Source organism: Prionailurus bengalensis, chromosome B1, assembly GCF_016509475.1.
Source record: "Prionailurus bengalensis isolate Pbe53 chromosome B1, Fcat_Pben_1.1_paternal_pri, whole genome shotgun sequence".
NCBI lineage: Eukaryota > Metazoa > Chordata > Mammalia > Carnivora > Felidae > Prionailurus > Prionailurus bengalensis.
In genome coordinates this window covers 87,136,195-87,257,767 of record NC_057344.1, presented here as the reverse complement: position 1 = coordinate 87,257,767, position 121,573 = coordinate 87,136,195, and the positions used below count along the sequence as shown (strand labels likewise).

The following is a 121,573-nucleotide window of genomic DNA, read 5'->3' as shown; positions in this document are numbered from 1 at the left end:
CTTTTAAGTCTTTATAGACACCTTTGCCTTACGGACTATCAGAGTAACCGGAAGGCAGAATGGTAAGTAACAAATCTGTATTCTAAATTTTTAAGCATGTTCCATTTAACGAATTTCTCTTATTCCATCCCTCTATACCTTTTGGTTTGGCTTTTCTTTTTATATCACATAATACTTTAGTCGTGGTCATAGTAAAAGTCTTCGGAGAGAAGGTAAAATTGTGCCGATTTGAAGAGAGAATGAGGGGCGATGGATTTTTTTTCCTCCTCCGTGCCCTATTTCAGTAGATTCCCCTCTACAAGGTGGTAGGAATAGGAATGACCACCTCATTTACTCAAGCAAAGCATGGTGGTGTATACTTACAAAGAAACTAACATTTGAACTCCTTACACCTTTGCCTCTAAGCTTTACATATATGATCTTACAGCTGTTCTTTATTATTAATGTTTCTACAACTACTCAATTTAAAATGGATGTAAAACATCAAATACGTGGACCAAAGTGACGTGACAGCTAATAGTTCTTGGCTCCAGAGTACGTGCTTCTTTCCCCTGCCAACATGCTCCTTTGGCCCCAAGTGAGTACAATTGGAGAGAAAAGTGATATGTGGAGGAGGAAGAGATCGGTTCAATGAAAAATGGTCAAACACCTGAGTCAAATACTTTGTAGTACATACGCAGTATAGAACAGAAGCGAGATACAGAGGCCAAATAGTGGCCGAAAGAGTAGATTTCAGTTATTCTGATGGCAGCGAAGTAGTTCAAAAGTAGAATATGTAATACTATTTGCATACTTTGATGGTAGCTTTTTTTTTTTTAAGCAGTGAGAACAGCTACTCGGAGTGTTTCAAACTAGAGGAAATTGATGCAAATATTCTCTATTTGAGCGAATTTTTAAACCATCCAAGGTTTTATAATAGTGAAGGGAATATAATTAGATGATGTGTTTTAGGCTTGAGGAAGCTTATATCCAAGATATAAATTCTAAAAAGAGATAAAAACACATGTTCATAATCATAATTGATTTCAATTTTAGACAAGGATAGTCATCCAAAAAACGAATGTACTTGCAGAAAGAGCTTTTTTAAATGACATGTATAAAAATATGGCACAGTCCAGCTTTTATCTAGAGTGGATGGATCCCAGAATGGTAGAGGACTGGAGTTGGGCTCACGAAACAAGGGGAGGAGAAAACAAACATCAAGTAGAAGGGGCCAGGCTCCAAGCGAAGACACATGACCGGCGTGGCCCTGGACGAGCTGCTCCATCTCCAGGGCCTCCGTTTTCTCATCTACAGAGTATTGCATTGTACCTGCCCTGTCACCCCACAGATATCGGAGGTGTTTGTAAAACAATACTGTAAATTGTTATACACGTAAGTCACTGAACCTTCCTTCAAAGGTTTAGAGCAAGAAAGGGAAGGGCATTGTACTTGATGTCTTAAAATATTCATGGATGTTGTAACAACCCACTCTTACTATTCCAAGAAGAGTAATCTTTCAGTTTGAAAATGCAGAACTAATAGCAGTAATAGAAAATAAAGCCCCAAATAGGTGAGAGGTTGATAGAATGAATGGCAAGGGTTTTTTTTCCTAATTGTTCTTCCAGGCATATGTGAGGTTGTGGGTGATCTGGTTTTTAAATTTCATGAGAGAATGTCAACCCTACTTTGACTTGTAAAGTAAAAAAATATCTGCCTTTGAGTGATGAACGGAATACTCACAATTCCAGGCCTTTGTTCCCCAGATTTCTGTGTAAAGCCCACATCTAAGAACACTCATGCAAGATTAGACATGCAGACACGGCCATTCCTTTTTGTTTGTTGTTTATTTCTTAGAATGAAAGAGAGAGAGACAGGTGCAAGCGGGGAAGGGGCAGAGAGACAGGGAGACACAGGATTGGAAGCAGGCTCCAGGCTCTGAGCTGTCAGCACAGAGCCCCATGTGGGGCTCAAACTCATGACCGTGAGCTCCTGACCTGAGCCGAAGTCGGACGCTTAACTGATTTAGCCACCCAGGCGCCCCGATTCCTCTTGACAAAATGCTAGGAAAAGCTTAGTTGCTTCTAAGCAGCTGGTAAACTGGATTCTTTGAATCTCATTACTGATCATCTTTTTTGCCTTGGCTTCCAAGACATTCAAAACCAAACCTTATAGCTGAATTTTAATTACTGTGTAACATTTTACAACATGTATTCTGTATGCTTTCATCTTTTGCCATCCTTTTTTCTTTTACCTATTTTTTGACTTTCACTTGTTCTTAGAATATGTAAACTATCTGAAATCCTTTTGGTAATAAAGCAGAGTATAAATTACCTTGCTACATTAAACAGATTCAGGTTTCTAGATGTGGACAATTTGTGTACAAGAATGTTGAAATAGGATTACAGAATCCTTATCTATAATGTAAAAACATCAAGAAATATGATGGAATGGGGCACCTGGGTGGCTCAGTGGGCTGAGTGTCCGACTCTTGATTTTAGCTCAGGTCATGATCCCAAGAATCACGGGATCGAGCCCCTGCGTGGGGCTACGTGCTGAGCATAGAGCCTACTGGGGATTCTCCCTTTCTGCCCCTCCATCTCTAAGATTAAAAAAAAAAAAAACTAAGAAAAGAAAGATAATGGGAGACTGGGCACCAAGAATATGTCCAACACCTCATTTTGGTTTCCACAGATTGGTAAATCTGAAGAGAACAGCATCACAGCAAAATTCTGCAACGTTCTAAGATTTAGTTTGTGAGAAAGTAAGGATCATTAGATGATAGTACAGACTTATTCCTAAACTGACCTACCCGCCCCCCCCCCTTTTTTTTTGGAAGGGAGGGAATGGAGATTGAGGCTAAAACTGAATTGAGAGGCAGAGAAGTTGTTTTTAGGTCTGCCACTGACTAACCTAACTACAACTGAGGAGTCAATTGTTTTCAAACCTTTGTCTTTATTTGTAACACAGGCAATAGATCAGAAAATCTCTAAGATTTCTCAAAACATTGAACTCTGGTACCTCCACAAAATTTGAGTTTCTATTCACACTGCTCAAAACTGTTTTTGCAGGGGGCCTCTGACTCTTGGTTTTGGCTTAGGTCATGATCTCACAGTTCGCGAGTCTGAGCCCCACATCTGGCTCTGCACTGACAGCACAGAGCCCGCTTGGGATTCTCTCCCTCTCGCTAAATAAACTTTTAAAAAGTCCCTTTAAAAAAAAATATTTTTGCAACTTTTTGGAACTGCTTCCATATCCAGTTTTAGGGTGCTCTCCAGAAAAGTACTGTGAATTTTATAGCCACATCTCGTTTTAAACCAAATAATGGCATTACCTAGCTTGACTCACATCAATTTATTTACCTCAAGTGACTTGGCAGTTTCTAAAACTAAAATCTTCCTCAGAAAACTTGCCTCTATTAATTATGTTTTAAATTTTAGGCCCTGCTCCAGGAAGCAATTAGGAAAAAAAACAAAACAAAACAAAACCATTTCGAACAATGGTAGCATTGTTGGCATTAGTATATAGCTTTCCAAAACAATTTCTTTGAAGGGACAAGGCACATTAACATAATATACTGTTTTGTAGGACTTTCTCACCTTAATTAAAGAGCTGTTAAATATGAGAAAGGCTTTGGAATTGATGAAATATATAGTATGTAGGCTTTTCAAAAGCCTGTTCTAATACTTTAAAAAAAAAGTTTTATTTATTTTTGAGAGAACGCAAATGGTGGAGGGATAGACAGAGGGGGGACAGAGGATTTGAAGCAGGCTTTGTGCTGACAACAGTGAACCTGATGTGGGGCTTGAACTCATGAACCGGAAGATCATAACCTGAGCTGAAACTGGACGCTCAACCGACCAAGCCACCCAGGTGCCTCAAAAGCCCGTTGTAATACTTAATATACCTATGTCAAACTACCTTTTTCTACTGAACATTTAGAAAAGCTTGGGATAGATAGAGCAGATCCCCGAATATAAAGCTTTCTTTGATTGTATCCATACAACTTGCCAGCAGCAACAATGAAGTCTTCTAGACATAGTTAATACTGATGCCTGGCTCCCACTGCCATACGTTGTAATGGAATTGGTATGGAGTGTGACCTGGGCAACAGGATTGTTCAGTCTTCCCAAGTGATTCTAATGGGCAGCAAAGGTACATGTTACAGTGAATTAATATCCTGTAACTCAGAAATAATTTGCAAATTATGTAAATAGTACTTCATCTGTTATGGCAGCAATGGTGTCACTTAAGACTTCTGAAATAGACAACACTTTCTCAAAGTTAAACATATTACTATAAGGGGATGGGAAGAAATATCTTGGGAGAAGACGACAACTGTTATTTTACAGCCTATTTTATAGTTCAGTTTTATTTTGTTTTTGATACGCAAGTATTAAACAGTCTTGTTGTTTGGAAGTTCTCACTGTGGAAGTTGCGATATATTGTGTTTAAGTCCTGAACTCCCAACGTTACTGCTGAGTTGCAGTGTTCAAAAAGATAGTTACGGTTGCTTAAAACAAGAAGTAGATAAAAATCAAATCAGATCAGTCTCCCTTGCAGCACTTGAGTTTTCAAGGCTTTGGAGGCGTGATGCGCAAAGGAAGCAAACCAGTACACTTGCAAAGGGTTGCATAGTATCTTCTCATTCTCTTTAGGAATGTATCACTGTGTACGACTTCCTACAGAATATTGTAAGTTTTAATTACGGAGATTGTATGGTGATTGTAACATAGGGGCTGAAGTACAAATACAACCACAGAGGGCTTGGGTTGTGAATGGTTAAAAGCAGTAATACAGGGAAAAGTTACAGTGACAGCTATGGAACTAAAATAAAGTAGGGTTATTCTTGCCTCCCCAAAACAATGTGCTGTGTCCATGCCCTCGGAGTAGGCCAGGTGACTTCAAGTAAAAGTAGCATAGGATACTCTGTAAATAACCCCAAAGACAATAAAATTGTCTTCCTGTGTAAGTCTAATTATTACACACGACTGATTTATATACAGTGATCAGAGATGCCTTCTCTGTAGTGAAGTAATTGCCAGTTTGTCAGAGGGAGGCCACTGGTAACGTCTCAGGTGCCCCATCCCTTATTTTCTGCCTTCAAGGCCACCGCCTACTAGAACTGCCCTTTTATTTTTACTGTATCAACAATCTCTGGCTTTTTCTTTGGCCACCTATGCTTAGCCCTTTCTGCTACACTTGATAGTGTTGCCCACCATATCTGGAAATGTTCCCTCATCCGTCCTTTTAATTCTCTGTGAACTATCTTTCATTCCCACTGCTTATTCTTTTTCCTCTCCCCTAACCCTGGTCTTTATATACATTACACATTTCCGTCTTTATCCTCAGAATTCACTCAGAGTAGACCACTTCCCAACCTGGGTGGTTTCCCAGCCTATTTCAGAGATTTTTATTTTGGTATCTGTCACTTCTAACTCCATAAATAAAGTGAACTCCTATGTGGGTGAATGCAGAGGGAGGTCTAGAGAGCAGCCATCTGTGGAAGGGCCTAGTGAGGTACGGGTGCCTGGAAAGTTTGTAGTCCAGAGATGACCAAAAGAGAAGCAAGAGAATAAGGCTTGGGAAGGTAGGCAGAGGCCAGATCAAAGGACTTAAATGTTCTGCTTTGAACTTTTATGTTTTCAGGAAGAGATGCCATTGAAGAATTTAAAGCAGTAGCAAGAGAAATGGACTACAGAGAGGCTTGGCAAGATGAGCAGTAAAGGTAGGGAGGATGGGAAAGGAAGCTACTTACGAGGTACTGTCAAGAGGATTTGGTGAACGGCTGGAGGTAGGAAGTAAGGTGTCTAGAATGGTTACTTCTGGCCTGAGTAATGGGCTGCTGGTTATGTCATTTACTGAGCTGAGAACAGATTTCAGAACAGAGCTCAGCTGGACATTCAAGGAGTAAATCGTAGGCATTTAGATAAACCCAACTGAGCCTGAAAACTCTAGGCCAGAACACATTTGGCAGTAAAAACAACAGGCATGGATGAAATTATCTTACAATTCAGTTGAAGTAAAATCATAATAGTAAGCACTGCTAGATGCCAGGCACTGACTCTAACAAATTAATTCATTTAATTCTTACAACTACTCTGAAGAAAAGAGCCCCATTGACAGAACCTTAGTGTTAACATTAAATGGGAAAACTGAAGGACAGCAAAGCAGACTAAGAAGACTGACTGGTCAGGTAGAAGGTTGTCATGGAAAACCAAAAGAGAATTTTTAAGAAGCAGGCTAAGGCACAAGGTCACATGAAAAAAATGAAGTGTCTGTTTGATTTTACTACTGTATTATTGGACCTCAGTGAGAACTGTTTCTAAGCCAGAATTCAGCCACTGAAGAAAAAGAGACAGAATGATAGGCTATTAAACTGCTGGAACAAGGAGACCAAGGAGGTATGAAAGGAGAGGAGAGGCAGAGTCCAGGAGGAGGGCACACCTGCCGCCTCCTTGAAACAGGTGGGTGAGGAAGGATGCCCGTATAAGTAGATACTCTTAAAGCAAAGGATCCAGATATGGAGGGAGTTCACAGCTCACGACAGACTGATTATTGTTCAAAAGCCCTAGTGAGGCTGGAAAACATAGTGGCATCAAGCTATTGTTATGTGGTTCCTCAATATACCAGACACAAAAAACAAATGTAAGTTACAGTGGTTTACAGTTTGGAAGGGTTGAGATTAAAAGCCATACCACTGGGGATTTTAATCAGCAGAAACACTCTGGTCAGTAATACTGTCTACATACAGGTTTTCAGATCTAGACCTTAGGTGTACTTGTTCTGAGAGCTAGAAAAATGTCTAGGCAGAATGGTAGAGATAAGCTAGGTAGTTCTGGTTTGACCCAGTTAGAACCAATTAATAATATAGCGGGGAGGGGGGTATATTATTCATTGAAAATTTAAGTCTTATCTGTCATTCACAGTACGTGACTTAGATTCTTAGCAAATGTGTTACCAAAACCAATACATGTCTGAGTGTCCAATATGCTTAGCACTTTGGGAGTGGTGAACGTATGGTATAAGCTATATATGTACTCTTTGCCCTCAAAAAATATAGAAGATAGGACTCAACAAATGAAACTATAGTGCAAAAAACAAAGTGCCAAAGAAAACTGAAATACTTAGGAAATGTTTTAAAAGTAGGCAGAATTTGAGCTTAACTCCCAAATGGGATAAGAAGCGAGTTTTTCTTTCAGCTTTTATTAAAAAGTACCATCAGGTAGGGGCGCCTGGGTGGCTCAGTCAGGTAAGCGTCCGACTTCAGCTCAGGTCACGATCTTGCAGTCCGTGAGTTCGAGCCCCACATCGGTCTGTGCTGACAGCTCAGAGCCTGGAGCCTGTTTCCGATTCTGTGTCTCCCTCTCTCTCTCTGACCCTCCCCCGTTCATGCTCTCTCTCTGTCTCAAAAATAAATAAACGTTAAAAAAAAAAAAAAAAAGTACCATCAGGTATATTTATGGAAAAGATCAATGCTTACAAAGGGTTCGGTTATAAAAAATCTTTGTTGACCTAAGTAGTATCTGATCAAAAGCACAATTAAAGGCCACAAAATATTAAGTATCAGTTTATTTAAATTTCTAAAAGATGTAAAAATAGACAACTTTTCTTTGTAGTAGAAAGAACATGAAGATGTGGAGTCCTAGGACCTAGTTTGGTGTGAAATTAGGAAACTCCTGTAATCCCTCTGGTACCTACCTCCATTTCCTAATTTGCAAAAGGGCAGGAGTATTACTTGTTCATCCTAACCCTCAAAAGGTCTGTTTGAGAAATAACTGGTCTGATTTGAAATAGAAATTCTTTACGTGTGGCCAACATTAAAATAATAAACTCATCACGGTAAGTGGAACATTATAGTTCATGACAGTAATTAGAAATTAAGTGGCAACATGCAGATACTTGCAAATATTAATGTAATGAAACAAAACAGAAGGAATATTTCTTCACACGGTAGTTGGGAAGGAGAAATAAGACTTCTACTACTTAACTAAAACAGTGTCTCTATACTAGCTTTTGAATATTATAAATATCACCAGACACCAAACCACAACATAAATTTCATTTCTATATTTCAGAAAACCTACTTGAATACACTTTGAAACAAGAGTACAACAAAATAGAATATACTTCAAATGTTGAATATACAAACTATTATAGTTCAAATCTGAACACTGGTACTTTCCCTCTTAAACTTCAACTAAAAAAAAAGAAAAGAAAGAAAGAAAAGAAAGGAAGGAAAAAAACAAAAACACCAGGTATTAGAGCTACCTGACAAAAATTCATGCTGAGCCTGAACTTCCAAGTGACAGTAGAACTGGAACTGATATGTCTGCACAGATGCCAGGGCTAAGTGAGTGACACAGGCAGGTTACAGCAAAAGGCCAGAGCAACTGTTAATTTGTCCACAATTAGGAAACTGACAGACTTAAACTACCATATAAAATGTTACATGTAAATTCTATAACAATACTGTGCTAGGTACAAGATTTTTAAAATTTTTCTTTTAATAAAAAAGCTTTACACAAACAAGCCATTAGCTTATTTCGATAAAGAAAACTGAAAATTAGTCTAAGGCCTTTGTTTTAAATCAGCTTAAGCTATATGATATAAAAAAAAAATCGCACTAGATCTTTTTTGCTATCTTTCTGAAAAGCTTTTGGATCCATTTTCAATTCACATTCTAAAATACCTATATTAGCAGTCTTCACGTAGCACCAGTTAAGTGAGTTCTGTGTGAACACAGTAATAATTGCTGGTATGCATATAAAATGCATCAAAAATTGCTGTATGTAACAATGAGATCACCCATCCCAACCCCTCCCCACTGAAAACTATATAACCTCTTACAGAATGTTAGTGTTCCAAGTCTTAGTGTAACTTGATATTGTAGTGAGTTGCTTGGTCCCTTTTCAATCCTTTTCCTTATTGATGGGTTCAGTTGTTTCCTACTGTAAGAGGCAGTTTTCTGTCAGCATCTCCGTATGTAGTTCATTTCCCACTGAAACATGGGATAGGTAATTTACTTCCAGTAAGTTTGATTGTTTTCTTATATGCATTAAAAATGTTTTAAAGTCTTCTTTTGACTCTTCTTGATGACCTCCCTTGCAAGTATTTATGTTAGTACTATCACTAACAGTCTTAAGTCCGTGGTAGGGCTGCTATTTTATTTCTCACACGTCACTAGTCCTTCCGTTTTCATAGTTACAGGAAGGGCAATAGCTGAAGGTGCACTGACAACCACTACGTGGGTCACTGTCTTATTTCCATCTGCTGGTTTTTCTTCTTGTACCAGCTGCAAAGTTTTCACGTCATGTTCCTGCTTTTTTGCCACTGCTTCTGATTTTACCTCTGGCCCTTTTATGACCGCACTGATAACTCGGGGAGGAGTCTGGCCAGATGCCTGCTGAGTAGGCACCGATAGTCTCATTACAGGTGTACCATGGGCTATGGAAACAGGAGTAAGTGCTCTCACAGCCAGCGGGGTTCCAACAATGTTAATGCTTCCCGATCCAGTCAGATTTGACTTTGTCTGAAGTTGACACTGTGCAAGTTGTGTAGCTGGGATGGTAATAATTTTGGCAGGCTGCATGGTGATTTTGTCTCCATTTTCAGAAGAGGCTGGCATCACAGTAGGGATTGTCTGAATAACTACCTTTGGAGAGGTTGCTGTTGTTGGACTAGTGCTGGTTATTAACGGTGCACCTGCATTAACTGACTGAACTGCCACAGTTGAAATTTTCTGACCCAACGATGTCATTACAACAGGTACTTGCATTGCGACACGAACTGTCCTAGTAGATTAAAAAAATTGATTTAATGTTAGACAATAGGTTTCTTGAGCAAAAAGATGAATGCACATCTAAAATGTACAAAACTATTGCTCTCAAACTCTACAGGTGTACTGACAATTTACAGTATGAAATAGCATGAAATAAATACATTTTAAAAACAAAAGCCCACACTAAGTTCCATCTACAAAACCATAAAAACCAAGTCAGGTTAGCTGAGACATCTACTTTAACAGCAACAAAATACATTTAAAAAAGATCAGGCAATTTTCCAAGTCTTGATGACAGTGGGTTCTTAGGCTGCTAACATTAAAAAGGGGACATATTTTTGCTAAGGCACTTTCTAAAATAAATACGAGTAATGGTTTCTTTCACTGACCTTGGAGCTGCCGTTGCTGACACAGATGTGGTAGTAGTAGGGGACCTGGATGGAGCATCGTGACCAGGGGAAGTGATATTCACAACTCTAGCTACACCCTTCTCTGCTCTGGAGCAGTTTAGAGAGGAGTTTTTTCCACCACGAACAGAGGTTGCTGCTTTTAGGAGACTTTCTGCAGACAGTGACACTCGTTCTAATGATTTTTCATCAGTAGCTGCTGCTAAGTCTTCATTACAAGTTTCACTTTTGTCGTCGTCTATGACCACTATGTTTTTGGGCATATCCTTGAACTGATATACAAGCCTCTGTCCTTCAACCTTTGCAAGAATACCCCTTTGGTAATAATATCTGTAAGGGAAACAGTACTACATGAATCAAGTGCATTACATTTTTTTACCCCCCAAGAAACACCATGTAGAATGAATAGTAACAGAAACATTCACTTGTTCCTGTTAGAGACCAGAAGGAGCTCCTTTAAAAGGCTGAATCTGTGGAGTATGTGAATACTGTCACGTAAACTATATGTCCATTTACAAACACCCCTAATTACAAGAAGGCATGTATACTGAAAAGTTTTATGGGTTTCCCAAATTGACAAAACTTAGGGAAATTTTCATATTAAGATAAATCCATTGTAACAAATTCACAGGAACTAAAAAGTAAATTAACGATTTGGAAATCGTTTTGTTTGCGTTTAATTTTCTTAAAGGTGTTCAACTTTTCTATTAAAGAATGGTCCTAAAATTAAGCACATTTTTCTGCAAAGATGGGTTTCCAGTGATGCTGAAATTTTAGACATCTAGACCAAAATCTTTCTCCCTATCTACCTCCAAATCCAAGAAACTGCTCTAGAATATCCCCCAAATTGTTATAATAAGGGGCTTTTAGAGCTCTTTTTAAACCACTAAGACAATGTTCAGAGGTATTACGTTTTGTTTAAAAATTCACTCTTGTGTTCTTACCTCAGAGCTCGTCCCATAGTTTCATAGTTCATATCTGGCTTATTCTTATGCTTCCCCCAAAGCTTAGAGACAGCCTTGGAATCCACAAGCTTGAATATGCCTTTTTCTCTCTGAGTCCACTTAATATACCGAGGACAAGTATTTTTATCTTGAAGTAGATCTAAGAGAAACTCCCACAAATAGGTTGTGTTTCCTTTGAAAAAGTGATAAGACATTGGTGAAAAATTCTTTAATATAATTAAAAGCAATATTTAATTATGCTGAATAAAAATTCATTTACTACTGGTAAAACAAATGTACTAAGAGTCTCTCAATAAGTACTTGACTATATGAGCAATCACTTATACAGTGTCAAATTGTATCACCCAATTACATATAAACTATCTTTCATTATAAAAGTTCTACATATACTTGTTTGCCGGTTTTCAAAAATAATATCCTATTTATAGTTATGATACTCCTATAATAGAGGTCCTGGGTTTTGTACTATTATACATCACCCTATCCTAAATTTTGAGTTCAGTAAAGGCAAATGCATAATGCATAGCACAAAGTGAACCTGAATTAAACATAATCTAATTTAATCTAATTTATTAATTTACAGATTTAAACCACGAATAAATATGCACCAGTATGTTTATCATATAAGCCCAAATTCCATGATCAAAATTCATCAAAAGGCACTTATTTACTGAAAAGGCAAGTAGTACACAATGAAATATGCAAAACTTTTAGACATTAGTCCAAGGATCTTTTTATAAGATCTATATATATACTTTTATAAGATCTATACTATATACTATATAATGGCACACCCAACATGAGGCTCAAACCCACAACCCCGAGATCAGGAGTCGCACGCTCCACTGCCTAAGCCAGCCAAGCTCCCCGAAACGTATTTTTCTTTGGTTCACCTTTATGCATGAACTCTGAAGTACATGTCTTATAAAGTATAAATTACCCATGACCCTTTAAACATTCTTTTATCACTATCCTCTGGACTACCAGTCAATGTGGATTTGATTATCAATGAATGAGAGCTACTGCCCTAAAAATAGGGTTGTTGTTTTTTTTTTCCTTAACTGCTAATCTCTTTCTACTGATGATACCCGATTCAGTGAAGATAAGCAGTATATTAGGATTTCATTATACACGAACAATTCAGTTAGTAAATACATTTGTGCTTCAGTCTTAAGAACTCCTTAAATAGAAATATTAAGTAGTATTTCTAGCATTTCCTTTACCTGTCAAGTATTCATCAAATGTTAACTATATACAACATTTGATCACATACTAACAAAATTTGAAAATGGGATATTTCTGCAGAGTAAAATACTTATTCATCACACACTACGTAGTAGGACACAAAAGAGCATTTAAAACGTGGTCCTTCAAGGAATTTACAATCTAGTCGGGAAGGGGGAAAAAGTAAATGACAAGTTAAGAACAATACAAAAAAGAAGTAATGGTTTGAAATGACCTAAGATCTATCACAAGGCAATACATAATTATATTCCAAATGATTGACAAAGTTTCTGGGGTTTCAGGAATGAAAATAAAGTGGATCAGTAAAGCATGAAGACTTGGAAAATGACTAAGATGTGCAGAGAGGAAAAGGAGAGAAACTGGGTAGGTAGGGTAAAGAACTTAATCCCCCAAAGAAGGGTCAATTTTTTTTTCCCCTTTGGAGAACTCTTGAGGGCGGACAAGTAGTGGATGGACAGTGTTTATAAGAAGATCAGGCTTTTCAGGCTGCTGACTTTCTTTTATTCCCCTCATAAGCCTCTAGGGCCAGAGGTTCTTAAGTTGATCAAAGAACAGAAAAGAACACTGAGAAGAAGAAAATTACACACACCACCACTGAGTCACTGGGTCATCTCTAGGCTCCTACTCACTATCCCCTTACTCTCATCAAATCTAGATCCAAATTACAGCCTTCATGAGAAGAACCTTTAAGGGTGGGAGGCTTCCAAATTAAGCCACTGCTACTCAATCTAAATGCTGATGCTCTTCCTCAGGCATTTCATTTTCATTCTGGAATTCTCTGAAAATTCAATAAATTTATTAAGCCATAGTTGAGACCAGTGTGCATCTCTTGACTTGAAAAGATTAACCTTCAACTTTACAAGGTTATATTTATGGCTCTGAAACCCCACTGCACCAGCATCAACATGTATAAACTATAGGTAACCTTCAACCACATCAAGATGAGTACTTGGGACATTTTTATTTTCTTTGTGAAAAGCCCCAGAAGTGGATATAGTAAAAGTGCAGAGAACTTACTCTGTAAAAAAATGTTTGAATAACAGACAATGCCTTTTATATGGTAGGGATTTGAGTGCATCCATGTTTGTTGAACTAGACTCTTAACGTTCCTCAGGTTACCTTTAGGTACCACTCCACCCCAGTTCCCAACCACAAGTTAAAACTTAAAAGTCTTCATCTCATTTTAAGGAAAACAATTTGGAAAGGGAAGCCTTTATCAGACAAGGTAGTTCATTAAGCCTCTGACATACTGTCAGCATTTACAACGACATTTTACAGAGGAAACACTGAACTTCTTAAAATGTTTATTTTTATCTTTTTTTAATGTTTATTTTTGAGAGACAGGAACAGAATCTGAAGCAGGCTCCAGACTCTGAGCTGTCAGTGCAGAACCTGATGCAGGGCTCAAACCCACAAACCGTGAGATCAAGACCTGAGCTGAAGTTGGACATTTAACCAACAAAGTCACCCAGGCACCCCTTAAAATTTTATTTTTATTTTTAAAATTTTTTTTAATGTTTATTCATTTTTGGAAGATGGAGAGAGACAGAGCACAAGCAGGGGTGGGCGGAGAGAGAGGGAGACACAGAATCCGAAGCAGGCTCCAGGCTCTGAGTGGTTAGCACAGAGCCTGACGCGGGGCTCGAACTCACAAACCGCGAGATCATGACCTGAGCTGAAGTCAGACGCTTAACCGACTGAGCCACCCAGGCGCCCCTCAAGATTTTATTTTTAAGTAATCTCTACACCCAGTGTGGGACTCAAACTTACAATCCCATGATCAAGAGTCACATGCTCTACCGACTGAGCCAGCCAGGTGCTCCCGACTGATTTTTAATCTTTTATCTTCACATTTACCATGCTGCCTCAAGTTTAATAATATGGGAATTTTAACAAAAAGTGATTCTGACCGGCAAAAACAGGTCATCACAAAGGTTTTCTCCAGTGTTAAGCATAAGGTCTTTGAGTACAGGAGACCCGCTGATGATGGGAATTATTTTAAAAACAGTAATAATTGTATACAACATAAATTAAAAGATAAAACCTAAGATGTTAGAAATGTAAAATGACCAAAGACAGACAAGGAAATAAGTATCCTAAATCCATCCTAAATTGAATTATTATTGGTTCCTGAATAAATAACATTTCAATGTAACTTGATTTGTAACGGATTTTTTTTTTGCCTTTATTTCCTGGCAAACTTATTAGAGAACTTTTTTTTTTACTAGAGACTTAAGTTTTGCTTTAATTATTTAAAATTAGATGTAAAACCACCTGTTGAAGATGGAATAAACTTGAATGTATTAAACCAAAATATATCCAGCTATTAAATATAAATCTGAAAACATTCGTGAAAGTGAGAAATTTTGGTTATCAGATAATCAGAACACACCTAAATAAAACCATGATTAAAATGACCTGAAATCAACTTACTTAACATATTAAGACAACGGAATGTAGAAGTCTTGTTAAAGTTGTTTTTAACGAAAATATGCCAACTCTAAAGCAAAAATATGGTAAGTTTTTGTTCTGACTCCTGACAGGACTGACATTGGTTGAGTAGGAAATTAAATCCAGTTTGCCTTGGGAATTCTTGCATTACCTCTATCAGTTAAAAATGATGTATCCGAAATAAGTCTTCATTATAAACTCTTTCAATTCTGAGTGGCTCTGTGTGAGGATAAGTGCTGTTACACATACCTCCCCATCAAGAACAATGGCCCTTAAGAAGGGTGTGCACAAGACTGCACTTAAGGGGCACCTGAGTGGCTCAGTCAGTTAAGCTCCGACTCTTGATTTCGGCTCAGGTCGTGAGCTCACGGTTCGCGAGTTTGAGCCCTGCACTGGGCTCTGTGCTGAGGATGCAGAGTCTGTTTGGGATTCTCTCTCCCTCAAAGACTGCACTTAAGACAACCTTTCCCAAACATAAATGCCTACCTACTGCCTTTTACTCCCCCACAGCCTATCTATGGCTACAGAATTTCAGTGGGGTAGGGACTGGGTACAAATTAAAAAAGCTCCCCAGGCGATGCTCATACATCCCTGATTAAGAACTACTACCAAAGACTGTACTTCCGCTTGTACTAGAAATAATTTTCTTACAAATGCAGAAATGTCGACTGAAAAAAAAAAAATCATCTCACCTCCAAAACAGCCCTCCCCAAATTACCTTTGCCTTCTCTGGGTTTCTTCTTTATACCTAACTCAGGAGACCCATTGGAAATTGGTGATTGCTGGGTCTTTGGTTTACGGCCAACTGAAAAAATAAGATTGAAACCATACAGTGAAAACAAGAAAAACAGAAGCATGATCAGCAGACTCTGTGAGAACACATTATTCATGAAATTGACACTAATTTGTGTATTAATATACTGCAGTGTATATAAAAACTGCATTTAAAATGAGCATTAAAAGCACTTCTGCAATTTCAGATTACAGCAGTTAGTTGGCAGTAATTTCAGTGTATATGGCAAATCAGGTACTACCAACCTATTATTTATATGGTCAGAGCCTCAATTTGCTAACCTCTTCCAATAATGTAGCAATGGAAATGAATTCTAGTATTAACTTTTTTCTGTTCTACAGGATTGTTAGAAAAAGCTTTACCTACCTATTGCAGAGGATGTGGTAATCTGCGAAGCCCTTTCAGCTCAAATGAGGAAAAGTAAAAAGTGTTATTTTAAACACTCTATTGCTCTGAGCCAATCAATTCACCAGAATTTAAGCATATGTGTCCAGATTTCCCCACCTCAACGTGTAGGTACATTATAAGGATAAAAAAAACCTTCCAAATAATTATTTAGTGTGTCTAATAAGGGTGCCCTTCCTTTTGCTTCTCGCTTCTGCCATAAGGCTCTCTCAGACAGACTAGCATCCACCGTGAACAGAAAGAAAAGCAAGAGCTGCACTTTATACTAAAACGTGTAAGGCTGAAATGCATTGTTTCCAATCCTTAGCACTGACAGAAGAATTCTGGCAAATGAGGGGGAAGCCTCCACAAAGGCTGGGAGTAGCCAAGCATACTATATTTACAGATTATATTACTAATTTGGTGACTGTCATACATCTGGGATTTCTGATGTCACTCTGTTCTTCATTAGCAAGGATTATTTACAGCTAAATAGAGACCTAAATTAAAGTGTTTTATTTCAAACTACATAGCTTTTATATTCTAGAATTCATCATGGTAAAACTAATAAATAAGAAGTATGCTCTGACAAAAATTAAAATGGAAAGTTCACTGGTCTCCTTATTAGAACAGAGATTAATTTTTCAATTTAAATAATGTTTAGATGTATAAATCAATCAGTAATAAGTCTCAAGCAAAAACAAACGAAACAAAAAAAACAAAACCAACTTCCTTAATCAAAACGTTAGCCCAGGGATGCGGCCTGGGTGCCTTAGTCGGTTAAGCATCCGACTCTTGATCTCAGCCCAGGTCTCAATCTCAGGGTCATGAGTCAAACTCCATGTTGGGCTCCATGCTGGGTGTGGAGTTTACTTAAAAATAAATAATTTAAAAAGCCCAAAAAGGCTTAATTTGTTTTCATATAAAGTAGTATTTGTGAAATCATACTCCTTAAGAAATAGTTTATTCATCAGTAGAAAACAAGGTTCTCCAAATTAATTTTTAGAATTGCATGTAGTCGTCTCTTGGAGATTCATAACACACATTAGTATATCAGAAGGATCTGTTATTAAAAAACAACCTACTTGGGGCATCTGGCTGGCTCACTTGGTTAGGCATCCGACTTGATTTCGGCACAGGTCATGATCTCATGGGTTTGTGAGACTGATCCCCGTGTGTCCAGCTCTGCGCTGACAGAGCACCGCATGCTTGGGATTCTCTCTCTCCCCCTCTCTCTGCCCCTCCCCCCCACTCATGTGCGTGCACGTGCTCTCTCTCTCAAAACAAATAAACTTAAAAAAAAAAAAAAAAAAACCCTAACTCTGTATGTCCCAAATGAACTTAAGCACAAAATACAAGGTATACATATTTACAAATACATTATTTATCTTTTAAATGGCCATTAAGACCATCTATTTTCAAATATGTAAAATTAGTGTTAAATTGGCAAATTATTTCCTGGTTTATATCATACCACATTTTGGTTCCCTAAATGATCCCATTTTTCATGGTCTTTTCCATCTTCTTTTAAATCCAAAAATTCCTTAAGTATTTTGTAATAATAGCTCCCATGTGAATACAGCCAGCCAAGGTACAATGGGAAGGTAGGTAAACAGGGCTATTTATATGTATGTCTTTTGTTTTTAAACATTTACAGCAGGAAATAATTCTTTCTAAATCCTCTCTCATTCATAGCTCTCGCAAGATACATGTAATCTACATGTAACACAGAACTGAAGGTACTCAATCTTATTCTTCACTGTGTCCCTCACAGTAATGAGCACAGACCTATAAATATCACAGCAATTTGAAATACCTCTAATAGATGAAAAAGCTACCATTATTTCTAACACAAGTTTTTCGTACTTTTGCCTTCGTTTTTTTCTACTCTAAAATGTGAAGAGATGCAGAAGAAAATGGAATTAGATGAGTACCCATTTATACAGATTTTTCATTTTTTTCAAGTTTTACCTTTGGACCGAAGAGGAAAGAAAAGGACCCAGTTGCTGCACATCCCTTAGGGATGCTGGAGGTGTGCTGGGGCTTTGTGCCTCACCCACTGAGGTCAGGTCAACAGAAGTTTCAGCAGGAGTCAAATAGTAAGTAGAAAGGCTCTTTATCCATTGGTGAGTTTATTCCACTTAAAAGTCCTTACTGGCAATCTTGGTGTTTTAAGACAGAAGGTAAATAGCATTGGGCTTTCTATTTTAATTCCCACAAAAGAGGGGAACATAAGATTATTAACAATAGAGAAAATAAAAAATGTTTTTTTAAAAACAGAAAGCAAATAGGCAGTGAATCTCTGATCTTCCATTTTCCAACACTTGTTATTTGCAGGCAACTTACTTTACAGCTCAAATACACACTCCTTTTAAACAGTATGAATATGTTAAAACACTACTTTAATCTCAATTTGTTGATTCTTTGAGAATATCTAGTTAAAGATAACTTCAATCTTAAATCTATAGCATATATTTCCTATGTCCCTTGATGTGGGAAAAAAAATACCAGAAAAAATTTCACCCACTTTTCCAGAAATTTATAAATATACTCTACCTTTTTTCTTTTTCATTGGTTCATGGCTGTCTGGTGATGTGGGAATAGGAGAGGTATCCATTGGTTCGGATTCTTCAGTTGACACCTCCACTACAGTTTCTGTAATGACATCTGGCCTCATAGCAGCATGGATAAATTCTGGAGTTGATACACAAGGAGGGACAAACACTTCCACTATAAAGAAAAGTTGAAAAATTAAAATTTCCCACCCCCATTAACACTTTTTAATGCGGACAATTCAATATTTGATACAGGTGAGACTTATTAACAATTCATCAAAACAGGATAAATGCCTGAAGTTAATTTGCTGAATATGCAATATGATCTCAAGTACGTAAGGAAATAAATGCAAAGAAAATCAGGCTGAAGGTAAGGTAGTAAAAAGGTGGGGATCATACGAGGTCACCCCCCTTCTTCACATTTTTACATGCTTTCGAGCTTACTCTAGAAGACTGAATTATTTTGACAATTGGGAAAACATCTGAAAATAAAATAATAGTATAATATAATAGTGAGTTCTTTAATAATTACTTTCCTTCCTGGTACCCATCATTATGCTCTAACTAGGTAATACATGCACATGGTATAAAATTAAAAACATTTAATAAAGGGACGCCTGGGTGGCTCAGTCAGTTAAGCGGTCAACTCTTGATTTCGACGCTGGTCATGATCTCACGGGTCTTGAGATCAAGCCCCACATCGTGCTCTGTGCTTACAGTGCAGAGCCTGCTTCAGGTTGTCTGTCTCCCTCTCTCTGCCCCTCCCCCACTTGTGCTCTCTTCGTTCTCAAAAATAAAATGTTACAAAAATATTTTAAAAACCATTTAATAAATGTGTCTGCAGTGAAAAGAAAGCACTTACAGATCATTTCAAAATATGAAGAAAAGGAAAACCTCATTACAGCCCAATTAATATCATCTTTCAGTATTTAAAATTTTATTTAATGTAACAGTCCTGATGTTTTGAGTCACTAAACCAATACATACAGACTGCCATTCGGTGTTCTATTACAGTAATGTTGCTCTGGTTTCCTTTCCATGTGCATGAATAATCAGAATAGGACATTTCTATTTCAATTAGGAGACAGTTAATACATACTATTGTGGATCAATACATTGACCAGCATGCCCTAACTTTTTTCTCACATCTCTAAATAATACATGGGATTCCAATTATGAAAAAGGACATTTGCTCTTAGGATTTATTATAAATCCCTATAATAAGAAAGGCCAATATCATTGTATAAGTCAGATTAACACTTGGACATTAAAACTGGAAGACAAAACGACTCTCAAAGGCAGTCTTAAAGAAAAAACGGGACCAAAAGAAAAAGAAACTTGTAGCCTGAGGGAGTATACGGAAATGGTGGAAGCTCTATCTCCTCTTTCCACCTCGGATGGTTCCCTGGAGCTACTGCCTATTTATCACTGAAGAAAGGATAGAAAGCAGTCTTGGGAGGCAACTCCACCACCCCATGTGCCATTCCCTTAAGGACTACAAAGGTTTCTAATTTACCCAGAACTAGGAAAATGAGACATGACAGGAGAGGTAAAAACTTAACGAACATTTATCTGTCTATAGTGGGCATTTTCTGTATCATTTATTATAAAAATCAAGTATTTCAAGTATTTAAATCTTGGGAACTTTGACAAAGATCAATTATTGCTGTCACAGGTATTCGTGCATAATAAACCTTGAGAACAACAACAACCCCCATGTATTTAAGAAGAAACTTTCAGGGCACCTGGGTGTCCTAGTCAGTTAAGCCACCGACTCTTGGTTTTGGCTCAGATCACGATCTCGCAGTTCGTCGGTTCAAGCCCTGCGTCAGGCTCCACACTGACAGCATGGAGCACTCTTGGGATTCTCTCCCTCCCTCTCTGCCCCTCTCCAGCTCCCTGCTTGCTCACTCACTCTCTCAAAATAAAAACACATTTTTTTTAATTAAAGACAAAAACAGAAGAAACTTTTATTTTAGATACGTGGAGTGATGTGACATGTTTAATATAAAACAGAACAATTCACATACCAGGACTTCTTGAATCCCTTAAGCAGGTAGGAGATTCCATATGAAGCAGGGCTTCAGCAGCTTCAATGGTCTTATCTGTACAGTGTGCATTACTGCTATGAACTGATGCTTCCACTGGGGGGAAAATAAGTTCTACTCAATTAAAAATATACTGAATACATTACTAAATTAAAACATATTAGTCTATGAGAAACAAATTCACTCTGATATGAATAAATAAGTCATTGATACATATTAGTCCATATAAATTATTTACACAAATAATTAAAAAAAACAATCCAGTATCTATACTTTACAAAATAAGTGTTGAATTATAAAGCAACTATTGAGAATGATTAGAAATTACCAAGAAATTTCTGAATCTTACCGAAAGGAAAACAAGGACAGACCCTTGAAATCTGAATCTTATATCAACTTTAGAACAAAACTAACTTGGGGGTAGGGGGATGGACAGTTGTAGTTTAACAATTGGGGAAGTCAATTCTGTATCTTGACATACTGCTACTGAAATCAGGGGACATACCTTGCAGAATCAGTGGGAAACACATTTCTACATTAGTTTAATGAATTGGTTTCTTACAGACCCTCCTAGGTGAGTACTCTAACATAGCACCAGAACACTAGGAACTTTCTTCCCAATAACCTTGTCTCTTCTTCAGGACTTCACTGAGCTTTTCTGGGTTTTACCCAATAAATTTGTCTTTAACGTTTCTGTGTTTGTGGGGCGCCTGGGTGGCTCAGTTGGCTGAGCGTCTGACTTCGGCTCAGGTCACGATCTCACAGCTTGTGAGTTCGAGCCCCATGTTGGGCTCTGTGCTGACGGCTCAGAGACAGGAGCCTGCTTCAGATTCTGTGTCTCCCTCACTCTCTCACCCTAACCCACTCACATTCTGTCTCTGTCTCTCTCAAAAATAAACAAACATTAAAAATAATAAATAAAGTTTCTGTGTTTGTTTTCCCATGAAGCCTTTTCTAATTCTGCCACCTTCTGTAACTCTTTTTTAGCACTGTCTGCTTTGCTGACTGAAATACCTGTGAAACAGTAAAACATAATACAGCAGCCATTTGGGCTTTCAAGTCCAACAGCTTGGGTTCTGCCACTTATATGTTACCCTAGACTAGCTCAGTTTCCTCTTTCACAAAACAGGTGTATTACTTACCTCATATAGGTGTGAGAATTAAGTGACGTGCAATACCCATAAAAAACATGTACAGTGCCTGGCATATAGATAAGTATTTAATAAATGATAATTTCTTACCACTCCTATAAGATTATATGTTCCCTGAGGTCAGGAGGGCTATCTTAACTCATCTTTATATCTGCTATAATTTCCAATATAGACTTTAAATACAACAGACATGCAGTATTTCTTTTATATATTAAAGTTAAAAACAACCCACAGACCTCACAGGGAAATTGGCCATTCAAAGCACAAACTTCCATTAATGACATATTAATTTAACACCCTGACTTAAAATGTTGAATATTCTACTTGGTAAGAGCTTCTGAAACATGAATATGCAACAGTTTCTAATTTGATAGATTTTTCTCAGTATGTCCTATAGAAAAACTAAAACGAAATATTTGTATAAACTGCACAAACCATATGACAGATCCATACATTCTACACAGTAAAGATATGAATCTTTTAAAACTGTTTTCAGGAAACTCTGAATTGAAAAAAAAAAAAATTCACTTAATCTCAAAATTCACCAAATGCTAAAGCTTTTAGCCTTAAACAGTAGTCATTTGGAGAGCATTTATTTAAAGGAAAAAAAAAAAATCCAGCGACTGTTTTACCACCTGTTGCACATCATCCACACTCTCAAGCAAGGTACTGAGTCTCTCCAGTTGCTCTTTCCATTTATGGAAATCTGCTCAAAGCTAAACAGTTCCAGAGAGGCAGCCAAACCTCTAAGTAAATCTATCTTTAGGTGACCCTGCTTACTCTTTATCTGCAGCTTCACTGAAGCAAAGGATTCAATCAGTCCCAGCTCAACTTTAAGAAACTTAGTAAGTATAAAATATATTACCATTCTCAAGTAGTTTTTTCAAAGTGCCTCCCCCAACACTCACATGTATTAAAGAACCTTGGAAAGCAATTTCTCAGGCTTTTAAAATTTATTCTAGGAACTTCATTCTCTTTAGAGTCTGCTTGTGTTGCAATTTAGGTGTTGTCTTATGTGCTATTAATAAACTATCCTGGGTAAACTAATTCCTTATGTAATTGTATTAAGACACACCCTAAAAACCTTACCATACTAAAATGACAGCTTCAAAGCACTTGACAATACAGAAACAGAATTTTACCCAATGTTTAATGTTTTCAGTTATAAACAATGAAATGTGCCTAATGGTTACATATAGTGCTGCTCTGAGTTTTAATGCAGTTTGAGGCACATTTCATGTTAGTCATGTTGCTATTTCTGACCTCAAACTCCCGTCTCCCCCAAATTCAACATATTATTTCCCAGAAATATTTTACATTTACAGAGTAAAACATTACATAACAAACTTTAAGAATTAAATTTACCAATTCATATTTTAAATTTAGGATAAGAATATAAAAAATGCAGATGTTCTTTATGAATTATCAAAGAGAAGACCTAATACTCTGTGTTCTGTCAACAAATGGTTCTTGAGCACTTATCATAGCCAGATCCTGTGCCACAAATCTGAAATACAAGTGTGAATAGATCTCTGGCCTCATGAAGCTTATACTAAGAGTTTAGAAACATAAATGGTAGTATCAAAAACATAAATGAAAATATTTCAAAACTAAAGAAAAGTACAAAATAAAGTTACTCTCTAAACAGCTTATTAAGTAGAACACTGATTTCTCTTTTTTTGATGCTTATTAATTTTACCTTTTGTCATTTTTATTAACTGAAATAACCCTAAGCACTAGGAGCTCATACTTAGATCAATTTGCAATATTGTACCCATCAGTATCCAAGAATACTTAACCATTTTGTAAAAGAAAGCACTATCTCCTTTTAATTTTCTTTTGTTGATACAAGTCTGTAAGTAGTTTCTGATAAAAGAAATTTAAGAAATATTTCTCAGGGTGCCTGGGTGGCTCAGTCGGTTAAGCTCAGGTCATGAGCTCCCAGTTCATGGGCTTGAGCCCTGTGTAGGGCTCTGTACTGATTGATAGCAGCCTGTTGGGATTCTTTCTTTCTCTCTCTGTCTTTCTCTCTCTGTCTTTCTCTCTCTCTCTCTCTCTCTCTCTCTCTCTCTCTCTCTCTCTTTCTCTCTCTCTCCCTCCCTCCCTCCCTTCCCTGTTTTCTCTCTCAAAATAAATAAAATAAACTTAAAAAAATAAATATTTCTCTTATTCAAGTTTCTGTAATTTTTAAAACCTTTCAATTCCTTTGGTTCAGCTCAGTAATTCAAATACAATTTAAACTAGAATTATGCACAATTCTTAAGGATAAACATGAATTTAACAGTGTTGTACAATCAAAGTAAGCAAATAACCAAACTACATGCAAGGGCTGAAAACTCCTTATCTCTTACTTAAAACTTGATTTACTGGCATCTTTCTAGACCTGTGTATGAAATTAATGGGAGGAAAAAATAAGCTGTTGCTTATTTTAAAATAAGCTGTTGCTTCATTTTAAAAATTGAAACAATGAAGACAAAAGTAATCTGAAAGGTATCATTTTCTACTTAAGACTAGTAGGTGGTGTTGCTGGTTAATCCCTCTTGAAGAAATAAATGTATCAAATAAACTTCAAAACAATTTCAACTTTAATCATTGTGCCAAAATCAAATTTGCTTTTTTATGCCCTCCTTTAGTATTGGTAAGAGTCTTGTTGTTTCATTTCCAGCTTTCTAATCAACTGGTGTTTGTATGGCAGAGTACTCCAGACTCACTCAACAGCTGTTACAAAATACCAAACTTGGTAATTAAGTCTGACAAGAGACATACCTCTCAGCTTTGCAGAAGAGAATGCTGGCAATGGATCTAGTTCATAAGAAAGTTCTTAAGGTCAAAAATAAAAATTAACAGCAACTTAATTTGAAAGCAATGGGAAAAAACAACAACACTTCCTTAAATGATAGTAGTATGCCCCTACAAGCAAGACCATAAACTAGTATTACAAGGTCATCACTCAAGTGTGCACCTGACTTACTACAGCTTATCTCCTAATGCCCCAAGGTGTCAACAGGTGAGTGAAGAATAAAAAGGAATGCAATAAAAAGGGGGGAAAAGGTAAAAATTTTGGGACACTCCATCTTTTCTTGTTCCTCTTTGACTTTCTAATTACTATAGTTACAATTTAAAAGTTTAAAAGGGAAAAAGAACTAAAATTATTTTTGTAAAATAGAGCTACTTGATGAAAACTTAACATGAGGCACGTTTAGTTTTTAAATTCCTGCAGCCAGCTTTTAAAAAGTAAAACTGAAATTAATGCCTTTCATTTAACCCAGTATATTCAATATATTGTCATTTCAACACGAAATCAATATAAAAGTTTTCCACAGTTTGTTTAAATTAGTTAAAATTAAAAAAAAATAAAAATTCAGTTTCTCAGTCACATTTCAAGTACTCAATAGCCGTATATGGCTAGTGGCTATGGTACTGAAAAGTGCGGACTAAATAAAACTGTAACACAGCTATTCTCAAACTTTTTGGTCAGGGAAACTTTTATACTCAAACTACTGAAGACCACAAAGAGATTTTGTTTATATAAGTCCTATTTTTATGAATTTTTTTATTTTATAAATTTTTTTTTTTTTTTTTTACTATTTATGGGGGAGGGGGGCAGAGAGATAGGAATACACAGACTCCAAAGCAGGCTCTAGGCTCTAAGCTGTCAGCACAGAGCCGGATGCGGGGCTCGAACTCAGACCATCAGATCGTGACCTGAACCCAAGTCAATTGCTTAATTCACTGAGCCACCCAGGTGCCCCTATACAAGTCCTATTTTTAGATATTATTCTATTTGAAATTGAAATTAAGAAGACATTACAATATTTATAAGTTCATTGAAAATAATAAACCCAATACTTACAATATTTTTATGAAAACATTTTCTATCACAAACAAAAATCAGTAAGTAGCTTTGTTTTACATTGTAGCAACTTTTTGTTAATACATGATAGAAACACAGTTGAATTCATATTTGCTTCTTCATTCAATTTGTTGTGATATCAAGTCACATAGCCTCTAGAAAACTCTGAACACTTGTGAAAGTGAAAAAAGGCAAATGTCTTAGCATTATTATGAAAACAATTTTGACCTCACAGACTCCCTGAGCCTAGTTACTCCCCAGATCCTCAGATAAGAGATTTCGGTTTTTAAGAACTGCAACTGTAATTTGTTGCCAAACATAATATCCAAATTCTATCTTAGTGTTTCTGTAACTTTTAGCTTCTAGTGTGTATAGATGAAAAATTATATTCTATTTTCCGTAAGTACAACAGCATTTTGTCCACTTACACATAAAGGACTTAGCAAGTTTTTCACAAATACTTCTTTGCATCCCTATGAACATTTAAGCTATAGATTAACACAGGGAGTTTAAATAATTATCAAGAACATTCTCCTGCCTGCCCTTTTCAACCAACCACATGTTTCTAAAGATTTTATGTTAAGCTATCCTGGTTGAGTACTTAAACATTGATGTTACTCTTCAACTCAGTTTTTATATGAATTTTAGTACTTATGCTGCAATGAATTCTGAAGAGTAATTTCTTAAACACATTTCCAAATAAAAATTTTTTAATGAATGCCATTTTTCCAGGTTTATTTTAACACATGCTTCAGTTTTTCACATCCTAAATTGTTTCCAAATTGATCTTTTCAAGATTGATCCCAGATATTTCAATTTACAGTACACTGGAAATGATTTTCAAGTTCAAATTTCACAATGACCTTTGACAAACTCGACAGATTTGTTTTGTCAGTGAAAATACTTAAGCTAAATTTCAAGAAACCTCCCCCCTTCCTGCCCCCCCCCCATTTATTAACAGCATTAAAGTAGAGCAAAAGTTCTGGTGACCTTATCTCTCAATTCCAATTTCTTAATTCTCAATTTCTTAAAACAAGTAGAAACAAGTCAAGGGAAGTATAATTGAGAACAAGAAGGTAGAATTTTTTAAATTGAAAATCTTCCAGAAAGTCTTTAGACCATACACACCCAGTGCTTTCACATAAATGTTAAGAAAGTAACATTCATTTTTCCTATAGACATTTATTTTTCCTATAATTAGCTATATACGTTTATGTGTATGTATATATACATACTATGTATGTATATACGTATACATAAAAATAAGCCTAAACTATATTATAGTCTCATTCAACATAAAGACCTGGCCTCAAGTTCCAATGTGGCACAAAGACTGGCTAGCAGAAATTAACCCAATTATGTAATGACCTTACAGACATATTCATTCACATGGTGTAATGTAAAAAAAATCCCAAAAAAATCCTTCACTGTCCATTAAATATTTGAACCACTTATAATTTTAGAGCTTTAAAAATTATTAAAGATCCCCTAGTCAGTCTTGTTCTCTTACAGAAAGTGAAGCCTTAGAGAAGTCAAGTCACTAGCACACAATTAGGTTAGTGACAGTGAGATGCAGATCTTCATCTCCTGACTTCAGGGTCAAGGCTCTTTCTCATACATCACACTGTAAATGAAAGTTTTATAAAGTGTGTCAAGTCTTTACCACAAAAATATTTTGTATGTTAAAATAAAAGTGATTTTTAATAAGTAAGCTTATTTATTTCATTCTTAACTCAAACTCCTCTGACAGCATGAATGGTAATAACTAAAGCTGAAGTTGATAGCTAAAGTTGATAACTTCAAAAGGAGGAAAAGCAAAAGTGTATCCTCAGTACCTTAACATATAACAATATAGTAGTGGTAATATTAAGTGCTTTATAAACTTAGAAACAACAGTTTTGCTAACAATATTCAACTTAAAGCTTACCTCCTTCTACAAGTTTTCATTAGTATCAGTTATTATACACTGATCATCAACCTATTATAGCATTAACATTTATGTATTGCATAGATTTACATGTGTCTCCCCAATTAGACTGTAATATCTTTATGAGGAAGAATTATGTCTAACACTCGATGACTTCCCTCAAGGGAATAAAAAAGTATCATTCTGTTTTACAAATACAAACTTCACAAACATTACTCCGCCAACATCACTGGAAATTGGCAGCAATCTAAATTTTTATTAATTTAGATCCATGATTCTTCATTTTATGGGTCACATTTCCTCCCCAACTTTTAACTCACTGAATAATCCTTGGGTAAATCAGCAAACCTATCTCAAGTTTCCTTCTAAAACAGAGCTTGTAAAAGAGCTTCAGATTACGTGAAAATTATTGAGGAAATAATCTGAAAACAATTATATGTAAAACATATTCTTTACAGAATATTATACTCACAAGGAAACTTCAATTGTAAGATTCATAAATACTAAAGAAATGCAGTAAGACTAGAAAACAACACATAACTTAAAAACCTCTTATCAAAGGAGATAAAACTTGTGTTTTCAAATTGCAGACTGCCTATATGTTTCCACTCCACACAAAATATCTACAGGTCTCGTTCAGCTTCGCCAATTCCAAAAGCTTATGAAAGAAATACCTTCCACTGGGAAAATTAAGCCCTCTAACATTAACAATGTTTTTCCAAATTCTGTGGGGGGCTATGCTACGGTTCTCCTGGTATGTTCACAATCACTGAAAACATTTCTCGAAATGTTTAACACTCACAGAAATATCACTGACCCCCACAATTACAGGTATTGTTAGTACCAGTAACATGAGGCCTAAAATTCCATTCCTTCATATTATTAATGGACTGAACATACAGAAAAGGAACCAAGTTCTCGCTGTACTCTGCCTCTTATTTACTGATACTTAGGTTCTTGCTCTTACAAAAAAATAACTGTCAAATATGTTTTAATCGTCACGCAGTAAACTGTGACTTTTCTTTGGGACTTTTGATATGTGTATGACATCTTACAGGATAAAAGGCTAGTCACTTATGTGTTATACAATACAGTTATATTATTCAAGACTTTATTTCAACTTAAAGCCCTTCCGTTAAATTTAGAGATACGCATTTATGTTCATGATTCTCCCCAACCGAACTACTAATTTCACACTCTCAAAGGGTAACATCTTTTTGCAACATTAGTCTTTGGTATTTCCCATCTTCCAACTCCCATAGCTGGCGATATGAAACAGAACCCGGGGAAAAGAAACATGTATGCTTTGTTGTTAGCATAAGTAAATAATATTCAAGCACTGCTACATCGGTTCAGGGCCCTCACTGCGCTGTCTGCTATTAAGTAAAGCTGCTTTTTCTATGTAACTTAAGTCCGTGCCCTTCCGCTGCAGCAGTGGCGCTGCACATCCCCCACCCCCGCGGCCACTTCCGTGTTTACACTCCTCTTCCCTCCAATTCCATGCGTACATTGTCAGCTTCACTCCCGCCCAATCTTCATTGGCCCAGCGCGGGCCCAGAGTCCCGCCCCCAGAAATCAACGTTCTTATTTGGAACATCTTAGAGAGCAGATTGGAACCAAAGGCCTGTCAATCCCGCCCGTTCTGTCCTCTCCGAGGCGCTTCCGCTATGGTGGGAGGTTTGGGGGGGAGGGGAAAAGGGGGCAATGCCGTGCTGAGACTTCCCTAGGGCCAAGACTCCCTCTCGCCCGCCCCACTCCTTCACATTCACCCACTGTTTACAAAAATAACCGTTCTTCTCTGATGCCTCAACCGTCCAGGTCAGGGGTACAAAATATATTCCGTGTCCTTCCCATTCTTACCCCTAAAAAAACAACCCACGAGGGAAGGGGCATAAGCCTACTTCTTCACAGCCACCCATTAAATGAGGAAAGGGAGGCGGGCCCCTGAGAGCAACATCAACCCGGGCTATTCCACATTATTCAGTGACCCTTTCCAGAACCGTTACTCCTGAGACTGCACAAGGTGGGGACGTGAAGAGGAGGGGCAGAGCATTTTTTTGGCGGGTATCGGTCTACCGGACGTGGCCCGGGGCTGCATCGTCCACGCGGAAGTCACGGATTTGTGGACCAAGTCTCAAAGGAGAACGGAGCGGGGGTGGCGAGCGTTCACCGGAGAAGCCCGCCGCCCCCGACCGCGGGCAGTAGCGGCCTCTCCGGCCAGACAGCGTGGCAGGCGCAGCCGAGAGACAACAGCCTCACTCACTTCCTGGTTCCTCAGCAACTGGGGTGAAGCGCACAACTCGTCCGCCCCCGAGTCCCCAACTTAACTGCGGCTCGGTTCTCCGGCACCCGCTGCCAGCGCTCCGCCCGGCAGCTGCCGCCGCTGCTCGCCGAACACACCCTGAAGCGACAGCGCCAGATTCGAGGCAGGTTACTCTCCAAGGTGATCACTTCCTGATTCGTCGCCTCCATTACTTCATTCACTACCCCCCTTTCCCCCGGCCGCCCCGGTGACTGAGGTGGACACTGAACCCCCTGCACTGACCGCCACAGGGGAGTCACCCCGCCTTCTGTGCACCCCCTCTCCTGCTGCACCGATGCACAGGAGAAAAGTTCCCTGTCCTTACCAGCCCGGATGAGCAGATCCAGCTGGTTCGTGGGTCCCTCATGCAGAGACGTCGCCATGTTTATCCCGGGGCTGGAGCTGCTGCTTCACATTGACTTACACCGTGAGCAGCGGCAGCAGGGGAGGAGGCGGAACCCACGGCCGGAGATACACGCCGTGCGACCGACACACACTCACGCACTCGCACACACTCAGACGCCCGGATCCTTGCGCGTCCTCCGACAGGAAGCCGAGGCCGGCCCGCCTCCCGCCGCGGGGCTGAGAAACCCCACCACCTAACGGCAGGGGCGGCGGCGGCGGCGGCGGCCGCCTCGGCTGGCAACGCGATCCTTCCGCCCCGCGTTCAGACAGGAAGTCCCGGACGCCCGCCCCGGAGAGCGGCCGCGGCCCACGGCGAGAGACACCTGAGGCTGGAAACCGCCCCGGTAGCCGCGGCTAGGACAAGGCCCCTCGGCAGGAAGAGGCACATTTCACGCTCTGCGGAAGAAAAGTCTGCAATTGTCCCCACTTTGGAAAAAAGCCATTAATCAAATTTTCTTCCTGGAAGAGATCTAATACCTAGTCCAACAGCTGTAAATAAAGGTGGCTATTTAACTTGTTTTGGCCGTTTCAAAGCTTATGCAACATGTAACCCGTCCACTTCAAAAAGCTGCACTTTAAAACAGGAATACCAACAACAAAAAAGGCATACCTACAAAATATTCTAAAAGCTTTACTTGGAAAGTTAAGTAGTTTACAACTACTTTAAGAGGCTGGCTTCGTCTTTTTTCCTCTATAGCAGTGTTAAAGAGCACACTAAACAGGTATTTATTAGTAAACAACAGAATTTGCCAACCTCTGGGAGATTAGATTATCCTTCCCCAATTTGCTAGTCATGAAATTCTCTTCTTACCCTTTCATTTCTGTTTGGTTCATTTGGAAACAAACGTATTCATTTGTATCATCTACTTTTAAAAATCTTTTTCATAGAAACAAATAAGTACATGCTAAAATACAATAGAAGAGCGAGATAAATTGCCATTTAGTGATTTTAAATTTATTGACAACACAAAATCAAACCAATAAAATGACTCAGATGAATCTTCATTAAAACAACAACAAAAAATGCTTCCCTGGTTTCAAAATGTCAGAACCTAAGTTTGAAACAAAATGTTGCCCTGAAGTTGTTTCTACATAAAATTTACATAAAACAGTGCCTCCTACAGAGTAAGTGCTCAATAAGTATTGGCTAAATACACACCAAAAAAAAAATTTGGCAGTTACAAATTTAAGGTACAATTTTTATGATCTGAATTGAATGAACTGTGCTGATAATCCGAGGGGAAAAAAAGTTTTCCAGTGGTAATATTAATGCAATATTTGGCAAAAGTTTGCCCAACATGTCAGTGCAATTTTAGAATAGACTTGCATAGCCCATGACTTTTTTTTTTTTTTTTTCATTTATATACTCATTTATTCTCTTGGAGCTTTGTCCTAGCCCTTCCACCATGATACCCACCCTCCCATAAAAGAACTTATATGCCATTTCCAGAGTACAACTCCCCTTAAACTCAATAAGGATCTTTCTTGCATTAGGTAAACTTTCACCTGTTGGACAAAAGGGACTATATGAGTGGTAGCTTTTTAAATCTCTAGTCAATTTAAAACAAGGATCATCTACTGATAAGCAGCATCTTAAACTGAGACAGTTTCCAGGTGGGGGATGATAAGGAAAACCAAGAAGCAATTCCTGGCTTTAGGCAAATCACTGCAATTGATAATAAATTTGAATGTCTACTCCTATCAATCAGTAGTTTTTCATGTATTTAAAAAGAAAGAGAAGCTTATTTTTTCTGGAGGCAACAGGTTAACTTGGGCTCAAGGAGGAATACACAACAGAAGAGTCAGTTTGAAGTATGATATATAACTTTTACCTCACGATTTGCATCCTGAGATATATCTTAAGAAGTCAATAGCGTGTATTTTACTCTTTGTACATCTTAATTATATGTATTTACCTCGCCTTATATTTTAAGTTCCAAGAGAAGAGAAGCTGTATCTATTCCTACCTAATACTTCACAGTATTCCTGTGTGTGTGTGTGTGTGTGTGTGTGTGTGTGTGTGTGTGTGTGTGTAATAACAGAAATCAATTCAGAAAGACTGGAAAGTATTCCTACATATTTAAAGTTCTTGTAAAAACACAATTCCTTGGGCTTTAATGCAATTCTGCCTTGCTACTGAAACCATACTTTCAAGAGCCACCAATATTTTTTGCAAACTAAAAATACTATATTGGAAATAGCAAGTAAGGAAAAGCTGCTGCTGGAAATATAAATTGGTACAAACTTTCAGGAAAGCAGTGTGGCATTATATATCAAGAATCTAAAAGAGGTTCATGTATTCTGACCCAGGAGTTTCATTTCCAGGGCCTAGCCTGAAGAAATGGAAGACACTCAATGGATTGATTGCTCCATTAAAAATGATTTGAAGAATTTTTTTTTTTTTTAAGGAATTGTCAAGCTGTTTTTCCTGGTGACTGTACCATTTTACATTCCCAAACCAGCACTGTATGAAGGTTCTAGTTTCTCCACATCTTTGCCAACACTTAACTATTTTTGGTCCATTTGTTTTTTATTTTTTATTTTTTTATTATTTTCTTTTTTAAATTTAGTACTTTTTTTTTTAAGTTTACTTATTTTGAGAGAGAGAGAGAGAGAGAGAGAGAGAGAGAGAGAGAGACAGAGAGCGTGCACAGGAGGGGCAGAGAGAGGGAAAGAGACAGAATCCCAAGCAGGCTCTCCACACTGTCAGCTCGGAGCCTGTTGCAGGGCTTGGACTCATAAACCATGAGATCATAACCTGAGCCAAAATCAAGAGCCAGATACCTAACCAACTGAGCCACGTTTGAAGAATTTTTAACAACACAGTAAAATAGTAAAAATATAAATGTGCCAAGATTTAATTACATAGGTATTTGTTCCACACAATATGACCCAAACCATGTAGTACATGTGAATGTATGTATATATAATATGTATACGTATATAGTATACACACACATTCACACACATTCATCTGCATTTCTCAAGTCTTCAAGATTAAGCAGGTATTAATAAGCAGAATAAAAAACTGAGTAAGAATAGATAGGTTAGCATGGTAGACACTTTAGAGCAAATTCACATTCTGCTAATAACATTACAGAAAGGTATCTCCTACACTAAAGTTACTGCTCTATATTAGCAAGGGAAAAAAGATAAATAGCTAACTTTTTGGAAAAAAATTTTAATGTTTATTTTTTATATTAGAGAGGTGGGGGGGACAGAATCTAAAGCAGGCTCCAGGCTCCGAGCTGTAAGTTGTCAGCACAGAGCCTGACAGCCTGCTGCAGGGCTTGAACTCACAACCAGGGACATCATGACCTGAGCTGAAGTTGGATGCTTAACCAACTGAGCCACCCAGGCCCCTGATAAATAGCTAACTCTTATTGAAATAAAAGCTAGTGGTTCCATGGTGTAATGGTTAGCACTCCAGACTCTGAAATAAAAGCTACTATGCTAAATGCTTTACCTTTGCTTTTTTCACATATTCCTCTCTACATTTCTGTGAAATGTGTATCACCATTGTGCTCATTTTATAGATGTGGAATCTAAGGTTCCGTGAGCAAGGTCATCGAGTTAATGGGAGGCAGGGCCAGGATTTGAACCCAAACACTGACTCTAAGAGCCCTTACTCTCAAACGCTACCCAAGCACCAAAGTAACAAGGCCTTCTTATCTGTTACAATGCATTTAGTACCTGTCCATTTTCTTTCTTGTCTGAAAATTAGTTTATATTCCTCCCTTCAAAAGGTGGAACCTAATTCCCCTCTCCCTTTGTGTGTGGGCTGGACTTAATGACTCACTTATAACAAATAGCATAAAACTCAAGTGATGATGTAGAACTTCAGAAACTGTCTGATTGATCTCTTCCTCTTGGGTCACTCTCTCCAAGGAAGCCAACCACCATGTCATAAGTACACTCAAGTAACTATGCAGAGAGAGGACTTTCAGGCAAGAAAACAGGGCATCTTGCCAACAGTCTTGTGTCTGAGCTATCTAGAAGACAGACCCCTCCCCCCTACCCCCCAGCCCTAATCAAGCCTTCAGGGGACTGCAGCCTCACGAAAATCCCTGAGCTAGAACCATGCAAATAAGCCACTCCCCAATCCTTAACCTTAAAAACTACCCAGGCCCTTGGGCACCTCAGTCGGTTAAACATCTGACTTCAGCTAAGGTCGTGATCTCACAGTTTGGCTGGAGAATTTGAGTCCCGCATCAGGCTCTATGCTGTCAGCACAGAGTCCACTTCAGATCCTCTGTCTCCCTCTCTCTCTGCCCCTCCCCTGCTCACGCTCTGTCTCTCTCTCAAAATAAATAAATTAACATCCATAAAGTATTATTAAAATGAAGGCGTTTGAACTCAAAGTCACATATTCATTTATTCAACAAAGAATTATCTAGCACTTACTTTGAGCAAGTTTCTATCATAGGTACCTATTATCACACCTGGTAACACTACATTATATTAACAAAAGAAAAGAATTAAGCCTTCCTAATTCACATAGAACTCCCACTAATGGTGAAGTCCTTAGAGACAGCATGATGTACAAAATTGCTTATACATGAAATTAGGGAAGAGTGAGTATATACTACATTTTTAACTACCACTACCACCCAGGAAAGTTAAATTATTTATATGTATAAAAGCCTTCATAAACCATACATTTTTAATGAGGGGTTCACAAAGGCAAAATTTTGTTAGTACAATGTGCATTTTTCTAAGGAGAAGAGTCATGGCTATTTTTAGACTCTCAAAGAAATCTATGACTCCTAACAGTTATTTCATCATAAATTATCTTGCCGTATGCATTTAAGGACCACGAAAACCCTACAGTGAGTAAGGACTCAGTATGTACCGTTTTGAAGGCAGATGGTTTGGTTTAGGTTTTCTGCATTTTACTTAAGTTATTCCCGGGCCCGACTCTTCCTTGAGCTTACTGTCTCTACACTCTATTGTTTACACTGGGTGACACACAGCTTCGGATTCTTAGAAGCCACTCCTAAAAGACCGTCAATTGATTATTGTAGCTGGTTTTTTCTAATGGATATTAGAGAAACAACTCTTTCCAAATAGCATTTATTAAGTGCCCATATGTACATGACACCCTGCAAAATGAGTTTAAATAGTTAACGATCTCTGTATTTCAGATAACATTTATGACAGCTGATTTCAAGGGTTTGGGTTCTTTATTATCATTAAAGAATTTGTAGAATCTTGAATACTCTGTAAAAATCTTCTTCAATTCTTATGAAACTTTCTAAGAGCTAATACATAATTCCCATTTAGCATGTTTATGCAAAAATTAACAACGGAGTTCTTAACTAAGATCTATTGCAACTCTAGGTTAAATTCTATCTTGAGTGATTTCAAAAGGAATATTCGGATTAACTAATTTCTTCCCCTCTCACAATACAGCTTCTGCGTGCTACCTACCAAAAAATTCCTCAGAGGTCAACACTGAGCTTTTAATTGCCAAACCCAGCCAACTCCTCTTAGTCCTCCAAACGAATGACATTATTGGCCACCCCTTAAAGAAATCCTTCCCTTCGTTTGATTTTCATGAGAATTAACTGCCTGGCTTTGTTTTTTTTCCTATTTGTTTCTTTTCAGTTGATTTCACCCATTTCTCCACAACCCTTAAAGGTGGCTGTCCTCCCAAAGTGTAATCCTTAACCATCTTCTCTCTTCATTCTTCACTCTCTCAAGAATGTTATTACCCATCCAACACTAGTGTTTTCAATATTATTTCTCTACTGATCAAAAATCAGTATCTCAAGGCCTGACTTATTATTTTTTTTAGCTCTAGGCTCTAATTTCCAATGTTATGGTAAACATCTTTATTGGGCTAACCCACTGGTACCTAAAGGTCTTTTTTTTTTTTAATATTTATTTATTTTGAGAGAGGTGGGGCAGGGAGGCAGAGAGAGAGAGAAGGAGAGACAGAATCCCAAACAGGCTCCTCCACACTATCAGAACAGAGCTGGACGCAGGGCTCGAACTCACAAACTGTGAGATCATGACCTGAGCTGAAATCAAGAGTCAGATGGACGCTTAACCAACTGAGCCGCCCAAGCGCCCCTAAAGATCTTTTATCTACAAATCTCCTATCAACAACATTACCATCTTCCCAGGCTAGAAATCTGCATCATCTATGATCCTAGTTTAGGTATTCATGTATTATACAATTTTTGAGAAGAATTCAAAACCTACGTGAAATTATAAAACATAATGTAACAAACATTTATCTTTCCAACATCCAGAACAACAACTGTTATCATTTTGTTATTTATGCCTGAAGATGCTTTTTCCCCCTAAGAAATAACACATTACAGGGTAAGATAACATCTTTCAGGACTACTCTCAGTTCTCATTCACCATTTCATTTCCAAAGAAACCACTATCATTAAGTTTTATGTATATTCTTCTAGTCTATTTTTTACATTTGTGTGTGTGTGTGTGTGTGTGTGTCCCAGAAAAATTTATACTATTATTTTGCATGCTTTGGGTACATAAATGACATTATTCTATATACACCATTCTAAAATTTACTTTTTTTCATTCAAGATTTACATTCTATCCATGCCGGCATAAATAAATATTGCTATGCTTTTTAGATGCTGCAAAATATTCCAATGCATGAATTTACCCCATTTTATTCATCAAATTATCTACTGGTAGGCAAATAAATTTATTTCCATTTTCACTTTAATGAACAATGCTGCAAAAAATTCTTATCTAAACACATATGCTAGGGGTGTCTGGGTGGCTCAGTCTGTTGGACATCTGACTTCGGCTCAGGTTATGATCTCATGGTTTGTGGGTTCAAGCCCCACATCGGGCTCTGTGCTGACAGCTCAGAGCCTGGAGCCTGCTTCTGATTCTGTCTCCCTCTCTCTGCCCCTCCCCGGCTTGCACTCTCTGTCTCTCTCCCTCTCTCTCAAAACTAAACATTAAAAAAAAACATGTACGCTAGAGTTAGTTCACTGTATATACCTACAAATAGAATTTTTATAGAATAGAATAAGTACATTTTTAATCTTATATGTTACTCTATCCAAAGTATCTATGCAAGTCTAAAATCCCATCAGTGATGTGGTCAAAGTTTCCATTTTTCTCAAATTCTTGTCAATACAAGATATAATCAGACTTTAAAAAGTCTATTGGGTGACAAGAAAATTTTCATTGTTGTATTAATTTGCATATACTTAATAAGTACTGGGGATACTTTTTCATATACTTACTGGCCCCCTATAAATTGCCTAGTCATATCCATTGTCATTTTTCTAGGATACTTTTTGTCTTAATGAGGTATAGAATGTCAACATATCATAGATAATAATTCAGATATGTGTTGCAAATATCTTCTGCCAACCTGATGTTTGACTTTTAATTTGGTTGGTCTATAGTATCCTTTGTCCTATAAAAACTTTACATTTTGATGTAGTAAAATTAATATGTGTTTTAATGTATGTTTAAATAGTCCCTGGAATAAAAAGGAAATCATAAAGAACTTAAGAAATATTTAGAAATGAATTACAATTAAAATATAACATGTCAAACTAGGTGTGGCATAACTAAAACAGTACTTCAGAGGTCAGGAGATGAAAAGGTTTAAAAATAAGCTAAGCATTCAACTCATAAAGATGGAAAAGTCAACAGAACAAAACCAAAGAAACAGAAGGAAAGACATAAAAAAAAGTAGGAAAAATGAAATAGAGAACAATAATTTTAAAAAACAGAAAAGATTCACAAAACCAAAAGATGGTTTTGAAAAGATTAATAAAATAGACCTCAGCAAGAGTCATCAAGAAAAGAAGGTGCAAATATAAAACAAAACGGGAGAAATAACCATAAGTACAATAGATATAGAAAATAAGAAATCAGTATTCTAAACAATTGTATGTTAGGCTTAAATGTGGATGAATTATATAAAGAAACTGTATACATTATATAAAGAAAAAATGAATAGTAAGTAGTAGAGAAATTAAAATGTAGTCCACAACCTCCTCTCCATATTATTTGTGAAAAGTCCTAAACTTAAAACAGAGCATGGAGAATCCATCAATTAACTGACCACATCGAAAGATTAAAGGAGAAAAATTGTAACTTACCAAAAAATGCAGAAAAAGCATTGGATAAGACTCCATATTTATGTATAACTAATACAAAAATAAAACCAAAAGCACAGATGGGAATTCTTTATACACTAAAACCTACAACAAACATTATACTTTAGATTGCAACTTTAGCTACACTCCCTTCAAGATTAGGAACAAAACAGGGATGCCAATTAGTATCACTACTCTTCAACATATTAGAGTTCTTTACCGACATTATAAGAAAAGAAAAAGATGTGAGATAAGCAGAAAAAATAGAAGAGGGCTGAGTTGTAACAGCTGAGACCCTCTTAGACCAGTAAGCTCCCGAATGATCCACAGATGACCACAAATAGGTAAGTAAGTCCAGCCATCTCAGCAGAACCACATAGCTAACCCACAGTCTCAGGAAAATCCATAACTAGTTCTTGTTTCAGGCCAATAAATTTGGGGTTGGTTTGCTATGCAACAATAGCTGGTACAAGTAAGGAGTGATGGGTATCCGTTACTGGTTAACTTATAAAGGTAAAATGTAATGGGTATCTATCCTGGAGTATTGTGTGGCAACATATTACATATACACAAAGCAACATGCATGGATATTAAGAACAGTACTTACTAAAAAATGTAGCAAACAGATACATAATACCATTTATATAAATGTTAAATATGTACAATAGGATATACACAATGTTACAAAATATGGCTTGATCAAATTAAAGTCGATGCTTATGAGGAAGGGAGATGTGATTGTCGTATACATAAAAAGGATAGAAAGGAATAGATCAATTGAAACAATAAAACGAGGGTGTGAAGTACCCTCTTACTTTTTTTTTTCCTATGTAAAAAGCCAACTATCTTAATATAATTGATTGATAGCCCATCCTTTCCCACCGATTTATAAATCTATGTCTATTATATACCAGGTTTATAAATACATGCTTACTTGGTTTCTGGGGTTTCTATTCTATTCTATCCTAATGAACTATTTGTCTGTGGGCCAATAACACATTTAAAATTTTTCTAGGGCTATATAATCATTCCTTAAAGATAGGAGCACAAGTACTCTACACTTTGCTCTTCTGCAGAATTGTCTAGATTATTTTTGATCTTTATCTAAGAGTTTATCAACTCCACCAAAAACAATACCTGTTAAGATTTTGACTGGAATTGTGCTAAATTTATAGATTGGGGAAGAATTAACAGTTTTACCTTGTCCATATACCTAAGGTTTTTTTACTATTATGAATGGGATCTTTTTGTTTCACTTTGATTTTTTTATTTTTAAATTTTTATTATTGAAGTATAGCTGACATACAAGGTTAGATCAGTTTCAGGTGTATAACACAGTGATTCAACAATTCTATATATTACTAAGTGCTTACTAGAATAAGTGTGGTCATCATTTATCACCAGATAATGTTTTTACAATATTATTCACTATATTCTATGTGCATGTATAGCCTCATGACTTGTTTATATTTTATAATTGGAGGTCTCTACTTCTTGATCCCCTTCACCTATTTTGCCCATCCCCCCACCTTCCCTCCCCTCTATCAACCAACACTTTGTTCTCCGTATCTATGGATCTGTTTCTGGTTTTTATTTGTTTTTTTGTTTGTTTTTTTTTTTTTTAATTTTTTCAACGTTTTATTTATTTTTGGGACAGAGAGAGACAGAGCATGAACGGGGGAGGGGCAGAGAGAGAGGGAGACACAGAATCGGAAACAGGCTCCAGGCTCTGAGCCATCAGCCCAGAGCCTGACGCGGGGCTCGAACTCACGGACCACGAGATCGTGACCTGGCTGAAGTCGGACGCTTAACCGACTGCGCCACCCAGGCGCCCCTTTATTTGTTTTCTTAAGTTACACACATTTATAAATGGAACCAGATGATATTTGTCTTCCTCTGTCTGACTTATTTCATTTAGCATGTTATACCCTCTAGGTCCATCCTAGAGCCATATTATACCCTCTAAGTTCATCCTAGAGCCATGTTGTTACAAATGGCAAGATCTCATTCTGTTTTTTTGGCTGAGTATTATTCGTGTGTGTGTGTGTGTGTGCGTGTGTGTGTGTGTGTGTGTGTGTGTGTGTGTGTGTGAGCACTCACGCATGCACACATGCATACCACATCTTTATTATTTTCTGATTATTGTTCTTGTATACAGCAACCCTGATGAACTCTCTAAAGCAGATTTAAAATCTATGCATTTTCTTAAATTTTATGTGTTAATTAAACCATTTGTGAATACCAGATTTGTTTCTTCCCTTCTGATCTTCATACTTTTTATTTCTTTTTCTTATTTACATTTGCTAGGACCCCCATAAAAAATATTAGTTAGTAGAGATGATAGCTGGCATCCTGTTCCCCTACTAATTTGCCATAATTTTTAATATAGATACCTCATTAAGCCCCAATCCAGATTAAAAGTCTCAGAAGATGGTGAATTTTAACAAATGCTTTTACACCTACTGAAATGATTGTACGGGTTTTCTCTTTTAGTCTATTCATATGGCAGATTAACAGATTTTCCTTTTTCTTAATTTTTTTTAAGTTTATTTACTTATTTTGAGAGAAAGAGAGAGAGAGGATGAGTGAGGCAGGGGCAGACAGCAAGGGAGAGAGAGAACCCCAAGCAGGCTCCACACTCAGCACGGAGCCCCAAGTGGGGTTTGATCTCAGGACCATGAGATCATGACCTGAGCTGAAATCAAGAGTTGGACGCTTAACTGACAGAGCCACAAAGTGCTTCAACAGATTTTCTAATAGCCTTCTTTGCCTCCTAGAATGCAGTTAGTCACTATGTGTTTTTAATTAGCACTAGATTTACTATTATTTATTTAGAATATTTGTAGCTATGATCATACATAAATTCAGCAAGAAATTTTCTTCTTTTTATATTGGGTCAATTTTAAAGTAAAGTTATACTACCTCCATAAATGAGTTGGAAAGCTTTCCCTCTTTACTGTTTCCATAATAGTTTGTATATAATAGGGAGTATGTATCCCTTGACATTTTAGTAATAGACCTCGGTCTGGTGGATTTTATTTGAATGAGGGAATACATGTGTAAAATTAAAGAACTTAAAAAGTTGATTTGAATGTTTTCTATTTCTTCTTGAATCAGTTGTAATTTATATATATATATTTTTTTCATTGTCCACAGGTTTTCAAAATCCTTGGCAATAGGTCATTCATAGTACTTTCTTATGATTTCCAAACTCTATTCTACTGGTCATTTTTTTTTCTTCATAGTGCTCATTTTTCTTTGGTCTGTCTTTACAGAGGTTCATCCATTTTTTAAAACTTATGGTTTCATCAATAATCTATTTTATTTTCTATTTCATTAATATTGACTTTTATCTTTATCATTTCCTTTCATTTACTTAATTTGATTTATTCTGTTGGTCTTTTATTAACATCTAAATGCTCACTATATCAATCTTTCATATTCTCCAATAAATGCATTTAGAGCTACTAAATTTTCCAGTGAGTTCTATTTCAATTACATCTCAAATTTCTACATGCAACGCTTTCATTGTTATTTCATTGCAAATGTTTTATAATTTTCATTTTCTCTTTCATCAGTTAATGAGTTTTTAGTTGCCAGTGTATTTTGATTTTCACTTCAATGTTGGTTTCTAATATATCTTGTATTAGGATGACATGATAAAATTTTGAATGATACGGATTTTCTGGACATCGTTGAGATTCCTCTATGGCCTAGTACACAGTTAAAAACCGACCTAAATATATCTGGAAAAAAGCATATGGGGTTGTATTTTATTAGGTTAGCTACAATGTTCTATACGCCTGGGTGGCTCAGTTGGTTGAGCGTCCAAGTCCTGATTTCAACTCAGGTCATGATCTCACGGTTTGTGACACTGAGCCCCATGTCGGTTTCTGAGTAAATAAACTTTTTTAAAAATGTTCTATAAATCTCTACTTTATGAAGTCTGTAAGTCCTATGGTTCAAATCTTTGATCCCATTTTTAATTTTGTATCTGCTTGATTTTGCAATTTTGGCTGAGGTGTACTGAAGTCCCATCGTTTTGTAGGAATGTCTACGTCTCCTTTCAATTCTGAAAGGTTTTGCTTTAAATGATATTTCAAAGCTATGTTGTTAGATGCACATAGGTTTATGATGATTATATTTTCTGGATTGTTCCTTTTAGCAGTCTGAAGAGTCTCCATAGCAATTAAAAATTTTCACCCTAAATTCTATTTTATTATACCAGCTTCCTTTGGTTAGCATTTTTCAGGTGAATATTTTTTTTCTATCCTTTTTATATTATTTACATCATTTTGTTTTGTGTTATCTGTTAAAAATAACACAGGCTCATGTTAAGATCACAACAGGTTATTTTAATATGATTTCTGATGTTTTGGACTTACTTCTACTATCTTGATTTATTGTTTGTATTTCCATTTTTTCTCCTTTGTTGCCTTTTGTTAGATTTCATCACGTTTAGTTTATTTCCTACCCCCAACTTAGTATTCTGGAAGCTATACCTTCGATTTCTATTATTTCAGTATGTTCTAGTTGCTTAAAATAAATGTCCTTCTTTTCACTTCTCAATTTCTCCACCTCACGTTTCACCCAGTTCCTAACTATTTTATTCAAGGGCTACCATAATCTGGTTCCACTCTATCTTTCTAGCCTTATCTCTCTCTACCATATGCCAGTACAAAGCCTAATCTAAATAAAATCCAAAATTCCTGGCATTGTTCTGGTTCATGATGTCTTCTCATTCACTCACCCATCAATAAATAATTTATTGAAAACCTATTTGGTGCCTAGCTCTGAGCAATACCAGTAAACACAAAAGATAAACCCTCTGGTTTTATGAAGCATCATGTGGAAACATTAAACAAGTAAATATAAATAGAACAGAACTTAATGAATACATGAATACATGGTAATGTACTGAATAATGAATACATGGTAATTGGCTCCCATCTTCCACTCTACCCTCAAACCGGCACTGGAGTACATAACTACCCACCAGGTGGCACCAAACCACAGCCGGACCTTAGACTGATCTGGATGCCATAGTCTGAGTCCTGGAACCCCTTTCACACACGTCTTTCTCCACACAGCTTGTCTCGGGCCATTTTATTAAACTCACAATAATGCCATGTTCCATGCAATTTGAGGTTTTGGGAATTATTTACCCTCACATTGTGGGAGTTTATTGTATCAAAGTTGTAGGTGCTAACCAAAAAAGAAAAACGGGGGGCTATGACAAAAATAATAGAACAGTCCTAATGGAGATTGACTTTTTATCAGCTAAACGCAATATTTCTCTTAGAAAGTGACATTTAAACTGAGATCTAAAGGATGACCAGGAGTAAGAAACTGAAAAATGGAAAGCACTCTGTCCCAGAAAGCAAATGGTGTATGTGAGTACCATGTGAAGGTAAATTTTAGATTAATGGAAATGCAAAAAGACAACAGTGTGTATATGTGTGTATATATATAAAAGACAACAGTGTGCGAATGGGGGGAGGGGGATGTATATAATTCATCAGAGTATAAATGCTTCAAAGCTTGGGCTTACAACCTGAATTTAAATCCTTGCTCCACCACTTAAATAGCTGTCCAACCTTGGAAAAGTTATTCAGCCTAGGGTTGTTGAAAGTATTAAATATATTAATATGTAAAGACCTAAGAACTATTCCTGGCAATATGGTAAATACATTTTAAATGTTACGGTTTTGTTTTTGTTGCTATTATTGTTGTTATTGTTTCTAGATGGATGAGAGGAGACAAAATATTCAGTGTCTTGAAGGCCATGTTAAAAATTATGAATATTATCCTAAGTGCAATTAGAACCCACTGCAAGGTTTTAGGGAAGAGAATGTAATGATTAAATTTATAAATATATATTTTAAATCATTTTGGTTACTATATAAAGAATGGATTGTTTGGAGTGAAAGGCAGAAGGGCCAAGAGTGAAAATAAGAACACCAGTTAGAAGGCCAATGGCCATGGTCATAACTCACATAAAATAACTACAGATTAGTCTAGGCTAGGAGCAATGACGATGGAAAGAAACTGGTAGATTCAAGGTATATTTTGGAGGCAAAATTGAAAACTGACATGATCTGGTTTTGGGCTAGGAGGTAAGGTAGAAGAAAGTATAAATGATGACTTCTCAACCAGAAAATCTTTTGCTGCTGAACAAAGATTCTTTGTCTACCAAACTTTCTTTAGTCAGGCTCCTGAACCTTCTCCTAGGCCCATCTGTGTACTTCCTTGTAAAACCCCATTCTAACAAGAACTCTAAGTCAGTTTAGCTAGTCTGTTTAGAATCCCCCATCCTCCATATCTGATTACTCTCCATATCTAATCGGGTTCCTCATCCTTCCCAAATCCCCAGCTAATGTGTGATCATCCTGGCCTGTCTTTAGCAAGAATCTGTTTAACCAGAACCCCCACCCCTCCATTCCTGATGTTTTCTCTTAGAAATTTTCCATCCAATGACTCTGCTCCTTGGCCATAAATTACCACTTGCTTATGCTGTACTCAGAGTTGAGCCCACTCTCTCTCTCCCTCACTGCAAAATCATGTAACAGTGGTCTCTATCCTTACCATAATAGTACCCCCCTCTTGAATAAAGTCTTCCTTATGGTGCTTTAACAAGGATCATTGCTTTTTTTTCTTTAACATTTCTCAAATGAAATTTTATTCTCCCAGGCTCAGCTAAAATATGAACTTTCCATCAAAATAAATAATAGCTCTCTCTCTCATTCTTACAACACAGATTTTCTTTGAACCTTCGGTTATAAAGAGTTTTCTTTTCTTTTTTTTTTTTTAATGTTTATTTTTGAAAGAAAGACAGAGACAGAAACAGAGACAGAATGCGAGTGGAGGAGGGGCAGAGAGAGAGGGAGACACAGAAACAGAAGCAGGCTCCAGGCTCTGAGCTGTCAGCACAGAGCCTAACACAAGGCTCAAACTCATAGACCATGAGATCATGACCTGAGCCACAGGCGGCCGTTTAGCTGACTAAGCCACCCAGGCACTCCTAAAGAGTTGTTTTCTTATATATTTTCCCCAATAAAAAGCAACATCCTTTACAGTTAGGGCCATATCTAATTTCTTATTCTAGCCACACACACACACACACACACACACACACACACAAATATGCTCTGTGTACAACAGGCCATCTCAGATAACTCCACAAATGGTCTCAGGTCCTCATGCTCTTTTACTTCCTTTAGGAAGTATAAGAATTCAGCCTGGGGGCGCCTGGGTGGCTCAGTCGGTTAAGCGTCCGACTTCGGCTCAGGTCATGATTTCACGGTTTGTGGGTTTGATCCCCGTATCAGGCTCTGGGCTGACAGCTCAGAGCCTGGAGCCTGCTTCAGATTCTGTGTCTTCCTCTCTCTCTCTCTCTCTCTGCCCCTACCCCACTCACGCTCTCTCTCTGTCTCAAAAATAAATAAACATTAAAATTTTTAAAAAAAAGAAAGCAAGCAAATGTCTCAGGAAGAAATCAGCACCTTTCCATTTCTTTTTCCTCTTAGACCAATTCTTGGTTTCCTTTGAAAAGAATTTTTTCATTCTAACTTATTATTCTGACTATCTATTTTCTGAGAATTAAGTTGTAAAAAAAAGGTAATATAGAAGAAGCAAAAGAATTCTGGTTTTCCTAAAAGTCTTGTCAAACATCATGTATAATAAGAAGTACCTTTTCACTAACTAAATTAGAGCTATAACTCTTTCCTTTTTGATGTAAAACTTCCTAGAGTGATCTTTTGCAAGGTCGTCTAGTTTTAAGAAAATCTCTCCCAAGTTCTAACAAGTAATTTGTTTTGTTTGAATATATTCTTAAATAAATAATAAGAAGAAAATAATAAATAAGTTATCCTGGAGAATAACTACCTATGATCACCACCCACCTAATATAAAACATATGAAAAATATTTTCAGTTAAATTTTAAAATTTAACTGTTCATTCAAGTCGGATATGTATTTTGACTGACTTACAAAGTGAAAAGAAATCAAACATCCAGTTATGATCAAACACCAACCTTAAATTAGGAGAATATGGGTTATCTCTTATAAAAACTGGCATTATATCTTAACAATGCCTAAGCAAAAGAGAGGAGATGGGCTACATTCTTTCTTCCCTGGTATACTAATGAAAAAAATTATAGAAACATAAAAAATTTTTTTAAATAACAATTAGTACCATCCCATTTCCTAATGCCATTCCTAAATTGTAGCTAACCACTGCAAACAGGCTGGGTTCTTTCAATGTCCCCTGATTTATGAATGGGAAAAAGAAAAATGGGAAAAAAGTCACTCGTGTTTTGTGGTACTATTTCCACACATAAAAAAATTAAATGGTGAGATTTAGGAATGCTTAATTCCATTTGACCTGCTCCTCTGCCCCTAAAGCCAGAGGCCTTAACTGTCAGCTATGCCTTTCTGATGAAATTTAAAATGAACCACCATATAGCTATAATGCAATCTGGAACTTTTAGATAGCTACCATACTTGGCAATTCTTTGTGCTTCCTCACCTTTCCACAACTGTACCTACACCACGGTATTATTTCCTTGAATGCTAGTTTTCCTCGATTTAGGTGGTAAGCTTCCTTAAGGCCAGGCACCATGTCTTATTCGACTTTGAATCACTTACTCCCTAGGAGCCATGATGTTGTTTGTATATAATAGGTACTTTGTGCATGATAAATGTTAAGTTTACCAGTATCTCATCTGTATTTAATAACTGTCACATGAAGGTGGAAGAGGGAGAATTTATCTGTTGCTTCAAATGCTTGAAAAGAAATGATCTTAGCTTAAGTGCAAATATTAAATCTATAAAAAACCAGTTTGGGAGATGTTAATTTATATAATCTGATTTGTGACAAAACAATTTTACAGTATGGCAAACTTACATGCTTTCTTCACTAAATTCTAAGCACTAGGAATGTAGATACATTGCCTGTCTTGTCTACCCAGCTAGCCTATGCCTAAAATAGTGCCTGGCATATGGTAGATGCTCCATGAATATTTATTGATGAATTAATTAATAGTAATTCATTACATCATCTCATATAGACCTGAAAGAATTTTGGTATCTTTTCACCCCCAATATCAATCTTCTGTGATGGAAATAACACAACATGGTAAGAAGCTACTGTATTAACTGGGTTTTCACAATGGCAGAAGCTCTGTTTCAGTGCTGTCATTCCCAATAGTTTAGATAATGGTTCTCTAAGTATGATCCCTGGGCCAACAGCATCAGCATCAGCATCACCTGCGAACTTGTGAAACATGCAAATTCTTACGTCCCATCCCTGATCCACTGAATCAGAAATTCTGGAGGTGGGCCTAGCAATCTGTATTTTAACAAGTGCTTCAGATGATTCTGATGTATGGTCAAGTTTGAGAACCACTGGCCACAGAAATTTTTGTCACAGAAATAGATGGAGCTCAAACTGACAAATAGGTCATAAAATATTAAATGAGCCTTTAAAGAAATATACTAAATGCTCAAATATTAGAATGTTTTAGAATAAGTTAAATTAGGTCAATCAATCAACCACTACATAGTTGAGAGGCTTTTTTTTTTTTTTCTTAGCAGGGATCATAAAAGTGTATTCAATGGCTTTCAGGGGTGCCTGGGTAGCCCAGTCGGTTAAGTGTCCGACTTCAACTCAGCTCATGATCTCATGGTTCGTGAGTTTGACCCCTGCGTTGGGCTCTGTGCTGACGTCTCAGAGCCTGGAGCCTGATCTTAATTCTGTGTCTCCCTCTTTCTCTGTCCCTCCCCCGTTCTCCTTCTCTCTCTCTCTCTCAAAAATAAATAAACATTAAAAAAATTTACAAAAAATATTTAAAAAAAAAATAAAATGGCTTCCAGATCCCCACTATGACTTGTTAGGAAAAAAAGAATAGCAGTAGGGCAGAATATAGGCAAGAAAGGATGAGAAAAAGGTAGATGACAGCTAAAATAATAATATATGGATGAAACCTAGAAAAACTGTTTTTTAGATTTTAACTGAAATTAAGCATTTTAATTTTAAATAATGGCACAAATCACAATAGTTTGGGCAGTTTTGTGACTTCATGACCAATAGATATCATAAATGTTTTCATATTATAGTTGTTACAGATATCTCAAAATGTAATTTATGGCCATAGCTATCTATCGACATAAATTAGATCTGCCACTAGATCTCATTTTATGATTCATTATTAAAGAAGCATATGCATTAATATATCACAATTAAAAATAGTTCAAAAGCTATATTTCAATATATTTGTTTCCTTTGTAATCCTAGTTATTGTATTTTATATATTTTAAAAAGTTGTTCCGTGAGAAGGTCCACAGGCTGAATTTACCATGTGATCAAAGAGGTACATGACACAACAAGATGAAACAACTCTACAAAAGTTAATAGTTGCGTTGAAAATGTTCTTGACCTCCTTTAAATGATGGGCGCCTTCATGAACCTGAGATAACTCATGGGTCTCTTTCCCAGTTTACAAATGGTCATGGAGGATGCACAAGGGACAATGATTCCTCCTCCTGAAACAGCATTGTACCAAAGCACCCAGCTTTGAATTCCAAAAAGAAAGGCTAGATGTGCAACTACTTTAATCTCTGTAATTTTTAGCTTAGTATAGGCGATGAGCACACCTAAAGCTCAAATCTACAGAGGCAGACAATTTAGTGGCAGGTGAATAAAAATAGCTAACTATTAGGGAGCTCTGAACGAGAAGCTACGGAGTTCAGACGTCATTTTCGGCATTTTCGGTAATGCTTTGATTGTCTTGTTTTACTTCTTATTTACAGTACTGTTTGGGAAACAACTAAATTTGTATAAAAAAACATACTTTTTAAAAAACTCTTAAAAGGCTTCCTATTGGGCTTTAGGTAAGGCCCAACAAACAGATACAAATCTTACAAAGTCCTCAGCCTTACAATTACAAGATACAGTCTTTACAAAGTCCTCAGCAATAAGATTTTTTTACCTCATTAGCTTCATTTTAATTCCCTTTCCCTTTCATAATCCATATTCTAGCCATACTGAATTCCCTTCTGCAACTCAAATAGGCCATGTTCTCCTTCCTCCCAGACTTTCAACCACGCTATTCCCTGCCTGGCTAATTACTTCAAACCCTTCAAATCTGTTCAGATGTCACTTCTCAGGGAGGCATTCTCTGTCCTCCTAGGCATTCCCTAGCTGTATACTCCCTAAACTTTTCATTAATCCTATCATAACAGCCATCACAGTTAGTTATAATAATATGTTTAACTGTTCATTGCCCACAAAGCTGAAGGCATGGTGAGAGCAAAGACAAGGTCTTGTTTACCACAAGATACTCGGCTCTGAGCCCAACATGCATCAGCCCTTAGGAAGAGCTGGTAGAGGATGAATTTACCCAGACATGTTTTAAAGCATTCCTACAGTTAAGAACCTTCAGCTATCCCTACTTGGCAACATTTATAACCTTGTGTGCTACTCATTTAAAATTCTTTTTTTTTAATGTTTTTTTTATTTTTGAGAAGAGAGAGACAGAACATGAGTGGGGGAGGGGAGAAAGACAGAATCCTAAGCAGGCTCCAGGCTCTGAGCTGTCAGCACAGTGCCCGACACAGGGCTCAAACTCACAAGCTGTGAGATCATGACCTGAGCTGAAGTTGGACACTTAACCAACTGAGCCACCCAGGTGCCGCACTCATTTAAAATTCTATACAATCCAAATTTAGCCCTCTCCTCAGTCTAAAATTTATTACTGGGGTGCCTGAGTGGCTCAGTTCTTTTGAGCATCTGACTCTTGATTTTGGCTCAGGTCATGATCCCATGATGGTGAGATTGAGTCCCACATCAGGCTCTGCACTGAGTATGCAGCTTGCTTAAGATTCTCTCTCTCTCTGCCCCTCTCCCCTGCTCATGTTCTCCTTCTCTCTTGCTAACATAAAAAAATAAAAAACTATTACAAAATAAAAATTAAAAAATTTATTACTCAGACACATTGTTATATAGCAAAATTGAAAGTTAACTAGTGCTTTAAAAAATTAAAAATTTAGGGGCGCCTGGGTGGGGCAGTCGGTTGAGCGTCCGACTTCAGCCAGGTCACGATCTCGCGGTCCGTGGGTTCGAGCCCCGCGTCGGGCTCTGGGCTGATGGCTCAGAGCCTGGAGCCTGTTTCCGATTCTGTGTCTCCCTCTCTCTCTCTCTGCCCCTCCCCTGTTCATGCTCTGTCTCTCTCTGTCCCAAAAATAAATAAACGTTGAAAAAAAAATTTTTTTTTTTTTTAAATTAAAAATTTGGAGGCACCTGGACGGTTCAGTCGGTTAATTGCATCCAACTCTGGATTTCAGCTCAGGTCATGACCTCGTGGTCATGTCCATGCTGATAGTGCAGAGCCTGCTTAAGATTTTCTCTCTCACTGTCTGCCCCTCCTCTGCTCTTTCTCAAAATAAATAAACGTTTAAAAACTTACAAAAAAATAATAAAAGTTTGAAAATTAAAAATTAAAACGTAAAAAGTTTGAGTGCAAAGGAATGAATGCTACTAGTTTCCAAAAGTAAACATCCTTTAATGATCTACTTTCTAGATATACTTCTCTTTCCATTTATATAAAATACATGTTTCTTACAGCATACAAATACCATTTAAAATCATTCCTTTTCATTTCTCCTTTATTAACTGACAGGGTAGTTCTTTACTTTTGGCCACTATTTTTTCCTTCACGTAATAATCTGTAAAACATACATTCAAGTGAACTAAAAATTGGCAGATATTTTAAAGAGCCCTTAAAGGGACACCTGGGTGGCTCAGTCGTTAAGCAACCAACTTTGGCTCCGGTCATGATCTCATGGTACGTGGGTTCGAGCCCCACATTGGGCTCTGTGCTGACAGCTCAGAGCCTGGAGCCTGCTTCGGATTCTGTGTTTCCCTCTCTCACTCTGCCCCTCCCCCATGTGGACTCTCTCTCTCGCACGCGCAAAAATAAAATAAAATAACAGTTTAGAAAGCAGAAGCTTCACTTCATTTTCCTTTTGGATCATAAAGTCCAATTATAAAGTAACAATTATGATAAAACTCTATTTATTGATGTAAGTAAATGTGTCATATTAAAACTTTTCATCTTCTATACTCTTCATAATTTAATACCTTCTAGCTACTTTGTATACTTTTAAATAATACAGTTAAATGATTTTCCACTTAAACACCCTCGACTTAGAGACCTTACTCAACACATTTAGGGACTTCCACAACCACAACTCACCTCCAGTTTTTAAAAACCTGATATTTTAATGTCCAATGCCCAGTAAATGGGAATTTCAGGAAGATTAATAATTGCATGATACCATATTTCATTAATTCTAAGATGTACGCTTTTTCACATTTTAACATCTCTGAAACTAGGATGTATCTTACAATTGATGGTATCCTAAAATTTATAATTGGCAGCGTTTTTTTCTTTTAGTGATCTGAAAATGTTTCTTACAATAGATGGCATCTTAGGCTAAATGAAATATACTTACTAAAATATTAAAAACTTTTCTCTAATAATGCTTTCTAACTGATCCAAATCACAGTACAATTATAATTCAAACAGTTCTAGAATAAAAACGAAAGGAACTTCAGATTCACATTTTACCTTTTTCGAAAACTAGTGACTAGGCTAAACTCAACAAAATGGATAACTGGAAGAAAACACTTCTTTAAAAAAATATAGAAAAAGTCTAGATTAGAAGCAACAGAAATAATAGAAATGCAGAAAAAAGGACTGGAAGATGTTGGTCAGTAGTAGCATCTAAGTAAGTGGAGGCATGAAACAGCCCTAGAGCTTAATCTATAAAAAGAAACAAATATTAGGAACATGGCAGGGGTTAGCACAGGTAACAAATTGTTTAGGAGGAAAGATACTGTTGCATTATTTCTCCCTCCTTAAGGAGAAATCATTGTCACTCTTGAAACAAAAATATGGTATAGGTATGTTGAAATAATTGTAATTAAATGGAAAATTGTAAACATTCTTAGTAAATGAAAAACCAACCTACCAGCATTGTCTTCCTTCTGGCTCAATCTGTTTCACCTTCAGGTAATCCTAGGATAGGGGCTCCTTTTCAGATCCCCAGTTTTTCATGTCGATCTTCTACCTCCCTGTGGCAACAATATTTTCTAATTAAAAGAGTCCTTTTGTGCCACAGGGAGGATTTCTGATGGTATAACAAATACAAAAGTTATCACAGCTCATCATGAAGTCAACCTAGTCTTGAGACTTTTCAAGAAAAGAAATTTGGCTCCTGAACTTATTTTTCAAGACAGAAATCTCATTTCTTTTTTTAAACTGCATTTCAAAAAGCTAAACTTCCATGTATTTTTTTAAAAGCAGTGCTTTCTTATTGAGTTATGTAAAAATTCTGATCATTCGTCTATCTTTTCAAACTAACCCCTAAACACAATTTTGTTCATAAATGTAGATGCCTAAGTTTTCTAATTTTTCCTGATCATTTCTTTAACTATAAACACAAAAGTTTTATGTTTTGATACCTAGTTAAAAACCAAAGTCCTGCTCCCAATGATCAGAAGAGAAGTAAGAAGCTACCAGACTGCCTTCAGCCAGTTTGTTAGTAAAGATTAATAAATCCACTTGTATTACATAACATTTAAACAAGGCCAGCAGGACATATAAAAAGCAATAGTTACTGTTCCCTTGCTGGTAAGATTATGAGTGATTTTCACTGTTTCTCTTTGCAATACTTCCCAATTTCTCCAATGGGAATGTATTGATTTTATTGTAAAAAAAAATCAAATTTAGGTATAATCACAAATGATTAAAGCCTACTGTGATTTTAAGATGAAGTTAATCTAGTATGACAACATTATGGGCTTTGATATATTTTGGATAGCCATATTTATGTTTTTGGATGACTACCTTTTTATATTTTAAATAACCCTAAGGTATTCAACATTTAATTTGGTACCAAAAAATATATATATATTTAAGATTTTACATAGATGGTTCTTGATTATACTGCAATACTAAGTCAAAACTCAATTTGTTTCAGTCTGTATTTCCTAACAGTTATGTGTTAAATACTATATTGTACACTGTATTCAACAAAATAAAAAAGTATGTCTTCAAGGGACTTCTACGTTTACTTTGAAAACAAAAGGAATATGTATACACACAAGAACAGTATAAGACAGCAATGATCAAGTGCCTAAGCCCAGATGGTCTAACAGAAGATCAGGAAAGGGAGCATTTAATGCAGGCCAGAATCACTGAGAAAAGTTTCATGTAGCTGGGCCTTAAAAAAATGGATAATACCTGAACACAGGTTGATAGAAAAATGTATTCGAGCAAAAGTTCAGAAGCATAAACAGTCCATGCAAGGGGCAATAAGGAAAACAGCTAGAGTATAATGTTTCAGTAGATAAGAAGGCCAGAACAGGAAGGACCTACTTCTGGATGATTCTGTGGGTCACTGAATTTCGCAGAGGAGTGTCTTTTGAAATCTGATAAACAAAGAGCTTCTGGAGAATGATAAAGGTAGGTGCCAAAGCACAGTAAGCTAAGGAAGGAATGACAAGGAAAAAGTACACACTGAAGGTATAGAGCACTTGTTTTTTTACAAAAAGTGAAGTGAAAGGAAAGAGAAAAACACAATGGAAAAGTAAACAAATGTTGTTTTAATGTATAAAACACCTTCTATATATTTGAAGGCACGGGAAAGGACCTAATGAAGTTAAAGGGATACTTACGGAGCACTTACTACATCACAAGCACTGTGTTTTATATATTTATTTTATGTAGTCCTCACAACCTTGCATTACTATTTCATGACAGTGAAACAGACCCCCAAAAAGTTAAATACTGATAAGTAAGTGATAAATTAGAAGTCTGAAACCAAGACTAACTAACACAATCAATATTCTTCCTTTTTCTACTAAAGAGAACTACTTAAAAGGCTACAAGAAAAAAATATTAATCTCAGGAATAGGATTTTCTATCATTAATTGATTACTCTTGGCTCTTCTTCAGGTTTCTCAAAATGTAAACATTCCCCGGGGGCACCTGAGTTGCTCAGTCAGTTGAGCATCCGACTTCAACTCAGGTCATGATCTCACGGTCCATGGTTTCGAGCCCCGAAGGCTCTGTGCTGACAGCTCCCAGCCTAGAGCCTGCTTCTGATTCTGTGTCTCCCTCTCTCTCCGTCCCTCCCCCACTCATGCTCTGTCTCTCTCCATCTCTCAAAAATGAATAAACATTAGAAAAAAAATTTTTTTAATGTAAACATTCCCTAAGGTCAATTCCTTAATTTTGTGTCCTTTGTTCTTGATCACAGGAAGACAAACACGGAATATAAATACCTTCTCCCTTAGAGAAATCTCTCAAACACCTTTCCTTCTGGAGATTCCATATGTTTCCATGGCATCAATGATGATGATTCCCAAATCAGTCTCTCCTTGATCTTTCTTTTATAAGCTTCAACTGTACTAGATATGTTCCCTTTGCCCCTCCAGGTCTATTCTCCACCCTTCTTAATGCTGCTCTCTGTCCCAGAAGGCTGACTTCAACAGGACTCCCATAGCTTTAGACTGCATTTGATCAGTGGAGAGCCTTGGCAGGGAATTAGAGGGAAGAAGGAGAACAAAATCAGGGTCCTTATTCCCTGGCTCTTTCCCTGTAGCATCACCCTCAAGCCAGCTGCATCCTTTGACCAAAGGTCCCAGATTCTCCCAAGGTGACCCTCTTTCCAGGTCTCTCTTCTTCTGGGTTCCAGTAACCATGCCCTCCCTTTGGGCCTCAGGCCAAAGGACAGAAGGAGCTCTGCTGCTGCCACCTCTGGACTACTGCCCTATTTCTTATGGGCACCCTATGCTTGCCCACACATTTGTAACTAGCCATTTATTAAAACATTCTAAAAATTATCCTAATGTGAATATGCCATCACTTTTGCAGTGGGACCCTGACTACACATTTGTACATCTTTAAATACCCAAATATTTCTCCTCAGATCTGCTCTGCTTCAACTCAAAATCAACACACCTACTAGCAAACTTACCTGTTTCCCAAAACAGTCTTGCCTTCTTCGAATTCTTGTATGATATTACGGCCGTCAAGTTAGGGTCCAAAAAACCGAGTAATATCTTCCCTAACTATGCCTCTCCCCCTAATTTGCCATGTCAAGTATTGTTAGATCTTGCATAGTAGTATTGCTTACATAAGCCCCTTCTGTTCCTGTTGCTTCTACCTTGTTTTAATAGTTCTCAAGTCAACCCTTAACTCATAACCACAAAAACGAGTCTGCCTGCCTCATCCCTTCCTCTACAATCATCAGATCCTGAGATACTAATTACATAGTACTTTCTACTCAAAACCTTCCAAATGTTTCTGCTTCTTACAAGCCTTATCACTCACTCTCGGGTTCAAATCATAATATAGTCACAACTCTTAATGGGACCTCCTGTCAAGGTCTCGTTTACTCACAATATCTTCTAAACATGCCTTGAACTTCAATATTCTACCCATTATTAATTAGATTGTCCTCAGTCTACAGTGTCTTTCACTTACCTCCTATCTGCCGATCCAAATCCTACCATCTGTCCTCCTTCTTTACTTTCTCTAAACATTCCCTAATCCTGTAAATTGAACTTTCTTCTGAAAATCTCTTTGAACTTGTAAGCAGAACCCAATTGATTCTATACTGCTTTACATTTCCAACACAGTATATATTATATATGTTAAAACTAAATGATTAACCCCTTGAGGGAAAGAAACATGTTGAAGGCAGTACCTTTGCACGTAAGAAATGCAAAGTATCTGTGATATATTCTCATAAATTAAAGTGGAAGGTTAAGAGGATAAATAGAGTTAAGTTAAGGTGCAAGATGAAGAAGCAGATCCTAAACAGTTCAATCTTCTCAGCCGAGCCTTAAAAGATTTCTATCAAAACGTATCTGCTATTGATTGTATTGGTATAAACTTGTTACTTTTTAAATGGTAATCTGTAATAACCTTTTAAAATTCATGTGTTCTCTATCTACCTATCTATCTATCTACCTCAAATCTCAGTGGGGAATCCCAGAGACCCCTCTCCATCCCCAATGTGCCACATCAGTCTACCTAGCAGGCCCCCAGAACTGGAGTGGAGTGGAGTCTGCAGCCATTGGCAAGGGTATTTCCAGCCTGCCAGACTCAAGACGGCACTCACACTTCATTACTATTCCCCAAAGACTCCTTATGATTACTGATCTCCAGTTATCATCAAAAGGCAATTTATAGGTTTAGATGAATATGCCTATTTTTAAAGTCTCAAAACATACATTTGGCTTTTCCTATAAAATTTAAGAGAGGATCACTATTGCACATAAGCTCTGTGAGAGAAATGTAGAATTTTTTTGTCTATAAAAAGGTGAAACAAAATAGCCTATGGTTACTACTAACAAAATGAGAAATCATTTTATACACAAAATAATTAAGATGGCTAACTGTACTTCACTATATAATTTTAGTACTCCTGCCTAGATTTCATCATGAACATGGTTTCTGGTATAAACATATACATATGGTTATATAGCAATAAAAGAAAAACTTTAATGTACACATGCAGAGAATTGCTATATCAGGTCAATAAATATAATTATGAATATTTAATTATGAATATATGAATATTGAATTATGAATTATGAATATAACCTAAGTTATAACATAGGAGCATTCCAGAAAGTATTTCCTAGATGTACAAAAGGAAATCTTACTCTATACAGATCTCATTTCCACCAATTCACCAAATGAAAACCTCTGTAGACATAAATATTCCTTTCCCTTTTTTCCCAACTTCTTCTCCAAAACCTACACGTTTCTGGAATTTAAGTTAAAAATTTATAGCACTACAAAATGAACCTGATCTTAATCCACTACCTAAAAGGAAACATACATTAGGATAAGTCATAACAACTTTATTTATCTGTATATGTTCTAGGTATCAGAAGAATGAAAATTTATTCAGATTTTTACTTGTTTAAAAATGCATTTTATTCTTGGGGCACCTGAGTGGCTCAGTCGATTAAGCGTCCGACTCTTGATTTTGGCTCAGGTCACACATGATCTCTTGGTTAATGTCAGGCTCTGTGCTCACAGTGAGGAGCCTGCTTGGGACCCTGTCTCTTTCTTTCTCTTTCTCTCTTTTGCTCTCTCTCGGCCCCTCCCCTGCTCTCTTTCTCTCTCTCTCTCAAAATAAATAAATAAACTTAAAAAATGCATTTTATTCTTTATTGGGGCACCTGGCTGGCTCAGTAGGTAAAGCATGGGACTCTTGATCTCAGGGTTTTAAGTTTGAGCCCCATGTTGGGTGTAGGGATTACTTAAAAATAAAATCTTTTTAACAATGCATTTTATTCCTTAAATAAAAACAAAATTAGGTTTGGATTAGCTGATTCTAAACTAATGTATATATATTAACAATTCTTATAAAGTTACATTAAAAACCCATGAGCCATAGTATTTTCAAATAACTTAGTATGTTGTAGTTTCAAGTTCTGCATGCCTTATGATGAATAAATTGGAGTGTTTTAAATTGTTCTAATTATAGATGTATGAGATGTATGAGCCAGCAGTTTTCAGTCTCAATTTGGCATTGCCTTTAAAAGAGTTATAAATGAATTCTAAGTTTTACTGTGTTATTCTGTGAGAGACAAAAATAGCTATATGATACTATTCTTTATTTTTTGAAGTAATAGGGCAAGCATAGATTTAAAAAAAAAAACAGAAACATGAACCAGAATAGAATTAAAAATGTTTAAGATGAACTTCTCTGGTACTTTTAGACTATTTTAGGATAATACAAGTTATTTACTAATACTTCCTTTTCATGATGAAGAAAAAAAAATCTAAAAAATATTATCAGCTAGTCAAAACTGCTTTCAAAATATCACACAAATAAATGTTCTTTTACCCAGACTATGTATATTCCCTTTTCCAATATCACGATCGTTCATATCTCTGCCCTATAAATGATTATCATCACCCTCAGAGTTTAAGATGACTAAGAAAATAAAATCCCTTGAACAGATTATATCCACTTCCTATTTGGAATTGTTTTTACCTGAGTAATTGAAATTAATGAAGCAGCAATCATCAATTATACAACCAATAAGATCTGGCTGACCTGCTGTGGTATTTTAATGTGATAAATATCCATAATTTTCTACTTATGCAAATTTGGCACTGTAGTTTTCATATTTTACAAAGTTTCCGATTTGCTACCAAAATCATAGTCTTCCTTATTTTTTTAATTTTATTTTTTATTTTTTAAATTTACATCCAAATTAGTTAGCAGACAGTGTGTCTTCCTTATTTTTTTGATCAAAACAATTTCCAGGAATTTCAAACACGTTCTTTTTTTTTGTTTTTTTCCATTCAACTTAAGCTTTCATACTTTTTTTCTTGTGCCATTAGTTTTCTGCTTAGTTATGCTCCTGTAATAAAATCAGTTACTTCAATATCTACTTCAAACTATCACCCTGCTGTTCTTCCTATTCTTTTTCTCAAGAAGAAAATTCATCTCTGCCCCCATGCGTCTCGCTTCAGACTGGAAAACTCTCCAAAACCCTCAAAAAACCACACATGTATCTTCCTGCCACTTGCATTATCTACTGTGTAAATCAAGTACCACTTCAGTCCAAGGTCACGAAGCCTGTATGAAGTGCTTAACTACCTATTTTGAGAGAAGGAATTATCACTTCAAGCGGAGTTTGCTGGCCTTGTTGCCATCACTGCTCTGAAGAGCAAGGTAACTTTTAATCCTTCGGCTCAGTAAGAAATAAAACTGGAGGAAGAACAGCCTTAAGCTAGAAGGAGCTAGTAGTCTGAGGGGTGCTAGTGGGCCTCAACAGCAGAATATTCAAAAATGTTAATCATGAGACGTAACTACATTTGTAGAAATTTATCTAAATATTTAAGAAAGTTAATGAGAATTGCAAGCCAAGTATAAGGACTTTTTTCTCCATTAAGAGCTAAAGATAAATTTTAACGTTTATTATTACACAACAGTCATACCATCTTTCTGGTGAAATACTCTATTCTCTTTATGGTCAATGGCAAAAATGAAAAGGTTTCCAACAATTGGTCAATAAATTTCATATATATAAAAAAATAAAAATAAATTTAAAAAAAAAAAGGTTTCCAAGGATTGCATATTATTAATCTCCAATTAAATGCAGACAGACTGAAACACCAAAATTTCTCAGACGACAAAAAGGGAAGAAGATGCTGACCGACTGCTACAAAGACGCGTCTGACCTAAGAAAAAAGGAATCATACTGCTCCACCAATATTGATTCAAAGAAACTCTGAATCTGTTATAAAATGAGAGTACTCTACAGATTTTTGAATTAAAAAGTTACCCTCATATACTAGCCTATGGACTTCTTTATCTAAATAACTAGTCACACTCTCAAAAAAAAAAAATGCTAAAGATAATTCTATTATTGCAGGCCTGTAATTTTGTCCTTAGGGTCCATTGTATGAGACCTGTTATACTTCAAAGAATTGTGATGTAGGATTTTGTGTATATATATATACTATACATATATATATATATATATATACTAAAGTCCCTTAAATAAGAGATGTTTCACTGGTTTTTAAGCAAAAAGAGGTTCTTTTGTATGTATCATTCGGTTGGCAATAGTAACATTGACACTTATAAAATGAGAAAGTCACAAATAATGAACATTTTGTGAGATGTCTACCTGTTTCCACATTCTCGGTCTCAACTTCTTGTTCCTCTGCCACATCGTGCATCATGTAAGTCTCATCATCATACACCAGAACCTGGGCTGCATAGCCCTGCTCTAATCTGGCACTTGGGACCGGCTCCACAATCACTGCTGGATACTCAGAAACCTTTTCACTTTCCTGCAAGAGCAAATTTAGAAAACAATCAACTTTTTTATTCACAAATTCTGGATTTACTCCTAAATACTTGAGTTCACGTAGTCTCAAGGGGTTTCATGTATTACACAATGAGTTTCACATATTACACAACGAGTTTTATGTATATTACATAATGAGTTTCATGGATTACATATAAATATGAACGTAAAAACTAAAACAAGAGATGAAAAGGGAACTTTAATAATCTTTTCAAGTCTCAGGAAGTGAGTCTTAGATTAAACTTTTTAAATAATCGGCTTCAGGACTAAAATGACAAATTAAAACCATGCATATAATTGCACTATCTCATGAAACCCACTAAAACGAAGTAAAAGACTTTTCAACACAAACCCATAAGGAGAAGAGATAAGTGCACCAAAGGAGAAGAGATAAGAGCAACAAAATCTTAGAAGATTAAAAGTGGATGGGTAAGTGTTATGAAGTAGTTAAGGAGATCCAGGAAAGCCAAATCAACCTGGCAGCAAAAAGAAGCTGAGAAACAACACACCTTACACTGGAAAACCCACAGAAGGCAGTACCCATTACCCCTGAAAATGGAGTAGCAGGTGGTAGAGAAAGAGGAGGGGTTCAAACAGGAAAATCCCATCAAAGCTGTTTGAAAAGCACTCTGATTCCTAGACCTGTTCCTCCTCCATGATGTTAAGCAACTGGCCCTCATTTCAGCAGAAGACTGGAGAATTAACTTTCTGGTGAAGGAATAACAGGAGCATTTTCAAGGTATATTAGGCATATTTGTTAGTATTGATAATGTACCAAAAATAGAGGGGTTTTTTTAACATTTATTTATTTTGAGAGAGAGCATGCACAAGCAAGGGAGGGGGAGAAATAGAAAGAGAGAGAGAGAGAGAGAGAGAGAGAGAGAGAGAGAGAGAGAATTCCAAGCAGGTTCCACACTCAGTGCAGAGCCCGACATGGAGCCTGATCCCACAACTATGAGATCATAACCTGAACCAAAATCAAGAGCAGTGGCTTAACCAACTGAGCCACCGAGGCACCCCCCCAAAATAGATTTTTCAATCAGCTTTTTAGTCCTCCACTTTTAATCATAAGCAAACAGTCAAGTATTACTAGTAATTTACAGAAAAGCCTTTAACACAGAATACATACATATACACACATATATACATACATCTATAGTCCTATTCCTCAGGGATATTATATCCATAACAAGAACAGAATACAATTTAATAAAGACATTTAAAAATAAAGAGTTTTTAGAAGTTAAAAACATGTGGGGCGCCTGGGTGGCTCGGTTGGTTAAGCGTCCGACTTCGGCTCAGGTCATGATCTCACGGTCCGTGAGTTTGAGCCCCGCGTCGGGCTCTGTGCTGACAGCTCAGAGCCTGGAGCCTGTTTCAGATTCTGTGTCTCCCTCTCTCTCTGCCCCTCCCCTGTTCATGCTCTGTCTCTCTCTGTCTCAAAAATAAATAAACGTTAAAAAAAAATTAAAAAAAAAAACATGATAGCTGAAATTAAAAAAAAAAAAGAAAGAAGAGGCTTGGAAGATAAAATTGAGGCAGTCTTCCAGAAACCAGAGAAAAAAAGATGAGGTTATAAAAAATAGGAGAGGAAATAGAATGATACTAGAGAACCAGTCCAGGAGGTCCAATATCTGAATAATAAAGTTCCAGAAGAACAAAATAGGGGAGGGGGGAAAAAAACAGATTGGAAAGAAATGAAAGAATTCCAGAAAATTTTCTAGAGTTGAAGGATATGAGCTGCCCATTTGAAAGGACCTACCAGATATTTAATATAAAAAATTAAGGGAGACCTAAGCTGAGGCACACCACTGTGAAATATCATAATACTGGAGATAAAACGGAAGATTCTGCAAGTTTCTAGAGAGAAAATACAGGTCACATACAAAGAAATGGATTCAGACTTCAGTCTTCTCAACAGTCACATTAGAAGGAAAATGACAAGGGAGCCATTTCTTCAAATTATAAAGGAACATCATTCCTAACCTAGAATCCTTTAGCTAGTCAAATCAACTTAAGAAAATAAGGAGTTTTCTCAGATATGAAAGCTCTCAAAACATTTACTTTGCATACATCCTTTCTCAAGAAGCAAATTTTGATTTCATCAAAAGTAAAATTTTAATAAAGACCACAACTTAGGATACAGAATATAGGAGACCCAACATGGAAAGAGACAATAGTAATCTTTGGGAGGATTGGCAAGAGAGATTCCAGGATGCCAGCTATACACTGGATTTAAAGGGCAACCAGTCTGGATTATACGACCGGGACTCCTGAGACAGCACGATAAACTGTCACCAAGACAACCCCTGGCATGGTTCCTAAGGACAGAGTGTCCAGATAAGCCTACTCCAGGTTTTTATTCATATCTGATATCTGGCTTGCTTTGATGTACCTATTCACTCCACTTTGCCTTGCTACCTGGATTAGCTAAGAACACTCCTTTCACCTCCCAGATGTGTTCTGCTTTGATCTACTCTCAAGTGTTGAAAGAAAACCACAAAAAGTTAAGAAACAAAAACAAGAAGAACAGCATTCTTTCCATGGGACTGTATGTATGTGTATATATATATATATATATGTATATATATATATATATATATATATATATATATATATATCTATTGAACAAACCTGCATCACCAGGTCATACCACTGCCTGAAACCCTATGGCCCTATGTTTCCAAGAACCAACTCATGACATTGCTTATTGATTGCCTGAGTAGAACTTCTTGAAATGCAGTGAACTTGATGCCAAACTAGTCCTCCTTTTCCTGGAAGCTTTAATCTAACTATGGTAATGCTATCCTTCCCTAACTCAGTTAGCTTGGGACATTATTCATATTTTCAAAGTAAACACCGTGTTGTTTACGAATATATCCACAAACAATAAAACTATAAAGAAAAGTAAAGAAATATTACCCCATAAGTCAGGATAATGGCACCTCTGGGGTAGTAAGAGAGGGGCACAGTTAATATTGTAAAATACTAGTAATTTCTATTTTTTAACCTGGTTCATAGGTAATATTTATTCTTTTTGTTGTTCTTAAACTAATATATATGTATATATATATATATATATGTACACATATATATATAAAGCGCAGTCTTCATATTGTATCAAATACTGCACAAAAAAAACCTTTAAATAAATTACAAAACAAAGGTATGATAAATTAAAAATAAGAAAGCATAAGGGTGTCTGGCTGGCTCAGTCAGTTGAGCCTCCAATTCTTGATTTCAGCTCAGGTCGTGATCCCAGGGTCATGGGATGGATCCCTTCGTCGGGCTGAGAGTGGAGACTACTTAACATTCTCTCTCCCTCTGCCCCTTTCCCCTGCTCACACACACACACTCTCTCTAAATTAAAAAAAAAAAAAAATTAAATTAAATTTAAAAAAATAAAAAGAAAAAGAAAAGGAAAACAAGCAAGCACATGCTGAACAGTAACACTGAATTTCCTACTCTGTATAAGGCAAAACATTTTTAACATTAAAAAAAAATATCCTTGGGCCACGTGGGTGGCTGTCAGTTGGATGGCTGACTTTTGATTTCGGGTGGGGTCATGATCTCACAGTTATGGGATTGAGCCCCCTGGCCGGCTCCAACTGCACATGGAGCCTGCTTGGGATCCTCTCTTCCTCCCTCTCTGCATGCGTGAAGAAAAAAAAAATCCTTCCCCACAAATTAGATATACTAACAGTTGAATCTCCATTCTTCTTGCTCAGCTTTATAACCACAACCTACAGGCAACATCACCTAGCTATAAAATAGATGTTAATGAGGAGCATGCGATAGGTAAAGACTGATGAGGTCCCCACTCATAAATTAAGAAAGCAACATCATAAGTGGCATTTGAGCTGGTACTGACCCAAGCAGTAAATACCTTATTTATACAGAACCCAAAGGACTGATAACTTCTTTCATTCCTCTGAGATCTAATAGTATCTTTAACAGTAACATTAACCTGAAATTATTTTATACTGTGAACTCTCCACCTCCATCTTACCAGTAGGAAATAATTCAAATTTTCTAAACTATGAAATACTTGAGATGTAGAATTCTGGACAAGGCCAATTTCCCCATCTATAGTCTCTTCCCCCCACCAATTAGGATTCTCGACCCACTGTTCTCTCTTGTATACCTTAGCTGGGTTTTAATATTTCAACGGCTCCTTCTTATTAACTATAAAAAAGGCAAAATCTTTATTAAAAAATTTCAACTCTTCTTTCAAGTGAACTCCAGATCTTTGCATCTTATACCTGTATACATTCTCAAAAGATAGTCTAACTCTTTGACTCATTATCTACATATACCTTGTAATCTGGATTCTACCACTCCGATGAAACTATTCTCTTAAATGTCAGTAAGGATTAAACTCTATTTCAGTTTTCATCCTCCTTTATCCTTCTGCAGACTCAGACACTTACACACTGTTACCTCATTTAAAAAATTGCTTCTTCAATCTTTTTTTTCTCTTTCTACCAATCTACTTTTAAGCATACCCTTTGACTCTTCTTCCATCTCCAGTGTCAGAAATATAGCCAACCTACTAAGGTTCTGTTCTCAGCATTTCCTTTTTACTCTATATTACCTTCCCTGGCAATGCCCCCCCATTGTTATGGTTAAAAACAGCACCTCTATGCTGATGATTACTAAATGTTTGGTTCTTCTCCAAGCACCTTCTGAACTCCAGAACCAACTTTTAAACTACCAATTAACATCACTACAGGAATAATCAGCTAATACTCTGAGCTTAACATGTTTAAATGGAACAAATTATTAACATCTTTCCCTGTGCCCTCACCCTGTGTTCTTCTCTACATGTGTGTCTTCATATTTAACAAAAAAAGAGAGATTATAAATGTTTATATCTCTCAAATTCCCTTGAAAATTAAATATCCACAAAGTACTTAGTACAGTGTTTAGAATGGAGTAAATACTCAGTGAGTAATGGAGTTACTTAGTACAGTGTTTAGAATGGAGTAAATACTCAGTGAGTGAGGAGGGCATGTCTTCACACTACAATCAAAATTATCTGTATTACTTCTTTGTACAAAAAGCTTTCATGACTCCCCATTTGTCTAAAAGGAAAACTGAACATACTAAACAATGATTTTTAAGACTCTTTGAAATATAACCCTCAACCCTGTTAGGTATTGAATTGATTCAGACTGAGGAACTACAGAAGACTTCCTAGAACTGGGCCCTGAATGGATGAAAAGGATTTGGACAGATGTAGAAGGCAATTTCAGGTACAAAATGAACATGAACAAAACTCATGGAAACTCTCACATTTGGGAATTAGGGGCAAAGCAATTAGGAGCTATGTGAGGTAATGTAGGAAATAAGGCTGCAAAGGTGGTATATTAATTTCTTGGAGCTGCTGTAACAAATTATCATAAACTCATAAACAAGGCTATAATATTCCTGTTACTGTCCCTGGTCTTCCTCCCCCTTCTGTTGTATTCTATTCCATGTTTGCCTAGGAGTCAATTTACCAGATCACCCAGTAACTGCACTTCATCTTAAAAGGACTATCAAATTATATTATTTTACATTCCCACTATAAATGTATGAGAATTCCACTGCTCTGCATCCTTTCCAACACATGGTATCCCTCGAATTTTTGCCATTCTGTGTAAGTATGTAGTAGTATCTCTCTGTGGTTTTGTGTTTCCCTGATGGTGAGTAATAGTGGGCATTTTTTAAAGTTCACTGACTTATTTGGTGGGCAGAGAGAAAGAGAGAGAGAAAATCCCAAGCAGGCTTCACATCATCAGCACAGAACCCCATGCAGGGCTCAAACTCACAAACCAGGAGATCGTGACCTGAGCCAAAACCAAGAGTCAGATGCTAACCGACTGAGCCACCCAGGTGCCCCGTTGGGCATTTTTATATGCACTTATTGGCCATTCATTTTATTATCTGTTCAAATCTTTTTCCTGTTTTAATGGATTATCTCCAATTTATTATTTTATATATTCTGAATATAAATTCTTTGTCAGTATATGTATTGTAAAGGTTTTTTTCCAATCTTTGCTTCATCTTTTCATTTTCTTAATGGAATTTTTTTTCAAGAACAGAAGTTTTTAATTTAAATGAACTTCAATTCATCATTTTTTTTCTTCTAAAGTGTTGTCATGCTTTTGTGTTCAATCTAAGAAACCATGGCCTATTTTAAGATTGAAAAATTTTCTATGCTCAATTTTGAGTTATTCATTGTGTATGATGTGAGAAAGGATTGAGTTCATTTGCATATGGTATCCAGTTATTCCACCATTATTTGTTTAAAAGACTATCCTTTCTCCACCGAATTACATTACCACCATTACTGAAAATTAATCAGCCTTGGGGTGCCTGGGTGGCTCAATTGGTTAAGTGTCCAACTCTTGATTTCGGCTCAGGTCATGATCTCACAGTCGTGAGATTGAGCTCTGCGTCGGGCTCTGTGCTGACAGCATGGAGCCTGCTTGGGATTCTCTCTTCTCCCCCCTGCCCCCCACTTGTGTGCATGCACGAGTGCTTTCTCTCTCAAAATAAACTTTAAAAAAGAAAATTAGCCTCAGATGGATCTATATTATGTTCCACTGATGTACATGTCTGTTGGCATATCAATTCCACACTGTCTTAATTACTGGAACTTAATTACTGGAACTTCATGGTAAGGTGCATAGACCCTCCAACTCTGTTTTAACATAAATTCTCTAATCCATAAACATGGTATAACTCTTCATTTATTCAGGTCTTTAATTTCTCTCATAAGATGCTGTGTTTGCATATACATCTTTTATTTACTTCATTAAACATACCCCTGTGTCATTTTGATGCTGCTCAACAGTACTGCTTTTTAAATTTCCTATTTTGCTAAATTTCCTATTTTGCTAAGATATATAAATACAATTAATTTTTACATAGTCACTTGTTCTAAATTTTTTAGTTCTAACAGTTGTGTAGATTTCTTGGGAATTTCTATAAACATGATTGTATCATTTAGAAATAGTTTTACGACCTCTTTTCCAATCCACACGTCTTTTTATTTTTCTTACCCTGTAGCAATGTTTCCAGTGCAATGTTGAACAGAAGTGGTTAGAGCAGACATCTTTGCTTTACTACCAACTTTAAAAGGAAAACATTCCCTTTGTCACCTTTAAACATGATGTTGTCTGTGAGTTTTTCACAGATGTACTTATTAGGTTGAAGAAGATGCCCTTATTCCTAATTTAGGGAACTTGTATAATAAATAGGTGTTGAATTTTGGCAAATGGGTTTTCTGTGGTCACTGATAGGATCAAATGATTTTTTTCTTTTTATTTTGTTACTGTGATGAATTACATTGATTGATTAAACCTACCTTCCTGGGATAAACCTTATTTGGGTCATATGATCCCTTTTATACATTACTGGATTTAATCGCTAGGATTTAATCGCTAGTATTTAATCAAGAATGTTTTTATCTATGCCCGTGAAGGATATTGTTTGAGGATTTCTTTTCCTACATATCTCTGTCTGGTCTTGGTATCAAGATAATGCTGGCCTCAAAATGAGTTAGGACATGCTACCTTGTCTATTTTCTGAAAGAGTTATGTAAAATTAGTAGTATTTCTTTCCTCAATGTTTGTTAGATCATCAATAATGCCACTTACCCCTGGAGGTTTCTTTGTGGAAAAGATTTTGATTAGGAATTCAATTTATTTTAAGATACAGTGCTACTCAGATTTTCTATTCCTCTTAGAATGACTTTCAAGGATTTTGTCCACTTCATCTGAGTTGCCAACTTTTTGGCATAAAGTTGTTCAACCCTTTCATTCCTTATATTAGTAATTTTTGCCTTCTGAGTTTTTTTTGTGTGTGTGTGCAGTCTACTGAGAGATTTATCAATTTTCTTAATCTTTTCAAAGGACCAGCTAGCAGATAATTTCTATTTGTCTACTTTTTACTTCACTGACTTATTTTTTTTACTTCCTTCCTTCTACTTTGGATTTAATTTGATCTTCATATTCTAGTTTATTGAAAGCTCAAATGATTTTAGACTTTTCTAACATAAGTATTTGAAACTATAAATTTACCTTTAAGCACTGTTTTAGCTGCATCCTTCAAATTTTGATATATTGTATTTTCATTTTCATTCAGTTAGGATATTCTCTAATTTCTCTTGTGATTTCTTTTTAATCCATGAGTTATATAAAAGTGAGCTGTTTAATATCCAAATGTTTGAGGATTCTGAAAGTGTTTTTGTTGTTAATTTCTAACAGTTCTGCTTTTGTCACACAGCTTTCTCTGTATGATTTCAATCCTTTAAAAAGTATTGAGATGTATAGGCACACCTGGCTAGCTCAGACTATTGAGCGTCCGACTTCAGCTCAGGTCATGATCTTATGCTTCATGGGTGCAAGCCCCATGTCGGGGTCTGTGATGACAGCTCAGCCTGGAACCTGCTTCAGATTCTGTGTCTCCCTCTCTCTCTCTCTCTCTCTCTCTCTCTCTCTCTCTCTCTGTGTCTCTCCCCTTCTCATGCTCTGTCTCTCTCTCTCTCTCTCTCAAAAATAAATAAGCTTAAAAAAATTTTTTTTTAAATCTGGTCTCAGTTATCCCATCACAATCTGAAGTAGAAGAACTCCTAACTTTGTTTGTCTGAAAGAAGATGCTCTCTAAAACTGTATTTGCTGTGTTTTAAAAACTCTATTTAGGGGCTCCTGGGTGGCTCAGTCGGTTAAGCCTCCAACTTAGGCTCAGGTCATGATCCCGTGGTTTACGGGCTTGAGCCCCGCGTCGGGCTCTGTGCTGACAGCTCAGAGCCTGGAGCCTGCTTCGGATTCTGTGTCTCCCTCTCTGCTCCCCTCCCATGCTCACGCTCTCTCTCTTCTTCAAAAATAAATAAACATCAAAAAACAATTTTTTTAAACTCTATTTAAATCCTCTTTTAATTTTTTCCTGCATTAATTCTCATTTCTATGAGACTTACCTGTTCTACATTTCTGTTTCAGAAAACTGCTCTGGCTATTCCTCAATGTATACTCTTCCATACAATCTTTAGGTCATATAACCAATTTCCCCCCAAACTTGCCCTAACATTTTATAGAGGTGGAATATATAGATTAACTGGAAGAAACTGACATCCTCCATAATATTGACTCTCCATTCTCCTATCCAAGTACAAAGCACATCTCTTTGTTTACTAAAATCTAGCCCTGACTTATTCTTTATAGCCATTCTGACATATTTTATTTCCAGTGCCTAGAAACGTACTTGACAATTGGCAGTAAGTGGTCAATTAATATTTGCTGAAGGAACAAATGAATGAAAATAAGTGGGTTTCTACATAGCATAATTTGAAGAAAAAGTTCCCCAAGAATCATTTCCCCCTTTCTGGTGCCGTATTACCTAAAATGCCTGTGACTACCCATAACGCTACCACATAAATCATTAGTAATCCCTTGGCAAAATGATTTCACTTATCAGATTCTTTCTTCCATAATAATCAGTTCTCCAGGCCATGAACGCCTGGGTTCCATGTAAAAGAAGAAAAATAAAAAGAGTCTTCCAGAAACAAACTGTTGTACTCTTTTTCCCAAATAATAATGATACCAAACCAGCACAAGGTAAATATATTTTGCCTATTGTTCTTGGTGGCTCCCTTCTTAGGGTTAAATACAACAAAGGAAGACTATGCAATAAAGGGAAAGCATTGCAAAAAGAAGCAATAGTTGGCCTGGGTGATGTGAAGGGGATGGAAGTCCCCCGAGTCCCTGAACTCTTTGGTGAATCACACCTAGAAGTGATCATACAGAAAGTGAATCTTCAAGGAAGAAGTAGACATTGATTGTTCTGTAGCTGGGGCTTCTCTTAATGGGCTTTGAACCCGTTTTAGATTCAAATATAACAGGAACATTCTGGTTACCAAGTCCACTGAGAACAAAGGAAAAGCAGTACCTTCATTTTATCCCCTTCCCACTGAATTTAACCATATAGCTACCTTGGAAGACTAAACAGACACAAACAAGCAAGAAAAAGAAGCAGAACACAGCCTGAAATCCTAACTTGTTTCTTGGTCCCATCACTACACCACTATGCTGCTACTAAGGACCAGTAACAGCAATATCTTTCATAGAATACAGAGAAAACAGATTTTTTAAAGACAGTCAACTCTCCATTTGTCCGTCTCATCTCTGACCAAATATTGTGACAAATTATAATTTAGATCCTTTTCAGTATTCAGTCTTTACTGAATGGTGGGACCAGAAGCCAGGCCATGGAAGTCCATATGTTTCTGGTACTGTTATTTTTCTACTCCTATCTCCTATTCTTTAATGTTATCACAACAAGAAAATGACCAAATATGCTAATGATACAGAGTTCTATATGTATAAAATTTCAAAACCTTTCTTTTCTGATTTACAAATCATCCAAATTCTTAAGTATACATATAGGATTAAAATATAATAGATCCCCCTGCTGAATTAGAAATGATAGAATAACAAAGGAAGCAAAGATGACAACTAAAGGAAATACAAAATTCTAATTTAAGATGAATTTAATGTATGTATTTAGGTACATTATATATCTATAAATTCTGTAATCCGAAACAATGGATTTTATCAGAAATTAAAAGATATCTCTAATACTTTGTGTTCTTTCTTTCAATTTCTTCCTCACAGTTCATTCCAATATATGCATGTTCCAACAATTCAGGTGAGCCTGGCAGTAGTTATCTTAACCTTCTATTACCTAAATTATATAAGGGCACATGACACATACATGTACAGTTTCATGCACTGTACATTTCTACCCTCAAATACCTGTTTCCCATTAATTTCAAAATTATTTCACATATTGATTTCTATGAACAAAACAGAAATGTAATATACATTGGATGCCTAACCTCTTGATTTTCTACTCCATTGCTGGAAAGCTCCAAAACAGAACCTCCACTGTCAACCACTGCTGATGTCATTGTTTACTCCCTGAGGAAGCTTCAAACGCTATTAACCAATATAATGTAAAGGTTCATGGATGATTGCCAATGTTATAGATTTGCATTATCATGTTTTAAAAGTCAATAAACATGGAGTGAAGTAGATATCCAGAAATCCAGTCTTCTAAAGATGATTAACCAGAGAGCCTAAAAAGAGGAAGAATTTGAAAAATTATTAAAAATATACAGGAAGTATATAAAGCACAACCTATTTTACAATCTAATCTTTGACATTTTTGTAAACTAAGAAAAGGGAACTTGGCTTATACAGCCCTGTGTCGAAAGAGGGCAGTAATGAGCATTCTACTTCTCAGAAATGTCAAGCTCATAAGCAATCTATTACAACGAAGCTATTGCACATAGATGACCTTATGATATTTGTTTCTTATTTTAAGAGAGAAAATGTTATAACTTTCTCCTTTTATGAAGATGTACTTTTATTCCTGAAATATTTTAGTAGACATTTTTAAAACCTTTTATGCGTTGGTAACAAAATATACAAAATAAAGTAAAATTATTTTCCTGTTTAACAAATTAAAAGATTTACTGGTTTGCAAATATTTCATTCTTCTTCTTTGGCTCATTTGGTTTATTTACCTAAATAATATAATTAGACTTGTCTTTTGCTTATGGTAGCAATCTTATTCTGTGTTCACATTTTGAATATTCTACTAGGACTAAAAACAGATTAATGTGAGTTCTTTATACTTTCAAATAGTTTAAAAATAAAGTAGTAAATCACTTATAATGCCTTTAGTATTACTTTATCATTCTATCATTCTTTCACCAATATTTTTTTTGCTACTGGTTAAATATTCAATATAGCAAATGGTTTCAAGGAAACATAATCCAAGCTTTTTTTCCCCTAGTAAAGATGACTGTCAATATATACATCATCCAGATTTATGCTTTAGACTATTTCTAAAAGCTTATATTTTACTTGATTTTATGTATGTTAAATTAAAGCTTTTTTTTTTTTTTTTTTTTTTTTAAGTAGACTCCATGCCCAGGTGAAGCCCAACGCAGGGCTCAAACTCAAGACCCTAAAATCAAGAAAGACCTGAGCTGAGATCAAGAGTCTGACGCTTAACCAACTGAACCACCCAGGCACCTTGTAAGATTTACTTCTTAAAGAATTTTTTCACATAACAATTAAATAATTCAGAGAAATTAAGCATATTTAAAGAGAAATGAACATATATTTCTAATAAATCATTCCATTAATATTATGTCCTACATTAATTTTGACTACTGCTACCATACAGATATGGAAATAAAATAATACAGAATTTCTATAAATTTATACAATAAAAGAAATACCTGGAAAAAAATTTCACCCTACCTCCTAAGATTCATTCAGGACTATGAGTATTCTTTTTGATCTTATCAACAGAAAATGGGATAGGACATATATGTATCCTAACAAAAATTAGTAAAAATCTACAGTATACATCATACTAAAGCTCATTATTATCATATAAGGTAACAACTATTTTCAATTTCTTTTTTCTTAACATATAGGTAATATTGGCAGAAATAAAGTTTACTTACAATTTGAATGTTAAGTAGTCTAAGCATCCTTCACTATTTTCACAACTTGGCAAGAGCTAAAATACAAACCAGCAGTTCTTTGGAACTACTATTTGGGGGAAAAAAGACAGTATTAATACAATTCTATTTAAAAATATTTTGCTCAAAACAGGTATGATTCAGACAATATGTACTTATTACAACAAACCATCTGCAAATCCTGATAACACACATTATATAATGGACATAAAAAAGAAGTTATTTCTAGGCTATTGAGAATCAAAAGTGCTTATCAAACTTAAAATTTTAAGTCACCACTAAAGTGTCAAATTACTGAATAATGACAGATCCAACATGCATGGCCTATGCCTCATATTATGGGCTATATTTCAGTAAACCAATAGGATTTTAACACATGGCTGCAGGTATAACCCTTGATGCCCAGGAGTTTAAAATCAAGTTTAAAAAGACTAACCCAGAAAACTACTATAAAACAACACTAATGATATATCATATTGCCTAATAAGTCACTTTCCTGTTCTCTCACCCTCCATATTTAGCTTGCATACACTTCCAAACATCCCAAGCCTTCTCAAATAGCCCTCTTCCCTTCAAAGGCTAATCTCCGGACCTATGCACTAGATGTTAGGCCTTGCTCCATCGATTATTCCCTCCTTTTCCTTAACCTTCTCTTACTTAACTTTGGGTCCTTTCCCTCAATATCTAAACATCTGTAAGACTCTTTCATCTTAAACATAGAAAAGTCCTCCTCCATGACTCTGCATACCCCTCCACCTACTATTCTAGTTCCTTCTTTTCTCAGAGACGGTTCTAGAAAAAAACATCTATCTTCTGTCTCTACTTCCTAATTCCTCAGGTATTCCTCCTTTTATGGAGGTTTGGCATCCATCACCACCAACTGAAAGTTTTACTCTAAATTCTAATTGTCATTCAAATCCAATGGATACATTTCTGTTTTCATAGGACTTAATGTCTCTGAAGTATTTGATACTATTGATCATTCCATCCTTGAAACTCCATCTGGAATTTATCTTCTCCCTCTCTAGATACTCTTTTTCAATTTCCTTCTGCAGGCCCACCCCTAATTTTCAAGGGGCTCAGAGCAAGAGTACAAATGGAAGCCTACAGTCCACATGCTCAGAGCAAGAGTACAAATGGAAGCCTACAGTCCACATGCCTAAATATTTTAAAGTTATAAATCAAGCTAACAAGCTGGTAAATTATTATTCTATCCTCCTATATTCACATAAATACTTCTATAACAACCTAAAAGGTTGATTTGGAATTCTGATTTGGAATTCTCCCTGAAGTTCTACAGGAGCATGGGAATCACTCATTCATATATATATATACACACACACACACACACACACACACACACACACACACACACATATATACATACACACACATGTAGACATCCCATCCCACACGTCCAAATTCTGGCCACATGCCTGCAAACAGCTGCAGCTTGGTCATCCCTTGGGCCTAAAGAAGCCCATACATGTGTTCAGTCAAGAGAGGAGAGAATCAGGAAAGAAGCTTTTGAAGGGCCACATGGGCAGGGAATTCTGGGGTTCAAATACTCAGAGCTTAATCTAGAAATGGGTACCAGATGGACTAGTTCCCTTGCGCATTCCCCCTCCCCCACCCTTGCCCACCAAATCCTCATTCTACCAGAAGGGTTATAGCTGGACAAAGGCTAGATTTGGATCTCTAAAGCACAGGGCCTGGAGCAGGGTTCCTGCTTAGTGAAGTCAAACAACAGTGTTACTCTCTGGTCAGCCCTTACGTGGAGGTGTTTTCAGGATCTCATCCCTAATTTTCTTCTGATTCTTTATACTCTTTCTTACTACCTCATATACTGCTATGGCTTCACGAAAATCTCTCTTCCAATCTAAACTATTTTATGGGCTCCAGTTTGTCTACTAGACACTTCCTTGCCTCTACTTCTTTGTGAAATTAAGTAGCGTATAAATAAACAGTAAGCATCTGTTCCAGGATATCCCAGGCACTCCATTAATTGATTCAGTCATTCAGTAAATACTGAGCACCTGTTATATTATCAGTTTTCAGGGCTAGAGGTGTAGCGGTGAATAAAGGCAAAGTCCTCATTCTTATGGGTCTTAAATTCCAGCATGAAGAGATGAAAATAAACAAAATATGTTTAGCATACACATAGATAGTGATAAAGGCTAAGGAGACAAATGAACCAAAGAGAAAGAATATTCAGCAGGGAAGAGAACTATAATTCCAAGTTAGGTGGTCAAAAAAGAATTCACTAGAAAACTGACATGAATAAAGACCTGAAAGTAGGGAGTAAGCTGTGACAATGACTGGGGGAAGAGTCCTGTAGTTGAAGGAAAGGGAAATGCAGTATCTTCAGGGGGGAGTATGCCTCACTAGTTCAAGGAGGCCAATATGGCTGGAGTGAAATGAGCAAGAGGAAGAAAGAACAGAAGATAATAGAGAGTTAAGGGGAGGGGGCCATGTAGGCCCTCTTTGAGGACTGTGACTTTTACTCCAGGGAGAAGGAGAGTTTTATACAGAGAGATGACTTATTACAAGAATCATTAAGAAGCTGGGTTGACTGCCATTTGCAACTACATGGATGGAACTGGAGGGTATTATGCTAAGTGAAATTAGAGAAAGACAAAAATCATATGACTTCGCTCATATTAGGACTTTAAGAGGCAAAACAGATGAACATAAGGGAAGGGAAACAAAAATAATATAAAAACAGGGAGAGGGACAAAACAGAAGAGACTTATAAATATGGAGAACAAACTGAGGGTTACGGGAGGGGTTGTGGGAGGAGGGATGGGATAAATGGGTAAGGGGCACTAAGGAATCTACTCCTGAAGATATGCTAACTAATTTGGATGTAAATTTAAAAAAAGAAAAAAGAAAATTTAAAAAAAAAAAAAAAAGAAGCTGGGTTGAGAACAGACAAGGGGACAAGGGCAGAAACAGGGAGATCAGTTAGGAAGCTACTATAATACTTAGGTGAGAAATGATAGTGGTTAGGACCAAAGTGGTAGGTTCTGGAGAGAGTGAAAAGTGGCCAACTGTTGGATATATTCTGAAGGTAAATGGACAAGATTTAATAGCAATTTGGATGTGGATGTGAGATAAAGAATCAAGAATGAATCCAAAGATAGCAGTCAGAGTACACAGGAATAGCCATTAAATGGGATAGGGAAAAGTGCAGCAGGAGAAGTATATGTCCCAAACTAAACACGTTTTCCTGACAGAGGAAACTGTGCTTAGCTAAGTAAGCTACCCTAATGCCCACACAAACAATCTAACATGAAGAGTGCCTGAAGTTCAGAGTTCCTGAAAAACAGAGTTCCATCAACACTATCATAGTTTCTAACTCTTCACCCCATTTCTATAATCTCATATCCTCTGCCATAGCTGAGGTCTTATTATCATTTCTCTGTATTGTTTTAATGGCCTCAGAATTTGCCTCCTCATCTCTAATTTTCCCACCCTTCAACTCCATCTACTGCAATATCAGGATGATCCAAGATGGAATAATGTTAAGCCCCTCTCAAAATTCTTCAATAGTTTCTCATCACGGGAGAAACTCTCAGCCTCTTTGTAAACATCCTAATTTAATAGGAACAAGCAAGGGGTATAGGTCTATTTCTCGGAAGTTATGAAATGTTCATTCTGATATGCTCAGGTATGAAAATCACAAATCTAATCCACACTCACTTGTCCAGTCTCATCTTCCATTTCTCCCTTTATCTAACCTTAAACCACAATTGTTTATAGTTCTCTATATTCTTCTCTCTCTTTCTGTGAACATCCTTCCTTTTGCTTGCCCATCTGGCCAATTCCTAGTTGTCTTACAGGTCTCAAGTTGTAAGTACCCTCATCCCCTCAGGCTCAATATCATTTTTTTTTAATTTTTAAATATTATTTAAATCCAAGTTAGTTAACATATAATGTAATAATGGTTCCAGGAGTAAATTTAGTGATTCATCACTTACATATAACACCCAGTGCTCATCCCAACAAGTGCCCACCTTAATGCCCATCACCCATTTAGCCCATCCCCCCACCCAACACCCCTCCAGCAACCCCCAGTTTGTTCTCTGTATTTAAGACTCTCTTACGGTCTACCTCCCTCTCTCTTTTTACCTTATGTTTCCTTCTCTTCCCCTATGTTTATCTGTTTTGTTTCTTAAATTCCACATACACATGAAATCATGATAGGCTCAATATCATTTTCTAGGACTCTCCTTCCCCATCCACACCATGCGCCTCCTTCACAAAAACATCAGGGAAATAACAGCTTCCAGTAGATCCTTCACTTGCCACCTCCTATCAACTGTATCAAGCCCAACACCTATGCCTTTGTCTCAGTGCCCTCTAAAACCCTGCTCCTCTTTACCTTCCTAGTCTTACTTCGAACTACTTTCCCCCAAAGTAACAAGTTTTAAAAATCTGTGGTTTATATCACCTAACCAGGGCCTTTCATACAGCAGATACACAGTAAAGATGTGATGAGTACAAGAATAAACAAACACGTTCCAATGAAACAAGTATCTTCACTGTTCACATACCATGCTCATCCCCATCCCTATCCCTCTGCTAGTGCTCTTCTCTTACCAAGAAGGTCCTCTTCTTTGGTTATTCAAATTCCACCTATTCCTCAAGGACAACTTTTTCCCTACAACTGAGTAACCTCTTTCTTATCTCTTACTACACCAGTTCTTTCAATAATACAGAAACAATTACAATCACGTAAATGCCATTAAAGAAACTACAAAGTATAGTGGAAACATAAAAAAAAAAAAAAAAATCCAAGTCGACCTTGGAGAGTTCTGGAGAGACTTCAGAAAGGAACCACCATTTGCTCTGATACTTTAAGCCAGATAGATATTGGCACAGCAATAAGAAGAGAAAGAACTTTGAATAATAAATGCTAGTCTCAGGATTGAAAAGAAACTGTGAAAAATGATAAAAACTTAAGTATCACTCAGGAAAACTCTGCTCAGACTATAATTTAGTTCCTTAGAGTACAAATCACACTCTCATCAAAAAATTGTTTAAGTGTATGACTTCATATAAAGTACAAAAATAAGGAACACTCCAACTATAATATTAGAAATAGGATATTATATTACAACAGGCTAGTATAACTAATATACAAAGAATGCTTAAAATAGAGGAATAAAGGACCAAAAAAACAAACAAAAAATAAAGAAAACACATAAATATACAATTTACAAAAACAGATATAAAGATGGCCTTTAGGGGCGCCTGGGTGGCTCAGTTGGTTGAGCGTCCCACTCGATTTTGGCTCAGGTCATGATCTCATGGTTCAGGAGATCAAGCCCCTGTCAAGCTCTGGGCTGACAGCATGGATCCTGGTTGGGATTCTCTCTTTCCCTCTCTCTCTACTCCTCCCCCACTCACACTCTCACTCTCATTGTCTCTCAAAATAAATAAACTTTAAAAATTCTATTAAAGATTTTTATACAATCTACATTAATATACACATGAGTAAATGTGATGTGAATTCTTGTTAAGGTTCCAGTTTTCATGTTGAATTATGGATTCTTGTGTGTTTCATAAACAAAAAGTCATGCTTGGGCTAATTATTTAAGTATGTCGTGGATCAAGGACTATGATTCATATGATTTTATATAACTGGGGTCCAAGGAAGGGGGTTTAAAACCATATTAATTTTATTAGTTTCCCATCCAAAGTGTGAAAAACTCAACTGGTTCCCTTTAAATATGTCATGCAATTTGAAAAAATATTTACTAATCCTCTGGCAAATTCTCTTTTTTTCATTTTAACAGGCTATGTTAATTGCTTCTGATCTAATTGCTTCTTTTTTTAATGTTTATTTATTTACTTTGAGAGAGAAGGAGAGAGAGTGTGCATGCGCATACATGTGAGCAGGAAGAGGGGCAGAGAGAGAGAAGAGAGAGAATCCCAAGCACAGTGCAGGGCTCAAACTCACAAACCCTGAGATCATGACCTGAGCTGAAATCAAGAGTCAGAGGCTTAACCCACTGAGCAACCCAGGTGCCCATATTTTCATTCTTTACATGTAGTGTCTGGCACACTATGAACATTGAATGTCAATTTATTATTATGTCTTTGCAGAATCTGTCAGAACTGAATCACATTGCTAAAGCTTCACGTAAGAATAAAGCAGTAGCAGAATAGATGATAATTCCTAAAACCTAATTGTTCCTCATGCAAAACGGGGATGTTCATTTTTATAATTTGTTAAAACAAAAATTAGGGGGCGCCTGGGTGGCTCAGTCAGTTGAGTATCCAACTCTTGGTTTTGGCTCAGGTTATAATCTCACAGTTCCTGAGTCTGAACCCCGTGTCAGGCTCTGCTCTGAAAGTGGGGAACCTGCTTGCAATTCTCTCTTACCCTCTCTCTCTGCCCCTCCTTGGCTTGCTCTCTCTCTTAAAATTAAGAAATTAACTTTAAAAAGCAAAACAAACAAACAAAAAAATAGTACAGCATTTTTTTTTTTTTAGTACAACATTTTAAAGGGATAAAAAGTAGGGGCACCTGCGTGGCTCAGTTGGAAGAGCATGCAACTCTTGGCCTTGGGGTTGTGAGTTTGAGCACCATGTTGTGTATAGAGATTACTTAAAAACAAACAAACTCTTAAAAATAAAGGGATAAAAAATAAACTAATGAATCTTTTAAAAATATTCCCTTGTGAAAATGGGAATGCGATCATTTTGAGGGAACTAAGTCTAAGGAGTATACAGTTTAGAAATATTCGGGCCCATAAGTCAGAACCAGAAATAATTTTGGCAGCAACAGTTCATGTCATGGGACCTACTTTAGGGCAAGGTGATTGATCCAGATATTTAAAATTGGATGTTAGAAATTTATAGGATAAAAGATTGCAGAAAAGCCCTTTTAATCTGGAAGAGATCTTAGCGCTCATTTTACAGAAGAAAAAACACACGGAAGACGCTAATTGAAAAATCCAGTGAAATAACTTGCCAACCATAAAAGCAGTTTTGCATTTCAAGAGTCCCACACCATGGATAACAGTATCTTAACATCCTCATTTACTCATGGCCCTGACGTTGTTATCCAATTAAGATATATGTTCTTAATCTTATAGATTCTCATGTGAAATATATATGAATGATATATAGATAAGGAGTGAATTTAGATAATCTGTGACTTCATCTAAATTCCATATAAGATATTTTGATGTTTTTCTTACAAGCATGTTTTGTTGGTTTCTTCAACAAAATAATTACAATGGCCAGATTCCTGGATATAACCTAATTAATGTTAACTTGTTCAACCTATTTTATGATGATTAAAATCTAACAGAGAAGTATCATCTAAAAACACTCTGAATACAGATATCTTAATTAAAAAAATAAACATACTCTGAATAATCAAACTTCACAGTTATTTAAAGAATTGATGAGTAAAGAGACAAGACAAAATCAACCTGACTTAGCTGCCTACAGTCACCACTGGAGATAAAAAAAAATGATATTGCTGCCTAGCTACACCCCTTTAATATTATTATCCTCCTAATCTCTGTTACCATTTTGCATAATGCTCAAATTCTAGGGCAGCAATAATAAGGGTCAGAATAAGTATACGAAGGAAGCACATTTTACAATCCAACCTATCTTGAGGCTGAAGATAAGCAACAAAGATCTGATTATTTATCAATAACCTTAAATTTATATGACTATTCATTCCCAGATTTACTTCATGAACTATTTGTAAGAAATAGTAAGTTGTGGGAATAAATGTGTTTAGCCAATTTCCAAATCAAGTAAGAACCAGAAAAAAGGACAGGTACTAGGAGGTTTAGTTAGGGAAAAAGTAACAATCAAAGTCATGGCTTATGTCCTGACTTTGCTCAGATGTTTGAAAAGTCTCAAGTCTGGTCACAATAGCCCCTTGTATATCAAACAGAGATACATAAAAGTCTTAAAAGACTTGTTTCAGGGGCACCTGGGTGGCTCAGTCAGTTAAGCCTCCGACTTCGGCTAAGGTCATGATCTCACGGTTCGTGAGTTCGAGCCCCGCGCCGGGCTTTGTGCAAAGAAAGCCTAAAATCTAGTTAGGTTCTATTCCACAAAGTAAAAAAGGAATTTTCCTTTTTTAAGGAGGGACAAATTGCCAGCCTAGCAACTGCGATCCTAACTTAGTGCAAATAATTCTAAAACCTTAGCCAACTTCTGCACTTTCATGATTTAAAAAGGAAATAAAACTGCCTTATACAAGAATCTTTTTAATATTCTGATTTGATAGGATATGAATCCATTAAAGTGAATTTATCCTGGACGAAAGTCAACAACTAGCTTAGTTTAGGGTACTTTTTCCTTCATTTTCCAAACAATAATGGGATAATTACAGGTAACATTCATACAGCACTTACGTCATGCCAGGCATTATTTTAAATTCATTATATTATTAATTGATTTAATTGATACAATCCTACAAAACAGGTATTATCAGTCCCATTTTATATTGGGGAAGACTTGAGACATGAGGAAATTCAAATAACTTATCCAAGGTCAAGCAACAGGTAAGTGAGTCACAATATCAACCTAAGTAGTAGGGCTCCAGAATCTTAAGTTTTTCTGCCTTATGATTATACAAGTATTTTTGGTTTTGTTTTACTAAAAACTATGAAAGAATCACAGAGCATCTTTCCCACCCCTCCCTGGGAGATTTTTCTATCTACTTTCTTAATTGGCTTATAACATGGGCTAATTAAAAGGCTTAAAACACGTTAAGTGGATGTTACACATATCTTGTCTACATAAGTATATTTTTTTTCTCTTTTCCAAAAAAGCGGGGGCGGGGGGGGCAGGAAGATGAATTCTTTAACTCATAAATCCTCTCATATAAATTCTATAGGCCTTAGGGAGAAAGTGACAGCATTAGAAATTTTTCTACTTTGTTCTCTTCAGGGTTGAGTTTGTTTTTAGAAAGAAATGTTGGCCTGGAATTCTGAATCATCAGCAAACAAAGATTCTCAGATATAAGCCTTATATGCTGATTCAAGTTTACCCATATTTCAAGTAAAAGAACCTGGAACCAAAGTATAAACATTTTCGTAATGCTAAATAAAAAGGCCCCTGCAAGGGCACCTGGCTGGCTCAGCAGGTGGAGCATGTGACTCTTGATCTCAGGGTTATAAATTTGAGCCCCATGCTGGGTGTAGAGATTATTTAAAAATAAAAATTTATAAATCAATCAATAAGCTCCCTGCAGAAGCAACTAGGGGAAAAGTACACCTACTCTCACTTTGAGGCCTAAACTATTTACAAGGTTACCTAATTATGCTAAGGTTTACAGCTCCCTCCTCAGGGCCTGGAACATGGGTACATATGGGCCTATAGGATGCATAATGAATGGATGTATGAACAAATGCATGCTTATTTTTATTTGAAGAACTAAATATCATCTCTTCCATTGTACCTAGGACTCTAATCACCAAGCAAAGGTAAATACACTTCGTCCCCAGAGGTTAAAACACAAATCTTTAGATTCTGCAGAGCAGAATTTCTTTTAGTCTTGCAGAGGTATATCAGGAGTCTCACAGATCTCAGCATATAGTTGTATTCATGGATATACTAAATACACCAACATACATATGCAATGTTTCTGTCCAGAGAAGCCCATCAGAGACTCAGCACCCAAAGTTTTATTGAGGGTTGCTCACATGGGCACCCTCTACCTCAGGTATACTCAAATTCTAGACCCCTAGGAGGAAAGCAGATGTTCAACATAAACCATATTGTTTGCACAAACAGTCTAGGCACAGTGAATCATCCTTATCAGTTACTGGAAACACTCTGAGAGTCAAGTTCCCAGATGTCAGCTATGAGCCAACCTTGCAAACAGACCTTTCTAAGGAGAGTAGTCTCAGACCTACTATGTTAAAGTTATTTAACTCCTTAAAGTCTCAGACTCATCTGTAAAAAAGGAAAAAAAATAACAGAAACTACTTCAGGGCTAACATGATTATTACAGTGGTATTAGTCTCCAGTATGATGGCAAGACTTCATAAAGATCACTTGATAATGATGAGGAGGACTACAGAAAGTTATAGTAATGTAAAACTTCAACTTAAATATTCTATTTAAATGCTTGGATTTAAATAGAATAGCATCTCCACTTCCAAAAATTAAGTAAAAATTCATGAAGGCGGAGTTCCTGGAACATTCTCAACTCATCCAGATTATGAAATAAAACATGAGCTTGCCCTGGAAGTTTATTTAAGCACACTATTAGAGAACGAAAAAGAAAGAGGAAACAATTCACTAATCCTTTTAAAATGAATATACTTTCTATTTCGTACTAATTATCACCTAAAATTAAGATAATCATTAAATTTAGATTTAGAATGGTATATGTTAACAGAGAATTGAGATTTATAAGGAAAACCTATTTTTTAATTCATGTATCTAAATGGTATCCACTGCAAGATTATATATAACATTACTCAAATCGGGCAGTTTGTTCATGAAAACATTGAAACTTTGGCCTTCAAGTATAGATAAGAATCCAAAAGATTCTGAGGTTTAATATTTATTCTGAAATCACTATATTATTTGCTTGTTTTATCCCCAATTCATGAATTTAACTTTTTTCTTACATTTTTAATTATTTTTTAATGTTCAGTTTTCAGACAGAAAGAGAGAGACAGAGCATGAGCAGGAGAGGGGCAGAGAGAGAGAGAGACACAGAATCTGAAGCAGACTTCAGGCTCTGAGCTGTCAGCACAGAGCCTGAAGCAGGGACTCAAACCCACGAACCGCAAGATCATGACCTGAGCCAGCGTCCAACACTCAACTGGCTGAGACGCCCAGGCATCCCTTGTCTTACATTATTTACAAAGTTTAACCCTATGTTAAACTTTCCACAATGTTCCTCTACCACAATGTTCCTCTACGTTTTCTTATTATCGCTAATTATGGCTAAGTAGAAAACTATAGACCATTATAAATTACTGGATTAGAGAAATTTTTTGGTTCTGTTCTTTGGCCAAATTTATAATCCCCAAAATAATGCAAATTAACATATGCTAACTTGGGAACCAAAACAAATTAGCTTTATTCTATTTTATTTTTTAATTTTTTAGTGCTTACTTATTTTTGAGAGAGAGAGAGACAGCGTGAGTGGAGGAGCACAGAGAGAAGGAGACAAAGAGTCCAAAGCAGGCTCCAGGCTCTGAGCTGTCAGCACAGAGCCCACGTGGGGCTTGAACCCACAAACTGCGAGATCATGACCTGAGCCGAAGTGGGACGCTCAACCGACTGAGCCACCCAGGCACCCCCACTTTATTCTATTTTAAATGAATCATATCAAGGATACTAAAGAATGTCTTTTAATTGTCCGGATTTTATCCTGTCCCAAGTCATCTTTTTGTCACCTCCCTATAATGAAGTAAAAGGTGAAGGTATTTTCTTACATGCTTGTTGCAAATCTTTCTATCCACCTTACCAACACAAACTAGAATAAAAGCTCCATTAGAGCTGAGCCATAGCTATTTTAATCAGCATCGCATATATATCTCTCAGAAATAGTGCGTAGCACATAATAGACAACAATTTTAACTCCCAACTCAACTTTTCTTGTTCTTGGCTTCCTTTTTCTATTTTACTATCTCTAATACATACACATATGTGCCCTTTGTTAAGCCACTTTAAATCATTTTGGGAAAAAAGTGAGCACCTTTTAACAACTATATATACAATACTGAATATAGTCAGAGTAAGTGGATAGTGATTAAAGGGGCAAAGAAATAAACATTCAGATACACACTATAAGTCAATATTAACACAAAATTAGAGTAATTTAAAAATACCTTCCAAATTATGGCATATCTGAGTTTTTTTTAATATAGTTATCTTATTTGAAATATATTTTCAATACATTTTCAATACAGTAAAACCTTGTTTTGGAGCATAATTCATTCCGGAAACATGCTTGTAATCCAAAGCACTTGTATACCAAAGCAAATTTCCCATAAGAAATAATGGAAATTCAGATGATTCGTTCCATAACCCAGAACTATTCATATAAAAATGATGATACTGTAATATAAAACAATAAAGAAAACACAAAACATAAAAAAAAATAATAAACAGATTAACCTGCACTTACCCTTGAAAATCTTTGTGGCTGGTGCAAGGGAGACAAGAGAGGAGGGCTACTGTGTAGGACAACTTTCACTGCTATCACTAATGGAATCACTGCTATCTATTGGCTCAGTGGAATCTTTTTCTGCATGGGGGCCATTGTATACACTCACATGGATGTTGACTACGGTGCAGTATTAATAAACCCTGGTCATACACTGTATTTAATGTAACTGGCAATAAGGCAGCAGAGGACAGGTTCTATATCTGCAGGCAGCCTGACCTAGAATGAAGCAAAGTATTCCCAAGCTTACTCTTGTATGGGAAAGCAAAGGACTGTCCATAGGTGCTTTGAAATGACAAAAAAATACACGAGTGCCAATTGTGGGCACCTTCCAACATTCTGAAAAATCACTGATTTCTACCAAACACCATGGCCTGAGACTGAAGCATCTGAACACGGCAGACAATCACCCACAATTCTGCAGTGAGAGAGAGAGAGAGAGAGAGAGAGAGAGAGAGAGAGAGAGAGCAAGCAAGGGAGGGACACAGAGAGAGAGAGGGAGAGAAAGAGAGAGAGAAGAAACATTGGCTCAGTTGTGATCACGTGATGTTCGGCGTCCCGTACTACTCCTATTGCAAGACATCGCTTGTTTATCAAGTTAAAATTTATCAGAAACATTTGTTCATCTTGCAGAACACTCGTAGAACAAGTTACTCACAATCCAAAGTTTTACTGTACTAAAAATGTGTATCTTAAATATTACAGAAAAGTGCATTTTAAATATCAAAAAATACATGACAATTATAAAGGGAAATATTAGAGATATTGAAAGTTACTATTCACTTTATAAAAACTATAGCTCACTTTTTTTTTAATAACCAATAGTGGTACTTTGAAGAGGTAGTTTATCTTCAAAAATGTCATTCACATAAAACTTTGGAGGACTATACTCCACACTGTTTAATCTGAAGTAATTTGAGGTCATAATTATTTTGTGTTAATATTAGTTAGCCAAACAAAAATAATTGACTGTTTTTGCTAGTGAAGTAGGGGGGGAAAGTTATATACCGAATTATTTAGAAAGTCAGTCATCAAACAACTAACTACATCATGTTATCTGTATATTTTTTGCCTATAATTATGAATAGTTGAAAGTCTAATTTTATAATACTAACAAGAATTAATTAAAATTGTTATCATAAGAATGCCTGCCATTGCTATAACTGTATTACAAATTTAAAGTTTCATAGATATGGTATTTTATTTTAGTTTTAGGTAGCTAAATTTCAACTAAGAAACATCTGGAAAGTTATTTTCCCTGCTGTTCTTTATGAAGCTAAAATCATTTAGAGAAAATTCTACATATGTTTACTCACACTCAAAAACTGTTAAAGAATAAAGTTACAACCAGGCTGTCAATTAACTCCTTGGTCCAGAATGAAGGTCACTGAAGTATTTCTCCAGTGGGTTCCCACCACATGTAGAAAAAAAAACCTAGGGGCACCTGTGTGGCTCAGTTAGTTAAACGTCTGACTTTGGGTTTTGGCTCAGGTCATGATTTCACTGTTTATGAGTTCGAGCCCTGGGTCAGACTCTGCACTGCCAGTGCTTGGGATTCTCTCTCTTTCTCTCTCTCTCTGACCCTTCCCCGATAACCAGCTTGCTCTCTCTCTCTCAAAATAAATAAATAAACTTAAAAAAAAAAAAAAAAGGAAAAAATCTAAACTCAACATGGTCTATGTAAAGATCAACCCAGGGCTAGCCCACCCCAATTCTCTGACCTCATTCATCTCTCATCTCTTCTTCACTGGCTTGCTGAGCTCCAACTACAGTGGCCCTGTTCCTGTAACACACCAAGCTTAAGCACCTCCTATTCTCAGATTACAGCTTCTTTCAGATCATCCACAGACAGAATCTTCCTCACTTATCATGCAGATATCACCTCAAGTCCCACCCCTTCACAAAGACATTTCCATCATGATTCCCCCCTTCCAATTATATTCCAATTCCATGTAGCTTCCCTATCAGTCTCTATTTGATATCACATTACCCTATTTTGTTTCTTCATTATATTTATAAAAATTATCCTAAAATTATGCTATTCGTTTATATGTCTTTGCTTCTTGTATTTTTTGGTGTTTTTTTTTTGTTTGTTTTTGAGAGAAACAGCGTGCACACGAGCAAGGAAGGAGCACAGTGAGAGGGAGAGAGAGAATCTTAAGCAGGCCCCGTGCCCAGCACGGTGCCCAACATGGGGCTCTATGTTACAACTCTGAGATCATGACCTGAGACCAAATCAAGAGTTAGATGCTTAACCAACTGAGCCACCCAGGTGCCCCCCCCTTTTGTTGTTTATATGTTTAATGCTTGTCTCCTCCACTAAAATGTAAGTTCCATAAGAACAAGTACTGCATTTATCTTGTTTACTGCAATCTTTCAAGGACCTAAAATGAATTAATATTATTATTATTAAATGTGCTGGCTGATAGGAACATTTTGATGTTTTGTAACCATTCTCACACATATCACTCTTTTAGGCTTCTTCCATTTTTTTCTACCCATTAGTACTTAACCATGAGAGAACTGGTTAACTATAAAAAATATGGACAAGCAAATATATGTTATACTGTATAATCGTTCAGAAACTGAGCCAAGGTTTCAGATAACGGCATATCTTTCCAATTGTACACTGATCCTACATATCAATAAACATTAGTAATTTTAAGTAAATTGTTAGTTATGTTTAAATAAAAACTATCAGATGAAATTTAGCATTTATGAGCAATTACATTCACGCACATCATGAAATATAGATGAGAATTATTGAACATAATTTAGAAATACAACAAATATTTTAGGATTTAACACACAGTTTAGATATCATCTTCTATCTAAAATTTAATTTTATCTGCAATTAAAGAAACCAAGTTTAAAGAATTAAAGGAGAGGATGACAACTGTAACTCAAAAAATGAGCAATCTCAATAAAGATACAGGCACTATTTTAAAAAATAGGAAAATATGGAAATTCTGGAGATGAAAAGTATAATTCAAGAGTTGGAAACTACAACCAAAATTAAAAATTCACTAACAGAGCTCAATAGCAGATTTGAGATGACAGAAGAGTCCGTGAACTTGGAGATATATTAATAGAAATTACCAATTCTGAAGAACAGAAAAAAAGAATAAAAAAAAAAATGAACAGAGCCTCTGAGATTTATGGGACACCATCAAGCACCAACCTACGTGTAATGCGAGGTCCAAAAAGGAACAGAGAAGGAGAACAGAAAAAATATTTGAAGAAATTATGGTCAAAACTTACTAAACTTTTGAAAAAATATTCATCCATAGATTCAAGCTTAATGAATCCAAAGCAGAATAAACACAAAGAGATCCACACCTAGACATACCATTATTGAAAGCCAACGACAGAGAAAGTCTTGACAGCACAGAAAGAATAACTCATTGTAAACAATTGAGGTCAGAAAGCAAGAGACAACATATTCAAGGTGCTGAATGAAAAAATTTCTGTAACAAAGAATTCTATGTCCAGCAAAACTATTCCTCAAAAATAAGGGCAAAAACAGGGGCATCTGGGAGGCTCAGTTGGTTAAGTGGTCGACTTCAGCTCAGGTCATGATCTCACAGTCTGTGGGTTCGAGCCCTGCATCAGGCTCTGTGCTGACAACTCAGAGCCTGTAGCCAACTTCAGATTCTGTGTCGCCTTCTCTCTCCCTACCCCTCCTCCCCTGCTCGTTCTCTCTCTCTCTCTCAAAAATAAACATTAAACTAATAATAATAAAATAAAGGCAAAATAAAAACAATCCCAAAAAACAAAGATTAAAATAATTCATTTATGACAAACCTGCTTATGAGAAATCTTAAAAGTCCATCCGACTGAAAGAAAATAACCAGCCCATAACCCAACTACACAAAAAGAAATAAGGAGCACCATAAAAGTCAACATATGTGTTAAGTATAAAAGACTACGTAAGCATTTTTTTCCTCTTTTACTTGTTGTAAAACACATACAATTGCATAAAGAATATAAAGTGGTCCAGTTGGGCTTCTAACATATAAAAACTTAATATGTATGATAATACCACCAGATAGGCTAGGGGAGGAAATGGAGCAAAGTTTCTATATTTTACCATAATTAAATTGGTTAATCTGAAGTACAGTGTGACAAAGATACATACTGTATTCCCTAGAGCAAAGAAAATAATCCCAAAAATCTAGTTAAAACACTAACAAAGGAATTCAAATGATACTCTGGAAAATATCCACTAACTCCAGAAGAAAAAGATGAACAAAGAAATAAAAAAGAAATGAGACATATGATTGCAGATATAAATCCGACTATCAATGATTATATAAAATGTGAACAGAGTAAACCCTCCAATCAAAAGGCAGAAATGAAAAAAACAAAAGCAGAAATGATCACACTACTTAAAAAAACAAAGCATTTTAACTACATGCTGTCTGTAAGATACACTTTAGACTCAAAACACAAATGGGTTGAAAACCGAAGTATAGAAAAAAATCTGCAACACAAACAGTAAGTATAAGAGAGCTGGAGTGGCTCCACCAATACCAGATGAAATACAACTAGACAAAGAGGAATCTTTCATAATGATAAAAGGTCTTCTTAACAGCAGTGCCCCCAAAACATGAAGCAAAAATTGACAGAACTGAAAGGAAAAATAGACACTCCAGTAATAATAGGGCTTTTAATCTCTCTCTCAATAATTGATAGTATGGCTAGACAGAAAATCAGCACAGACATTGAAGGCTTGAAAACTATCACCCAACTTGACCTGTCACCTACAAAACATTCCGCCCAACAACAGCAGAACACATATTCTTTTCTAGCACACAGGGAACATTTTTCAGAAAGGATTACATACTAGGCCATAAAAATGTCTCAAAAAATTTAAAATGAGAAAATCATACAAAGTATGTTCTACTACTACAGGGGAATTAAATAAAAAATCAAGAACAATGTAATTTGGGGAATCCCCAAATAATTGGAAATCAAATAATACATTTCTAAATAACCCAGAAGTCAAGACATCACAAGAAATTTAAAAATATTTAGAAGTGAATACAAATTTTAAAACGCAGAAATTTAAAAATGTACAGGATGCAGCTACCCCAGTGTTTGAAAGGAAATTTACAGCTTTAAATGCCTGCTCAGTAAATTAGACCTCAAATCAGTAACATACACTTCTACCTTAAGAAGCTAGAAAAAGGCACACTAAGCCCAAAATAAGCAGAATGATGAAAATTATAAAAATTAAATAGAAAGCAGTGAAATAGAAAGCAGAAAATGGAAAAAAATCAATTAAACCAAAACTTTTTTTGAAAGTAGCAACAAAATTGACAAACATTTAGCTAGAATGACCAAGTAAAAAAGAGAGAATACACATGCTACTAAAATTAATAATGAAAGAGGAACACCACAAACTACACTAGTAAAATTAAAAGCACATATAGGAATACTATGAACTATATGCCAAAAATGTTAAATAGCTTAGATGAAATGGACAAATCATAAGGAATACAATTACTGAAACTAACTCAAGAATAAGCAAAAAATCTGAAGAGACATATAACAAGTAAATAAATTGAATTAACAGTTTAAAATTTTTCCAGAAAAAAATCCAGGCCCAGATGCTTTCACTGGTCAATTCTATCAAATGTATTCAAGGGGGTAATAATAACCAATCATGCACACACTCTTACAGAAAATCAAAGAAGAAACACCTCTCAATTCATTCTGAGGCTAGTACTACTATGTCACAAAATCCAAAGACATCCCAAGGAAAAAAAACTATAGACCAGTATCTTCCACAAATATCGACACAAAAATGTTCAACTAAACATTAGCAAACCAAAGCCAGCAACATATAGTAAGAATTATATACCATGACAAAGTGAGATTTATCCTAGGACTAAGGTTGCTTTAGTATCTGAGAATCAATTAATATAATACACCATATTAATGGAATAAAAGACAGAAACCACACGATCATCTCAGACACTAAGGTGACCAACCATACTAGTTTGTCCAGAACGGAGGGGTTTCCCAAGATGAAGGAATTTCAGTGCTAAAACCAGAACGGTCTTAGGCAAAAGGTGACAGTTGGTCATGCTAACAGATGAAGAAAAAGCATTTGACAAAATCCCATAACCATTCATGATAAAAATCAGGAACAAACTGGGATTAAAAGGAATCCCTTACCAAATGTAGAGATCTGCTATACAACATTGTGCCTACAGTAAACAATACTGTACTGTATGCTTAAAAAGTTTAGAAAATAGATCTCATGTTAAGTGTTCTTACCAAAAGGAAATAAAAATTTAAGTATAAGATTTATGCACTGATACTATAAAATATCACTGAGAAAAATTAAAGATCGTTAAATCAAGAGAAATTTTCAAGTTCATATACTAGAAAACTCAATATTACAAGATTTGCAACTCTCCTCCAACTGATCCACAGATCCAGTGCATTCTCATCAAAATTCCAAGCCTGTTTTGCAGACATTAACAAGCTGATTCTAAAATTTTTTTAAATTTTATTTAAGTCAAAGTTAGTTACCATATAGTGTAATAATAATTTTAGGATCAGAATTTAGTGATTCATCACTTACATATTAACATGCAGTGCTCATCCCAAGTGCCTTCTTTAGTACCCATCCCCATTTAGCCCATCCCCCCAACCACCTCCTCTCCAGCAATGCTTAATTTGTTCTCTGTATGTAAGAGTTCTCTTAGAGTTTGCCTCCCTCTGTTTTATCTTATTGTTCCTTCCCTTCCCCTTATGTTCTTTTATTTCTTAAATTCCACATACAAATTAAATCATATGATATCTGTCTTTCTCTGACTGACTTATTTCACTTAGCATAATACCCTCCAGTTCCATCAGTGTTGTTGAAAATGGCAAGATTTCATTCTTTTTAATTGCTGAGTAATATTCCAGTGTGTGTGTGTGTGTGTGTGTGTGTGTGTGTGTGTGTGTGTGTGTACCACATCTTCTTTATCCATTCATCAGTTATATGGACATTTGGGCTCTTTCCACAATATGATCCTAAAATTTGTATAGAGGGCCTAGAAGAGCCATAACTTTTAAAAAGAAGAAAAGGGGGCGTCTGGGTGGCTCAGTCGGTTAAGCAGCCGACTTTGGCTCAGGTCATGATCTCACAGTGAGTTCAAGCCCCGCGTCAGGTTCTGTGCTGACAGCTCAGAGCCTGGAGCCTGTTTCGGATTCTGTGTCTCCCTCTCTCTGACCGCCTCCCCCCCCCCCCCCCGCCCCGTTCATGCTCTGTCTCTCTCTGTCTCAAAAATAAATAAACGTTAAAAACAAAAATTTTAAAAAAATAAAAATAAAAAGAAGAAAAGAAGAACAAAATTGGAGGGCTTATACTACCTGGTTTCATAAGTTACCATAGAGCACAAAAATCAAATCACAGTAGTAAAAACATAAAGATAGACATATAGAGGGGCGCGTGGGTGGCTCAGTTGGTTGAGCATCCTACTCTTGGTTTTGGCTCAGGTCATGGTCTCATGGTGTGTGGGTTTGAGCCCCGCATCCGGCTCTGTGCTGACAGTGTGGAGCCTGTTTGGGATTCTCTCTTTCTCCCTTTCTCTCTGTTCCTCCCCAACTCATGCTCTCTCTCTCTCTCTCTCAAAAATAAATAAACTTAAAAAGCTGTAAAAATTTAAAAATAAATTTTAAAAAAAGACAGACATAGATAATGGAACAGAATTGAGTGCCACATTTATAATCAGTGGAGAAATGATATTTTTTCAACATAGATATGTTGTCTTTTCTTTTTTTTTTTTTTTTTTTTTAATTTTTTTTTTTCAACGTTTTTTATTTATTTTTGGGACAGAGAGAGACAGAGCATGAACGGGGGAGGGGCAGAGAGAGAGGGAGACACAGAATCGGAAACAGGCTCCAGGCTCTGAGCCATCAGCCCAGAGCCTGACGCGGGGCTCGAACTCCCGGACCGCGAGATCGTGACCTGGCTGAAGTCGGACGCTTAACCGACTGCGCCACCCAGGCGCCCCGATATGTTGTCTTTTCAACAAACTGTGCTAAGAGAATCCAAATACAACAGATGAATTTAGACCCTTCATGCCATACATAAAAATTAACTGAAAACAGATCCAAAATCTAAGAGCAAAAATTATAAAAGATCTAGAAGAAAACAAAAGAGAAAATCCTCAGTATCTTGGATTAGGCAAAGAGTTCTTACAACAAAAGAATGATCTATAGGGGCACGTGGGTGGCTCAGTCAGTTAAGCGTCTGACTTCAGCTAAGGTCATGATCTCACAGCTTGTGGGTTTGAGCCCCATGTCGCACTCTGTGCTGACAGCTCAGAGCCTGGATGGAGCCTGCTTCGGACTCTGTGTCTCCCTCTCTCTCTGCCCCTACCTCTCCCTCTCTCTCTCTCTCTCAAAAAACTAATAAACATTAAAAAAAATTTTTTTTAATGATCTATAAAAGAAAAAACGTGGGAAATTAAACTCCATCAAAATTAAAATTTGGGGGAAGGGGGCTCCTGGCTGGCTCAGTCAGTAGAGCATATGACTCTTGACTGTGAGGTCATGAGTTCAAGCCCCACAATGGGCCTAGAGCTTACTTAAAGAATAAAAACTCTAGGGGTACCTGGGTGGCTCAGTCAGTTGAGTGTCTGACTTCAGCTCAGTTTATCATCTCGCGGTTTGTGGGTTCGGGCCCCATGTCAGGCTTTGTGCTGACAGCATGGAGCCTGCTTCAGATTCTCTGTCTCCATCTCTTTCTGCCCCTCTCCTGCTCTCTCTCTCTCTCTCAAAAATGAACATTAAAAATCTGAAAAAATTAAAAAATTAAAACTCTAAAAAAAAAGTTTAATTATTACACTTCAAAGGCCTCCAATAAAAAAATGAAAAGACAAGCCACAGACGAGGAGAAAATATGTGCAAATCATGTATCTAATAAAGGACTTGCATCCAGAATATATAACTTTTACAACTCTATAATAAAATTTTTTAAAAACAGGCAAAAGATTTGAATGGTTATTTCAACAAAAGGGATATATGAATGAATAATTACATGAAATGCTCAATGCCTTGAGTCTTTAAGAAAATGTGAATTTAAACCACAATAAGTTAACCACTTCATACCTACTAGAATAGCTATAACAAAAAAGACAGACAATAACTAGTGTTGACAAGGATGTGAAGAAACTGGAACTCTTACGCTGCTGTTAGAAACATAAACATATGGCCACTTTAGAAAACAGTTTGGCAGGTTCTTAAACAGTTAAATAGATAAGCCAGCAATTCTATTCCTAGTATCTACCCAAGAGAATGAAAGCATATATTCACATAAAGACTTGTATTCAAATGTTCAAGCTGCATTATTTGCAACAGTCAAAACTGGAAACCATCCAAATGCCTACCAACTGGTCAATAATAAACAAGATGTGGTATATCCATACAGTAGAATACTATTCAGCAATAAAAAGGAACAAAATACTGGTACATGCTACAATATTGATAAACGCCAAAAAACATTATGCTAAGTGAAAGAAGCCTGATGTTTCTTGTGTGATTCCATTCCTATGAACTACCCAGAAAAGGCAAATCTATAGAGACAAAACACAAGTCAGTGGTTGCCTGGGATGGGGGTGGGGGATTGAGGGTAAATGCAAACAGACTAGAAGTAATTTTGGGGAGGGGACAAAAATGTTCTGAAACTGGCTTGTAAGCTTAAACCAGTCCTGCTGTCAGTCTGTTGGAGTCAGATACTGTGCATCCCACTCAGTCCCTGCCATTGCTGTCTCCCACCATGTTGAAGATGAGCTCCACTTCTCCATCCCTAGGATAGACCACCTGGAGCTGGCCTCCCTGGCCTCCCATTGGCCCAGTGCTGAGTCCAGCAACTTCACGCATATAAAGCTCTGTCCCTGATCACCAAGCAGGACCTGGTGGCCTGAGAAGACCCTGGGCCCTCCCCCTGGCTGGCTGGGCCACCAGGCTCCCTCCCCTGATTCTGGGGAGTCCCAGGGGAGTGTCATCTCCCCAGTCCTCTCTTACAGACCTTTCTTTGCTGAATTAAAGTTTGTAAGAAGAAAGAAAGAAAGAAAGAAAGAAAGAAAGAAAGAAAGAAAGAAAGAAAGAAAGAAAGAAAGAAAGAAAGAAAGAAAGAAAGAAAAGAAAAGAAAACTGGCTTATAATGACAGTATAACAATTCTATATGTTTACTAAAAATAACTGAATTGTTTTTATGGCTGAATAATATTGCATTGTGTATATATATTTATACACTGCATTTTCTTTTTTTAATGTTTATTTATTTTGAGAAAGCGCACACGCGCACACACAAGAGACGGAAGGGCAAAGAGAGAGGAAGACAGAGAATACAAAGCAGGTCCGTGCTGTCAGCCTGATACAGGGCTCAATCTCAAGAACCGTGAGATGAAAACTTGAGCTGAAATCAAGAGTCGGGCGTCTAACTGACTGAGCCACCCAGGCACCCCTATACCACATATTCCTTATCTATTCATCAGTCGATGGACATTTGGCCTCTTTCCATAATGTGGCTATTGTTGATACTGCTGCTATAAACATTGGGGTACATGTACCCCTTCGAATCAGTATTTTTGTATCCTTTGGGTAAATACCTACTAGTGCAATTGCTGGGTAGTAGGGTAGTTCTATTTTTAACTTTTTGAGGAACCTCAAAAAGTTTTCCAGAGTGGCTGTACCAGTTTGCATTCCCACCAACAGCAAAAGAGGGTTCCTCCTTCTCTGCATCCTCACCAACATCTGTTGTTTCCTGTGTTGTTAATTTTAGCCATTCTGACAGGTGTAAGGTAGTATATCATTGTAGTTTGGGAAAAACAAATAAAAATAAAAATAAAATTAACTGAATTGTGCACTCAAAATGGATTCATTTTGGGCATTAAATAACTCAAGATACTAATTTTTTAAATTGAAGTGTAGTTGACATATTAGTTTCAAGTGTATGACATAGAAATTTAACATTTATATAGATTACAGAGCAATCATCACAATAAATCTAGCTACCATCTATCACCACCATACAAGGTTGTTACAGATTAATTATATTTCTTGTGCTCTACATTGAATATTTATGTCTTAATTTATTTTACAACTGGAAGTTGGTACCTTTTAACTCCTTCCCCTATTTTTTCCATCCCCTTGTCCCCCCTCCCCTCTGGCAACCACCAAATTGTTCTGTGTATCTATGGGCCTGTTTCTGTTTTGTTGTTCATTTGTTTTGTTGTTCATTTGATATAATATCATACAGTATTTGCCTCTGACTTATTTCACATAGTATAATACCTCCTAGATCCATTCACGTTGTTGCAAATGGCAAGATTTCACTCTTTTTTATGGTTAAGTAATATTCCACTGTCTATATACCACATCTTTATCCATTCATGTATCGATGGACACTCAGGTTGTTTCCATATCTTGCCCATACTAAGTAATGCTGCTATGAACACAGGGTGCGTATATCTTTTAAAATTAGTATTTTCATTTTCTTCAAATAACCAGAAGTGGATTTGCCGGACTGTACGATAGTCCTACTTTTATTTTGCAGAAACTCCATAGTGTTTTCCATAGTAGCTACACCATTTTGCATTCCCATGAACACTACACAAGAGCTCTCTTTCCTCCACATCCTTGCCAACCCTTGTTATTTCTTGTCTTTTTGATAGTAGCCATTCTAACATGTGTGAAGTGATATCTCATTGTTGTTTTGACCTGCATTTCCTTGATGATTAGGGATGTTGAGCACCTTTTCGTGTGTCTGTTTGCCACCTGTATGTCTTTTTGGAGAAATGTCTACTTGGGTCCTCTGCCCATTTTTTAATTGGACTTTTTAATATATTGAGTTGTAAGTTCTTTCTATATTTTGGAATACTGACCCCTTATCAGTTACATCATTTACAAGTATCATCTCCCATTTATGAGGTTGCCTTTTCATTCTGTTGATGGTCTCCTTCACTAATAGTTTCATCAGCTTTTTTTTTATTTAAAAAAATGTTTTTTAATGTTTATTTATTTTTGAGACAGAGCATGAACGAGGGAGGGGCAGAGAGAGAGGGAAACACAGAATCCAAAGCAGGCTCCGGGCTCTGAGTTGTCAGCACAGAGCCCGACGTGGGGCTCAAACCTGTCAGCCGTGAGATCGTGACCTGAGCTGAAGTCAGACGCTCAACCGACTGAGCCACCCAGGTGCCCCTTCATCAGCTTTTCAGTCTGATGTAGTCCTACTTACTTTTCTTTTGCTGCCCTTACCTGAGGAGATAGATGCAAAAAAATACTGCTCAGGCACATGTCCAAAAGCTTCCTGTTTATGTTTGCTTCCAGGATTTTTATGGTTTTTGGTTTCACATTTAAGTCTTTAATCCACTTTGAGTTTATCTTCCTATATAAGAAAGTGGTCCAGGGGCACCTGGATGGCTCAATCTGTGGAGCATTCAGCTCTTGATCTCAGGGTAATGAGTTCAGGCTTCACACTGGATGTAGAACTTACTTAAAAAATAAAAAATAGAGCACCTGGGTGCCTCAGTCGGTTAAGCATCCAACTGCAGCTCAGGTCATGATCTCACAGTTTGTGAGTTCAGGCCCCCTGTCAGGCTCTGTGCTGACAGCTCAGAGCCTGGAGCCTGCTTCGGATTCTGTGTTTCCCTCTCTCTCTGCCCCTTTCCTGCTCACACTGTCTCTGTCTCCCTCTCTCAAAAATAAAACATTTAAAAATTTTTAATTTTTTTTTTTTCTTCAAAATTTATTTATTTTTGGGACAGAGAGAGACAGAGCATGAACGGGGGAGGGGCAGAGAGAGGGGGAGACACAGAATCGGAAACAGGCTCCAGGCTCTGAGCCATCAGCCCAGAGCCTGACGCGGGGCTCGAACTCCCGGACCGCGAGATCGTGACCTGGCTGAAGTCGGACGCTTAACCGACTGCGCCACCCAGGCGCCCCAAAAAATTTAAAATTAAATAAGCAATAAAATAATAAGGTGGTCCAGTTTCATTCTTTTGCCATGTAGTTGTCGTTTTCCCAGCACCATGTACTGAAGAGACTGTCTTTTCCCTGTGGTAGCTTCTGGCCTCCCCTGCTGAAGATTAATTAACTTTATAAGCATGGGTTTGTTTCTGGACTCTACTCTGTTCTGTTGATCTAGATGTCTGTTTTTGTGCAAGTACCATACCATTTTGACTACTATAGCTTTGTAGTATAGTTTGAAATCAGGGAACAAATCTTTAGGTTTGTTCTTCTTTCACAAGACTGCTTGGGCTATATGGGGTCTTTTGTGGTTCTATACAAATTTTGGGATTATCTGTTCTACTTCTGCAAAAAAATGCCATTGGAATTTTGATAGAGATTACACTGAATCTGTAGATTGCTTTGGATAATTTGGACATTTTAACAATATTAATTCTTGTAATCCATGAGTATGGTTTATCTTTCCATTTGTTTGTATTATCTTTAATTTCTTTCATCAATGTTTTACGGTTTTCAGAGTAATGTCTTTTAACTCCTTGGTTAAATTTACTCCTTGGTATTTTATTCTTTTTAAAAAAATTTTTTTTTAATGTTTATTTTTGAGAGAGAGGGAGAGAGACAAAGAGAGCGTGCATGCATGGGGGAGGGGCAAAGAGAGAGGGAGACACAGAATCTGAAGCAGGCTCCAGGCTCCACAGTCAGCACAGAGCCTGACACAGGGCTGGAATTCACAAACCACAAGATCATGACCTGACTCAAAGTCGCTCAACTGACTGAGCCAACCAGGCACCCCAGTATCTTAATCTATTTGATGCAATTGTGAATGGGATTGTTTTCTTAATCTCTCTTTCTGATAGTTCATTATTAGTGTATGGAAATGCAACAGACTTGTACATATTAATTTTCTATGCTGTGTACATACCTAAGAGAAATGAAAACACAACCACACAAAAACTAATACAAAAACGTTCACAGTGGCATTGTTTATAATAGCTAAAAAGTGGAAACTCAAATGTCCAACTAATAGATTAATAATGTGGTACATCCATATAATAGACTATTACTCAGCAATAAAAATAATGACACATGCTACAACATGTGAACTTTGAAAACTTTATGCTAAGTGAAAGAAACCAGTCATGAAAAATCACATATTGTATGACTCCATTTATATAAAATGCCCAGAATAAGCAAATCTATAGAGACAGATGAGTGGTTGCCTAGAGCTGGGAATCTTGGGGGGGGGGGGGGGGGGGGGGGGGGGGGGGGGGGGGGGGGGGGGGGGGGGGAGGAGTAACCACTAAACCGTACAGAGCTCCTTTTCCCATAATGAAAATGTTCCAAAACTGATTATGGTGATGGTTGCACAACTCTGTGAATATATTCAAAATTACTGTACACTTTAAATTGGTGAACTGAATGGTATATGAATTATATCTCAATAAAACTGCTACAAAAAAAAAAACCACTTGGTGTACAATCTATGAGTAGGTAAAGCCATCAACACTGGTAGGACTACCACAGCCAAAGTTACCAACCTATTTATTTAGGACAAAAAAATCTCAAAGTTACAAATACCTTCCAATCATACTGATTATTTTGTAAATGAGTATACATCTGAAATGAGAAGCAATGATTAATCAAAGTAATTAGTTAAGTCACTAACCTTAAAAAATAAATTTGACATTAAATATTCAGATTTCAAATGCCCAAGATACTTCAATTTTCTACTTCATGTGTTTCCTAGGAGATAGTTCATTGACAGTCATATGAACGTCCTGCATAAACTGGATTGCCCTACATATATATGTGTATGTATACACATATATATGTAAAGTTTAATCATTCCTTAATTCCTTAAATGAAATTCAATAATTTCCAGGCTTATATAAAATCATTCTACCTTTTAAAGAGAGGAAGAAACTCTGATACGAAAATATCCAATTCTACGTTGGTAAACTGTACATTCTTCTGTGATTCTGCCACTATAGAAAGTGCATAATTTGCCTCTCCATATTGACTCATAGGTAAAAAGAAAAGCAAATCTGATTACCAAAGACAAGATTACTGTTTTATCATCACTGGATTAAAATTAAAGCCACACAGCTAAAGTAAAATGTTCAGTTTTAGAACATTTTAGTTTTAGAATGAAGAGCCCCCCCCCCCCCACCACTCATTTAAACAAGTACTAAGAACTTAAAGGCTGTTCTGCAGCTAATCTAGCTCCTAGAAAGAGAGCCCAGGATGCTGGCACATAAGAAACTGCAATCGGGATTACTCTTGGCCTTATGGAATATTTTCTCTGTCCTTTATCGACGTGGAATAAAAATGCCCAATGGAGCGGGGTCGGGGGTCGGAGGTCGGGGGGGGGGGGGGGCGCCTCGGCTACCCTGCTCTCAAAGCTGCTCAGTCAGTCAGCACCAACCCTAGCAGAGCCCTAACCGTTCCTTTCCCGCGCCCCCAAACATCCAGTAGCACGGTCCCAAGGGGACAGCTTCCCCAACAGAGGATCCAGAAGGCGGTCATTGGACGCGCGTGTTACCGAGCCCGTTTTTGTTTGGTTTAAAAAACAGATTCCTATCACAGCCAAACCTCCCTACCCCCAGGGGAATTGGGGGAAGTGGCAGCAGGGGGCCGGAGTGGAAAGTGAGAATAAAAGAAGAACCGAGTACAACCTGCCAGGCAAGCTAGCCGCGGAGAGAAGGAAAGGTAAGAGGCGGCGATAAGGCCGGACGGGGAAGGAAACTGGTTTCCAGCCCTCCACGCCACCCCGAGCGGCCCGAGCCTTCCAGGACCCGCCCCGATCTCGCTGCCCTGCCCCGGCGCCGGCCGCAGCCTCCCGCCCTACCCGACCCTCCCAGGACGCGCTTCCTCCGGAGCCGGACCCCCGCCCTGGCCTCCCCGCGGGATAAGGCGGGTCAGTTCAGTCCGCTTCTCGGCAGAGGTGACTCGCGCGGAGATGTAAACACAGCGAGACCAGCTGCGCTCGGCCCATCCCCCCCCCCCCTCCGCCGGGGTCCGTAACCTCTTCCCTCAGCCCTGCCCCGCGCCCTGTGCTCCTCGCGGGCAGGCGCGCAGCGCGCCTTCCCCTTTCTCCAAGTCCCGCTTCCCGACCGTTGCCTGGGGGCACTGAGCCCCCTTCCCCAGTTCCTAGCCGTTGTCACCGCCACAGCCTCCGGAAAACCCTCGGCAAACCCCGGAGCAAACAACACAGGCGCGGGGCGGGGGTGCGGAGGGAGGAGGAGGCACTCGGGACGGCGAGGCTTTATCGCCGCGCCCTCCGCGCTCCCTCCCACCAGCCTCGGCTGCCCGCGCTCTTACCTGCTCTCCGCGTCGCCCGGGAAGACCACGGCGTCGCTTTCCCTCCCGGCAGGGCCGAGGACTAGCACCGCCGCCGCCGCTGGCCGGGCGTCCCGAGGGAGCCGGGGCCTCCCCGGCAGCCCGAGCCGCTCCAGTGGGAGAAGAGGAAACAAAACAGCGGCGAGCCGGCCCGCGCAGCGCCCCCCGCCCGCGCCGCCCCACGGATCCCCAACCGCCGAGGCGACGGCGGCGACACAGAGCCCGGCGCGGGGAGCAATGGTGGCCCCCGCCCTCGCCCCGCTCCCGGCCCCCTCCCTCCACCCCCCGCTTCAGCTCCTCCCCCTCGGCCTCCTACCGCCGCCACCAGGACACTCGAGTCCGCCTCCCCCACCCCGCCCGCTCCGAGCGCTCCTCCCCTCCCCACGCGGCGAGGGAGCGGGGGGGGGGGGGGGGGCAGCACAGCCAGTCACCGCTGCGTCTGTCAAACCAGGGCTGGCTATTTATACCCGGCAGGGCCCCACCGGCCCCCTAACCGGCCAACCTGCTTCGGTGGCTGTCTCGACTCTCGCCCGCCCCTTATCCCCCAACTTCTACCAAACCCGCCTTCTCAGGTAAAGACTCTGGGCACTTGTCCCGCGCCCTGCTCTGGGCTCCCCCATCCCACTCTCCAACCCCGGACTGGTGCCGGAGCCCCAAGACGCGGGCAGGCGCGTGGGGGTGGCGGGGCCGCGCGTGCACCTGCAGCGCCCGCCCGCTTCTCCCAGCTGGCCGGGACCGCACGCACACACCCTCGCCACTCTCAGAAGCCTCCGCGGGCCCTGGCTGTCACTCCATCCCCAGCTCTGGACTCCCGCCCTTCTCCAGGGACTGTTTCGCACTCGGGCAGTCTGACAGTTACCGGGGGCCGGGGGCTGGAGAAACTCCTAGCCCTTTCCACTCTCCACTCAGCCTGGGCTAAGTAAAAGGTGGGGGCGCGAGCGCGCCGCCAGCCCCGCCCCGGCCCCTCCTCGGTCAGTGACGCTTGTGGCGCACCGCCCCTCCAACCTCGCGCCCTCGGCGCCGCCCGCTCCTCCTCCTCGCTCGCAGGCGCCCGGCCTTGTACACCCGCGACCCCGCCCCATTCCCAGAAATTACCACCCGCCCAACGGCCGGGCCGCGCGGCGGTTGGTGCCCGCGTTTGCTGACGGTCGGGTGGCGGGGCTCAGCGCGCAGCTGCGGAGCGCGGCGGGCGGCCCCTTGGCGCTGCCCCCCGAGCTGCGGGCGCCCGCACCAAGCCATTGTCGCTCCTCGCTCGGTCAGCTCGGTTGAGTAACTCAAGTCCGAGTATTGTTGGTGCGAGAATGCGGGAGTGTGTTGGTGCGGGGGTATTTTGGTCGCAGTGCCTAACGAATTCGAAAATGAAAACCCAGCAGTAGCTGCACGCTTCTGGTTTCCCCACTTTCACACAAAGGGGAACCTCTGAGCAGGGCACTCACGCGCCTTCAAATGCATAAAAGCCAATGACACGGTGTCCTGGACTGTCCTGCGTTTGGAGCGCCTCACTAATGATCTTTCTTACGCACAGTTAAGCCTACAAACGCAAAGTTGTGGCACAATCTATTCCCCCACCACCACGCTTCGCCGCCGCCGCATTTTCTTGTATTTGTTTCTTTAACAAAGAGCGATGACTGTCCCGGTGCGCGGAGGGACTAATTCTAGCCCTCTGTCGGGCTCCTGCAGCCCCACTCCGATAGACCTGGCGCAGTACTCGCCAGGTTCATTTCTGGGCTCCAGCCTTAGTCTTTTTGCAGTTCCAGAACCAGTCAGGAGAGAAAAGAAAACCCTAAGGAATACAAGTGATAGCTGTTCTTGAAAGTAACGTGGGAACCATGGAAATAACCTTAGAGCAGGTCTCAAATGTCAGAGGACCACAGGAGGCCCCACTCATTTGTCTTTGAAGAACCTAAGAATTTAATGATCTCTTTCTTTTTTAAAGCTATTAATGCCTTTTTATTTACTGGGGGTGCGGAGGTGGGAGTGGGATTTTTCCTTTCCTGTCTGAAAAAGCAACTCTGGTGACTCCTTCATAGATTTTTACTTTGAAATGTAGGGGGAGACTGGATAGCAAATAGGGTTAGTCAAAGAGATCTTCTGAACTCTGATGAAGTTTTATGAATTCCTGAGTTCTAAAACATGGCGACTCGGCATTCTTTTGAACTAAAGAATTCAAAACTTTAACACACACACACACACACACAAAACAACAGAATACTACAAACCTAGCACCCTTTCTAGGGCAGTATTTTTAATCTTCTATTTCCAAAAATAGGGAACCGTTGTCCACTGGATATTTGTAAGGAATTAATTATACTACTGAATGTCTATGACATTAACATGTCATATAAGGAGCATGCAAGGACAAAGCCTAATTCCTATAGTTAGGAACAGATCTCACCTGCTGGGTGAAATCATTCCAGTTTTCAGCTACCATGAGAAGAAACGTCTCTCTCCAACTGCCAATTGGAAGTAAACTGGAAAGTCCCAGGCAGATAACAATGGTAAATAACATCATTGTTTCCAATTCTTCAGTGCTCCTTCCATGCATGTTCTTTAAAATGTGGCTTTGCATTTCTCCTGATTGGAGATAGAAAGTTTCTCCACCCCACTGATGTCGGGCTTAGATTATTCCACTTGCTTTTGGCTGAAGGAATATGGGCAGAAGTGACAGTGTAACAGTTCTGAGCCTGTTTTTAGGAGATTTTGCATGTTTCTGCTTGCCTCCCTCCCACACTTGCCTTTCACAATGTGAAGAACATGACTTGGTAGTCTTCTGGGACAAGAAGAATGAGAGACATGAGGTGGTCTAGAACCATCCCCAACTTGGAGCCAGTGACCTGCCGAAAAAAGCCTTGTTTTAAACACTGTGTTTTGGAGTGGGTTTTTTACCCAGAATTAGTTTTCCAATCATTGACTAGTGGAATAGGAGACGGAGCAATCTGCTTTCTTAGTACTGGCTTTGAAGGTCCCAAACTTAGGTCTTTGGGGTTAGCTCTTTGAGAGTGGGTCTTGGAAAGACACATCCTTTGTGGAAGCTAGCCAAGTAAGAAACTGAAAAAGTTTGTAGCAAGCATTCTGAAGACCTCAGGTTCAGTAGGAAAGGGGTGATGTGGTCAGTAGTCCTAGTTAATGATCATAGAATAAGAGGTCTCCGGGTTGTAACTCAATTGCTCTTGCCTCTTTTTTTTATTATACAATTTATTTTTTAATTATGCAAGTGTCTCATTAATACATTCTCATCGTCAATTTTCAAATAATACAAAACAGACTTTTTAAAAACCAAGTCTCCTCATTTCCTTGTCGATTTCCCTTTCCACTCCTCACCCTTCACACATACCTGTCATTACACACCTCTACCCTTCCACAGGTAACCATAAATGATAGTTTAGCATTTCAGCTTCCTGACATTTTCCATGCATTTATATACATATACATGCAATTATGTAGACTAACTAGAAATGAAATGGTATAATATGTGTATTAGATAGAACGCTCCTGTACTTCTTTTCTGTTTATTTACCCTTTATTCTCTCTTATTTACCTAAGGAAGTATTTTTAAAGTTCCAGCCTGGCTTTAGTATGGTAGATTAACCAGGAGAAGAGGTTTTCCCTCTTTTATATCAGAATGTTAAATGGGAAAAGGACCTTTTAGGGCCAGTTTAGGGATGGGAGTGATATCATGAGGAACACCGAAGAAGACTAAATTCTCCTACTGGTAGCCAGTAAATCATTGCCCTTCCCAAACTGGAAATTCTCTTTCTTGAGATAATCCTTGGACACTTTGAGTTACAGCTGATTAAATAATGCTATAGTCTCTTACAACATTTCAAAGTGAGTAGTCCAAGAGAAGGGGATTCTGTGCTGTGTTTTCTGACCTAGCCTCAAGAGTCACACACGCGCATGCACACCTGTGCCTTACCACCAGTGAAGATCCCTGGGGCCATGTTGGAAGTGAGCTACTACAAGGGCATTCTGCAGTAGTAAATTTTGAATTGCTGATACAGCCTTTAAACCTGTTGGATTCCCTCATTACAGATGGGCAAATCCCCAGGTTACCACCAATTATGTAGACTCTCAAGAACAACCAGAAAAATCTCTTCTTTTGCTTCTCCCTAAAGAATGAGTGGTCTGGGCGCTATTGTCCAAGTTTTATTCTGGTATTAGCCTACCTTATTTATAAGCCACTGTATCCATCCCTCCCACCACCCCTCTCTGGGCTTCTACGAAAATATTATTCATAACTCTCCCATACTCTGGTTCTGAAAGGGACTCAGTCTCCAGACTCACTTTTGTTTGAGGTATCATTTTGCCTTGTATGAATCAGAATCTCTTAAACGTCATATGTTAAACAAGTTATAAGAGGCTTTCTTCAGAGAATGGTCAAAAACGAAATAATTTCAGGGGGGACATGTTAAGTTTCCAGAATCCAATGAAACAATTCTTGAAAATGAAATTTGCATCATCAAATGCCATCAGAAAGTACCAAGTTTTGAATATGGAAGAGAAGTTAAATCTACATGAGTTGCACATGTAATTTTACCATGGAATGTTTTCTAATAAAATAAGTACTTAAAGTCATTTCATACTTTGAGTTCTTGATATATTTTTAAAGCAGCCTTCTCTTTAAGATAGTACTTTACCTGGAAGCATTTTATTAATTCTATTAACAAATAAATTACTTTTAGCATACATTTTACTGCTTTATTAAAATAATTTGAAGTGTCAGGGCACCAAGGTGGTTCAGTCGGTTGAGCATTCAACTTCACCTCAGGTCATGATCTCACCTCAGGTCATGATCATGAGTTCGAGCCCCATGGGGTGGGGGTGGGGGGCTCTGTGCTGACAGCTCAGAGCCTGGAGCCTGCTTTGGATTCTGTATCTCTGTCTCTCTCTGCCCCTCCCCCGCTTGTGCTCTGTCTCTCTCTCTCTCTCTCTTTCTCTCTCTCAAAAAAATAAACATTAAAAAATATCTGAAGTTTTGAAGATGGATTATATTTTATTCTAGTTAGAATTTCTAATATTTTCCATGATAAAACCAATTTTTGTAAGCAGATTTGCCTACTTATCTTTATTATAAAAATTAAAAACCCAAATGAAATGTACATGAAGACATTTTATTAGTGATTTAAGATCATATTAATCTTTAGAGTCTCTGAATGAAATTGGTTTCTTAATAAAATTCAGGATAAATGCCATAGTAGTTAATTAAAACACAAAGATAAATATATTCCACGGGGAAAGTTCTGAAATAAATTTCCATATTTGTGAGCTGACTAGTTTTCAAGGGCATTTAACTGTTTCTTCCATGATACTAAGTTAAAATGGATTAATAGAAATTTTCCTTTCCATTCATTTCCTGGATCACTCTAAAGAATAGAAAAGCAAACCAAAAGCTTTGTTTTTTCCACCATTTATTTGCTTTCTTCTCTGCAGTTTTTTTTCCTACTGGCCAGCAAGTCAGAGTGAGTGACACTATTTTAGCAATAGTAAATAATAACAACAATAACAGGGGCTCCTGGGTGGCTCAGTTGGTTAAGCGTCTGACTTCGTCTCAAGACCTGATCTCACGGTTTGTGAGTTTGAGCCCTGCATCAGGCTCTCTGCTGTCAGTGCAGAGCCTGCTTCATATGGTCTGTCCCTCTCCGACTGCCCCTCCCCACTTTCTCTCACAAAAATAAGTGAACATTAAAAAAACAATAATAACAATAATATTGGCCACCGTTAGTATACTGTTGGTACCTTACATGCTCTTAGGAGCATCTCCATGTCACAATTCACACTGAAGGTAAGAAAGGTTAAGCCACTCATTCAAAGTTACACAGTTGACAATAGAGTTGGCTATTGAATCCTCCAGAGCCTGTCCTCTTAACCACTAGCACTTCTGAAGTGCAGGCATATTTTAACTGTTCATGACCAAACATCAAGGACAAAAGGTATTGCCCTCTGCTTCAGCTTTGACACCAGCCTCAAGCCCCAGTCCCCCAAATTCCCTGGGCTTGGATACCACCTTGCAGTCCTACTCACCTCTGTTTGGGGCCCTGTTCTGCCTAACATAGCAGACACTACTGCAGATGGCTGAGTGTTTCTGGCCGTCTTCCCTATTTCCCTCTCTCCAGACACTCCTTCCTCCGCTGGGTGCCAATATATTACCTCTACTCCAGTTCCTGTTTCCTGTTCTTCCTGTCTGCTTCATTGTGTCTCCTGTATCTGCTTATGACACTGACTGCTAAGCAAAAAGAGAAATTAGGGTCAGGATAAGAAGCCAATCAATCTGGAGGATGGAAGGGTCACTATAATTAAGAAGAACTATAATTAAACTGTGAATGCCAGACAGAAGAAAATGGAGTAAATGGGAAGATGGGTTGAGAGTTTTAAAATACCGTGAATCTATATGAATGACTGGAAATTCCCATAATGTGAAGGAGAAGAGGAAAATAAGAATAACTCTATCGTTGATATTCAAAAGTTCATGATAGGTATAGTAATTGATAATATCTGTACTTATATATGGTCAGAGTCCTAAATACCAACAAAATACTTTTGAAATTTTGCATCATCTTAACAGTTTTGATTGAATGTGTACTTTCTTTTAATCTTTTCTTTTAGGGGCGCCTGGGTGGCTCAGTCGGTTGAGCATCCGACTTCGGCTCAGGTCATGATCTCGCGGTCCATGAGTTCGAGACCCACGTTGGGCTCTCTGCTGACAGCTCAGAGCCTGGAGCCTGCTTCAGACTCTGCGTCTCCCTCTCTCTCTGACTCTCCCCCATTCATGCTCTGTCTCTCTCTGTCTCAAAAATAAATAAACGTTAAAAAAATTTTTTAAATCTTTTCTTTTAAACCTCTTAACAACCGAATCAGGAAAGTACTGTTATCATTTTGCAGATTATGACACTGACGTGACTGAAGGAGTGAGCAACTTTCTCAAGACCACCAGCAAGTGAATAATGGTGCCAGGCAAGAAATCCAAGCAGGCTGGCTCCAGACTCCATGCTCCCAGCACTCTGCTCAGCTTCCTCCTCCTTTGCATTGTCCTCTCCAGGGTTGAAGGAGAGACCAGGCCAGCTTCTCCCTATCCTGTCCAGCTTCTCTTTATGAATAAGCCAATACCTCTGACATGTGATTTGACTGGTGAAGGGGCCCAGTTCACAATTCAGCAAGCCTCAAAGTGGATTATATTCTACCAGCAGAATATTTTCAGAGCCCACTTACTAAGTCTGCGTTTTTATTTGGTTACCTGGGTGGAGAAAGAAAATTAATATGTTAACAAGGACTAATTATATTACTACCCGGTGTGTCTGAGGAGCAAGTACATCCCTTTGTGATCAGTATAAGCTACAGAAGTAAGTTTTGACAGGTAGAAGAGACAAGGTTGGAGTCTCCAACCTCCAGCTTTCAGTCTTCTATATCTGTGAGAACTATCATATATTTACTCTGACCCAATCATTCTATGTTGAGAACACTAAGGCCTAAAAATAAGTTACTTACTTTTGTTAACACAGGTGAGCAGAGTTGGAATTTGAATCCAGGTTTTCTTATTTTTACAAGCTCCCTTTTTGAGATCGCTGAAGTGAAAGTTGAAGAACAGGAAGGTCTTTGGAAATGATGCCCTTGAGCCTAATGGGGAAGTTTAGCAATAATAACCTCCCTCTCACTGACTTTGTCCGGCTGAGCAAGAAAGGGAGGGACGGAATAAAAGTCAAGTGTAGAATGACAGAGACAGGCTTCAATCTGGTGAGGTACCGGGAAAGAGTTGGGAAATTAAGGAGCCAAGGCAAATCTCAGGAAAGAGCAAAATTGATTAGGTAAACTGTGGACTCACATGTAGACAGTTATCTATTTTACAGTTGTGTCCATAGCTAGCCATACCCTTTTGTTCAAAATTATTTTGCTTTTCAGTTTTCCTCAGGGTGTCCTGTATATTTTTATTCAGGTGGTCCACATTTATTATAAGCCAATTTTGGTGTTTTTCCCAACACATATGATGGAAAGCTTAATCATGTGTATATTGTTCACATATACACATATACACATGTGATATTTCAGTCTTTAATATTTCTTATTTACCATTAACCCAAAGAGCCCTTCAATCACTCATATAGTCCTTTTTGAATTAGACAGGAACTAGATATACTGAACTTCCAAATAACAGTGGTTGAGAAAACCAAGTGAGTTACACATCTGGTTTTTAGACCAAATGAGTAGCACTGAGTCTTTTTAAGTGTAAAATTTTTAAATTTTTTTTAATGTTTATTTATTTTTGAGACAGAGAGAGACAGAGTGTGAGCAGGGTAGGAACAGAGAGAGGGAGACACAGAATCCAAAGCAGGCTCCAGGCTCTGAGCTGTCAGCACACAGCCCAGTGCAAGGCTCAAACTCACAAACCGTGAGATCATGACCTGAGCTGAAGTCGGACACTTAACCGACTGAGCCACCCAGGCGCCCGTTGAGTGTAAAATTTTTAAATGGCAACAGCAGGTGCTTCTGTAAATGGTCTAGATGTCTTGAAAGGGGATTAATGAGTAGTCCACAGGACAACGGTGCATGTGATTGACTTTGTGAAACCCTCCCCCAACAAAAATAAATTAGCTGGAACCCTGTTTTCCCATAGCAGGTTTTTGGGGTGAGATAAATGAACGGGGCAAAGGTATGAAAAAGTAATATAAGAAAGCAAGAGTCTTTTGTGTACTCCAGGTATACTAGTCGTTTCTATTCTTGTAGGAAAAATGTTTCAAAGATCTAATGCAAGAGGGGCACCTGGCTGGCTCAGTTGGTACAGTTTGTGACTCTTGCTCCTGTGGTGAAGTTTGAGCCTCAAGTTGGGTGTAAGATTACATAAAAATAAAACCTTATTCAAAAAAAGCGATTGGGGGTGGGGCGCATGAGTGGCTCAGTCCGTGGAGCATCTGACTCTTGATTTCAGCTCAGGTCATGATCCCAAGGTCATGAGATCAAGCCCTGCATTGTGCTCCTTGATGAGCATGAAACCTGCTTAAAATTCTCTCTCTCTCTACCTCTGCCCTCTCCCCAGTTCATGCACTCTCTCTCTCTCTTAAAACATTTTTTTAATCATAATTAAAATTTAAAAATTTTTTAAATTAAAAAATTGCAAGATGGGGCGCCTGTGTGGCTCAGTCAGTTAAGCGTCTGACTTTGGCTCAGGTGGTGATCTAACAGTTCGTGAGTTTGAGCCCCACATCAGACTCTGTGCTGACAGCTCAGAGCCTGGAACGTGCTTTGGATTCTGTGTCTCCCTCTCTATCTGCTTCTCCCTGCTCACAAGCTGTCTTTCTCTCAAAAATAAAGATTAAAAACAAATGCAAGAAAAAAAGAGAAAAGAGGGGCGCCTGGGTGGCTCAGTCGGTTAAGCGTTCGACTTCCGCTCAGGTCATGATGTCCAGGTTTGTGAGTTCAAGCCCCACATCAGGCTCTGTGCTGACAGCTCAGAGCCCGGAGGCTGCTTCGGATTCTGTGTCTCCCTCTCTCGCTGCCCCTCCCCCACTTGTGCTCTGTCTCTCTCCGTCTCTCAAAAATGAATAAATATTAAAAAATTAAAAAAAAAAGAGAAAAGAAATTATGGTAAATCCAGGGCCTAAGGTCATTCAGTATGCTAGGTGACAAACACTTCATGTTCTTTTTTTTCTTTAATGTTAGAACTTCTAAAATTAACATCAATCTGAAATGATTATTATAAGAGTAGTGTATGAAAATCTTCCTGATGAGCTATAAAGAGATGAAATGTTTCTTTAAAAATGTCCTCACGGTTGGGGCACCTGGGTGGCTCAGTTGGTAAGCATCCAACTCTTTATTTTTGTTTTTTAATGTTTATTTATTTTTGAGAGAGAGAGCACAAGCCAGGGAGGGGCAGAGAGAGAGAGAGAGGGTTCTTTCAGGAATTTAGAACTGGGACCAAAAAGCCATTTACAGTCTCTTAACGTGTCTGGAACCTCCTGTATATATATGTTAGTAGCTGTGGGAGAGCCATAGTCTCCCATATGAAAACTCAGAGCAGGGAAAGCCTTCAGCTGTGGCTCAGCCACAAGCAGAAGCAGACAAGAGAGAGCAACAGAGAAGTGTGTGGGTTCCTGGTCTGGATCCACTCCATTCCAGTGGCTGGGGGTGAATCCAACTTTTGTGGGGCCTATAATTTGGGAGTCCTCTTTGAAAAAAATAGAAAATTATGAATACAGAATTAGGTGTGACCAAGCATATTATTTAGAATGAAAAATAAATCACAAAAAAATGACATATTTTTAAAAGTTGAGCAATATCCCAAATATTATAAAACCCCAGAAAAGTGAATTATATGATATATTTATTAATTTTTATTAATCAACTGCCTGACATACCTCTAAAGTAATTGTATGATATACACTGGCTACATATTCTTTCATTGCTTCTGCCTGTGATGAGTTTGCAAATATTATTTTCAATGGAAAGAATAGAAAGATAATTAAATTTTTTGTGTAGCTTGATTAAATTTGGTTTTTATTACTGATAATTTAGAAAAGTTTCTAAAAGCCTCATATCTTGTGGTTGATAATGTCATGTAAGTTTTTAAGATTGTTCTCAATTTGGGGTGCCTGGGTGGCTCAGTTAGTTGAGCGTCCAACTTTGGCTCAGGTCATGGTCTCACTGTTCATGGATTCCAGCTCCTCATTAGACTTGCCACTGTCAGCATGGAGCCTGCTTCAGATCCTCTGTCTCCCTCTCTCTCTACCCCTTCCCTGCTTGCTCTCTTTCTCTCTCAAAAATCAATAAATCTTAAAAAACAAAAAGATTGTTCTCAATTTAAGGAAATTTCCATCACATATTTTTCATGTATAAGTAGGATTTTACCACATTCCAGTAACACATAGCAGTAACTAATCTTAAATATTCTTTGAACTGAAAACACTTACTAAATTGCTATTTGATGTTCAGTGAGTCGTGAGTATGAGTTTTATGTTATCTCTTAGCATAATACCCTCCAGTTCCATCCACATAGTTGCAAATGGCAAAATTTCATTCTTTATGATTGCCGAGTAATACTCCATTGTATATATACACCACATCTTTATCCATTCATCCATCGATGGACATTTGGGCTCTTTCCATACTTTGGCTATTGTTGATAGTGCTGCTATAAACATTGGGGTGCATGTGCCCCTTCAAAACAGCACACCTGTATCCCTTGGATAAATACCTAGTAGTGCAATTGCTGGGTCGTAGGGTAGTTCTATTTTTAGTTTTTTGAGGAACCTCCATACTGTTTTCCAGAGTGGCTGCACCAGCTTGCATTCCCAACTAAATTTCAATTTTAATGAAATTTTAAATATATGTTCAAAAATAAATAACTTTTTAAATGATAAAAGAAGGTACTCCTCATATCCTTCCAAATCAGAAGTCTAGTTCTTCTTTGTTTTCTTGAAATGTTCTAAAGTGTCTTTTTTTTTAACTTATTTTTTATTTTTGAGAGAGAGAGAGAGCATGAGCAGAGGAGAGGGGCAGAGGGAGAGAGAGAGAGAATCCTAAGCAGGCTCCACACTCAGCACAGAGTCAGGTGCAGGGCTTGATCCCATGACCATGAGTGAGACCACAACCTGAGCCAAAGTCAAGAGTTGGATGCTCAACCAACTGAGCCACCCAGGTGCCCATCAAAATGTCTTTAAAATTACAGTTAAAATGCACATTCAAGGTTTATCAACTTTTTGAGTAAATATTTTGCATCTTGTTTTTATTAGTTTCTCTTCTGAATCTCCAAAAGATTGAGAATCTTCAATTTGTCATTGTACCCATGTAGCAAAGCTTGAACAGTTTTTTTGTTTGTTTGTTTGTTTGTTTTAATTTATTTAGTCTAGTAATCTCTACTACTGTCAACATCAGGCTCAAACTCACGACCGTGAGATCAAGAGTCACATGTTCTTCGACTGAGCTATCCAGGCACTTCAAGGATAGGACAGTTTTACAATGGACAGACCATCTTGTTATTTGTAGGCCCTACAGAGAAATACAAATTGGCAGGTGTGTTTAAATGCTGCAACTAAAAATTAGAAATGCTTCATTTAAACCATGATCTAAAAAGAAAACATGTAACTGCTGCAAAATACTGAAGTAGTCTACAAATGGAGGCATTGTGGAGACAGCTTTCCCCAGTTCCAATCCCTTCCAAACAGGAAAAACAGCCAGTGGTGGCACAGACTCCAAGAATAAGTGAATGGAGAGGTGATCTTAACCAACTGTGGTTAAAATGTCTCACTTTTACAAATTTTACAAAAACACTTCACCACTGTAAGTATATATTGGTGGGGCCCATCCCAGGTACTCTACAGCAATCAGCTTAAGCAAGAAACCCTGAAGTTAAATTTTATTAACCTGGGGCCCAACCTGCCCCAGGGCTTTCTGAATCACCTCAGTTCCCCTATAAAAATACTCTCCTTTTTGACTTAGGCTACATCAGGTTGGTTCCCATGTTTTGCAAACCAGTGTCTCGTACAAGACTCTATTATATTTTTCTCAGACCACTACATTAGACCTGTAGCTGGTATGCTTTCTTTTTTTTTTTTTAAAGTAAGTTCTGTATTCAACATGGGGGCTCAAACTCAGGACCCCGAGATCGAGAGTCCCATGCTACACCAACTGAGCCAGCCAGGTGCCCCTGTAATTGGTATGCATCACGCTGTTCCCGATTCCAGTTTCATACGTCCCTGCCAGATTAATCTTCCTAAAGCTTAACTCTGACGATGTCATTCCTCAGAATCTCTGAGTACATACTCCCCAACTTGGCGTTAAAAGTAATGGGATTTCAGGGGGACGCCTGAGTGGCTCAGTTGGTTGAGCATCCCACTCTTGGTTTCGGCTCAGGTCGTGATATCACGGTGGTGGGATCCAGCCCCAAGTCCTCCTCAAGCTCAGCACAGAGTGCAGAGCCTGCCTGGGATTCTCTCTCTCCCCCTCTTTCTGCCCCTCCGGGCTCATGCATATGCATGCGTGCACTCTCTCTCTCTCTCTCTCTCTCTCTCTCTCTCAAAATAAATAAATAAACTTTAAATAAATAAATAAAAATAAATAAATAAATAAATAAATAAAAGTGATGGGGTTTAGGACACACTGCACCAAAATATGGCATCTTGACACCTTAAATATTTTAAGCTAAAGGAGTTTGATAAAACAGCAGAAGCAGGAGGGTCACTCTGACCTCCTACCCCCTGTCCCATAAAATGCTCCTATGAGAAGCGTCCCCTCTACACCCAGAGGAAAGGAGCATCCTTATCTCTGAAGACAAAAGAACACCAAGAAGAATCCTAATGAACAGGCCTTGCAAAGTTTCCCCCAGTTTATTACAATTACATCATAATCCTTAACCTATCATATTCTTCCATGACTGTCCTCTCTTCATCAAAGCTAGCATAAAAGATCATAGGTCTGTTTCTTTGGATCTTCACTTCTGCATGAAGATTCCCATGTCATATAAAACTTATATTAAATAAATGTTTATGCTTTTCTCCTGCTAATCAGTCTTTGTCAGTTTACTTTTCAGATGCAGCTAGGAACCCTAAGAGGATAAAGGAAAACTTTTTCCTCCCCTACAAAGGCCTCTGTAAGGGGCGCCTGGGTGGCTCAGTTGGTTAAGCATCTTGGATTTCAGCTCAGGTCATGATCTCATGATTCATGAGATTGAGCCCCGCATCAGGCTCTGTGCTGACAGTGTGGAGCCTGCTTGAGATTCTGTCTCTCTCTCTCTGTCTGCCCCTCCCTGATCTTTCTCTCTCTCTCCCTATCAAAATAAATAAATAAACATAAAAACAGCAGCAACAACAACAAAGGCCTCTGTAAAGTGGCCCACTGCCTATCTTTCCAGGCTTACTTTCCACCACTTGCCTTAATGGAGTCGTGACAACAGCCACGGTAGCTCTCACTCATCATGCCCTGAGCTTTCCCACCCGTGTGCCTTTGCTCAGGATTCTCCTCCTACATATAACTCCCTCTCTTGCTCTGGCTGTCAGAGCTACATATCCTTCAGAGTCTATCTCAAATATCCTCTCCTTCATATACTTTTCCCTAATTTCCCAACAAACCTCCCATCCCCAGCACAAAGTGCAATTTGACTGTAGGGCTTTATCCCATGAACCATGGGATCATGACCTGAGCCAAAATCAAGATTCAGACAGTTAACCAACTGAGCCACCGAGGTGCCCCCTGAAGATTTAACTTTTTAAGAATAAAGTTGGCCTTTTCTTCTCATTATAAAAGCATCATGTGGCCATTTTGGAAAAGTTTTAAAATTTGAAAGAGTAGGAGCACCTGGGTGGCTCATTTGGTTAAGTGTCTGTCTCTTGATTTAGGCTCAGATTATGATCTCATGGTTCATGACTTTGAGCCCAGTCAGGATCCTTTCTAAAAGCCCAGAGCCTACTTGGGATCCTCTCCCGGCCCCTCTGCTCCTCCCCTGCTTGCTCGCACATGTGCAGTCTCCCTCTCTCTCTCAAAATAAATTTTTAAAAATTTTAAGAGACTAAATCAATGCCTTTAAAATAAAATTATTTTAGGGGCGCCTGGGTGGCTCGGTCGGTTGAGCGTCCGGCTTCGGCTCAGGTCATGATCTCACGGTTTGTGAGTTCAAGCCCCGCTTGTGAGTTCAAGCTCCGCTTGTGAGTTCAAGACCCAAGTCAGGCTCTGTGCTGACAGCTTGGAGCCTGGAGCCTGTTTCGGATCTGTGTCTGTCTCTCTCTCTGCCTCTCCCCCGCTCGTGCGTGCATGCGCTCTCTCTCTCTCTCTCAAAAGTAAATAAACATTAAAAAAATTTTTTAATAATAAAATAAAATAATAAAAAATAAATTATTTTTAAAAGTAATTATTTTAGTTTAGTTTTCAAGTAATCTCTGTGTGGAGCTCAAACTCATGATCCCGAGATCAAGGGTCACATGCTTCACTAACTGAGCCAACCGGGCACCCTCATGCCTTTTTAAATTATAAAGTAGATTGATCTCTAGCCTCCCTGGAATGCAAAGATCATCCTCAGTAGTATCTCTGAAGTAAATGGCATATGCTGAGAGTGAATTCGTGGTGAAAGTTATACAACTGACATTGCATCTTTGGGTTAAAAGGAGAAAGAATTTTGGGTTTTACCCATTGAATTATCAGAACTCTTGATGGCATGTGACAATGTGAAAATCATTATAAGAAACCTCACTAAAATGGAGCTGGGAGGTTTCAGCAGGGGGAGCTCTCCTGCCCTACCATTCCTAGTCAATTACAGACACAACCTGAACGGATGGATTTGACCTTACACAGACTCGACCTTGCAAGTTGATCCTATATGGCTATCCCCCCTCACCTCCACAGCTCAGCCAATGAGAAGCCATTACACTTGGAACTCCCAGTTTACTCCAGTGGACTGTTTATAACAGTCTTCCCAACTTGCTCCTTTTCTCCATTAAAAAAGGTATACCTCTCCTTCATTCTCCAGACTCACCTATATGGTTTTGCCAGCAGGTTTTTGGCCTGGATCGCAATCCTCTTTTATTTCTGCATAAGCCCATTTTTGCTGGTAAAATAACTGGTAGTTTTTATATTCAAGGTTAACAACAAAAACTGAGTTGAGCCAGCTAAGCCAAATATGGCAATACATTTATTGGCTCACATATCCAGCCTATGAGACAAACAAGGACAATTGTAACAAAGTCTCTCACTTGCAGGTTGCCCACTCCGCATCTTTCTTCTCTGCTTCTTTTAGTGGTTTGGGTTTATTCTCTAAGCCAGCTTGCTACATTAGAGATATTATAGCCTTCAGGCTCACATCCTCAGTGTCCCTGGGCATAATGGACTAATTCTTACCAAAAATAGCAGTGCTATTTCCGTAAGAATAGAAAAATGTTGGGAGAAAAAAATTTTCAGTATCGTTCATTCTTTGGCTACTGCCTACCCCACCACACACACTGATACACATAACATACCCTTCCTATACATACAATTCCAAAAGTGTCCTTGCCTAACCACTACACAAGATCCCAGCTATGGGATCGTTATGTCATGTCAGTTCCTGATCAGGATGTTGAAGCTTCTCGTTTCCCTACAACCTACAAATAAACAATAAATCTGAACATCTTTGATAACCCTAAATAAAAAATAAGATAAACATTCCTTCCAAAGCGATGTTCAAAAGAGAGGGAAAATGGAAAAAACAACACACAGAGCATAGGCCACTTCTTCCTGGAGAGGGATAGCAAGTCTTTTGTGGACTCAGAGCATTGAATTGAAGGGAGCTTTATAGAGAGGGGGCACTAACTACTAAGGCTCTATATGTCTCTAAATATGCTAGGTGAATGGGTAGAATTATGAATTTATAGAGTGCAACTGGTGCAGCTTTCAAGTGATGACTTTTTTATTTAAAAAAATGTTTTTTATTCTTTATTTCTTTTTGAGAGAGAGAGAGTGAGACAGAGTGCGAGCAGGGGAGGAACAGAGAGAGAGGGAGACCCAGAATCTGAAGCAGGCTCCAGGCTTTGAGCTGTCAGCACAGAGCCCAATGTGGAGCTCTAACTCACGAACCATGAGATCATGACCTGAGCTGAAGTCAGAAGCCTGACCGACTGAGCCACCCAGGTGCCCCTAAGTGGTGACTTTTTTAGCCCAAAATTTTTCAGAAGCTTCTTGGACATTACTGAACCTAATGGCATTTAAATTAAATGGAGATTAGAAAAAGAGGGGCGCCTGGGTGGCGCAGTCGGTTAAGCGTCCGACTTCAGCCAGGTCACGATCTCGCGGTCCGTGAGTTCGAGCCCCGCGTCGGGCTGTGGGCTGATGGCTCAGAGCCTGGAGCCTGTTTCCAATTCTGTGTCTCCCTCTCTCTCTGCCCCTCCCCTGTTCATGCTCTGTCTCTCTCTGTCCCAAAAATAAATAAAACGTTGAAAAAAAAAATTTTTTTTTAAATAAAAAAATAAAAAAAAAAGAGAAAGAAAGATGCCATGCATACAGATATCAAATCATTAGCCTGTACACTTTAAACTTATACAATGCTACCTGTCAGGTATAGCTCAATAAGAGTGGAAAAAATGAAATTGAAAATAAATTAAAAAGAAGAAAGAAAGGAAGAAGGAAAGACCTAAGCAAGGAAACATGTACTTGATATCTGTCACAATAGACATTTACACCTTATTGCTATATTGTATTCAGGATTTTAGGCAGATCTGAGTAGAAGGTAAAGAAATTCCTAAAGAAAGAGTGGGATGTATGGTTTATTGAGAAGAATATTTGGAATACCATAAGAAATATTATAATTTTCTTATTTTTATGAAGTCACAATATATTAGTAAGTATGAATATTGACCAAGAAAGTAAATCCATGAAATGGCCAGTACCTAAAGAACATCTTGGGAGAAAAAGAGATGTTGATATGGCATCAGAGACAAGCAAATGAACAGTACAGTAAATCATTTGGTTCCGGACTGTCCCTTTTAGTATCTAGATTTAAGTTCAGTGGGTCCATTTGAAGCCAGCTGATGTACTGCTGGACCATACTTAACCCACTTATCTCTGCTGTGGGGTAACTATGGGAGAAGTCTGATACTGAACTTGGCTTTTAGGTGTGCTCTAACTGAAGGATTGGGGTGGAGAGGGCAGAGTGGTGGGGGACAGCCAACTACCAAAGTATCCTCAGGAGCCAAGCATGCTAAACAATTCCTTATTTTACTTCAGAGTTCTAGGTTCAATGGATTCATAAAAACATAGTCATCTACACAGAGCATCATGAAATGGCAGAAATTATTATAGATGGTTCAAAAATAAAAGTTTTATGACAGTTCAGTTCACACAACTGAGAAAACATAAAAGTTAAGTTTTTCGAATAAGAGTTAATACCACATCATTCACATACAATTCTGTCAATTCTGAATGTAAACTTGTAGTTTAAATAAAACATACAGTGGAATTTACAAGGAAATGTGTTTACTGTATTATTTGAGTTAATTTTTTATCTTGAATATTCTACATCCACTTGTATTTATTTAAGAAGAGAAGAAAAGAGAAACCTATGTCAGGTTAAAAAAAATTCAGCATTATGTCGATCTTTATGGAGATATGTAAAATCCATAATAGCATCATCAATATAACTAAAATGTTATTTCAATATTTACAAAATTAATATAAACCATTTATACATTTTGTCCTTAAATTCTGTGGGGTTTTTTTTTGTAAGATTTTATTTTTAAGTAATTTCTACTCTCAACATGGGGCTCAAATTCCACAACACTGAGATGAAGAGTCAAACGTTCCATTGACTGAGTCAGCCAGGCTGCCCCTTAACTTCTGTTTTTAGGTATAGAGCAGTGCCTATTAGACTTTTCTTAGACTTTTCCCGTAGTATTTTTGAGTTTTGTGTCTATGAGATTCTCAGATGGTAGGGAAATGACTCCCCAAATACATTTCAAAACTTAATTAATTTTGTTGAAAATGAAAAAAAGTTACTTTCATATTGAAACTCTCTTGTTCTTATATCCATAGGAAAAAAAATTATGTAAACATTCTAAGTGAAAAGAATAGTCAGAATAGCATGCTCTACCCACTGAGCCAGCCAGGAAGCCCTCAATATTTCAGTAACTTTAATAAATTATTTTATTTTATTTATTTATTTTTTAATTTTTTTTCAACGTTTTTTATTTATTTTTGGGACAGAGAGAGACAGAGCATGAACGGGGGAGGGGCAGAGAGAGAGGGAGACACAGAATCGGAAACAGGCTCAGGCTCCGAGCCATCAGCCCAGAGGCTGACGCGGGGCTCAAACTCACAGACTGCGAGATCGTGACCTGGCTGAAGTCGGACGCTCAACCGACTGCGCCACCCAGGCACCCCAATAAATTATTTTAAAAGTTAAAGTAGACTGGGGGTTTCTGGGTGGCTCAGTCGGTTAAGTGTCTGAGTTCATATCAGGTCATGATCTCACAGTTATGGGTTTGAGCCCCATGTGGGGTTGTGGGGCTCCGTGCTGACAGCTGAGAACCTAGAGCTGCTTCGGATTCTGTGTCTCCCTCTCTGTCTGCCCCTCCCCTGCTTGCGCTCTCTCTCTCTCTCTCTCTCTAAAAGATAAACATTAAAAATATTTTTAATAAAAGTTAAGGTAGACTGTACATTTTTAAATGGTTAAGATGATTAATTTTACACTGTATGTATTTTACTACAATAAAAACAATTGAAAAAAAGGTAGAATTAGACTTATAGATGGCAGTGCATCTTCAATACATTATTGAACTTGGTACCTAACTGATTATTTGCATGGTTTTCATGACCAAAAGTTAATATGTTCCAGACCTGTGCTGTCCAATACAGTAGTCACTAGCCACGTATGGCTTTTGAGCACTTGTTGTGGCTTGTCCAAATTGACCTGTAGTATAAGTGTAAAAGACTCTAGATTTCAAAGATTTGGTACCAAAAAAAAGGTAAAATAACTCAGTAATAACATCTTTATTGATAACATGTTGATGATAATATTTTGGATATATTAAGTTAAATAAGCATATTAAAGTTAATTTCACCTTTTTTTACTTTTTAAAAATGTGGATACTAAAGCATTGAAAATTATACACAGAGCTGGCACTCCATTTTCAATAAGCAGTGCTGCTCTGCACAGATTTTCTGACAGCAGGAAGAGCTGAGCTCTTGTCTGCACATCCTGGGGAAAGGGAGGTGAGGAACAGTGTGGGCAGTTCTCCCAGAAAAGGAAAAGCCCAACATAAAAATCAAGACATTATTCTTACAATGGGATACCAAAATATTTGTTCTGAATTATATGAGCCTAAAATCTGTTCAAAGCCACCATTTTACAAAGTTTTACTTTGTAGGTTTAACCAAAAAAGCTAAATGCTCTAACAATCTACCCAAAATATGGATATAAACAGTAAACTATAGTATTTTTCCTTCTAGAACAGAATTTTATCGAATTTACTAAAAGACTTCCATGTTAAAAAAAAAAAGGGGCGCCTGGGTGGCGCAGTCGGTTGAGCGTCCGACTTCAGCCAGGTCACGATCTCGCGGTCCGGGAGTTCGAGCCCCGCGTCAGGCTCTGGGCTGAGAGCTCGGAGCCTGGAGCCTGTTTCCGATTCTGTGTCTCCCTCTCTCTCTGCCCCTCCCCCGTTCATGCTCTGTCTCTCTCTGTCCCAAAAATAAATAAAAACGTTGAAAAAAAAAAAAAGAAAGAAATTGAAATAGAACAAGGTGGCAGTAACACCAAAACAATTTGTTTCATCATAGTCTAGTCTTTGTCCATATATTTAGAAACTGAACACACAGACAGGATCTTTTCCCTTACT

The 121,573-nt window shown here is 37.8% G+C and overlaps 1 protein-coding gene across 14 annotated transcripts; it reads right to left on the bottom strand.

Annotated features, from left to right (window-relative positions):
* Nucleotides 1-7,533: 7,533 nt before the first annotated feature.
* On the bottom strand, nt 7,534-101,578 carry ELF2 (E74 like ETS transcription factor 2). Of its 14 annotated transcripts, none has more exons than XM_043604032.1 (11): nt 101,280-101,578; nt 72,794-72,881; nt 71,150-71,389; nt 60,085-60,250; nt 20,591-20,704; nt 18,562-18,699; nt 15,988-16,026; nt 15,547-15,633; nt 11,112-11,304; nt 10,150-10,497; nt 7,534-9,773 (listed from the first exon to the last, which is right to left on the bottom strand). In XM_043604032.1, the coding sequence occupies exons 3-11, from the start codon at nt 71,219-71,221 to the stop codon at nt 9,146-9,148; spliced, it is 1,785 nt and encodes a 594-aa protein (XP_043459967.1). In that variant the 5' UTR covers nt 71,222-71,389; nt 72,794-72,881; nt 101,280-101,578; the 3' UTR covers nt 7,534-9,145. The 14 variants fall into 14 exon arrangements, with proteins under 14 accessions (XP_043459967.1, XP_043459958.1, XP_043459984.1 ...); XM_043604023.1 differs by having other exon boundaries at nt 18,562-18,735; nt 101,280-101,565; XM_043604049.1 differs by lacking the exon at nt 15,988-16,026.
* Between the last annotated feature and the right edge of the window lie 19,995 nt (nt 101,579-121,573).

Excerpts from the sequence above, each read along its gene's own strand:
- ELF2 (XM_043604023.1), bottom strand. The coding sequence starts at position 71,221 with ATGACATCAGCAGTGGTTGACAGTGGAGGTTCTGTTTTGGAGCTTTCC. Across the intron at positions 16,027-18,561 it reads ACCAATGAAAAAGAAAAAAG|CTGAAAGGGCTTCGCAGATT; the intron begins GTAGAGTATATT and ends TCCTCATTTGAG. Across the intron at positions 11,305-15,546 it reads GAAACCCAGAGAAGGCAAAG|GAAACACAACCTATTTGTGG; the intron begins GTAATTTGGGGA and ends ACTTTTTCAAAG.